The sequence below is a fragment of the Tetranychus urticae genome, chromosome 2, assembly GCF_039701765.1.
Source record: "Tetranychus urticae isolate SD_2017Ah chromosome 2, NJAU_TeUrti_SD_1.0, whole genome shotgun sequence".
Classification (NCBI taxonomy): Eukaryota; Metazoa; Arthropoda; class Arachnida; order Trombidiformes; family Tetranychidae; genus Tetranychus; species Tetranychus urticae.
In genome coordinates, this window is record NC_142959.1 from 21793585 (window position 1) to 21921168 (window position 127584).

Consider the following 127584-nt stretch of genomic DNA (forward strand, 5'->3'; position numbering starts at 1 on the left):
TTTTGACCGCAACTTGTAGCCTCAGTAAATGCAATGAACTGATAATTCCATTAAAATGTGGAAATTCATGTTCTTCCATTTTCGTAGACAAAGTTGCTGACAAAACAAAACTGTTGATTAACTTGAATTAGAATCACTTTCCTTCCCTCAGAATTTATTGGACTTTAGTTTTGCGAAATGTAACGAGCTACAAGTTGAATGATTTCAATAGATTTCATGGAAACTCTGATAACTTTATTTGCTAATTGGACTCATTGTCAGCCTCTTGTTTGACACCAATCATGAATCGTTTATATTGCAAGTCAGAATCGTTTAATCATTTGGAAGGAAAAGAAAATGAAATTTTTCCATATTTCAACTGGAAAACATTTTCTTGCCATTCTCATTCATCTCTTTGAACTCGTCATTTCCTGAACTGTTGCATGAATTTCAATTTCAAATCATATTCCATGTTTTCTTCTGTAACCATTAATTCTCACCATTTTCTTTCACTTTACTTGGTTATTTGAAAAGTTGAAATTTTTCTTCTTCTTTTCGAACAAAATATTTTCCAAAATTCTAAACTGAATCAAACATGAATTTTTCTTCCCTTTACTTTCTCCTCTCTTCTTGAAAACCAGAAAAGTTCTGACAGAAAGAAAAGAAGTAAACATTTTCTTATTTACCTGATTTCCGTTCTCTCTTCCTTCATCTTCATCATCATCTTCGACATCATAAAACATGTCAGCATTTTTCTCTCCCTTTCCTTACATGAAATAAAATAACTTGAAGAAAAAAGAGAAGAAGAAAAAAATGTTCCAAGGAATGAATAATTTCTTTTCATTACCATCTAATAATTTCAATTCTCTATTGAACCATCAATGTTAAAAGATTAAATCCTTTGAACACTCGAAAGAGGCCAAAATTCATGATATTCCAGGTAAAAATTGAACTGGAAAAGACAAAAGCAAAAAGAGAAAAAAGTTTACAATTTTTATCCTTTCATGTTCATCATCAATAGTCAAGAGGATTGCAGGGATTTTGTCAGGTTTACATGAAAAAATAAAAGTCGATTCAAGCTTTTCAAAAGAAATTGCTTATTCTGCCAAAAAATGATGAAAACTGAAAGAAAATTTGAAATTTGAAATTCTGTTTAATCTTAAAGTAGACTTTGAAACGCAAAAAGAAAATCGAAAATTACCATTTTCTCGACTTTGGCACTAATGAGCTCATGCAATTCAAAGCTTTCCCAAACTCGTCTCAACCACTCAACAGGTCAACAAATGATTCGTGTTGGCAAATGTAATGTTTGGTCATAATTGGCAAATAAACACTAAAGTATATTATCCTTTCATCTGAACAGAAAATTGTCTTGCTTTATACTGGAAACAAAAGAAGAGAAATGATTTTCTTTTCTATTTTCTGTTGAAAGAAATCAGAGTCCGAATCCAGAACTAAATTGGTCAAGTTATGTCATCAAGTAGCTATAATAGACAGTCAACAGTGGGAAGTAATACAAGAAAATGTGAAAAAAAGGATTCAGAGGCAATGTTATTTTATGGTCAATTCAATGGAATCAAATCCATTTACTTTTATTACGATTTTTATCTTTCCTTTTAATCATTATCATTACAATGATCATCATAAAGTAATATTGAAATGTCAGAGTTTTTACGTTTTCCTCGTTCCATTGAAATCAAAGATGATAATGATTATGGTTTTCAATGAGAAAATGAAAAGATATAAAAAAAGTGAAACGATGAATGAACGAAAGTTAAAGTTGAATGATGAATTGGAAAAGATGTAATGCTGGTAAGTAACTGCAAATTAAAGAAGAAGAAGTTCGTTGATATCATCAGTGTTATTGAAACGTTGTGGAAAATCCTAAATTCCTTAACTCGAAACTTGCCTTTTCGTTTTTTCTCTGTTCATCATTTTTCTTTTCATGTTATGGTTACACATGGTTTGAGCGAATCAGCATGATGGCAATCCTGTTGAACTGTATAACTCTTGGAATGTATCAACCCTGTGTCGATGAAGTTTGCCATCGGTCACAATGTAAAGCTCTTCAAGTTTTCGATGACATGATATTTCTCTTCTTTGCTGCTGAAATGTTCATCAAAATGACTGCCATGGGAATCAGAGGATCAAAAGGAGCTTATCTATCGGAAACTTGGAATAGACTTGATTTTTTTATTGTCATTGCAGGGTAAGAGAACCTTAACCTTTCAACTGAAATCTGATAATTGCAACTCTCTTTTCAAATTATCATCATCATTGGTTTAAAAACTCGCCAAATCTTTGAGTCAATTCTTGGAGGAGAAAATATTTGGCGAAGAAAAAAATTTAAAAACTTTTTTCTCTCCATTGAAAAGCCACAAAAGAGAGACGAAATTTCGAACTAAAAAAAGAAGAAAAATTGCACTTTTTTCTCGCTTCTCTTTCCTTAACATTAATTCAATTCTGAAAACAACATTAATCTCTTTTCTCTCAACAGTTTGCTTTTTTCATGAGGTTAAAATGAGCTTCTACAGAACTTTTTTTCTCCTTCCTTTTTCTTCCTTTTCATTTTTTACTCGACATTTCAACGCTAAATCTCTATTCTTCATTACATTCTCGACTTGATTTTCACCTTGATTATCGTTTAATCATAACCAAAAGTCAAGACTTTAGAAGGCGAAAAATGTTTATTAAAAAAAATCGAGATTACCTTTTTTTTCGTTCTCCTTGTCGTGATAAATATTAAGTTTTTTCTTGCTTGTCGTAAACTCGAGTTTCGAGGTTGTCTTTTGAATTTCAAATCTTGACTTTCAATCAATTTTGCTGGTTGAAAGAAGCAGGTTCATGAAGAGGACAGAAAAGGAAAAATTGGTTCAATGATGAGAAGGTAAAGACGATAAGGTTTGCCAGGGAAGAAAGGAAAAGAAGAGAAAAAAAATAATCTTACAATCGATTAAAGATTTTCTTTATTCAACTTTGAACTCTACTGGCTACAATGCACTTGATATGTTATTATTTTCTTGTCTCTACATGAACAAGTCTTAACCCATTTTGAAATTTTTGTCATTCATTGTTGATTCTCAAATAATAATCCATTTCATGTTACGCTTTTTGTTTGCGACAAAAAAGCGTTTCAAGTTGATCATGATAAACTTGACTCGACTCCAACAATAGAGTCAACTGTTGATGCAAAATGTGAACAAATTTCAAGTTGATTCCAAAATCTATCATTCAATCTTCTTTGCCCAACCAATCATTAATTTGGCGCTTGAAAGAGAAAAAAGAAATTTCCTCATTTTCCGATTATTCCGTTTTCATATTTTTTTGAATAACCTGAAGCACTGAGCAATAACAAATTGACATTATTCTTCATTTCTTGTAAACTCCATTCTCTGCTTTTCTTTTCCATTAAAAGTTGATGTTGAAAAGCGAAAATCCGACTTTTCTTTTTCACTCTTCATTTCCCTCTCCATGGAATTGACCTTTAGGCAAGAATATTATTCATGATGCTTTTCAATGTAATTGATTATCGGTCATCAAGTCCAGCTTGAATGGAAATTTCATCTTTTCTTTTTTTCGATCAAAAATTTTCTCTTATCAATATTGTTCAATAAAAGCCAATCTATATCATGACAAAAAGATTTTCCCCGAAAAAAATTGTTGGAATTTTTCAATCTACTTCCGAAACTTGGAGAGAGAGAGAGAGAGCAAAATATGAAAAAACAATTTCCAAGTCAAGGATAACAATGAGAATAAAAATAATCTTTATAATGATAATAACAATCTTGGAATATCATTTTGAGTTGAAAAATATTGATTAAATGAGAGTTTGAAGGAGCAACGAAAAGACTAAAAATGGACGATCAGGTAAATGGTCAAGATAAATTATTGCTACAAAATAATGGTAAAATATATCAAGGAAACTTTTCTTTCAATTTTTCTGTTCCATCAATAATAGATAATGCAAGTTACCTGGGAGTTGATATTATCAATAAGATTCACTCCCAGGTTTCGAAAAGTTATTCAATTTTCTCATGAAACGAGAGAAGCAAGGAAAAGATTAAATGATGAAAAAAATGGTTAAAGGGAATAAAAAAGTCCAAAATATGGGATAGAATGGGTTAACATAATAAATCGATAAAAAATGATGAACATGATGAGCTGTTGATGGCAAGTTTATTCAAATAAAGACATTTAATATTAAACTAATTGAATGTTGATTGATACTCTTTACCCTTTCAGCCTTTGAAGTTGCTCATGAATGTTCATGAATCACAAGTGACCAAAATAGATGCAATGGTGTAATGAGAAGAAGAAAAGTGAACATTGAAGAGGATGAAAGGTGAAAGGGAAAGAGTGATGAGTAAAGATGAGGAAGAGATGAATGAAAAGACGAAACAAAAATAACAAAAAGTGTTAATGGTTGTTACAAACCTGTCACAATCGACTCTCACTTTAATGCATTTTCATCACGTAAGACGAGCTTTGTTTCTCCTTCCTCTTCTTACTTCAACCTGTCTTCACGATTTGTCTTTGGTTTTCCATTTTATCTCTTCTTTGGCATCTTCTTCTCATTTCACTCATCATCCATTCCATATTTAAAGCTCACCTTTTCTTCCTATTTTACCATCAATATTACTTGGATATGCTTTTTACTTGGCAAAAATTGATTCACCTGGGAAATTCAGACTTGTTTCAACTTTACCTTTTTTCCTTCTTTTATCGTCTTTTCTTCCCTGCTGGCTATTCACTAAAACTCATGACTTTGTTTACCTCTAAATACCTTTTACCTGAAAAAAGTTTTCCTCGTTTCTTTTTCTAACTAGCATTTTGCCTTTTCTTTTTCTTTCAATCATTTTTGCAACATTGATATTATTGCAGCTACAATTTGTCGAGAGTTGGCTTTACAACTGATTGATTGATCAACTGTTATAGTCAATGCAAAGTTCAACCAGAATGGTAGCTCAATGGAAAGCTCATCATTCACTGTTAACAATGATAATGATAGACTGGACTTGATGTTTGTTCAACTGTTGATAGTTTCTCATTGAGCCGTGATGAACCTAATTTCATGGTTTACTCCAGATTGGCTTACATTCAGATTGAACACATCAGTCAAGTGAACAAAGAACGACTAAAGATGCCAGACAAATGAACAAAGATTCAACAACTTAGAGCATATTTCACTTGAAAATGGACAGTTTCAAGTTAAACTATCAATGCAACAAGAAAAGAAGCAATTATATCCATAAAAGCTTATTAGCGAAATCAAAATTGAAGGAAAGTATCGAAACAAGAACTGTAAAGATCGACAATCAGCTTTCCATAAATCAGCTTGCCTAACTCGATCAACATCGTCAATGAAGCTACTAAATTAACAGTTAACATATTTTGTGCATTCAAAAGTCTAATTGAATATCGCATTATTGAAGGTTTCAAATGCTTCTAAAGGTTTCTAAACATTCAAGTAACATGTTGATTCCATTCAGTTTGCTTCTTATTACCGAACCTTAAAGGCATTAGTTAACCATAAAAGTTAGACTAAACAAGGTTCAGACAAAATAGTAACCAAAATTAGTGAAAAGATCGCAAAGAATGGAGAAGAGGAGAAAAATCGAAGCAGTAAAATCGTAGTTTTATACCTTTAAGGTAAATTATGGAAACTTGTTCATTCCCAAATTTATCAATAACTCGTCTGTGTAAATATTCTTTGTGATATCATTAATAATGTCATTAATTTTTAACTTTTCTTCGCACTTTCATGTTTACATTCTTTTTTCTCTTGACAAAATTCTCATTATTTCACCTGATATTCATTTACTTTTCATTGTCAACTTCAACTCTAAATAATTGGTAAAAGTTCATCATTGCTTTAGAATCGAATTGTAAAGAACAATTTGGCTTTACGTTTCACAGCTCAAGTGCATTTGCAGCAAATTGTTTGCTGTGTAAAACTTCCGGAAGATCTAAATTCATTTCATGATTGGAACAAAAAGAGACGAAAGTTGCTTTTCAATTTCATCTTATTACAAAATTTACTTTTCGAGTTTCAAAACTCTTGACATTTACGGTTCAACTTTTGTTTTATCCTTTTCTTGTTTCTCTATTTTCATCTGGGATTGAGAAATGCTTTGCTGTCCACTTTTTGCCGGATCAAATTGAGATTATCGTGAAATTCAAAAGGAAATAAACCAATTCAATTGTGATTATGGTAACAAACAGCTTCAAAATTCAACTTATCTAAAATTTTAAATTTGCTCAACTTTCTCATTTCAAACGAAAGAAAAGATTTTGCTTATTCAGTTCACAAATCCACATTATTTTAATAAAAAGGCAGAGAATGAGAGAAATAAGTTAAATGCTTGGTTAGAAAGTTAACAACTTGAATTGAAATTTAATCATTTGCAATTTACAGTGAAAACACACAAATTGCAGAGAATTGTATTCAACTTGAAAAAAGCGAATCGCAATTTTGATCAACAACTTTGCTCATCTCAACTAATTTTCTTCAAATGAAAATCAAATGAATCATGATAGGTCTAGACTGGAACATCATACATTAACCTTACATATCACTTCGAATTAACAAATCCAGTTTGATAAGTTTAGACAAACTATTTCATTCAAAAAAGTCTACAACAGCAATCTTTGATTTAGTTTCGTTCCTTTCATTTATTAATTCGTTCAATTCAATAGTCTAAAAGAAGCTGGATAAGTTTCAACGAAATTATCATCACTTCTAAAGCAATTAACCAAAGAGCGAATTTTTGATCTAATAAGCAATCAGTTGGTTGAGACAACCGTAAAAGTCGCGAGAAATCAAACGAAATTGAGACATGAGAGAAAACTAAATTGAATTATCGACAATCAAAGTGAACATAAGACATTCAAGTGTTGAACATGAATGATGACAATTCAATTAAACATTGCAATCATCAAGTTTTAGTACAATGTTGAGGGAAAAAAGTGCAACGAAAGCGCTTATATTAGCTATTCTCTGCGTTTAATTGAAACAATAATTGTATTCCAAGTAATAAGAGACATTCTTGATAATATGGATTTGATTATTTTGTCACTTTCACGGTAAATCATGGTTAAGCTTGAAAAAGGTTAACTTTGACAAAACAAGAAAAATACTGATCGCAAAGTTATTAATGATAAATGACAGTGAAACTGGGAAAAGGAGCAAAATAATTCCTCTTTCGAGTTGCATTTCATGGAAAATAATGATTAATTTGAGAGTTCAATACATTTGGATAATTTGAATTTTCATTAATCAACGGTCATTTACGCGAAATCCTTTACCATTAAAGGTTATTAATAACGAGAAAAGCTTTTTCTTCTTTTTCATTCAATTAATCATGAAAATAAAAACACTTTTACAATCTGAATAATGAATGTTAATGAAACTTTTAGTCAACAGTGTTTGAGTTTTCCAAATTTTCTGGCCAATTCAAAGTTTCTAATGATGATGATAATGATTAAACAAGAGTAAACACGTTAAAGAACAAAATTCATTTCTAATTAATCTTTCACACTTTGCATCATTAGTGGTCTAGAATATATCAATTTGGTTGGGAATATCAATCTTTCTGCAATTCGTACTGTTCGAGTTTTACGTCCATTGCGAGCCATCAACAGGATTCCAAGTGAGTTTAACCTAACATTCAACCTTTGCTCAAATCTCGTGCAAAGCGAAAGTTGATGAATTGCTTTCGATTTTTTTTCTGCTGTCAATTAATTTCGTTTTTTAATTGACTATTGTGATTGTCTGGTCAACATTTGTTCCAATTTCCTTTACTCTTTTTATTCCATTGTACTTTGTACAACTATTCGACTCTTTTTTGCATTCTTTCGACAATCACAATTTCTTGTTAACAATTCAATTTTGCTACCTTTTCCGTGTTTTCATCTTATTTTTCGTTTCCTTTTTCGCTCTTCTTCCCATTCCAATTCAATTTCCAACAATTTCTTTCTTCTCTTTACAGGCATGAGAATTTTGGTGATGCTTCTTTTGGATACTCTTCCTATGCTAGGAAATGTCCTACTTTTATGCTTTTTTGTATTCTTTATTTTCGGAATTATTGGTGTTCAATTATGGGCCGGACTGTTGAGACAACGATGTTTCCTTGAACTACCTGAAAACATTACACTGCCCGAGTAAGTACAACACTTTATTCAAAACCTTATTCCTTCAACAGTCAGATAAACTTGCATCAGTCAACTCTAGTTATTTTGATCTCAATAGCCAAATATTGGTCAAAATGTAAGTTTAAGTCAAGTTAATAGTCTTTTGGGAGATTTCAAAACACTTAAGGCATAATCAATAAATCTTTGAACAAAGTTCGAAGCAGAAACTTCAATTTGATCGAGTTTGATTTGCATAATTATGATCATAAACGACCGAAAAAGTCCCTTAACACTACCTTTCACATTCAATCTATTTCTTTATATAACTAACACAGAAAGATATACTGATATTTGCACCAAGAAAAGATTTGCGCAACTAAAATCGCTTATTCAAACGCAATTCTTAAAAGCCACTAAAGCGAAAAAATATTCGACTTTCATATCTTCAAATAAGCAGTTAAGGTTAAGTGAGGTTCGCAAATCAAGTTGTCTCGATGCATTCAAATAAATATTCAAAACTTTACTGTTTATGCCTTAAGAGACCTTTAAACATCGCCAAAACGCCAAATTATCATTGAAAGTGCGTTTTTCGTTTCATTACCTAGAAGAAGGCGAATCAAGAGACTGAAATCTAAATGCAAGTTAAATGCAATCGGAGATCGAAATAACTAGTGACTGAATCTTTTGCAAAAACATTAAGAGTGAAAAGCTTTGACTTAGCTATGAAAAGAAACTTGCAGCTTTTCCCAATTCCAGATATTCAAACTTAGCTGCATGAAAAATAGAAGATTAATTGAACAATTTAGATTTAGATATTAAAATTGTTACATTTAATGTTAATGTATCTCATCGTGCGAACAAGAAAGGTAAGGAATACAAAAGTTAACCCAAAAAGAAGAGAAAATTTCTTGTTCATATTCATTAATTTTGATAGCTTTACATCCCTTTTACCTTTGCACACAAAATTTTAACCTAAAAAGGTAAATTAGTTTTAAAACAAAACCAATAAGGTTGTAATTTATTGCAGAAAAGCTGAAAACAAAAAACTAAACACAAAAAAATAAACTAACCCAAACTAATTACTAATTTCAACTCCATTTACATCAAATCCTTTTCTGTTCAAACCATTGCGTTCATCAGCAACTACAACATGTCAACATATTTTGTTGAAAAGATTAAATCGGGCGAGTAAGCATTCGATAATTACTTCGATATATCAGTAAACGTTCACTGTTGTTCATTTGTTTCCCAACTGTGTGTTTTCGTGTTTGCTACTATTGCTTGCCATCCGTCAAAGACTTGGCCATTCGTCATAATTTTGTTTCTTTCATTTCAAATGCAATTCAAGTTCTAACGAAGTTTCATTATTTTCGTTTTTTATTTTCTCTCGAATCTCTAATTGTGCTTGCTAAAGATGCAACTAAAGTGTTACTGCGAATATCAAATTCTCTGACTTATCATTTCCAGAGTTTTGCAAATTCAAAATCTTCAAACATTTTCAAAGTTTCTAAAAATTTATTCTGAAAAAGTTCTTTGGCCACAAATTTTGCAGTTAAACGAGTGAAAACTTGATTCACAATCATCAATATTTGTTTCAATAAGCTTTTCTATCGATTCTGAATGTTGAATAAATGAATTTTTCGAGTTAGACTTTTATTTATGATTCTTTAGACTTTAGAGAAACAATTTTGTTTGAAAATTTGCTCAAATTATTTCACTTCATCATGATATTGGAAATTTTCATTTCTATCAAAATGTGTTCGCTCTTCTGGAAGTCCTTTGAATCCTTCAGAATAATTGACATTTCTCATGATTAAAGGGTTTTCCTTTACTTTTCAACTTTTCATTCCAAATTGATTTGAGGTTTTGTCTTTCACTATTGATAATAATACTTTGTATATTGAGGTTGATGATGATGATTTTTGACAACAAAATTGAATAAAAAAAATGATTCTAACCAAATATCAACAGTCAAAAGGCTTTCTTCAAACTTGTTATAAATCTCTTGAATGAAAACTTTTGTTATGCTTCTGATAGCTTACAGTTTCCCATCTTGTTATATTTGGATTTGTATTATTTCTCGGAATTTTCATTCCAAGGAATTGTTTGTGAATCAAAAATTGAATTGTTCTAATAAATTCCCTCTTCATGTTGATGTTTTCATGTTTTCTTTTTTTTCTATCATGTTATTTTCTTTTGACAATCACATTTCACCAAACATTTCAAATCAAACTTGCTTTTATTCACTTTCATCATTATTATCAACAGGATAACAATCATGTCCAATTGAGAAACATTTTTGAAAAGGTTGAGAAGAAAAGTTGAAAGAAAAAGAAAAGTTTCAATTTGGAGTTTTATCATTCCCTGAATGAATTAACATCGACTTTACAATTAACCTTTATTGGACCAACAACGCTTGAAATTGATTTGGAAAAGTAAATTTCCAATTGAAACTTTTCTCTGCTCAGTTTATCCTCATTATTCAGAGAAGCTTCGAGTTTCCATTTCAATGTGCTAAAGAGTAAACTTGAATTGGAATAAAAAAGGCTTATCAAAAGATGGAATTCTGTTAAATATATTTATCTCTTTCTATTCTGTCCACCATTTCAATTGAAAATCCCAATCAGAATAAGAAAATAATTTGATTCCAACCTTTTATCTTTTTCTTCACTATTTTCCAACGATATTTGGAATTTTGTTTTCCTTTTTTATTTCTTTTTAGTTTTCTTCCTCATTCAATTTTAACTCATGAAAATAGAATTGAACTTCTTTTTACCTTTATTCTTCTTTTCTTGGGATGAATAAGAATTTTGAAAGGAAAACATTTTTTCTCTTATAAAAAATGAAACTGAAACGTTAATTTGCGCCAAGTTTAGTCTAAATAACGAAATAATCTGAGAATTCAGCTGAATAATGATGATGAAAATTTTGCCTTTTTATTTGCTCTTTTATTCTAAATGATAAATGGAAATATCAAATTGCTTTAGATAACTTTTCACGTTGCAAATCCATTCCAGAACTTACAACACTTTTTTGCTTCTTTAATCAAATCGGTGTTATTTACAAATGGAAGAGCAAAAAACAGATAATTGCCTTCTGTGATTAATATTCATCAACATCCGAATTTCACGGTAATTAGTAAAGTAATGAGAAAATAATCATTTTTCCATTTCGAATATCGAAAAATATCAGAAATCAGATTTCGTCTGCAATTGAAAATTTCGGTTACACCGTTTGAACGTCAAAAAATCCAGTCTAAATCAATTCAACATTTATTTTTAGTTCATATGTAATAGTTGAAAGTAAATTAACAAAAATAATTTTCAGAGTAATTTCTAATTTCTTTCGAAAATCAGTTTCGCTACAAAAATGGACTATTAAAAGATCGAAATTGAATGTCGAACACCTTTTCTGCTCGAAATTCTGACAGAATCAAGTATAAGTTGGTTCTAAACTTGAGCTATCTCATGATTCTTGACATTTATTTGAGCAGCATCAGAAAAATCCGAGAATTCGATATTTATTATGCAAGCTAACAATCTCTCGATCAATTGTAATGGATTAGCAATTGTTGCCTAAATACAGATTGCAATTAAGCATCAAACCCTGATAAGATTATCTGTTATCTAATATTATTTTACATCTTTTCCTTTTCCTTTTCTCATTTTTGTGTAAATCAAAGAGTGATCAAGTCTATTCCTATTTTGTGTTAATTGTCTCAACAATTGTACTGAAAAGTGTCTTCGACGTCAATGAGGTCAATTTTTATTCGTGTTAATATCCTGTGTTAATTAAATTTATGTTTTACTCTAAAATTTTCCCTTAAATTAAATAAGTTTTTGTCTAAAAATTCAAAAATTGTGCTAAAAATGCTGCTTGTTCTTACTGTTCAATTGGTGACATTGCTGTTCATTTGTGCAGTTCAACTGGCTTACAAATGCTAAATTGAATGTTTAAAGGGTCGTAAAGTCAACTCTAAACCTCAGAAGAAAATGAATTTCCACTAAATTTTGATAATCTTTAAGCCTAATAATGTTTTGAAAATTAATCTTCAACTATCATTGATTAGTCTGACTCAAAGTGATTTACAAATACTAATTTGACTTTGGCTGTAACCTTTCTTTGAACCTTTGGAGAAATTTCGAAACTCGAAAGGAAAAGTTGATTCTGTTGATGTAATTATCATTTGAGTTTCAATTTAAATAAGAGCTGTACAATGAAGAAGATGATGTTGATGAACAAAAGAGAGATGCAATAAAAGACAGGTAAAAGCAGTTTGAAATCGATTTAGTTGAGTATAAAAGTTTACTTCGGAAATAACAATATTCTGAAATATATTCAGTTTTAGACAATGAAAACAAATTGTCAAATGATGAACAATTGAAGATGAACTTTTCCTCTCGATTCTCTCTTTTTTATTACAGAAAACTTTTCCTTTTCCTTTTTTTTCCTCTCAACTTTCCTCCTTCTTTACCTTTAATGCATATTATCCAGTTAACTGTAAACTAAACTTTTACCTTTTACCTTTTGAACAGTTTGAAAAAGCAAAAACAACTAGTTTCTATTAATCAAATGATATTTACTTTTCTCATTTTAACTCAACATTTTGCTTCTTTCAAACAAAACCTTTCTCTTTACCTTTCCTTTACCTAACCAGAATCAGGTTAATGTTGAACCTGAAAAAAGAATGAAAGAGAAAAGAAAAAAAAGTTAAAGATGAATTCTCAATGATTCTCAAGTTAGTCAGTCCATCCTTGAGATACTTTACCTTTTTCCTCACAGAATTTTCATCTCATCATTTTCATTGTTCTCTCAATTCGCTATTCAACCTTTAATCGTTGGATAAATTGATGTTTTCCAAGCCAATATTATCATGAAAATGATCATCAAAGTTTCATCTTTTATCCATTTCATTATCCATTGTTTTCGTCTGTTTACATTTTTCTCTCTTCAATCTTCTAAATTTGTTTAATCAAATGAATCAAATTTTCAATGGAACAAAAAAGTTCCAAACTTTTAACCAAATTAGAATGAAATTTAAATATTAATCAACTTTGTGGTCATTCAGTCAGGGATTGAATCATTTGCACAAACTCACTTCACATTGCATGAAACTTGGAATCAAATGAAATACCAAATCGTAAAAAGTTAATATCGATAAAAATCGAAGTGAAATCATTTGTAATCTTTTACAAATGAATCTTTACCTTTGAGAATTGGTTCGAGTTTCGAGCAAAAACAAAAAAACTTTGCTATTTCATTTGAATATTTGCATTTTCACCTCAATACCTTGCACTTACTCATTTTTCATATCATGATTTATCAACAGAATAATTTGGTTTTACTTTTTTCACCATTTCCTTGTTTATTTTGTTGCAACCAAATTTCGACTTTCAATTTGCAAATGCACTTTTGCTCAACATTTTTTGTCAAAATTTTTCATTCCCAATGTCAACCCGTTTTGATGAATGTTCAATGTCTATGCATTTTCGAGTTTTTTCATGTGTTCTTTTGGTGTTCATTTGGTCTGCATAATCTTAATCTTTTTTTCCCTGAATCAAGATTAAGAAGAAGAATAATGCATTTTCTTGTTTTCTCTGTTTTTCTCTGTCCACTTCAAGTCCAATAACATCTCATTATCAGGTGATGGCTGACACAGAAAAAGATTACATTTGCAGTCTTGATAAGGATCATGGTATGCACAGGTGTGATAATCTTCCTTTGGCTAAAATTGGTAAACAAGAATGTTTGGGTGAAGCAGTTCCCTTCTCTGATAATAAACCCAATGAAACTTGGTGTGTTAATTGGAATCGCTATTATACCAAATGTAAACATGGAGATAAAAACCCTTTCCAAGGTGCAATGTCATTTGATAATGTTGGAATGGCTTGGACAGCAATATTTCTTGTTATCTCATTAGAAGGTTGGACAGAGATAATGTATTATGTTCAAGATGCTCACTCCTTTTGGGATTGGCTTTACTTTGTTTTATTAATTGTGGTAAGTATCAAATGTTAATGGTTAACTTCACCTTAACCCATTTACCTTTGGATACAGGAAGAACAGCAACAGAATAGAGAAACTATTTTTTCAGTTAACTTCAACATTTTACTCAATCAAGGATAGATTTAGGTTGATAAACAAGGGATTTATTCAAAAGAAACGATTTTATCGATTAATTTTCTCGAAACGATTTACACAATTTCATTTTACTGACTTGGTAAAAGGATCAGTTTTCAAGTTTAAATGGCAGTTTAGATGAAGATTTATTGAAATCGAGTTTCAAAAATAATCTGACAAATTATGCCTTGAAATTTGGTTGAAATTGAACCGAAACATTTGCCTCTTTGTTATCCAATGAAATGTAAATGGTCACATTTTTGGTAACTTTGAAATCTTTGCGATTCGCTATTCAATATTTAAAACTGAAATTAACCGTTGGCTGAATTCGACGTGGAATTGATGAAGTTTTGAAAACTCAAATGAGCAAAATTTAAAATCAGTTTGACAGGATCAGATTGATTAGAGATTGACATTTTAACAAAAAAGCTGTTGAATTTTTGGGTTTCTTTTTAAAATTAAAATTTTCCGTTTTGTATGTTTCAAGATTGGTTCATTTTTCATGATAAACCTATGCCTGGTTGTGATTGCAACTCAATTTTCTGAAACCAAAAAAAGAGAGTTGGAACGAATGAAACAAGAAAGAGCCAGGTAAGAACAGTTTCAATTTCTGTTTTGCTTTGTCACACCTCAACATTTAAATCCTAATTTATAACTATTCATCAAACAGATTCATTTCATGATTTTGATTCTTGTTAAGCAATATTTCAATACAGATATCAACAATACTTTTTCCAACTAAATTTTGAAATGCGAAATTGGTGTTCAAGTCGAAATGACTTTTTTCATTGAATCAAGAAAAATAAATTTATTTTAGCAAAACAGGCAAATCTCAATCAACGAAACACTCAACTGATCTAAAAATTTTAAATCAAATAGCTTTTCGATTCCGTCACTATTACTCTGGTCATTGTCCGCTAAAGAACAAAAAATCTATACTCTAAAGGTATGAAATATTCCTATCGGAAAATGACGCCGAGAGAATTTGAGAGCAAAAAACATCGAAACGCATTTGCTATTAATTTACCATTGGCAATAAAATGTCTCAACTTGTCTGGTTCACCTCATAAAAGTCTACAGTCAAAGTATAAAATCTTTCAGCTCATCTTCTGTAATTTAATGAAAAATGCTAGAATCAAGAACAGTTGGAAAAAATGACGAATAAATTGTAAGAATTGAAATGATGAAATGAAATGCTCTTTTCCAGCTTGTGTCCATCTTGTCAAATCCCATCCATTCTCTTGATCATTGATGTTACTTTTGTTGCTTGCTGTTCTTTTTTTGCCTTCTTTTCTCTTCTGTTTTATGTGTTGTCTTGTGTGTCTTTGGTGTCGTCCATTTTCTTGTCGGTTACTTTTGAAACTACAACTTCAGACTTGCTTCAAACTCCAACAGTTCCCTTGCCAGTGGATCAGAGTCGGAGCCAACCAATTGTTACGATGCAATAATTAAATATTTAGCTCACCTTGGTCGTCGTGCTAAGCGAAAAATGTGGCGCTATTATAGAGAATATCGAAGGCGTAAACGGCGCTTAGGTAAACACGGAACAACTCAAAGATTAGAACCTTTGTGCTCTCGATTAACACCGTCTGGGGCAACTCGAGCCTCCGACAATGGTAATCGATCAGCTTTTGTTGTGATAGCATCACATTCAGACACAGAGTGTTTCGGCTCAAAAGACTCTAGAAGTTGCAACAATAACAACAATTGTAGCAACAGCGCCAACAATAATTCCAATAACAATAATAATTCCAATTTAATTCATCATTCACACCGTAATCATTCCCATGGTAATCATCATGGCAAACACTGTCATCATCATTACCACCATCATCACCATCATCACCATTATCATCACAATGCAAAGTAAGTTCATTGGAATTAAGTAAATGAAAAAAATCAGATAATTCAATTTTTTTTCTTCTTTTCTCCAGACATCATCGAAATCATCGCCAATCTTGTAAACACAGACACAGTCACTCTGGCTGTTCAGACCATCCGTCATGTTCAAATCTTGATGAGGGAACTTTGGAAACTGATAAACTGATAAGTGACAAGGAAAGAAATTTAACTTTTAAATCTGTGGAAGGAAAAAATTCATTGGCCGTTGATGATCAACACCAGCAATCTTGTTCAATAACCTCTTCTTGTGATAGCAATTGTGATAATTCTCGAACAATTATTCACAGCACCAATTCCGACACAAAGTGTTCATCCTCATCATCAGCTGTAAATGGAAATACCGGTAAAGATGATAATCAAGAATCAAAAAGTTTATCAGATAATCGATGTTTAACCTCACCGGAATCAAAGCGACGCCTAAATAGTCATTATTCGTCCATTACCATGATTACACCAAATGTTAATGAATGCAATGAGATGGTTGATGAATCCATTTCAAGTAGACCGGTTCAAGTCAATTTGATGCAACAATTGCCAAACAAATTCAGCAAATCGGATCATTTAAGATTCCAAATTCCAGATCATCAACAAATAGTAAACTACAACGGAAAATCGGACAATTTGGTCAATAATCGTCATTCTCATCGTTCACAATCAAAGTCTCCCACATTAGCATCTACTCCTGCCTATCCATCAACTCAACATCTTCCCTTGTCAAGTAAACTGATTGCTTACCAGCGGTCAACATCTCGCCATTGTTCAGCACCAACGTTGACTTTATTTCGTTCCCAGGGAAACAACCTTGGAGTGCCATTATCAAGCTCAAAGTGCTTTGAGTCAACATCAGAAAGTGTTGATCGACGGCCAAGCAAAGGACAAGCCAATATCGACTCATCTTTGTTACCCTCACAAGCTCAACACTATCAGCCTCACAACTCACACCAAGGCCAAGAAGTCAATGTTAGCGATGCAAGTCTTTTCGTTTGCATGAGTGGACTTGACGGTTCTCCAAGCTGTGGTACCAATGCCGCTATTGGACCATCTGGAAGTCCAAGTAATTGTAAAGAACGAGATGGATCTCGATGTTCCTGGTCCGGTGGAACAGATGATGAGGCTGATGATGATGTAGCCACAGATGATGAAGAAAACTCTTTGGATTCACTCGACGATGATCAAGTCTGCGAATGTTGCATCGAGTCTCGTCTTTTAATCTGTTTACGTTTCGTTCGTCGTTACCTTCGTCTACTGGTTAACCATCGTTACTTTCAACGTTTCATTTTCCTAGCAATTCTTTTCAACACTCTTTCCATGGGAATCGAGTATCACAATCAGCCCGACGAGTTGACACAAGCTCTTGAAATGTCCAACCTCATCTTTACCTTTCTCTTTGGCATCGAAATGGCACTTAAAATCCTAGCCGAAGGATGCTTCCACTACATTTCCGACGGATTCAACGTTTTCGACGGAATCGTCGTCCTTGTAAGGCAAGTAAACCTTTCAAAGCAAAAACCAAAAATAAACTTAACTTTTCCATAAAAAATGCAAATCAAAATTTGATAAAAAGTTGAATATCGATTTTCATTCAACAGTCTAATCAGATAACCAGGTAAAAAGGTGCCGATTCAAAGTCAATGAAATTTTTCACCAAAAACATTACAATAGCGTGATAAGAGTGAATAAGTGGAGAGAGAAGAAAATTTTTCATGGAAAAAGAAAATGATTTTCTCTCCATTTGATTAACATTGAATTTTGCTTGGAAAACATTTTCTCTGCGCTCTTATTCAGCTAACCTTTTTTTCACTCCATTAACATGATTCTCAATATTTTCTCTCAACACTATCATTACAGCATTATGGAGCTCATTGAAGACTCTGGCAGTGGCTTATCAGTTTTGAGAACCTTTCGTTTGTTGCGAATATTAAAATTGGTTCGTTTCATGCCAGCATTGAAGAGACAATTGGTTATAATGCTTCGAACCTTGGATAATGTTGCTGTTTTTTTCGCTCTTCTAGTTCTTTTCATATTCATTTTTAGGTAACTTTTACTCTCTCATTATCCTCATTTCAATTTCAACATTCCCTTTACCGTTTCCTTCCTTTCATTCATTCCCTTCATTCATTCCCTTCATTCATTTACTTCATTCATCTTATTCACCTTCTCTAATCTCATCTCTTCATCCCTTATCATGTTTCACTACTCAACATTACTTTACAGAAACTATTAACCTTATTTTTCTCTCTCATCTCTCATTCCCTGCTAACAACATTCATAAAGATATATCTTATTACATATCAATTTTATCTCTTTAAACCCCTAAAATGATCTAAAACTAAATGCTAACCTATGGGCAGAAAGTTTGAGACAAATATACAAATCACTTGTAAAGCTTTTTCTTGATAATCCGATTAGCTAGAGCGCCGAAACTTTCAGGAGACTGAGGAGGAGGTTCAGTTCATCTACAGTCAGAAATTCAAGATCATACAACATTCTGATCGTTTTAAATTTATCATTAACTCTTGCGACAATTGAATGATCTCTTGCCTCTCAGCATAAGAAAAAAATATTGGAAAAAATCAATTGATTTTAAAATCCATTTATTCAGAGGTTGTATAACATTTAAAGCTTTTTTAACTTGATAAAGCTTAAAACACTCTATGACCTATCAAAATCTTATATTTTAATTATGATATTATGCCTAAGACGATAATAATTTAATCTAACAAATCCGAAAAAATTTAAAAATTCAACTTCAATCACCGCAGAAGGGTGCCAAAAATATAAAATTTAAAGCAAATGGTGCTATGTATAGTAGGTCATTATATATCAAATTAAACAGCAAGAGTTGTTTAATCTTTGATCGTTTGAACTGAAGAGTTAAGAAGATTTTTGAAAAAGATACGAGCAACTAAACATTTGTCTCAAACTTTCTGCCCATAGGTTACTAAAGACGAGTTAGTCTAATGATCAATTTGATCATTTAATTTCTTATTATTGACAGATTTTTCCATTCTTTCCTCAATTAACCCTTTAATTGGCCAAATTTGCTGAAAGAATACAGAAAATTCTTTATCGATAAAAGAAAACGAAAATGATTGAAAATGTAAAATGGAAAGGAATTTTTGGTAAAATTCTGATTATGGAATTTGCTTTTCATTTTTCACCGAACAGCGAACTGACAGGAAACTTCAGATTATTCAGGAATGCAGACACTTTTGATTCCATCACATCTCAAGTTATATTTAGCTCAATCATTTTCAACGAAACTTTCAATGAACTTTGAATGTTTCAACATGAAAGGTCAACTTTCGAGAATCGATTTAAAGCGAAATGTTCCTTTTTCAGGTGAAATTCATTTCTAAATACAGTTTTGTAATTGCGGTTCAACATGAATCTAGAAGAGAATCTGATTTTCGCAACTTTACTCAATCAATGAAAAATTAATTTAAAATTGACTCAAAACTTGAATCCAATTTAGTTGTAAAAAATGTTTAAAATCTAATTAAGAGGAAACTTGAAACAAAAGAAAATCGATAAATTTGATAAATAATTCTAGTGATTAAATTTTTGCTAATAATAACATTAATAAAATAGTAAAAGAGTTTTAATTAATAACTTTTGCCTTCAATTAAATATAATAAAAGTTTATTTCTACCTATAATGATAAGTTTAAATATGTTACTTGCGTGTTTAAATTGTCATAAAGCAATCCAGTAAAAAGTGAAAAGTTATTCTGTGCAAAAATTAATTATTAATTGCAAATTGTTACCAATCATAAAATGAAGACAAAAGTTTCAAATTAAATTTCCTAAAATGATATTCAAATTTGTTTAATTAGCTGATTAGACTAGATTTGCACTTTTAATGCACATTCAATACCAATCTAAAGTAATAAAAGTTATATTGTTCAGTTTTCATTGAACCAAAAACCTTCATCGACTAAAATTACATTTAAATCTAACATCATCTCAAATCTCAATCCAAATCAATCGATGGTTCACAAGTAAAGACGCTTTTGCTTCATTTGTTCATATTATTATATTTGATCAACTTTTCAATTTACAGAAATATCTTTCCAATCAAAGAGTGTTAAATATTTAATTACTTTTCTCATTCAATTCGAAAGAAAAAATCAATTTTCTGAATTTCCTTTTTTCCAGTTCTAACTTCGATAATGAAAGCTGGCTAAGTCTTGATAAAAATGTTAAGTATCAGAAGAAGTTCGAAGAGGATAAGATTAGCGAATCTAATGAACAGTTTTCGTATTTCAGTTACTCAAGTTCGAGCATTTTATTAAAGTAACTTTTGAGGAAATTAAATGAGTTGATTTTGTTGAACATTTTCATGAGCTGACAAGATTAGCGGTTTAATCTAGAGTTTGTTTCATAGTCGAGGGAAATACTTGAAAGATTTTCATTTATTTGAAGGCGTTTATCAGAAGTTTGAATTGCGTGATTGGTTTAGCTCAAGAAAAAGTGTCTTTACTTGTGGATCATCCTTACCTTTCTCATCTTCATTGGTATTGATAACACACTTCAATTGTCTTTCCTCACTTTCACTCGACACTCACACTAACAACACACACACACTAACACTTATGCACATTAAACCACACAACACTCAATGTTTCATTGGAATAACGCAATTCTTTTGACATTCTTTTTTCTTCTTTTTCTCTTCACCAACCTATCGAAACAAAACAAATACTTTCTCTATTCCTAATTGCTTAATACAAAAAATGACCAAACTTGGGTCTTCAAGTATTCTAGGTATGAATCTATTTGGATGTAAATTTTGCGACAAAATGCCGGATAACACGACTCAATGTGATAGAAAGAATTTTGATTCACTTCTTTGGGCTTTAGTCACAGTTTTTCAGGTATTAATTTTAAACACTTTTCCTAACACTTCTAACCATTAACTAACAGCCATATAAACGGTTCATTCATCTTTAGGATAAAAAGTTTACCTTCAGATGAAAGCTTAAATCTTTTGAGAGCAACAAAAAAATGATTAATAAACAAAAAACAAAAGCGGTAAACTTTTAATCCATTTGATAACTTTTCATTAAGAATTTGAAAAGTGAAAAATAACCAAAAATAACATAATTAGATCACATTCATCATCGAGTATCAGTTCATGAGGCTCCTTAACTGCTCTGATCTTCAACTGTGCATGGCTTTTCCAATATTCATCGTTCGCATTTTGACGATTTTTATTTTCGATGTTGTTCAACTGTTGAACATTTTGTACGATTTTCAATTTAACAAGATCATCAATTTCATCTCATCAATCTGCTGAATTTCGCCTTTTAACACAAAATTTCAGCTGAAAATCTAGTCACTTTGATAGGTTTAAAACTCTGAACTAGTTTCAGTAGACAGTTGAAGTAATGAGCTTATCTGGTGGAAGAATCAACTTGTTGATTTTGTTGATTCTGGAGAAGAGAAGAAAGACAATTAACAGTAAAATCCAGTAAAGACCAGAACTGAAATGGAAAAGTTTAAGACTCAAGTTTAGGAAATTCAGTTAACTTATTTATGTAAAAAGATAACTTATTTACCTTGAATTCAATTTCTCATCATTTCTCAGTTATTTGATTATTCATTCACATTGAACAATATCTTTCCATTAGAACTGTTCAAACTGTTCAAGTTCTCAACTGAAACGTGACTTTTTCGTCTAAATACTAAAGTCAAGGAACAGAAAAACTGTAAAAGTTCAACAACTGAGGAAATGTTTTTTGAAAGGTTCAACAACTAAAAGTTATCAACATTTTGCTTACTTTAAAAATTATCATTAACATTATCATTATCATCTAACCATTATCAACTCTTTGAATGACGTTTTTTGCATTGAATTTGCACTTCAATTTTTGAAAATCCTTTGCATGTTGCATGATAATTTTGAATGTTGAATGAAATATCAAAACAAAAACAAAGTATCTTTTCAAGTTTGAATTTTATTCGAAAAACATGTTTCATGATACAAATTGATTTACTATTTCTAATTATTCTATTGAACTCAAGAACTATTTTCAAACCAAAAAGAAAAACATTTCAAAAATGAAACGAATTCTTGTGAAGAGATTATCATAATTTCCAGAATTCACTATCGAAATAAATTTTTATGTTATTTATTATCGACTCTTCAGAATAGAAATGGAAATTTCCCTGCTAATCTGCCAATCGATTGATCAGATTAATTGATGAAATTTGTTTCCTTTTCAATTTTCCATCAGAACTTTTGATTTATTTTAACATTTCTTGTTGTTTCTTGTTCTGCTTCTCATGGCTTTTGTGTCTCCTTTTGATGAACAAATCTTAATAAGAAACACAAGCGTTAACTTTTCATGATGAATTTTGATTCTCAATGTTGTTGCTACTTTTGACTTTCATTTCATGACATTTCCAATCAACCAATCCCTTCATCACTCCCAGTCTCCAGTCTCTTTGAAACGACTTTTTCTTATTCCATTTTTTATCTTTTTTCCCACTTTTTGCTTCTTCTTCATTTCTCTTTGAATCATCAACGACATCTTCTTTTTTAACCTTTGTTTTCTGTTTCCGGTCATCTTTCCTGAACAAAAACCTACTAACCAAAAATGATTCAAAAATGTGTTCTGTTCTTGTTTACTTTTTGAATTGATGAAAATTTGCATAAAAATGTGTTCTTATTTAAAAACTTTACTCATCAACAACAACATTGACCATGCATTGAAACAAAATGCCTTAATATGCATAGTTGCCTTGGCATGCATCTTTTTGGTGGTAAATTTTGTTCCAAGCTTGATGGTAGCCCATGCTCTTGTCGGGACATTTTGAATAAAAACCTTACTTGTATTTGTGATCGTAAACGTTTTGATAATTTTCTCTGGGCCTTGGTAACCGTTTTCCAGGTAAGACAGACATAAGGAGCCTCTTAAGTAAACCAATGAAACTTGCACTTGCAGTAAAAGTCTTTCCAAGTAAACTTAAAATCTTTGAAATGAAATCGTTTTAAGCGGACTTTTTGTTAACTCACCTTTCGAAGTTGCTTCAAGCTTTTTCTTCACTGTTGACTTTGGTGTCAACATTGAGACAAAAATGCTCACAACTTCAACACTTTGTTCAACTTTGCTCTTGTAATAAACTAACCCAAAGTAATTTCAACTTTTTTCTTCTCTTCGCTTCTTCATTAAATCTATTAACTTGTTGGGCTTTCAACTTGCATTAGATATTAACTCAAGAAGATTGGAATGTAGTTTTATTCAATGGCATGGAACGAACTACTCACTGGGCTGCTCTTTACTTTGTTGTCCTAATGACTTTTGGTAATTATGTCCTTTTTAACCTTCTTGTTGCTATTCTGGTTGAAGGATTCTCTCAAGAGGTAAGTTTTACTCTTTAATTATGCTTCTTGTAACCCATTAAAAATGATAATAATCTTTACTTTTGGATTCATCAAAGTAATCAAAATGTTGTAACGATATCAATATTGGCAACAATTGAAGTGTGTAAAAGTTTCTTGGCTTTTACTTCAAAAGTCACTTCAAACAACTTGTTTAACTGAAACATTTTTATTTATTGACTTTTAGCAAAAAAAAGACTTGACTTTACAAACAAAATAGTAATGATTCAACATTAAAGGTATGGAATGAAAAGGAACATCTTTTTTCTGGTTCACTTTTTTTCCTTTTTTCATGCAAATTGTTCATTCATTGAATCATTATGTTATTAAATAAGTTTTATTTTAATCAGACATTTTTTCCTAATTTTTTACCATTTCTTTTATAACTACGCTTTTGATAACATTTTTCATCATTATTACATATTTCAATATTCATTTTCTTGTTCATCAATTGTCATTATTTTAATAATCTTTTCTAATAGACTTTCAGTTTGATTGTGTTTTACTGAACTTTTTCAAATGAAGTCAGTTCATTGATACTGAGAACTGCAAATTCAAATTTTCACAGAGTTTTTTTTCAAAACTTCTTTCATCTATACATACAATATATAAAGTCAAACTATGAAATTTTTGCGGGAAGATTGTGGGCAAACTAAACGGATTCTAAAGGAAATTTTCACATAGAATGATAGCCCTGATTGAACTTCAATTACGAAAAATAGTCAGAGCTTTCTCGGAATTCAGGTTACTGAGAAATCAGCGTTTAAACAGGGTGGGGGAAAAAATGCAGAATCCGTATCTTTTATTATTGACTTTGGGGGAAAAACTTTTTTTGTATTCAGATTGATGGTTTATTGTTGGGTTAGGAGTACAGTACAATACCCGGTTAAAGCAATTTTTTTGTGTTCCGTTTAAAGCAATTTTCACAGTCGCCATCTATGATTTTTTACAAATTGACAAATTTTATATAATCCTTTCATTACCGAAATCTTAAGCACTGTCAGTTTCTGAAAGTCATTATCACTAGATGGAGACTTAGAAAAAAAAATTGCTTTAACCGGGTATTGTACTGTATATGTTAAACTGTCTTTCGAGCAAAGAGTAAGTTAAATATCTGGTGCTCCAACTGTACAACTCTCAAAATCAACGAAAATTCTTTAGTTTTTCTCATTGACAATGATTTTTAATCAACAGTTCGAGTCTTTAAATTTGGATTGAATCTATTGTATTCAGTGAAAAGAAATTTACGATCAGCCATGATCGAGGGCTCAGCTTGTTAGCGTAAAACAAGTTCGTAGGAGTTGTAACTGATTTGAGAAATTTTGGGTAAAAATCTTCTAATCAATAAGTGGATCTTCAATGACTCTATCTGTAATCTTTATTCCAAGTCACTCATTTCCATACTCACTATTATCACAGGAATAAGAATTCTATCCTCGTTTCATAAAAAAATTTCAATTTCCTTTTGAAATATTTTCTTAAGGGAAACTGCAAAGCAAACATGGAAAACTTTCGAGGTTCAACTACAGGAGAAAGGAAAATGCATGTTACAAGATTATTCCGTAAATTCTGATAAGCTTTCGAACCAAATGCAAAAAGCAAAAATTGTTGCTCTGAATCACTGTCACAATTCGACTGGTTGAAATTCAAAGTAACACCAAATGTTTACTTGACGGTCAATAGAGGCATATGTAAATAGATCAGCTTTTGGAATGAATAAGTTGAGAAAACATTTTTCATTCTCATGCATAATACCTGATAATGTGACCAAAACAAAATGCTTATTCAATTTATGATAATCAGGGAGTGAAAAGTGGACTAAAATTGTAGACAAACTGTTAGTTGATCAAAAATATAACAATAATAAAATTATCATAAAAATGTTATTAAAATAATCAAACTTCAAATTCATCTAGACAACAATCATGAAATACATGAAAATGATATTAAAATCAAGAGTGAAAAGAATGTAAAACGTTAATTTTACAAAGAAAATGTTGATCATTCCCATTGTTATCATGAAATATACAGTAATCATTTACACTTGAAAATTTTCTATTCATTTTCATTCTTTTTCAAAAGAAAAATTTCAAAAAGAACAAAAATTTCAAGATTCGATCAGAAAAATATCGATTAAATGGTAATGCAACAATAATTATTCCTTTCATTCTCTGGACAGAACAATCTACATTCAAATGAATCTTTTCAATGGAAATAGTGTTGAATGTTATCAGTTCACTGATGAAGAAAAACGAAACAAAATGATGGAAAATCTCATAAATTGAGTCTCGAGAGAAAAGAGAAAAGAATGTTTTCTTTGGTGAAAAGTATGGTTTTGTTTCAAATGATCATTTCATGTTAGCCTCGGGTTTTTATCCCTTGGACAAGGAACAGGTAAGGAATGCAATAATGGATAATCATTTAGCAAGGAATTTGGACAATTATGTTTCAAATGATGAAATGAGAGATTTCATTCATTCCCTGATCATCTTAGTCTTTATCAATTGAATTATCTTTAAACTGCAAGTTCATAAATTTTCATGCTCAGTTCAACATTGATAAACATTTGTAGTTGCTCTAAAATGGTCGTCGTAATGGTGAAAGGAATAATTTATAGCAACATTTTTTGTTCTCATCATTTCAAGATGGAAAAAGAAAAATTGTTGAAAAAAGAAAATATTGAAAAGAAAAGAAGAAAAAAATTGAGTCTCAAAAAAATTTAGTTGATAGCATAAAGTCATTTAGTTGATGGATAATAATAAAGTTACCTGAGTTTCCACTCCCAGTTTCATTCCCTGTTATCTATTACTTTACCATTTTATTATTACATTTTTTGTTATTGTTTTTCTTGGACTTTTTTTACTCTTCATTTGGTTTCATTTTTTAAATATAATGGTTTACATGAAAGCTGCTGAATTTGCTTGAGAAAAGTCAGAAGAGAAAGTGAAAAACGGAAAAAAGGATCAGAAAAAAACTTGTATCAATGTTCATATTTCATATGAAGATATATTACATGATACAAGAAATGTTGTTGTCATCATCATCATGGTCAATTCCATTGCCTTTGTTGGGTCTTTACATCGTTTTTTCTTCTCTTTCATCTTCATGTTCAACTTCGTTATTCCTTATCGATTAAGTCAATTGTGATCAATCTTTTTTTCCTTTTCTTCTCTTTATCCTGTTTCTGTGTTTCGCTTTCATCCTCATCATCTTTTGATAATTTTCATTATGCTTTTGAATCTTGGTCGACAATTTTTTTATCAATTTACCTTTGAGAAAATCATTCTTCATTTTCTCTTCTTTTCATCTGTCATCGCCAAATGCTCTCGATTTTATCGTCATTTCTGTACTTTCTTCGTTTAGTTAAAGAGTTTACTTCCGTTACTGTTGAGAAACTACCAGCACTTCCGATTGAGTAAGAAAGTGCAAACAAAATCAGATAAAAGTGACAGGTTGCTGTTCAAAATCAAAGATGAGAAAATATTGAAACGAAAAAATTCAATTTCGTTTTGCAATCGACAACTTTTTCTCAACCTTCGAGATTTTTTAATGATTAACCAAATTCTAAGCAAAAACAGCAAATGAACATAACATCGTATTCCATTCTAGTCACAATCAATTTCAGTCAAAATTCCAATGAGCAAATTGTATTCTCGCAACCAAGGAAGCGATCTCATTGAAACAAGTTAGGATTGAAATCGCAAATATTCACAAGAATTTTTAATTTACCACAAACTTCGAGTTTTGCCTTTCAGACAAACATGGAAAGATACAGATCATTGTATCAGTTACAGATAAGAGTCTCAGGTCATCATTCAGCACACTTCAGATCGAAAGCTTAGCACATCTTATATCATCGAAATAACATCAACGTCATGAGAGAAATCAGAGTCATGTCAAGATGTTTCCAGAAGAAATGATTAAATTAGCTGATTCTTTGTGTTTAAATTCAGAGTCGAGAAGAAAATCCTAAAAATGAAATTTTTCAACTCGTCAACCAATTCCTCAAAAAATAGCGTCTAAAAGTGCGCCTTACAAAGCATTGCAATTTCCTTGTCAACCTTCGAATCCTTTGCAAATGCTTTTATCCATAGTTTAACGAGTTTAATTACAACATGACTGGAAGATGTCAAATTATTTATTGCTACATAACGAGAAAAGTTTGTCAAACTTGAATGATTTCAATTTAATGATAGGACATAATTCATGAGAACAAAGATGATCTCAAATAATTTATTAAAGGCTGTAAAATGTTGCCATCAATTAAAAGGCTTTCCAATCACTAATCAACACATGAAAAGACAAAATGCTAACCAAGATGATAATTATGTTTAATATTGGTTAATGTAAATTACTCAAACGAAGGTAATGCTTTAAACGTAAAAATAACCATTAACAATCTCATACTCCAAGAGTGATGATACCTTTTTGGCCTCTTTACTTTCACCCTTTTCTTTACTCAACAAATGAACTTTTTCACAGTTGACAACAAAGGTGATTTACTTTGCCTTTTTCTTGCATCATCTTCTTCTTCTTCTTCTTACCTCTTATCATCATTGCATCTTTTCGTTCCATTAACCATTCTCTCATCTTCATTGTCTTCCTTTTAATTGCATCTTTAATCAAGTTAATTGTTTCCATTGATTAAAATATCAACTCGACAAGCTTTCAAGACAAAAAAAACTTGTTCCTCTTCATTTTATTTGTATACAATTATCCAACAAGTTATCATCAATTCACCGAGAAATCTTTTTTTCTCTCTTCCTTCTCCTTCCATTATACTTCAACTTTTCAAAGGTTATCTTTCTAATCATTTTATTAAAGAAAGTAAGGCCAAAAAAAGGATCTGATGATGAACAAGATGTATTACTCAGAATGATTATGAGGGAAAAAAACTGTTATTCAGTATCTTTAAGTCACTTGAAGAGATCATTTTTCATTCGTTGAGCAAAATAAGTTGCTAACTTGCTCAGCATTTTTACCTTCTTAACCGATATTGTATCATGGTTTACCTTTTGCTCATTGATTCATTTTCTCATTTCTCTTCATTCCTCTTCCTCTACTTATCATCATCATTATCATCATAATCATTCTAATCTTTTTTCCCCTTCTTCTTATGCTTCTTATCAACGAACTTTTACTCTTTTGAAATTACCTTTTAAGCATTTTCTTTATTCGACTCTTGTTCTCATGTTTAGCTTGTCAAAAGTTGAACAGTTTTGTTATGAATATTGTGATAATCATGAAATCTGTTGAAATGTTGAGCTGTTGAAATTTACGTTAATCTTGATAATTTCATTCTTTATTCATTCCAGATTCAAGGTCAATATTGATTTCGTTACAACGTTTGTCCATTTTAGTTGACATTCAAATTAATTTTTTTTCTTATTCTCTTGGAATAATTGTAGAAAGATGAAGATAAAAAGGACAGTTTGGATGGGGAAGATGAAGATGATGAGCAAGTCAAAGATGAAAAGTTAATTTATTTTTACAATTCTGGTGACAATCTTGAAAAAGGTTTGTATCAAAGAATCAAGACAATTAATTTCAACTCAATAAACATTGAAATCAACTTCAAAACATTTCAGTCAAAGTCAAGAAACATGTTGAGAAAGCAAACGTTAAAAAGTTTCTCAACTTCGAAGCAAAATTCAAGTCACTTCCAATAGTTTTACTGTTTTTTGATGCAAATATGTATTCAGTTCAGAACATATCTAATGGCGATCATTCCTTGCTTTGTTCTGATCATGATATTCAGGTTGTCTGATTGATAAACCTTGACATGTTTTAATCGACAAAAGATGCTTTTTGATTGAAAGTTAATTCGATGAAAGTCTGCCAATCTTTTGTTTAACCCAAAATAATAATCTCTCATTGGAAAGGTTAGAGCTTAATGAAAGGTTAAAAGGTGAAAAAGATCAAGAAATGGACAGAAAGTAGGTTCATCAGATAACAATAATACGATTATATTATAATCAAGACTGTTTTCATGTTTAGTTGATCAACTTTAATCCTTGAGATTATTCAATGAAAAGCTCAATAAAAAGGGTAAAAACAAATGTACTTAAGTTTTCTGGTTAACCAACGATAACAAATTGAATAATTGTAATCTTTTTGTTGAAAGCAACTAACTCAGGTGAAAATAAGATTCCAAGGGAAACAAACAAGATAACGATTTATGAAATTAGAGTCAGAAATTGAATAGTTTTAGACGAGTTAATCAGATAATCAGATAATATTGTTTGGCTGCTAGAAACGACAGAAAACTAAATTTTCAACTTTCAACATTTTGCTTCTAAAAACTCATAACTTTAATAGCGACCAAAAGGCTTTTAAAGTGACCACAATTTTTCAGTCCATCTTGACCAAGTCATTTATTTCACTTTAACTAGACTTTAGTTTTTAGAAAATGAAAAGCAAAGGAAAGACAAAATGTTTATGATTTATTAAGATTTTTCAGGCTTTTCATGGAAACAGATAAAAGTGTTCAATCATAATAGAATCATCATCTTCTTGTTTAAGTGCATTAAAAGTTATTACTTTTCTTGCCCTGATTTTGTTGATAAATTTTTGTTGGTTGAGTTAATAAAATGTAACAAAAGGTTTCAAGTAAACAGCAACAAAATAGGTAAATGGCTTGAAGGTTCAATGGAAGTGACGATAAAAAATGATTAATTTAAACAACATCATTTTTCTTCTTCTTATCAAAGCAAAAATTTCATGAAGTTAAATGGTTAATCAGTTTTGATTGATTTACTTTTCATTAGCTTTTGAGGTTTTTCAACGTTTCATTCGCGCACTTTTCCTTTTTGTTTACAATTTACACTAATTTTTATACCTTTTTTTGTCAGAACTTCATTTATTAACAAATCCTCCTGGAATTACATCGCGATTTAGAAATAAAGTGGACGCTTCAACTGAACAACCATTTCAAGAGACAAATGCTCAATCCGATTTCAGCTCATATTATCCACCCAGAATTATACACACTGCAGCCACACCTCAAGGTTCACCTGGACCACAGGAACTATCTTATGGTCATAAGCACCTTAATTTGTCAAGTTTGGCCCTCAATAGTCAGCCTCAATTGAATGTTGAAAAGTCTCAGGTAATGAAAAATTAAAACTCAAAAATCAATCTTAAAATCATCTCAAACTTTTCGATTTTATAAGATTTAAGGCTTCAATTGCTGACTACTTTTTAATGTCAATAGAAGTCAAGCAAACCAAATGATAAATTTTATGAGTTTAAAGATTTGTAAGGTAAAAATTAAAAACGAATGATTTCTGTTTTTTGTCTTTTAGTCCAAATTTGAAGACCATACATCTTCTAGTAGTATTGGACGGAAGCTAAGTACACTGACTTCCCTGATGCCCAACCTGATTCCTGGAACACCATTTCGTTTGTCTCCTTATTCAACAATCCGTCGACCCAGCATAAGTAAAGTTGATTATCCTGATCGATGTTATGGTTCTTTGGTTAGTCCTCCTATTGTAGTTGAAAGAAGCTCACAGCCATCGACTGGTAATGAACAAGAATCACCTGGAATAGTGACATCATCAAATTCATCGAACATTCCGGGAACATCATTTATCTTTCCCCCTGAATCTCATGATTCCAATTCACTGTTGACAGGCCAACAGTCAACTCTATTCAGTGAAAGATTGAGTGAACCTTCAACACTATTAACATCAACAACAGTTTGTCCGCGAAAATCATCACCACAAGTGAATCTAATTGTTCAAACTCAGGGAATCATTGAGGAAACAAGTGAAAGTCTAACTTCACCAAGTTCATCTCAAAATGATTTTCCACCGGTAAACTCATTGAATGCAACACCAGAAAAGATTGATGAAACTCTAATGATGGATCAAAATGAAAATAGTTGTCTGGAAAAATCATTAAATGATTCATCATTTTCACCTTTACTACAACAAAGGCAACTTGAACAACAACAACAGTTGGTTGAAACAAGTGAAAATCAATATCAACGTGAATCAATTGATAACCAATTGACTAGTCAAACAATTAAATCCCTGCGTAAACACTATAAGGCAGGTCTATTAAGTTCATCATTAGCCAACTCAAATGTTTCCTTTAACCAAACCGTTCCAATAAATGATAATGTAAATCAACGTAAAACGTCTTTCAATTCAACATCAACAGCCACAACAACCTCACCGCCACCCTTTTCAACCTCAACGGAACCCTTTCCAACCCACAATGACACCAAACGCAACTCTTCGGGACCCATTCTGGTAACACCAAGAAGTTCACTTAGCCTTAAAAGTCCCAATGATTCCGTTTCAACTCCCTCACCGGGCCACTATTCGGGTGACAAAAGGTACTCCTTGATCCACGAGATTAAAGCCCTCAGTCTGGGTAACTCGTTGAGCGGAGTTTTCTATTGTTCTTCGCTGATTACCAGAAAATATTCATCTGAAACTGAACCAGCCACCGGCTCTGTGCCCGTAGAAGCTCCCATTTGTAACCATTCCAGTGAACCGGCAGCACTTGCCAATCGAAACTCATCATCGGGTTTACCCGAGTTTAATCAAGATTCAAGTGATTCACGTAAATCGGTTCGCATTGAGGGCAAGTGTGAGGTCAACTTGACATCGCCTTCGAGACCCTTGTTGAGTGGAGTAACAACGACAACTGAAGTCACGAAAAGCAAAGACTCAAATGGTGGGTTGTCAGCCACTTCGGGAACTGGTTATTTGGTTTCACCTTCGGGTCCAACGATTGGCTCTGGTTTGGGTTCCAGAGGTTTTCAGGAGCGTAAATTTTGTGCCTACTTTAAATGGTATGACTGGATGTCCAAGCGAGACAATTGTTCACTGTTTCTGTTTCCACCCAATAACAAGATTCGTATCAATTGTGCCATCATAACTGAACATCGGTGTTTCGATTATGTTATACTTATATTTATATCTCTCAATTGTATTACACTTGCCATGGAGCGACCCAAGATACCACCTTGGAGTATCGAAAGGGAACTTTTAACGGCGGCCAATTATCTATTTACTGTTGTCTTTGCTCTTGAAATGGCACTCAAAGTAATTGCCAATGGTCTTTGGTATGGTGATAAAGCCTACTTCAAGAGTGGTTGGAATGTTATGGACGGTATTCTGGTTGGTGTTTCCCTCTTTGATCTTTTCCTTTCCTTTATTGCTCAGAAAAGTCCAAGAATATTTGGTATTCTCAGAGTTTTTCGTCTTCTCCGTTCACTTCGACCTCTAAGGTAAAGTTAAACAGGAAAACAAATTGACATTTTCCAGTTAAATTAATCTTTTAACCTTTGCATTCCCAGAGTCATCAATAGAGCACCAGGACTCAAGCTGGTTGTCCAAACACTATTGTCATCCTTGAGGCCAATCGGAAACATCGTCTTAATTTGTTGTACATTCTTCTTAATATTCGGTATTTTAGGCGTTCAAGTAAGTTTGATGAACTAAAATCATTAAATTTCGCACTAACCGATTCCATTGAAATGTTTATTTACAGCTATTCAAAGGTGCTTTGTTTTACTGCGAAGGTCCAGATGTGAGGTTTGTTAAAAACAAGACTGACTGTCTAAGTGATCCTCGGAATCGTTGGGTCAATCGAAAGTACAACTTTGATAATCTCGGTCAAGTAAGCATCACAACCAAATGTATCGAACAAGGTCATGATTGGAAAAGAAAATTATTTTGTGCTTTTTCTTTTTTCTTTCTTTTCCAGGCACTGATGGCACTGTTTGTGCTCTCTTCCAAGGATGGTTGGGTCAACATAATGTATACTGGGTTGGATGCTGTTGGTGTCGATCAACAGCCACGTGAAAATTACAACGAATGGCGTCTATTGTATTTCATCTCCTTCTTACTGTTGGTTGCCTTTTTTGTCCTTAACATGTTTGTCGGTGTTGTGGTTGAAAATTTTCACCGCTGCCGAGAGGAACAAGAGAAAGAAGAGCGTGCCCGTCGAGTCGAGAAAAGAGCCCGAAAATTGGAGAAACGACGGCGAAGTATGCCTTTTAACATTTCCAATTGTTTCCCAATTTCCCTTATTGCACATATTTCCTCCCTTTTAACCGATCACTTTTTGTTTACATGATTTACAAATAAACTTCAACTTATCATTTACTTTAAACGCGCAGTCAACTTCAAGTGTCATGAAACCAATATTGCCAATGACAGTAATAAAAATATAATAATAATATAATAAGGCTGACAGTTGTAATGCGAATGAAGATGAAAATGATTCTATTAATAAAAACGAGATTGAGTTTGATTAGTACGATATAACTGATAGATTCAAGTTGCTTGGTTCACCTCGATTCACCTCATTTTTGATCGCATGTTATCTGGTCAGTTCAATAACCTGGTTGAACACTCGATCCGCAATGAATTTGAACATTAATTGATTGAAAATTATTCTTATTATCAAAGAATTTCTTTTATTCCTTTCACAATTTTCATGTTCAAATTTGCCTGACAAAACTTGACCAGCTGAAGACTTCAAACAGTTTCAATGTTTCTTGACTTTAAATGCACGCAACCATCACGTTGATGTTTCCAAGTCTTTCATCTTTCATGTGAACTTGTAATTTGCTTTTTCACTTTTCCCATGATAATGTTTCAAAAAATCACATGATCGAGGTCGAACAACAGATTGAAACTTAAAGCTTGAATAGAAATACAAATTGGTATTAGGTGAAACAATTAAAGAATATTAAAAAGGATTTTTTTTCAAAATTTAACTTTGTTCAGGCAAACAAAATCTGTTGAATCGATTTGCATGAAACTTCAAAATTTTGCACGAAAAGTGTTTTGAATCCAGGAATTCAAGTCAGGAAGTAGCTTTAAAAGTTATGAATATGAGATTTATTCAGAAAAGGTTTTGATCAAATTACTGGGTTAATCGTTGCAATGATAATAAGCATAAATTGAGTTCATAAATTCACATTTATTCGGCTTCACATTCTGTGGTAATATTTATTATCTAAACAACGAATTTGTTCAATAATGATGAAACCATCATGATGATGCTTTATAACCTGAACTGAATTGCAAAGAGAAAAATCATTGAAAAATTGCTCTTTTTCATGTTTTTTTTTCGAAACTTTTTTTTCTCTCAAAAAAATATTCTTATTCTGATGGTTGCATGGTTGTCAACTTGTTTGTCGTTTAACAGGGAATGAAGTAAAGAGAAGGGAGAAAAGTTCTGAAAAGTTCGTACAACAGAAGAGATTCATTTTTCTTCTCTTTCCTTTTCAGTTGTGCAACTCATGAAAATGATGATCATGAGAAAGGATGAGAAAGTAAAGACGAAAAAGAATGAAAATGATGGAATAAAATGCATTTTTATGTTTACCTGAGTCGAGTTTTCAGTTTAAATTGTTGTTTCCTTTGGTTTCCAAAAGCGAATTTGGGAAAAGTAAAAGATTACTTTAGTCGAGTTTGTAAAGCGCAAAACAAACGACTATTATTATGACAACTGAGCATCTTGATTTATAATTCTGGCTTTTACTGTTGGAATTATTACATGGAAGACTATTATTATTACCTTGGAATGCAATTTTTCATTCCCTGTAAATGATATTAATCTACTTTACTCTTTTTTATTTTGCTTTTGACGACTTTAAAGTTCGACTTTTAACACAACTTTTCTTCTTTCAGGTTAACAAATCATTTTACAATTCCAGTTGATTGAATGTCACACCAAGATTAATCAAATGATAATGAGACTAATTGTCAACCTTTCATGCAATTCAATCGAAAATGCTTAGTCGAACAAAAAATCTAGAAAATTGAAAAATGAAATTCGAAAAGAAAAGTAAAAAAGCAATTTGTTCAAATGAACATTCAGAAAACCCAATCTAGAAAAATACTCTCAAATCATTTCTCAAGTTTCTTCCATGAAATCGGATTTTTTTTCCTCGAATTGTCGCAAATTTCAACAATTTTCAAAGTCTACAAGATGTATGAAAACATTAATTTCGTTTCAATTTTATGGAGAAAAGGGTTCAAATGCTTTTTGCTGGAATTTTTAAAAACTTTAGCAAATTTCTTCTTCTTTTACGTTTAATTCACATCATGAAATACCTACAATTAAATTTTTAGCAACATTTAGCAAAAGTCCAACAGTTATTCATTGATCGATTTGCAGAAAATCGTCTTTATTCATGATTATCCTTTTATAAACGATTTGTCTGAACTGAAGTTTACTTAGTTTTCTTTCAGAATGAAATTCTAGACTGATACTTGCTTGAACTTTTAAAACTTGGTCTAATGTCTATTGACAGTCTTTTTGCTAAAGTTCATCTATTTCATTGCATTGTTGATGTTTGAATGCATTTGAGAATCAAATTCTTGCATATTGTCATCCATAATGTCACCACATTAGAGGTTGATGGTTGAAAACACATTTTCTAATTCAATATGTTTACTTGATAGTCTCAAGTTTTTATACCAACATTGAAAATGAATATCTATTAATGAAAATGGTCATCAACTGACTGTAATCATCATTTACCATTAACATTAGTACTATTTACCTTCATTTGTTCCCATTCATCTGATGAGCAATATTGATTAAAGATAAAACGATCTGATTTAGAGATTGAGTTTCATTGGGAAGGATTAATTTCCTTTCCTATTCGTTGACAAAGTTTCACCTTCCATTGAATCCAATTTCATTACAATAATACACATTCAATGATAACGTTGCCAAATAAAAGAGAGAAGCAAAAAAATTAGTCGAAAGTTGACAGCTTTCGAATAATCAAATGTCATTCAAGTTGATCAATTTCAATTTTTCCATTTTTCGCTCAAATTGTCTTTTCCAATCAACCAAATTTTCCATTGCAAGTGAAACACATTTCATCAAATTGTTCATCATCACCACTGATTAGAAAAGTGGTTTGAAACTCACCAAAGTTACTGAATGATTGATCGAACGCTTCATTCAACTCTTTTTAATCATTTTGCTTCAGCTTGTTTAATCTGAGCAAAAAAAATGCTTCTGAAAAACTCGATGAACTTGGTTAAATTACTCGTCTCTGAAAGAAGCTTCTTTAACAGGTAAAAAGCTACTAATTAATCAGTTGTTGAGGCTTTTTGGTTAACAAAATATGCTAAGAATTTTCATCGTTTAATCAGTTTACCCAGAAATTGAATTAAACGAGTTAACCAATAATTTTGATTGCACAGTTAACCAGGTAATGGTGATGATGAATGCGCCAACTAATGTTATAATTGAAGTGAAAAGATAATAAGAGTTTAATGTTTAACTTGGAAGCAACTGGAGCAATGATAATTTTGATAGGAAATGGGAAGCAAAGGTAATCAAATGCAAGGTCAATTGGACATTGTAATAATCATAATGATTATCTACATCATTTTCATGATAATAATTATTTTTTGTTTCATGTTCAATTGAATAAACGCAAAGGTTAAGGATAAATTGAATTGCATTAATGTAATGTTGTGACTAAGAAAACATTGAAAGCCATTTGAAAGGTTTCTGGACAAATTGAGTTACTTTGGTCTTCTCTGTCAACTGGAGTCCACTTCAATTGGCTTTACACAATTAAATTGATTCTGTGGTCAAGTTGGTCAAAATAATTGTTTCCCTCAACCATTGGAATTACAAATTTAAACAGTTTCATTTAAAAATTACAAAATTGATATCAAGATTGATGTCAAACTCATTGTGTTAAAGCGCAAATTGAGATTCCAATTTTAATTCAATTTGTTCAATTTTGTGTTGATCAGTGATTCGAGAGATTTATTTCACAAAAATATGATTAATGATTGGTTTTGTCTAAATCAGCCTTTTCCAGACAAACCATTTACTTTCATCGTAAAGTGGAAATTTTCAAAAATTAATGTTTCTCTGGTTTTTTTGATGCTTTCAATCATGTTTAAGGTTAACTTAATAATCAATTGAATTTAATTTGCGATTCTTTTTGGGTTTTTTTTCATTCTTGGTTGACATGAAAACTGTGATCTGTAGAGATGCAAGTTGAATTGTTTGTATCACATTTTCATCTAACCTCCAGGTTTCACTTTTAATGTTATGTTATCATGAAATTCAATTTAATAGTCAACTTGATGCAAGTAAATATCATTTTTCTGGTTATCTATCGAGACTCCCCATGATCATGTTTATTGTTTTACTTTTTTCCATCTTTCAATTGAAGCAATTGTTGCATCAAAATTTGCATGTTTAACATTAATTTAAACCTCTCTTTTTACACATTCATTTCAATCTGATCTCGTTTGCCAATCCCATGTCTTATCGAGCCATTTTTTCCTTCATTTGTGGAATCACCTTTTCAACTTGAACCTTTTGCCTTCTTTACAGTTATTTGTCTCTAATATTGTAATACAATTTTGACAAAGGTTTACAGATTTTTTTGATGGCCAACAATCAAATAGAAAACAGAAAAATAAGAGAAATTGTATTTTACAAAAAAATGAACTTTACTTTTGTAATACTAATATTTTCCTGGTCTACATTTACAGTAATAATACATTTAATATTCATTTTTTTCTCTCCCCTGAATCGGTTAAGATTTTCACTTTATTATTTTGATTTCCTGGATGATAATGATAATGATAATCTATTATTTCTTTGATGCTTTATTTCCAGAAATGAGAGAACCGCCGTATTATATTGGTTATGGTCCATTTCGATTGAAAACTCATAATATGGTGACAGGAAAATATTTTGATGCCATTATAGCTGGTGTTATCTGTTTAAATGTAATAACCATGTCATTGGAGCATTATCAAATGCCCTGGGTAAGATGTTCATGTATTTTCATTATTGATAACTGGAAACCAAAGTTCATAAACTTTTATTCTCGATATTTACGATTTAATCTTTCTGTCTTTTCTTTCGCTTTGCTGCCTCTTTTAATGCCTTTTCCGATTGGTTCTGAAATCTTTTTTCTTTTGCTTATTTCCATCTCTATTGTTAACTCTTTAGGAATTGGAATATTCCCTGAAGATGTTCAATTTTGTTTTTACCTCGGTTTTTGTTTGTGAGGCCTTAATGAAACTTTATGCACTTGGAATCCGTCGTTACCTCAAAGATAAATGGAACCAATTGGATGTTCTAATTGTTATACTGTCCATTGTTGGTATAATTTTGGAAGAAATGGAATCAGAATTGATTCCAATCAATCCGACCATAATTCGGGTTATGAGAGTGGCGCGAATCGCGCGTGTCCTTAAACTTCTTAAAATGGCCAAAGGAATGCGTGCCTTGTTAAACACTGTTATGCAAGCGCTTCCCCAAGTAGGTAACCTTGGCCTACTTTTTTTTCTATTATTTTTTATCTTCGCTGCTCTTGGAGTTGAATTATTTGGTCGTTTAGGTAATTATAAATTGACTTTATGAATCTTTTTGTTCTTGATGATGATTATGAATGAAAATGCCAGGATTGCGTTCACCAAATTGATATTGTTTTATCACCTTTTTTCCAGAATGTGATGATGATCATCCATGCCAAGGGCTTTCAGAACATGCCCACTTCCAGAACTTTGGAATGGCTTTTTTAACATTATTCAGAGTTGCCACGGGAGACAATTGGAATGGTGTTATGAAGGTAATGATAGAGACATTTGCGGGTAAAATTTCAAAATAATTAATACTTGTTCCATCTTTCTTTTTCGCACTTAGGACACTCTACGAGACCAATGTGACTCTTCACGAGATTGTTTACGAAATTGTTGTGTATCTCCTGTTATAGCACCTCTTTATTTTGTTATATTTGTTTTATTGGCTCAGTTTGTTTTGGTCAATGTTGTTGTTGCCGTTCTAATGAAACACCTGGAAGAGTCTCACAAAAACATGGAAGAAGATGAAGATTATGAGATTGACATGGAGATTGCAAGAGAACTGGCTGCTGAAAAGAAAGCACTGGAAGATGCCATTGAAAGAAAGAAACGTGACGATGAGCTTAGAAAGTGTAAATCAGCATTTCATCGAGTAGCTTCACTTCCAGCCAACTTTAAATTTCACTTTGGTATCGATCAAATGATAGGGTCAGATGAAGAGGAAGAAGGTCAAGATAATGAAGAGCGACATAACTTGATACCAAATAGTTTCAATCGGGAAGCAAGTTGCGATAATCAAAATGTGTATGAAGCTGATCAACTCCGTGGTTACAATTTAAGATTTTTGGATAAGAATTGCGACTATACAAGTCAGGAAAGACAGAATTGGCGGCATCCCGTCAGTGAAGGTCCATTCATACAAATAGATACAATTGAAGACGATAATGATAAAGATGACAGAAGAAGGTTGTTAACTCGAGGAGAAGGTAACAATACTCTTTACAGCGAGTTAGCTGGCCCTGGCTTGACAACACCACGTAAATTATCTGATGTTACCATAGTTGATGAAGAGTCATCTCTGCTCACTCAATGCCTTTTACCTTCATATCCCGAATTAGCTTTAGAATCGGACGCTGTTTCAGTTGAATCAATAACATGGACTGGGGAAGCAAGTGAAAGTGAAAAATCGTTAAACTCCCCACCATCTGGCTCAGAAAACCATCAAGAACAAGACTTGCAGCAACACCGGCAACAGTTTCCACTCCAATCTCATATTTCGCCAGCGCCTACATCATCTAAACCAAGTATTCAACATGAGTCATCATTGTAACAAAATTCGAGAAAAAACATGTCAATATTAGAAAAAGAAAATTTACTCACAATTTGCATCTAAGGACCATGATTTCATTTCAAATTCACCGTTTATCTTTTACCAACATCTCGAGTTAGCGGTATTTTACAGTAAATTGTATTCCTCATTCCAATTCAATTTCCAGCAAAGAAAAAATTTCCATTCAAAATGAGACAATTATTGGAACATGATAAATTTGTAAATCAAAAGTATCTTTTAAATGAAGACTTGATCTTTTTCTGTGATAGCTTTGAACTTTTCTCATTTCTTTGTCAAACAACAGAAACAAAAAACTGCAAAAACACGATGAGTAGCAAGCTGATAAGCAACTAAAATTGATTCAAAGTTCAACATATTAGAGTAATATAATAAACATAATAGAGTTGAACGATGATAAATTGTTATTAACAGTAACAATATCGATAGTTATCGATATTTTTGGGTAGACAATATATCGATAGCAAATTGATTTAAGTTAATTTGCATTTTTGTTTTAATTTTTAGGATCATTTCTTTTTTCATTAAAAGTGCCATTTTGTCCAAATGTTTTCGACAATAATACCAATAAATTTACGATCAACTATCGAAAAATTGTTTCGTGTTATCGTTCAACACTAAAGTTCATTGTTGACCAGTTATTACCAGAAACCAGATTTACCAACATTAATAGTTCAACAGTTGTAGAAGCTTTAAATATAAATCCTTTTGTTTCTTTTTTAATCATTATCCATGGATAACCAAAAATTGTCAACTAGCAGTTCAATAGAAACCAAAAATTACCAATTCAGTTGATCTTTAGAAGAGAATAGCTGAGCACAAATAATGTTAAAGAATAAAACCATTAGCATAATTACCCAAACAATAAATTATTGATCTCTTTTACTTGATTCGGTCTTCCATCCACCTTTAAATTTAACGTTAATTCAATTTTCAACGCACAATCAAAATCAATTAAAACACATGTACTTTTAAAAACAGATGTAAAATCAAAAACTATGGTTATCAAAATGTTGAGTTGAACCAGAATAAAACATGTATAATCCAATGAGAAAAGATATGTATGAAGATCAATAATTTATTAATTATGAGCAAATTGAGAATCGTTCTTCAATGCTTAATAAAGATTATTATCCCTCTGTTTTGATTACAAAAGCTGTGTATAAATGTATAATATTTTATTGATATTAGTAGACAATAAAAGAACCAAATTTAAAGATACAATTTTCTACATGAACGCTACACTCTTTCATCTTCATTTATAAAGAGGCTGAGGATAAATCTTCAGAAAAATTGATTTATTGCTATGAAAAGGATCGCTTAAATTATTGATAAACATATAAATAGCATCAATGCATTGATAGTTTGTTCAGGCCTGAGAAAAATTTAATTTGGACAAATAGGTTGAATGATTAAAAAGACAGTCCAAAATTCAAGTAATGTTGATCGGTATCGTAATTTAAACGATAGCACTGAGATAACTCATTGTCAGCAAGACCAAAAGAAACAGTTTAAAATTTAACCAACAAAGCAATTAAGCGTCTTTAATTAATCAGTTATAGTTTTAAGTATCTTATAAGGTAATTAAAAACCACAAACATGTTTTTATTTGTAGGTAGACTTCACTCAACATTTGTACTTAGCGCCAAACTGTTTCACATTTTAACACTATGCAACGCCACTTACCCAATATAAGATTGTGATAAAAAGTATTGTTTAAAAAACCGTGTTTTAATTTTCCTTGTTTTGGTATTTACTGTATTGATCAACTAATCTGGTTAGTAGATTTTAATTTTCTTTTGAATCATTTCTTTTGATTTTAATTAATTTTAATTTGTTTAAGCTAACCTTGTTTTCCTTTGCTTCACCCGTAATCTTCCTTTCTCTCTAACCAGAATCTTATTCAGATTGGATTTACATAGATTTAAATCTAATGTCAATCAATATGTCAGGAACTGTTGTTGTTCCAAGAAACTTCAGAATGCTTGAGGATATTGAACAAGGTCAGAAAAGTGGAAATGATGGTGCAATGAGCCACCAAGACGATTCGGATATTAATCTTACACAATGGACTGGAATGATTCAAGAATTTGAGAAATCATTGTTCTCAGAAGAAAGGTTGGATGCTTCAAGTCCGGATTTATGGCCAGAACAGAGTAAGCCTGACAATATTGGCTATTTTTTCATTGTTTTTCAATGTTATTTACAATATTCCCGCTTTTTGTATAACAGTTCCTGGAATAACAGATTTCCTAGCTCGTAGTTCTCCTATTAATACCGAAATTTTTAATAATGAAACTTTGGTTGGCGAGAAACCAGAAACACCTGAATGGTTAGCAGATTTGGATCAAGATGACATAAATATGCTTCATGGTTTTGGTAGCTTGACCACATTTGCCTTACTCGATAGAGTTAAAGAACTTCAAGATCTCTCTTTCCAATTAGGGTAAGAATAATTTCTTTGGCTATTATTTTCTTTTACAATCAAGGTCTGATTTAACACATTCTTTGTTTCACTCATATCATTTCAGGCTGGAAGAATCAAGAGAGATGACTCGAGGAAGACTACTCGGAGTATTATCTTCGGAGAATAATCCACCTTCAACAAGCTCTGGTCAAGTTTACAGCAGAGATTAACATGAATCATACGAAAGTAAATATTAAATCGCTGGTTGATGTTAGGAGATGGAAATATTCTTGACTCTTTCAGTGGGGAATGAATGGATTAAATTCCTGGTCAGTGCAACTTAACTAACAATATTTGTGCATAATTAACTCTGATCGATGAAAATCAAGACAACAAGCTGTTCAAAAAAAGATTTTTGCACATTAAGCAAATAACGAAACAGTCATTTTAGCCTGTTGTATACCTGTAAATTGTCTATATCCTATCTTTGAAGATATTATTGGATCCAAGGGGTCTCTTAATTACAAACTTTGGAAACGAAGATCAACTGCATCTTTTTTTCACCATCACATTTGGGCTGTTACTTGACTGCATTTTGACGGGGATCGGATTCAATATCGCAAATAGAAAGCGTAGAGTAATGGACTTCAACGAGAAAAAAACAAAGTTTTACTTCAATAACGTTTGTTTGGAAGAAAGATGCAATAGATGTTTATATGTAACTTATCATATTATATTTATACAATGATGAGCAAGGATCATGATGCTGATTATTACCACTACTATCTCTACCAATCAAATTCATGACGATGTAATTGACTTTACCTTGCCTTTTCATTTAACCTCATTTTTTGGTACAACCTTTGATTCCTTTTGTAAAGGTTTTATAACAATCCACGAGGTATCTATTAATTGTCTTACATCCTCTCCAAGTTGAGCTTCATGGACTGGTTCCAGGGACATGATGTCAGCCTCTCTTAACAAAATATTATTAACACAATTATTGTCACACTTATGTATCAATTTTAAAATACCGTTCCAGGCAATCATTACTCCATTGTCTGTACAGAGATGCCTCGGTGAAGGGGCCACAACTTCTATTTTTGTCTCATCATAAAATGTATCCATTTTATCACAATAGTCTTTCAATTTTGCAACAATATATTTGTTACAGCCAACTCCACCACTAATTACTAATTTCAGTTTAACTGGCTTTGGATCTAAGTAGTTAATTTTACAAGGAAGATCATCTAATCTTAATTTTCTAAGATTTTGTCTATTTACAATGTTGATCATATTTGTTGCTTCCAAATATTTAACTATTCGCTGAATACGGGAACCAATGTGATAAACAATTGATCTCTGGATACCAGCAGCAATATCAGCAACATCTGGTAAAGGACTATCAACAGGTAGATTAGGATTATTAATTTTTGCATTCCTAATTATATTGTGCCAAAATCCTTTCAAATTGTTAATGTTAAAATTGAAACAATTTGACTTTCCACCAACCCATGAATTAGAGTAATGTATGGGTTTCCCTTTTTCTGCCAAAATCTCAAGCGCTCTTCCACCAGAGACTGAGTCATACGGAGGGCCTAGATGAGATAAAATCTAGAATCAGTTTGAAACATTAAACTAAATTAATAACGATTTACCTAAATTTCTTATTTTCAGTTGTCGCGCAATTTTATCCAGAAACTCACCTGGAAATGGAAAAAATAGATTGGTTTAAGTTTAAGCTAATAAGCGGTATTAAGTAACAAAATAAATAAACTCAGCTTACCAACGGGGCAAATATTTGATTCCGACAAAAGGTAGAACTCATCAATACCCTTGACTAACACAAGCATTGTGTGTCCTCCACTGATCAATAATGTCAGAAAGGGGAAATCAATGTCCGAATGACTTAAATGAGCTGTTAAAGCATGAGCTTCCATGTGATGGATAGCTATTAATGGCTTATTATATTTTAGACATAGTCGACGAGCATAATCAACGCCAATTCCAAGTGACAATATTAAGCCAGGCTTATACGATACAGCAACAAAATCAATTTCACTAATTGTACATTCAGCTTTACCAAGAGCCTCTCTAACAACACCATTTATAGCTGTAGCATGATTAGCACGAGCAGTTGTCGGAAGTATGCCACCTCGAGCTACATGTAATTTCAACCCAGAGAAACGAACGTCACTAAGAATACGTTTATCACTAGTTACCACTGCTGCACAAGTATCATCACATGTGGATTCTACAATCAAAACAGACCGATAAAGAAGGTCAGTTTATAGAAAGACCATGATTGTTGTAGCATGCTTACCGATACCAAGTACTCTGATGGCTGAAAAATGTCTTGACAACTGTGAATAAGATTTAAAATTAGTTCTGATTAAAAGCCCGAAACATGGACAAAGGCCAAAATTCATTGAAGATTAGAAATAGAGTGTCAATAAATTTAAACGAACTATTCAGCGAAAGAATGACTTGTTTTCATTTCCATCAAGTCACATGTTTTAGGCATGTTTACTGTAAACAAAAGTGGCGCAATTTTTCATTTTGCTTGTCATCAATTTTGGCAAAATTTTGATTTTGGAACAGGAAATTTCAAAATCAGGAATTAATTTTATAATTATAAATGTATTAAATGGATGAGAATACATAATTTTTCTGCCACTTCAGCTTTTTAATGAAAAGGAGTGAGTAAAAAAAATTTTTCCTTTCGAGTCAAGAGTTGGGACTTACAAGTTAAGACTTACTGTTGGCAGTTTTTAAACCCAAAAATGGCTACTCAACCGGTTATGCCAATGGCTTTATTAACAGGGAAGTATCCGCACTTTTTCGGGCTTTAAATATTCTAATAGGTTAGATATGAACATTTATCAACCCTTTTAGATATAAATTTTCCGCTTAACAGTTAACAGCGAACTCAATCATATGATAAATAATCTCATGACAGTTAATCGAATAATGAAAATGGTATGTGATAGCATTATGTTAAACTGATTGATCTTATTGGTTTGATACATAAATAGATTGTGTAAATTTTATCTCAAATCATTAACAATATTGTCTTTGTCTTTGCTCTGAAAATGAAGTGGATTTTGTCTCTTGTTTTAGTTTCCATTGCCGTTTCACGGTCCTCTCGAGTTCAAGCTGAAATCACATCATCTTATGATTCTGGGAACAACCAAAATGTGAGTAGATTGATTGTTCCTTTGGTTAGTTTAACCAATTACGGTTAAATGTATCACCAACCATTTAAAGGTCAACTTGAAGAAGATAAAGTATTTTTCTCTTCTATTAATAATAATACGTTGAGTCAATTACCTTTAACATTATTGCTACTCTAAGAGAGTTAAAGCAACGCAAAGTCATTCAGTAATAATGGATTAATTCACAGATGATTGAAATGAAACGATATAAACCATATCAGCTAGAAGATCCAATCCAATAACCATGAAATCAAAAATAAAGATATCAATCTATTAGAAAAAATGACAAAATATCGCTGCATGGGGTAAACTGAATAAGTGCCAATGGATAGCCAAGTCTCCTCACATAAAATTTTGTTAGGTCAGTCTGGTAGTTTACATTGAGTTGCATATTTTTGACCTGATTCAGGGCAAAAATTGCAATTTTGGAAAAAATGTACAATCAAAATTCGATGAGCTTCGGAAGTTTAAGTGAAAAATTTTGCTCCTGAATAACATATTTCGCAAAAGTTCCAAATCTCATTTAAAATTGCTCTGCTGACGCTCCTTGACTGGTACATATATTATGACTAGAAGAGATCGTGAAGTGAACAAAATTCAAAGGTTTAATCAATCATAAAGACTTCTTTTTGCTTTTTAAACATTAATTTTGATAATCTTTTTTCTTCCCTTACCATAACTCAGACAGTATGGTCCAAAGTTATTCTTATTGGAGATTCAATCACTCAGGTAAATAATCGTTCCACTTTCTTTAAATTTTCCCAGTTTAACTTTGATTTCTAATAAGGATGAAGGATAAAAGAATAAGGTAAACTGCCTAACGAGGAATAATTTTGTTATAAACATTTTGGATGGAAAATTTATACTGATTGCCTTGGCCCCTTTTTGTTTTCGATTCATCAGAAAAAACTATTGAAATGCATGGGGACGTTTATAGAAATTTGATTAACTGAATCCATCTAAATAAAATGCATAAAGGATGCAATTCAAGCTAGAAAATCTGATAAAATGGTTTATTTTGATCTGCCACTCGTCAATTTTTCGATAAATCATGCTGTTTGCTGAAATCCCAGCAAATCGTCATACGAGCTCACACTTTAAACGGTTTCAAACTTCCAGTTCACTCTCACAAGTAATACATTGGTAGCTGCACTAAAAGCAATTTTTAGATGTTCTAACATGCTTATGTTTGAACTGATGTGCAGATTTTGTTTGGTAGAGATCTCTTGATTGAATAATATCAAAGTTATTAGGGTTATCAACCCTGTTCTTTTCCATTCACACAACTCCCAAGATTTTTTGTTCATTTTTTTCTTTAAAGGGTGCTTTCTTTGCTGATGGCGGATGTTGGGGAACTATGTTGGCTCATAACTTACAAAGGTATTCATAACTATTAAAAGCAGTCTTACTTAGAAACTTTGTTGAAATTTTTTATTTTTTTCCAGAGTGAGTGATGTGGTTGGTCGAGGTTTCAGTGGTTATACCACAAGGGCTATTCGTGCAATACTACCTGATATTTTAACCAAAGATGATTATGAAAAGGCTGCTTGTTTTGTGATACTTTTAGGATCAAATGATTGCTACGATAACTATATTCCTAAAGAACAGTACAAAGATAATTTAAATTGGATAATAAATTATATTAGAAGCCAGGGTGTTTCATCGGATAAAATCATATTGATGACTCCTCCAGTTTATCATCATGAAGATGCTGCCAAAGCACAAGGTTATCCACCAAACATGGCTGAACGACACCCAGAAGGATTCGCTAACATTTCCAAGAAAGTAGCTGAGGAACTTCAAGTGGAAAGTCTTGATTTGTATTCCATCACGAAAAATCATCCTGACTCGAGATCTCTCCTGTACGATGGTCTTCATCCTAATAAGGCTGGAGCAAAAGTTATTTTTGATTCTTTATGGCCATTAGTGTATAATCGTATTGTTGCTTTCCATGGTTCATTTACACAGAAGTTTCCGCCTTACTATGAAATAGAAAAATCTCTGAATAAAGACTGGAAAAATTGAGCTTAATCGGGCTGGTACTGATCTTCAATTTATTCTTGACAATATATGAATAATAAAATTTATCAAAATTTTGGTTTGAACGGAGTATTAACATGATTTTTCTAGTTAAAAGGAAATATAACTATTAAATATAAACTATTGTAAACAAAATTTTACTAATTGATTAGATATAATCGAGAAAAATTACGAAATCGAACAAAGACATAAAAAGTTATCGCTGATGCATTATTCTTACTTTTAAGCCCTGTATATTATCAACAATTAGATGAAATCGTGTCTTTAGTTTAATCAAGAAAGCCTCCAAACTTTAAGCAAAATCTGGTTTTTTACACGCCCTCATTCCACTGAAGAAACTCGTAATAAAGGACTTAGGATAGGGAATCGTCATACATCCACCATATGCGCCAGACCTAACCCTGAGCAATTATGATAGTATTTGTTGAAAAAACTTAATAGATTGAGTTATGTTATTCATTAACAGTTAACAGCAAACTCGGTCATATGATAAATCATCTCGTCACAGTTAATTGAATAATAAAAAATGGCATGTGATAGCATTATGTTAAACTGATTGATCTTATTGGTTTGATACATAAATAGATTGTGTAAATGTTATCTCAAATCATTAACAATATTGTCTTTAAATCGCAATTTGCTCTGAAAATGAAGTGGATTTTGTCTCTTGTTTTAGTTTCCATTGCCGTTTCACGGTTCTCTCGAGTTGAAGCTGAAATTTCGTCCAACCCATCATCTCATGATTCTGGGAACCCAAATGTGAGTAGATTGATTGCTCAGACGTGTTTATCCATCGATTGATTGTTCCTTTGGTTAGTTTAACCGATTACGGTTAAACGCTTGTTAATTCTCAACACATTGTGTTAGTTTACGTTCTTGCATTAATAGTTGATGTAAAAGTTTAGTTTGCAATAATATTCATTAAGATTGGATTGAAGGGCTTTCTTATCAAAGGTTTGCAATAGTGAAAATACATTTACAAAGGTATTTACTTGCGAATTACTATCAATTAAAAATACGTAATTTTGCGGCTAATTTCAGAGAGTAACAAACTCGGTGAATTGAATATGACTGACTATTCTTGGTGAAGTTAGTCTTTAGTTCATTGTTGGCCAAGCTTCCTCACAAGAAAATTTGTTACGCCAGTTTGGCCGTTTACATGCCTTTTGATATGCTTCTCGAAAAGGACAAAATTGCTATTTTGGAAAAAATCAAAATTCGATAAGCTTTAGTGAAAAATTTTGCTCCTGAATAACATATTTCACAAAAGTTCCAAATCGCATTTACGATTGCTCTGCTCGGACTAAGTCAGCTCCCGACTGCTGTAGTTATACAGTAGTATATTAATCCATGTAATATGAGAAGAGATGAGAAGTGAACAAAATTCAAAGGTTTAATCAATCATAAAGACTTCTTTTTGCCTTTTAAACATTAATTTTGATAATCTTTTTTCTTCCCTTTAACATGGCTCAGACAACATGGTCCAAAGTTATTCTTATTGGTGATTCAATAACTCAGGTAAATAATCGTTCCACTTCGCATTCAATTAATAAATGAAATCTCTTGATTGAATGATATCAAATATTTGTTTCTTTTCTGCTGAAACTTTGATCTACTTTGATTGGTAATTATAAGACTAGTATAATTCAATTACACTCTGTCTTGTCAACCGTTTTTTCATTCACTAAACTAAAATTTTTTGTCCATTTTTCTCTAAAGGGTGCTTTCTTTGTTGAAAATGGATGTTGGGGAACTATGTTGGCTCATAACTTACAAAGGTATTCATAATTATTAAAAGCAGTCGTACTTAGAAACGTTGTTAAAATTTTTCATTTTTTTCCAGAGTGAGTGATGTGGTTGGTCGAGGTTTCGGCGGTTATACCACAAGATCTATTCGTGCAATACTACCTGAAATACTATCCAAAGATGATTATGAAAAGGCTGCTTGTTTCGTGATACTTTTAGGATCAAATGATTGCCTCGATAACACAACCTTTATACATGTTCCTAAAGAACAATACAAAGATAACTTGAATTGGATAATAAATTATATTAGAAGCCAGGGTGTTTCTACCGATAAAATTATATTGATGACTCCTCCAGTTTATCATAATGACGATTTTGCTAAAGCAGAAGGTTATCCACCAAACATGGCTGAACGACACCCAGAAGGATACGCTAACGTTTCCAAGGAAGTTGCTGAGGAGAATCAAGTAGAAAGTCTTGATTTGTATTCCATCACGAAAAATCATCCTGATTCGAGATCTCTCCTGTTCGATGGTCTACATCCTAATAATGCTGGAGCAAAAGTGATATTTGACTCTTTATGGCCGTTGGTGTATAAGCGTATTGTGGATTTCCATGGTTCATTTACAAAGAAGTTTCCACCCAACGATGTAATAGAGAAATCTCTGAACAAAGACTAGAAAAATTGAGCTTAATCGGACTGATACTGATCTTCAAGTTATCTGTGACAATATCAATAATAACATTTATCAAAATTTTAATTTAAACGGACAATTAACAATTTTGGCAGTAATAACATGATTTTTCTAATTAAAATGAACTAACCTGTGTGGATAAATTATGGGACTTTAACCCATACAGATACATTATAAAAAGTCCAATAATTTATCCACACAGGTTATAACTAAATTTTGTATTCGTATTTGATTGACCATTCATTTGTGCTGCTGTTTCATTAAATGTAAAGCAAAAGAAAATTTTGGCCAATTTTGGTCATTTTCGATCAATTCCAATTCAGAGTTTTCCGCCTCTTTTACAATCTGAGCATTAACCCAAGTTTACAAAAAATTGAGTAGTTATTGGTGTAAATGTAATGAAAATGTTATAGTTGAACCTTTATTTAAAACCATAGTGGATTGAAAAATGAATGTTTAATGATTTAAAATTGGATTAATTCAGCAAAGTGCTTAAAACATGTAAATTGGATTGCTGTTGGATTCAGTGTAAGTTTCCTATTATAAATTTACATTTGGGTGGGTACCCTCAAGTTTTGAATGGCCATCGAAAGTTACACGGATAAGAGCAAGCGAAACGTTCGCCAGGCTGAATTCTCAAAGACGCGACGCAAAGATTTAATCGTAAACTTCATAGCATCGCACAACACTTTTTTATTCAATGCCACTGCTCTAATCAATGGTCCATCAGCTTTAACAGAATATTCATTACATCCATGAACAAATGAGATTATACTTTCAACAATTTCACCATACTTGTCTTTTTAGCATCTCTTCCTTTTGACCACAGTCTTCATCGTTCTGAACACTTAATATCGACTCTTGAGGCAAAAAATGAGACACCGCTTGTCTTGGAATACTGTGATTTCTGGCAACATTACTTTGAGTATCACTAATCATACTTAATTTTTCCGTCGGAGGAAGTCGAGGTAACTTTTTTCTTATCATGACAGTAGTATAGAAACATAGCAAAGGACAAGGCAAATAGATCGTCTCACAACGGCTGGTTCGAATGCTGACACACAAAAAAAAGGAATTTGATGCCTTACAAAGAAAATTTAATGAACTTTCAAATGAAAAAGTTAAACTTGATGGAAAATTGAGAGACGCTGAAAAAAATGTTAATGATAAAAATCAAGAAATTTCTCATTTAAAAGAAATACAAACAAAATACGATTCATTAAAAACTGAAAAAGAAGGACTTGAACGAAGAATTAAAGAAACGCAAAAAAATCTGAATGATTGTAACATTAAAGTTGCTGATTTGGATGAAATGAAATCGAAAATTGATGCGTTAGAAAATGATATCAGAGGAAAGGATCAGAAATTGAGAGATAAACAAATTGAAGTAAACAGTTTAATGGATGAATTGAAAAAAGTTAAAAAAGCACTAAGTGATTCTGAAACCAACTTAAATGTAACAAAAGAAGAATTCACAAGAGAGATTAACAAATTGAAATTAGAACTCGGTCTTCAAGCTGAAAATACAACAAATGAATCAACTACTGATAAACCACCAAGATTAGAATATTCAAAAGGAATAATATCAATTATAAGAGGGTGGATTGGAAACATGAAGCTGATTCCTAAATTTAAAGATGCTGATTTTATTAGAGCTCTTGGTTTCATTGATGATCCTTCTGAAAACTTAATAACTAATCCTAACTAATAATAACTAACTGCGTCCAGGCCGGCCGATTTAAATGCAAGATCAAGTTTAATGTTTGTTTATTCAGATATTGTTGCTCCACATTTTGTTGGTGATAAATTAACAAGAGTATTAAGAATTTTACCTCTAAGAAGAGGTCAAAGACATGAAATTGTTCATGAAAGATTTGTAAAGCCTTTTTATTATCCCGTGAGGACAAACCAAATTAAGGATGTTAATTTCATTTTGACAGATGAAACAGGAAATCCAATCAAATTCGCTTCAGGAAGGGTTGCAATTGGTTTACATTTGAAACGCTTTGTATAAGATGTATTTAATCGGAAAGAAAAAAAGAAGAAACAAAAATGCAACGTAAAATATATTGTCCAAGACATTCAGATTTCAAATCATATTAGGTATCTCAAGCTGGACAAGGATTCTCTGATATTGAAATATTCAGAGGTTCTCCTTACCAGAGAGGATATGGATTTGGAAGTCTATTTAAAAGATTTGCTATACCTGTTTTGAAGTTTCTTGGAAAACAAGCAGTAAGAACAGGAGTCAATGTTGGTCAAGATTTACTGGAAAATAAAAACTTGAAACAAACATTGAAAGAAAGAGGAAAAGAAAGTCTACGTAATCTAGCAAAACAATCAATTGATAAAGCAAATGTTATGCTAAATCAAAGTGGAACTGGAGTTAAACGAAACGGTTGTATAAGAAGAACAAAAAAATCAGTTAAAAGAAAAAAGAAAGAGATTTTCGATTAAAAATGGAATATTTACATCCAGCATCTTTACCTTCAAGTAAAAGTGAATTATCATTATTCACTGTGCCACCTACCCAAGTGGCTATTGATTCTACTTATGAAGTAGAGTATAGACCTTCAGCGTCTTTAGAAAGGGCAAAAGTTCACACCATTGATGTACTTGCATCTGAAGACTTTACTGATTTATCCCAATCAATGGTCCATATAAATCTCGAGATTCTCGATAAGGACGGAGCAAAAGTTACAACTAGTGTTATTAAAGGCGTGCAAAACTTTGCTAATGCTTTATTTGATCAAGTTGATTTTTTTATTGGGACTGTTAGTACATCACAAGCTACAAATATGTACCATTATCAATCTTTCATTGAAGATTAATTGTTCCGTCATCCAACAAAAGCTGATGCTGGACGTTATGATTCTTCAGTTCATCTTAAAAATAAAATTGATTTATATTTCAGATTACATCTTCCAATGTGTCAACAAGACAAATTACTGTTGAATGGTACTCCTTTATTATTCAGATTTACAAGAAGCAGAGAGAAATTTTCATTGATACACATAACTCAAGATGAATATAAAATAAAACTAACTCGCTTAGCATTACATATTAAGCGTGTGAAACTATTTGCAGATACACAAACGGGGATAATAACAGCACTTAAAGAGTCTCCTGCAAAATATTTTATTGTCAGAAATGTTGTTAAAAGCTTTTCTCTGAATAAAGGCATGTCAACTGTCAATATTGAAAACATTTTTTCAGGGATTTTACCAAGAAGAGTAATCATTGGACTTGTTGATGAAGCAACTTTTGCGGGTAATAATTATAAAGATCCCTTTTGGTTTGAACATGGAAATATAACACAGATTTCTTTAAATGTTGACGGAAACTGATATCCTTCAATACCATACCAACCGAAATTTCCTGATTATTGTATGCGTGAATATGTAAATTTATTCAGATGTTTGGGACAAGATGAAGGAATCCCACAACTTGATTTAGATTTTGAAACCTACAAAGCATCAAAAACTCTTTTCGTATTTGATTTAGGAGGCGGATTAGGAGGTGAAACAGGATCTTTATCATTAATTAAAAGAGGAGCTGTTAGATTAGAGCTACGATTCGCATCAGAAACAACAAGTTCATATAAGATCATTGTTTTCGGTCAATTCGATAATCTGATTACAATTGATAAAGATCGAATCGTTACACTCGATTACTAATGTTGACCACACTTGATATAAAAAAAATTCTTCGTAATGTTAAACACTTTGGAGGTGTTTACGCGATAGATCAATTACCTTTGTTTTGAAGAAGCCTCAATCATACATAATAAATCTAGATCCAAGTTATAAAGAAGGATCACATTGGGTTGCTATAAATTTTGATATTTTTGGGACTGCAAATTATTTCGATTCTTATGGAAGAGCGCCCGACGGAAATATATTAACTTTCATTGAAAGATTTGCACCGAGAGGATATACTTACTCAAAGAATAAATATCAAGATGACTATTCATCATCATGTGGTTATTTTTGTATAATATTTGTACTATTAGCTAAAAGTCCAAACAAATTTTATAATCTTTTTGAAAAATGTAAAACTTTAAAAAATGAACGCAAATTATTACAATTAATAAAAAATTTTATTGATTAATTTTATAATGTCCATAAGCATAAGAATTGATTTTATCATCCAAGAGATAACGTTTATCTTCAAATGGAGAAATGGGAATTTTTTCATTCGAATACATAGATATTTTATGTTTATCAGAGCCAAATATTTTGGTTACCTCTTTATGTATACATTCATTGTATAAACAGTTTTTATAATCATTAAAATTGATTTTGTTTTTAACAACATGTCTCTGAACTCCTTTAGCACGTTTTTTTCTCCATTATCCGATTTAATGCAATATAATTTCGGCTTGATAGCAAATACTTCCTTGATCACTTTTCCCGCCATTTCATCTTTTAAACATCCAATCTTTTTTTTATTTAATGATGAATAAAGAGGATGATTTTGAGGTAAGTCACCAAAGTCCATAATGTCAGAAAATTGCTTCATATCCTCAATAATGTTGTTTGTTTTTATTTCCAATAAAAATGAGTCAGTATCAGAATAGACGAGTTGAACATTGTCATTGTAAAATTTTTTAAATCGGCCATAATAAAGCTTGTAAACATGAAGTTTTGAAAGTTCCAGTACAGTAAAACCATTAATAATTGGTTTATCCATTATAACACGTTCTGGTTTTGATTGAATTAGCATTTTTTCTTCATCAATGTTAAATAATTTGTTTAGACTGTATTGGTTTCAATCTTGAACACTTGAATGGATTAATCGAACTAACTTTAATAATGTATCAATGAAATTAAGTAAATTAAGGATATTGATTGAGGATGAACATAACGAATGTTTCAACTAATTGTGAATACACAACAATACTGTTCATTGTTACCAGTTAACTTCAACAGCCACCCTTGTTGTGGATTCACAATTGATTTCAATCAACTGACGTCAGAATTTCATTCGATAGTTTTATGAATCTTGGTCCATGCAGTGGTTTAGTTAAAAGGTCAGCTAAATTATCATTTGAAGGAATATAAGCAAGATCTATTAGTTTGTTTTCCACTGCTTCTCTGATGAAATGATACTGAATATCAATATGTTTAGTTCTTGAGTGATGAATAGGATTTTTAGCCAATTTCAATGCACCCTGGTTATCACCAAATAGTTCAACGATACTGATATTGACACCCAATTCATTGAGCATCCTCATCAACCAAATAGCTTCTTTTGTCGCTGCGGTAAGTGACATGTACTCGGCTTCTGTCGTTGACAAAGCTACAGTTGCTTGTTTTTTACTGCTCCAAGAAATAGGGTTATCATTTAGTTTGAACAAATAACCTGTAAATGATTTTCTATCAAATTTATTCCCACCCCAATCAGCATCAGCAAAATTCACAAGATTAAATAGACCTTTATTGTCACCTAATTTGATACCCAATTTTGATGTTGACTTTAGGTAACGAAATACCCTTTTTACTGCTGACCAATGATGATCATCGGGTTTTGAGTTAAATTGAGACAAAATACTGACAATAATAGCAAGATCAGGCCTCGTACATGTTACCAAATAATTCAAAGAACCAATAGCACTTTGATAACGAGTAATAAACATTTCAGATTGTTGTGATTCAGTCTTACCAACTATTATGCTGCCATCATATGGAGTTTTGCTAGGCTTACAATTGCTCATTTGAAATTTATCAAGAAGTTCATTGATGTATCGTTCTTGATATAAATACATAATGCTTTTTTCTTTATCCCATTTCATGTTGATTCCAAGGAATTGTTCAATATCATTGATAATTGTCATATCGGATCTTCGAATAAGTTGATTCTTCAATTCAATCAAACACTTCTCATCTGAACCAATTGCAAGTAAATCATCAACATAAAGAATAATGAATGTTTCATCAGACTTTCGTTTCCTTGTAAATATACAAGTGTCATTATTCAAGTTTTTGAACCCAATTTGTTTCAAAGTTTTATCAATTTCTTTGAACCAAACCAATGCTGCTTGTTTCAATCCGTAAATGCTTTTCTTCAATTTACAGACTTTACCTTCATCGACAATGAAACCCTCTGGTTGTTTCATATACACAGTTTCATTCAACTCTCCATTGAGAAAAGCAGTTTTTACGTCCATTTGTATTATAATCATTTGTTTGACCATTGCAATACAAAGAACAGCGCGAATAGATGTTAGCTTACTAAATGGCGAAAAGTCTCATCATAATCAACAAAAGGAATTTGCTTGAAACCTTTAGCAACCAATCTTGCCTTAGCTCGATTGATTGAACCATCACTATTTAACTTGTATATAAATACCCAACGACAATCAATTACATTCATTCCATCATGACGGTCAACTAATTCCCATGTTTCGTTTGCAAGCAATGAATCCATTTCTTGCTGAGCCGCTTTCAACCAAATATTTTTGTCTTTCCTGTTATCAAGCTCAAGCAATGATGATGGTGGTTTAATATGGGTATATTGATGGGCGGACAAATTAACTGAATCAGAGTAATTATCAACTATATCATCATTGAAAACTACATCTCTAGTTATAATCAACTTTCCATCAGCTTCATCCCAAACCTTAAAAGCCTTTTGATTTTCAGGATAACCAAGAAAAATACATTTTCGTGTTTTTGACTCTAACTTATTTCTAAGTTCTTTCGGAACATGAACGTAACAATAACAACCAAAGATCTTTATTTTACTAAAATCAATAGGTTTACCGGACCAAATTTCCTCAGGTATTTTGAAGTTAATGCTTACATTCGGTCTACGATTGATTAAATAAACTGCTGTATCAACAGCTTCACCCCAAAATTCATCGGTCATATTAGCATCATGTAACATACAACGAACAGTTTCCATTATCGTTCTATTCATTCTCTCAGCCACTCCATTTTGCTGAGGTGAATAGCGAACAGAAAGTTGTGGTGTTGAATACCATTTACTGACAAATAATCTTCAACTTGTTTAGAAATAAATTCCTTTGCTCCATCAGTACACAATATTTTGACCTTTTTAATCTTAATATTTTCAACCTTTTTCATGAACCTGATTATTATATTGGGTGATTGATCTCGTGTTTTCATCAAATAAACAAAAGTCTTCTTACTGTAATCGTCAATAAACGTTTGGAAATACTTATTTCCACCAATTGACTCAACTGGCATAGGACCACAAATGTCACTATGAATCAAATCAAGACAGTCAGATGATTTTGAGGTTGACTCTTTGAATGGTTGTCTTGTTTGTTTACCATAAAGACATGACTCACACGCTTTGACAATATCATGGTTAACATCGTTTGAAAGCTTAAGTTTGCTTTCTTTTACCAACCTCTCAACCGTACGAATATTACAATGACCCAACCTTCGATGCCGTAAAACTGTTTCATCAACTTTCGGTGCATTAGCAACATTACATTCAACAATAAAGTTGACTATATTGTTAACCTGATACAACCCATTGGTCAATTTTGCTTCGATTAATAATTGATTTTTACCATTTTTGATTGAACAATATTCACCTTCGATGACAAATTTACCTCCATTTTGACTTGCAACTGACATTGACAATAAGTTTTTACCCAATTTAGGAATATAATAAGTATTAGCCAGTTTAATAATGTTAATGCCATCCTTAGTTTCTGTCTGCAATGTAACTGTACCTTTACCAATAGCATCAATTTTACTATTATCTGCCAATGAAATTGGTACATTCTCAATATACATAAAATCTGTAAACCATTTGAGATCATTAACCATATGACATGAAGCTCCAGAATCGATGTACCAATGACCAACATTATTAAGACCAATATTTACCATGAGTGCTGAAACATTAGAGGAATCAGATTGTTCCTTTTCTTTTCCTTCATCTAACTGTTTCTTTCTACACTCTCTAGCCCAATGACCTTTCTGTTTACAATAATTACACTTTCCAAAGCGCTTTTGTTTTGATTTATTAACGTAGCCAGGTTTAGTTTGCTTCTTAATATTGTTGATACTCAATTTATTAGTCATCAAAGCAATCTGACTTTCACTGTTAGCTACATCGAGATTAAGCTTTCGGTTAAACTCCTCGAGAACTCGTCCTTTAACGAAATTGAAGTCAATTTTTGAAGAACCAAATTTTGATTCAAGAGATACAATCAGAGTTTCATATGTGCTTGGCAAACTCTGAAGTAAAGCAATAACCATATCGCTATCACTAACTGTTTGGTTAATAGCCTCCAATTTTTGCTTCAAATCAATCAAATTATTAATATGTTTAACCATGTCGCCCGATGTATATTTAATGTTCAATAATTGTTTCCTTAAATTGAATTGATTAGCAAGACAAATCTTTTCAAAATTGTCACACAAACAAAGCCAGGCATCTCTTGGATCCTTAGCATCTCTGATGAGAGTCAAAAATTGATCCTCAACATTGAGTGCGATCAATCTCATCAATTTCTTTTGTTTCTTTTCAAAAGCTGCTAATTGACGACCATTCAATTTATCGCCCTTTTCTTCACCAGTAAGAATATTCCATAAATCTAAATCTTCACAGATCAACTTGATCTTGAATTTCCAGTTAACCCAATTATCCTGGTTCAACTTATCAATTGATATCGATTTTGAATCTTCCATGGTTTGAATAGTTCAATAAGACCAAAATAATAATACCTTTAAACACAGTTAACAAAGCATGATGAGCCCATAACCTGTTAAATAATTTGTTTAGACTGTATTGGTTTCAATCTTGAACACTTGAATGGATTAATCGAACTAACTTTAATAATGTGTAAAAGGCTAGCTTTGTTTATGACTATTTATCAAATATAATCCTTTAAAGTTTAATGAGAGTTAACATTAATTGTTGGCCATCTAAAGATGTTTCAATTGTTAGAAGAAAAGAATAATTAAGGAACATAAAGAGATAGTCAATTAATGAATGAATATGAAGGTAACAAGATCAATAAAAAAGTGTTCTTCAATATTAAAGTCTAAAGTGTCTATTTCTTAAGCATACGTTATTAAATTAACGCATTATATTAACGTATACCTTATCACGGACGATATTAACTCAGTTACATACGTTATTATATTAACGTATATCTTAGCGTATATATTAACGTATACATAAACCACCCAAAAGACTTACAAGTCGACAGGATCTAAAATGTCCTCAAACAGCTCTGATGATGAATATGTTTCATCTAGTGAGCAAAGTGAGCTCAGTTCGTGTATTTATGTTCCTCGAACCAAACCGAAGATACAAATATTCAAAGGAAATGGAAAGGATGAAATAACCATTGAAAATTGGTTCAAGCTTATCGACATATTCGGACGTAAACATGGTTGGAACGATGAGAAAAAATATGAAATGGTTTCCGAATACTTAGAAGGGGAAGCTATAAACTTCTACCTTGACTTGATTGAACAGAGTAATTGGACTGATTTTAAAACAAGAATGATTCAAAGATTTGGTGTGAAAACTGATGATCCAGTAACAAAATTTTTGCACACTAAATATGAAAAATCGAAAGGTTTTGATCAGTTTTTCAATGAAAAACGAAGGTTGGCTTTATTAGCTGGTTTTACTGAAAAACAAGCCGTTATTATGATGATTGATAGTCTGGATGATCAGATGAAAATGTGCTTTGTTTCTCACCAACCAGTAACCTTTGATTCATTTTATTCAATGGCCATAAAAGCAGAAATAAATCTGAACAGAATGGCATCGAAACATATTGATAAAGATTCAAAGCAAAAACCGATTATCAAGTCTGAATCGAAGGTAACTAAAAACAAGAAAATGGGAGCTTGTTTCAACTGTGAAAAGCAAGGAAAAGGTAATCAGTTACATTGGAGTTGGGATTGCCCATTGAAGAAACATGTACCTGCGGTCAATTATGTAACTGATAAAATTGATGAAGAAAAAGATGAAATTAATTTAAACTAAGAAGCAGACCTGATAGATCTTCTCATATAATTTTGCCAGGGAAATTAAATGGATTGCCAGTGAATATTATCTATGATCCGGGATCCATGATTTCCATTGTCAACAACAAACTTATAATTCAAGCTTCGAATGACAGTAAAAATAAAATTCTATTCACTACCTTGTCTGGCAAAGGTTATTTATCAGGTCTAACAAATGCTTCGTTGAAGATAGGAAAAATTGAGAAGAAAGTGAACATTTATGTTACAAATGAAAAGACGATTGAGCTTTTACTTGGACTTGATCTTATTTGGCAATTTAACTTAAGGTGCTCTAGTGACTATAAGATAAGTCAATGGTTTGGAGAATCAGTAGAACCTGAAAAGTCAAAACCAAAACCTGAGTCAAAAGCACTTACGAACAGTTATTATATTGACTTAAAAGTGAAAGTTGATCAGGGTAATGAACAACTCTCCAATCTATTAAGTGAATATCAACATATATTTTCGGATGATAAATTCAATGTTGGATTGATTGCTCAATACAACTGTAGTATTGACTTGAATTCAAATGTACCAATTAATCTTAGGCCATACCGATGTGCGAAAGTTGAACAGCTAAAAATTGATGAAGAAATTAACGAATTATTGAAACATGGTTTTATACGTATATCTACATCGCCATATGCATCACCAGTTACTCTTGTCAACAGAAAAGGTGAAACAATTAGATCGCGATTTTGCATCGACTATCGGAAACTAAATGAGGTCACAATAACAGATAGATATCCGGTGCCCAGAATCGATGATATAATTGATGAGTTAACGGGAATGAATTTCTTCAGCATTTGTGATATGAGATCCGGTTTTTGGCATATCAAAGTAAAAGAATGTGATATTTACAAAACAGCTTTTGTAACACAGAATGGCCATTTTGAATGGCTGCGAATGCCATTTGGTCATAAAAATTGCCCAGCTATTTTTCAAAGAACAATTCGCCTGTTATTAGAAAAATACAACTTAACAACTTTCTGTCATAATTATATCGATGACGTTATTATCTATTCAAAAACTGAACTTCAACATTTTGAACATTTGAAATCTCTATTCAATATGCTAGATAAGGAGAATATTAAGTTGAATATTTCAAAATGTGAATTTGCCAAGAGTAAAATAACTTATTTGGGACACTTGATTGGCGAATCAAAAATATCTCCATTATATTCAAATATTGAATCAATCACGAGTTTAACTCCACCACAAAATTTGACGCAACTTAGGCAATTTCTAGGTAAAGTAAATTATTACCACAAATTCATCAAAAATATTGCCATGATTTTAGCACCACTTCATGAGTTATTGAAAAAGAACATTAAATTCCTTTGGAATGGAAATTGTCAGAAAGCTTTTGAGCAAATTAAAATGTTGTTAACTGGCAAACCAATATTGAACATCTATGATTGCAATAAGAAGTGTATTTTACAGACTGATGGGTCGAAGAAAGGAATTGGAGCTGTTTTAAAACAAATTGGTGATGATAATAAGCTACATCCGGTTGGGTATTTCAGTAAGAAATTGACTGATTATCAAAGTCGATATCCTGCAACACATTTAGAATGTTTAGCAGTAATAGAGTCCATAAAATTTTGGCATCATTATTTATATGGAAATCGATTCACCATTATTACCGATCATGTAGCTCTAAAATCCATCACGAAATTCAAACAGACTGGATCTCGATTGTTTTCGTGGGCTTTCTTCTTATCACAATATGAATTTGACATCATTTATCGACCTGGTATTGATAATGAAGAAGCTGACTTTTTATCGAGACAGCCAGTTCTGGAATTTGAAAGAGACTCGGACATACCATTAATCAATTTTATTTCAACAGAAATATTAAGTAAATCCCAAAAAAATATCGATTTAAGCATTGATAAATCATTATCGAAAGAAAATGATATGGTAATTAAGAGAAGCGCTAATGGGAAAATACGTTTAGTGATTCCGGAAGACCTACGTTTTTATTTGATGAATAAGGTTCACCATGATTTCGGTCATTTGGGTTCGAGAAAAATGATAACATTGATAAGTTACTTGTATACATGGAGAAACATGACTAACAATATCATAGATTATGTCAGAAATTGTGTTATTTGTAATCTTGGTAAAACTAGAAGAGAGAGATCGAACTGTCAACTGGGTCATTTCGGTCCAGCTAAACATCCATTGCACATCATATCAATTGATGCAATTGGAGGTTTCGACGGTTATAAGTCAAAGAAGAAGTTGATCAATGTTGCAATCGACCATTTCACTCGCTACTGTTGGACGAATGCATCCAAAAATCAGAAGGCAATAGATATTATCAATTTAATTAGGACAGTAATGAGACAAGGGAAAATTGAAATAATACTGTGCGATCAATACAAAGCGATGACGTCAAAACTATTTTACCGTTTCCTCATCGATAACAGCATTGAAGTATTTCATATTCCAAAATCATCACCGCATTCAAATGGTATGATAGAGAGACTCAATTCAAGCATTACAGACAAAATACGATGTAGTATGATTGAAAATGACTACAAATATTCATGGGTTAGATACCTTCTCAGAGCTACAAACGACTACAACAATTCAATACATGAATCAGTTGGATTTACACCCAATTATTTGATGAATGGTGAGCTGCCAGATCCTGCATTCGATTCAGTAGGTTGGCCACCATTAGATGAAGCTAGAAAAGTAGCTTATGAACTGAGTGAAAAAGCACATCAGTATAATAAGAAGCTTTTTGATGAAAAACATAAAGCAATGACATTCAATGAAAGTGACCGGGTTTACGTGAAAAATCTTGCAAATATTGCACTAGGAAAATTAGATCCACGTTATCTTGGCCCATTCCAAATTCATAGCAAACTTGCTAACAATATTTATCTTGTTAAAATCGGAGAAGATTTGAAAATGGTTCATTCTCAACACATTTACCCAGTTTCAAGTTTGCATTCATACGATGAATGAAAAACCAAAGGTGTAAGGGTGTAAAAGGCTAGCTTTGTTTATGACTATTTATCAAATATAATCCTTTAAAGTTTAATGAGAGTTAACATTAATTGTTGGCCATCTAAAGATGTTTCAATTGTTAGAAGAAAAGGATAATTAAGGAACATAAAGAGATAGTCAATTAATGAATGAATATGAAGGTAACAAGATCAATAAAAAAGTGTTCTTCAATATTAAAGTCTAAAGTGTCTATTTCTTAAGCATACGTTATTAAATTAACGCATTATATTAACGTATACCTTATCACGGACGATATTAACTCAGTTACATACGTTATTATATTAACGTATATCTTAGCGATTATATTAACGTATACATAAACCACCCAAAAGACTTACAAATGTATCAATGAAATTAAGTAAATTAAGGATATTGATTGAGGATGAACATAACGAATGTTTCAACTAATTGTGAATACACAACAATACTGTTCATTGTTACCAGTTAACTTCAACAATCAAGAATCTTGAACCTGCTAGCAAGAGGATTGGCAATCCTGTTAACGGCCACTCTTTCATTTCTTGCAAGTTTGACTTCAATATGCTTCCTTTTATCCTCCATCAATTTTCCATAAATGCTGTTTACAAATAATTTATATAATGAAGAAACAAATGGTGTTTTAGCTTGTTGTCTTTTTCTTGTACAAAACTCGATGTAAGGTTTCAGCCAGGATTTTTGTCTGAAGGAAATAACACGATGAATTCTTTTAACATTTAGTCCATGTTCAATATAAAATTTCAAATTTCGATAATGAACAGTATATCTTTCTCTGGTTAAGAACGTTGAAACAAGTTTACTTGTTGCCACTGGTTTTAATCCTTGTTTTTCAAGTTCATTGCATAATTTTTCAGCATATGGACTAGGCATGTCACGTGTTATTTTCATTCTATGAGGCGCAAGGGGTAAATCATTATGAGAATCGTGAAGCTCCTTTGGATATTCAAGATCAATTTCAAGAATATATCCAGTATCTGAATCATCTGGAATGTTCATAATATGCTCAAATAATCTTTTTTCATTTGAAAAGTTGACCTATTTAAAATTTCCAACTGGTAACATATCCATCATAGCATTTCCATATAAGTTTTCACGTCAAAGTACATGAGCCATGTTTGGTCATTGCCTTCATAACCAGTTGATGAATTCTTTGCAATTGCATTTCGTTTTGCAACAGTTGTGAATCCACCTCGTATGTTACCCTCAATCATTAAAAACATGTCAATCTCAAGGAATAATTCAACTGATTCCTTAGTCATTTTCAAAGCAGCAGCATTGGCGAGACCAGGGCATGACATATAATTTGGAGGATCAATGTCGAAATCTTCAATGCTTGTTTGTCTAAAGTTCTCATAAACAGCAGCAAGCATTATAACATCCAGTTTTAAATAAATTTCAATCAATTCACCGAGATTTTTACACTTGAATTGATTCCAAATTCGTTGAAGACGGTCATACATGTCTCTTGTAATATTTGTCTCATTCAATAATGAATAAAAGTCAGTCATTGGAGGTAAAGTTTGGTCTTTGAATTTATCCAAACTTGTTAAATACTCATATGGTATCATTGCTTTTCCCATTAAGTCGATCAAGTTTTCTGTCGGCCATTCTTGACGAAGAAATTCTTCTTTTTCCTGGTCAGTCAGATTAGAACTTAATGTGTCCAGACTGCCTGGTAAGAATGCGAAAGAATCAAGAAAAGCAAGATTTTCAACGCACCATCCAATGTATCGTTCCATTGATGAGGGAATTATTTTCATTTCACTTGGGAATGTCTCATTTTTAATTGCATCAATTAAAAGATGACCGTCGTAATTTTTAAGATTATGAAAAAATATTGGAATTCTTTGTGGTATTGAATAATTCACATTACAATTATTATGTGCTGCTCCACGGAATTTACCACTTAGGTGGTCATGATCTCTCACTTTATCATCGCCCAGAGGTTTTTCACAAATCCAACATATTGTTGACATTTGAAAGTTGAGTTCATCTTGAGCAGTCATTCTCAGAAGCTTTATTGAAGCCTTCAAATAATCCAATGATTCAATTATGGATTGTTTCAGGTTTTGATAGAATTTTTCAACTATATTTTCACCATGCTCGAATTTTTTGTCAATGATCTTTCGATTCCAATCAATGACAACATATCCATAACTGCATGGTACATGATTGAAGGGTTTGAGGGGATCATTCGTTGGAACACTTAAACATTCAAAATCACAATAAATGATGATTGGATGTTTGACTTCCTTTTTCAAGTTTGATCTTTCACAAAAGTTTCTTCTTGGTTTGCTTGTTGTTGGCCAGGGCATCGTGATTTTTTGTGGTTCTTTCAATGAACAGTCTAATAAATGTTTCTCTAATTGATGTTTATGATGCCAACCATGCAAGCAGTTCTCACCATTATATCGCCGATAATTACTACGACTATTGAGTAGTCTTGCAAAGTTAGTGATGAGGTAGTAATGTTCATTTAATAAAAAAAGTCGCACATGAAATTGTTTTTCATTTTTGGTGACGTAAAGGGGAATAACAAATTTCCCTGTTGAATTGTAAGTGAAAACACTTACAGAAATGGTGTTGTTTTTTTCAAATTTCTTTATTTTATCAAGCGGTACTTCACCACGGCAGTATGTAAAGTCATGATTATTCAAATATTGATCATATCGATGATGTCTTCCTCTATGATCCTTTTTCACATATATTGCCGCAAGAACACAGTACATAAAACAATCCGTGTCACAATCCAATGTCAATAAAAATTTCTTTTCCTGGAGTTCTTGGGGTAATTTATATCGGTGACATCCACCTCTATGAGTTTGATAACGAGCAATAAGTACATCAATTTTACTGATGTCAACTATAGTGAAACCACTTCCTCTTTCTGTATATTGATCGATGATTTCTTTTATTTCAGTGAAGCACTCATCAAGTTCATGATTAATATTATCTCCTGGTAATAATGGTTTCATTGTTGAAGGAATGTCAGCTGATATTAGTTCAAGCATGTTCATCTTATGGAAATAAACTTTAACAATGGTATAGAATTTTATTGGTCCGATGTCATCAAGATTAATTTTGAGTAAGTCTTTGATGCGGGATTTTTGATGTCGCTTCACAATATCAATATCCACCATATCAGTCATGTCGTTAGTATATACGCGGAATTTTCGATGGAATGCAGCCTCAATAAGTTTATAGTCACTTTGAAATGATGGTGAAGGTAAATCAAGGATGGATAGGCTAGAACATGTCCTTTGATGTGCTCGATAACGAGCTTCGTTTACATAGCTTTTTTACATTTCGCACATTTCATTTTCATTTTAGGTGCTGATGCTTTAGCCTTGACACATGGAGCATCCTGAATCACAGGTTCTTTGTCAAAAAAGATTTCAAGCCTTTTGCAGTTATTTGTGCAGGTGCATTGATGGATCAAATATTCCGATAATGGCTCAGCTTCCTTGCCACAACATGGACATCTCAAGCAATCTTTTTTTGATGGTGGCTCGTCAAAAGTATCAAACATTTTACAAGTCGGGTAATTACAGTTACAATTGTGAATGGCTAAATCGCCCAACGTCTTATAAGCTTGTCCACAACAAGCACAAGCCATCTAAAATAGAGAAGAACGCGTATTAATTTCAAGTGGAAAATGAGACAAAAATTTATAAAATGAAATGAATCTTTATTGATCAAAATTTGCAAATCAAATATGGACAATTGAGTAATATCTATCGATAGTTCTCTTGACAATTCCCAAGTGAATATCGATAAGTTCAACAATCATTTTAGCGTCTTTAGATTTGAGTCTTTTAAGTTTCTTCTTTTCTGCTTTCAATTTGACTACTGAATCCATGTACATGAATGCTTTGCTTCGTAGTCGCAAGCGAAGATGATTTCGCAGAACATTGGGAGCTTTACGTCGCTCAGCTTTGAGTGAAATTTTATTCATTTCTTCGACCATTTGATTTATTTCTCGTTGCTCATGGAAAGACAGATGCGAAAATTTTTCATTTACCTCCTAGAATAGATAGAAAAAGTTAGTAATTGAGATGAAAACAATGAATTGAAATACTCACATTCATTTCCGCGTCAGTATTATGTTCCATTTCAACATTGTTAACTTCCATGTCTTGGATCGTAAGATTATTAAAGATATTGTCAATATTTTCCATTTTAGAACAGATTATAAATGAGAAAACTTTCACAAATGATCAAATTTTAGACGCTGGAACAAATCAGAAACAGAGAGAATCCAAGAATTTGAAACAAATTTCAAGTGTTAAACTTTAACAAATAATCAAATGATTTGTATGCAGTCAAATTTACAACTGAGATCGTTCTTACATTTCTCCGTGGTATTTATTTGCTCAGAAATTAACAACGGAAATTGCTCATGCATAACGTTTGGTCATCGCAAATCATTGCAGGAAGCCTTTAGGCTATTTATGAAATTGAAACATTGAATCACTCAAGCGAGAAATGACAACAGAAAAGCAACATGATTTTACTAGATTGATGTTTGAAAAATTAGATAATTTTGCCTATTTATGTTGAAAAAGCAACATAATTTTACCTATTTATGAAAAGCTTATCACTTTAAATTGACCGCGCAAAAAAATTTACTGCGCATGTACACATAGTTGCACAGCAACGATAAATCAGCTGTTTGTATAGACATAGACATCGTTCTGACAAGTTTAATAAGTCAAATTTGTGATTAGTTTTGTCATCTTAAATCGAGCAAAATGAACTTCTTAGTTACTCTATTTTTTGTGCTTATGTTAACAGGTAATTTTTGTGTATATTTTATCAATGGATTATTGTTTTTAACCATCGGATTATTGTGTTTACCCAGGAGGTGAAAATGAAGTGGCAGCATCACCAGCCTCATCAACAACTTCTAATCAACTCCAAATTGATGAACGAATGACTAATGAGGAAAATGACCAGGAAATGAATGACCAGGAGGTGGACAGGAGGATGAACAGGATGGTGGACGCAGTAATAAGCAATCTGCAATAGACAATGAATCAACACCTTCGACTTCAACTGGAAGAATCCGACATCTCGGACTTCTTCAATTTCAAAGTAAGTTTCTTTTAAACTTGCAAAACTGGTTTTTGATAGATGTATTTCCCTTTAGAGTCTACACCAAAAGGTCCAGTATTTTGTAGAGTAGGTTGCACTAAATCTTTATGGAAAGTGAAAAAATACTTGGTGTTTGGGTTAGTAATACTGGTAACGCATTGATCAAATTCGAATGGGGAAAAATGTTTTGCACAACGGAATCAATGCATGATATGGGTGATCTAGACCAATACCCACAACTCACAAAAGAAGAGGTGGTCGAAGATGCAGAGTGTTATGAGGAGGCGGAAGCAGCTGCTATTGAAGAAGTTAAAAAACATCCAATTGTATTCCAATGCGATTATTGCAATGGTACCTTCAATGTTTTGAAAGGATTAAAGGAACATCTCTTTGGTGCCGTAAGAGAAGGAAACGGTAAAAATAGGTATAGAGTGGTGTCCTGTCCTCAAAGATTTGCGCGAGACAAAGTGACTGGGTATGAGAGATTAAAATGTCCGGTAAAACTTAATCAAAATCATCCCGTTAAAAAGAAAGTTTGGGACTGGGTTTCTTGTCAGGACGATTCTTTGGTAAAACCGAATGGTGATTTTGATGTTCCACCTAATATACAAGCGGAATGGGACAAAGAATTCAACAAACCAAAACTTGTACGAAAAAGTCAAAGGAATAAGAAATAATTCTGTCTTTTTCCAAGATTTAAATTCTTATTTTTCATAACATTTTATACTGTCTTTTTATAATCCAATTTTTACTTTTCATTTTAAGACGGTGTGAATCGTAAACAAGAATTCAAGGTCAAATACAGACGTTAAAAGATGATGTTCAACCGGAAATGTCGTTGAAAGACGGTGTTCAAGCGGAAGTGCCTCAGGGGATAAAATAGCCGTTGAAAGACGGTGTCAGGGGGTCAGTGACTGAGGGGGTGCACGAGTTTTTCCCCTATTTCCGTTTCCGTTCTGTGGCTCAGAAGCGTATGTTTCTATACTACTCATGACTATGAAAATATTAATTCAGATGATCTGTTTTGTGATTTTCGGATCGAAAGTTACTGATCATATCTGATAGATGGCTCTTTTTTGTCAAAATAAATCGGGATTCCCTGTAAAAAATGTGATAGCATTATGTTAACTGATTGATTTTATTGGATCGATGCATAAATAGATTGTGTAAATTGTATCTCAAATCATTAACAATATTGTCTTTGGATCGCAATTTGCTCTGAAAATGAAGTGGATTTTGTCTCTTGTTTTAGTTTCCATTGCCGTTTCACGGTCCTCTCGAGCTCAAGCTGAAATTTCGTCCAACCCATCATCTCATGATTCTGGGAACCCAAATGTGAGTAGATTGATTGTTCCTTTGGTTAGTTTAACCAATTACGGTTAAATGTATCACCGACCATTTAGAGGTAAACTTGAAGAAGATAAAGTTGTTTTCTCTTCTAATAAATGCTGAAAAAGAGCAATTTGTGTATTCTCTCATCAATGAAGTTTACATTGTATATTTTACTTTCTTTTAGTTGTTGAAAAAGTTTGCTTAGTTTGAAATTATATTCCATTGAAATTGAATTGAAGGGCTTTCCCGTCAAAGATTTTCAATAGTGAAAATTAGTAGATTTGTGTACTCGCAAGTTACTATCAAATGGAAAATGCCATAAGAGTCAAGTCTTTACGATTAGTTAAAACGAATAAAGATAACAGTTTCCTAGAAAACAGTAAACAGACAATAGACCTGACCTTAAAAAACAATTACAAAATATCGTTGCATGGGGTGAACCGAATATCAGTGGAAAGATATTTTATAACATTGATAAGTTAAAACTGGAAAACAAGATTCAATTTGAATAGATTGAAGAGCGATAGCTTGGTGCATGTCGTAGCAAAAACGATTGTTTGAAACAGACAAAAGATAACAGTTTCCTAGAAAACAGTTAACTCGATGACGGGTTAGCAGATTATGGATGAACTTGGAGTGAATAAAGCTATAAATTACAATTTAATAGATGAATAAACACGATAAAAGAAGATCAGAGAAGAAGAGTGATCAAACTTTGATAATATGATCTAATTTATCGCCAACAAATCTTATTAAAATTGGATTTTCATTATAATTGGGAAAATCTTGCATGAAAAAGTGTTCAATTTACTACAATCAACTCTCCGAAGTTTTCGCTCTCTCAAGTTGTCGTTTTCATGGCTGTCATTCATGAGAATACGAATTTTGACAAGAAAATCATTCATAAAATACTCGAAACAATATAGAAAGTCTTCATCGAAGAAAGGAGTCATTCTCACTAAAAGTGCTCTGTATAACCGCAAAGCAAATATTTCAGGGAGCGACGAATTCGGTGAGCTGACTGTGACTGACTATTTCTGGTGAAATCCCCATTTCATCAAATTTAGTTTTTTAACCAATTTTCTGGCCGATTTTCCACACATAAAATCCTGTTAAGTCAGCTTTGCAGTTTACACACCCTTTGAAATGCATATGAAAAATTTTGACCTGATTCTTAAAAAGAGCAAAAGTTACTATTTGCTACTAAATAACATATTTCACAAAAACTCCAATAGTCGCTATTACAATTGAATGTTAGACACTCGCTTAGACTACGCCAACTTCCGGCTGGCTAGTATAGTATTAATATGATGAGAAGAGATCGTAAAGTGAACAAAAGTCAAAGATTTAACCAATTATAAAGACTTCTTTTTGCCTTTGTAACATTAATTTTGATAATCTTTTTTCTTTGATAACACAGACAACATGGTCCAAAGTTATTCTTATTGGCGATTCAATAACTCAGGTAAATAACCTTTCCACTTTTTTCAGTTTAACTTTTATTTTTAATAAGGGAGCAATAATAAAAGAATAAGGTAAACTGCATTTTGTTATAAATATATTAAATGTAAAATTTTATACTGAATTCATTGCTTATTTTTCCGACTTTCAAACGCGTTTTTAATGCCTTGAGTCCACACAAGGAAATTTATGCCTATGGATACTTTTGCTTATTTTATATGTCCTCTAACAAATGGTACATCGAATTGCTGACTTACAACGGGCAGTTTTACATAGGCTCGCTATCCCCCTCCTTTGTAAAAACTATGAAAAGCTGTTATTTTGATGGATTCAGTTACGCTTCTTATGCATTTTCAGGGAACTCAAAAACAAAAAATATTTGTAAAATGAGCCAAAGCAATGAAATCAGGATGAAATTTTACAACTAACTTGTTTTTGTTTGAACTGATGTGTAGATTTTGTTAGGTGGAAATCTCTTGATTGAATAATATCAAAATTTTATTTGTTTCTTTTCTGTTAAACAAATTACAAGTCCGGTTTTAATTACACTCTGTCTTGTCAACCCTGTTCTTATTCATGAACCAACTTGATAAGATTTTTTCGTCCATTTTTTTCTCTAAAGTTTGCTTTCTTTGCTGAACAAGGATGTTGGGGAACTATGCTGGCTAATAAATTACAAAGGTAATCATACTGTAATTATTCATAGCAATTATATCGACATGTTATGATTGGATTTTTATTTTTATTTTTGTTTATTCCAGAATAAGTGATGTGATTGATCGAGGTTTCAGTGGTTATACCACTAGGGCTATTCGTGCAATACTACCTGATATTTTAACCAAAGATGATTATGAAAAGGCTGCTTGTTTTGTGATACTTTTAGGATCAAATGACTGCGTTGATAACACAACCTTTATACATGTTCCGCAAGAACAATACAAAGATAACTTGAATTGGATAATAAATTATATTAGAAGCCAGGGTGTTTCTACCGATAAAATTATATTGATGACTCCTCCAGTTTATCATAATGACGATTTTGCTAAAGCAGAAGGTTATCCACCAAACATGCCTGTACGACATCCAGAAGGATATGTTGAAATTTCTAAGAAAGTTGCTGAGGAGAATCAAGTAGAAAGTCTTGATTTGTATTCCATCACGAAAAATCATCCTGATTCGAGATCTCTCCTGTACGATGGTATACATCCCAACAAAGCTGGAGCAAAAGTTATTTTTGATTCTTTATGGCCATTAGTGTATAATCGTATTGTTGCTCTCCATGGTTCATTTACACAGAAGTTTCCACCCTTCTATGAAATGGAGAAATCTCTGAACAAAGACTGGAAAAATTGAGCTTAATCGGACTGGTACTGATCTTCAAGTTATCTGTGACAATATCAATAATAACATTTATCAAAATTTTAATTTAAACGGACAATTAACAATTTTGGGAGTATTAACATGATTTTTCTAATTAAAATGAAATATAACTAAATTTTGTCTTCGTATTTTATTGACCATTATTTTCCGCTGTTGTTTCATGAAAATTTAATGCAAAAGAAAATTTTGGCCAATTTTGGTCATTTTCGATCAATTTCAATTAAGAGTTTTCCGCCTCTTAAAATCTGAGTATTAACCCACGTCAACCAAAAATTGAGTGAAGGAAAAGGATAGGGAATCATCATACATCGTATGCACTAGACCTAACCCTGAGCAACTATGATGTTATTCGTTTGAGAAACTGAATAGATTGAGTTATGTTATGCATTAGCAGTTAACAGCTAACTCGGTCATATGATAAATCATCACGCCACTGTTAATCGAATACGGAAATGCTATGTGATAGCATTGTGTTAAACTGATTGATCTTATTGTTTTGATACATGAATGGATTATGTGAATTGTATCTCAAATCATTAACAATATTGTCTTTGGATCGCAATTTGCTCTAAAAATGAAGTGGATTTTGTCTCTTGTTTTAGTTTCCATTGCCGTTTCACGGTCCTCTCGAGTTCAAGCTGAAACCCCATCATCTTATGATTCTGGGAACAACCAAAATGTGAGTAGATTAATTACTAACTTTGAAACGGAGAATTTCCGAAACGAAAGGCTTTACGAAGGGTCATATCCGACCCATTAGAATATTTTAAGCCCAAAAAAATTTCAAGATTGTCGTAGCACCAACCATGCATCCCTTGTCAATCAGAGAACACCTTTGCTAGTATTTGTTTTATTTCACCATTTTTTTTATTCTCCTTTTGTTGAAAAATGGATATTTAACCTGAGTTTGTTGCCAGCCTTACTCCTCCACCACCACCCCTTATTGCATTCAATAGACCTCCGACCCCATTTGCATAATCAACATTAGGGCTTGGATTTCCCGATTTTTCCCGGACTTCGGAAATTGTTCATAACATAAAGAAAAGTAGTTTAAATGTATTTGCAAGCTATTTAATCCGATTTTAAGCAATTTTAATCCCCGAATTTTCCCGATGAAAGAACCGTGGACGGAGAGTTAATGCTGAAGCGTTTTATTTAACTATGGGTTAGGTTAACAATGAGGGTTGACTAAAGACTTATCACATAAAATACAATGTTAAACAGTTACAATGTTAACGGTACAATAATAGTTAAAGTTATGGTGATGGTAACAATATGGTAAGGTGAAAGGAGACCACCGGAGCCCGGCTTGGACTCTATCGGTGGTTATAAGTGTATAAGAAAGGTAACTGGGAACTTAATAATCTAAACTAAGAAAGTTTAATCCTTTTATACTAATTTTGCACTAATATTCACTCGGACTGAACTAACTCACTTTGTAATTAAAGTGACCAAAATCATTAGTTAACAATAAGTTTCATTATTGGTGACAACTTAATTGATGAATCGTTCTTATAACCAAAAGGTGTCAAAAAAAGATTAATGAGTGTATGGTTTAGCTACCAATATGATTAATTAATATATGTTTGGTTACAATCAATAAATTTATTTTTATTTGTTACACCCGATTTTGAGATTTTTTCCCGAATTCCCTTAGGCTATTTTTCGACCGATTATCGAGTTAGGCTCTACAGAAATTTGCAAAAAGCAAAATTTGAAAAAAATATGGAAGAGGTTAATGGCTATGGAGTGTAAACATGATTTGAATGCACTAACTACACAGTTGTTAAGAGCATGAATATATCACTATCAATATCAATATAATAATATATCAATATATGATATATGATAATATATCAATGGCACTCACTATCAATATATGATTTACAAGTATTGATGAAGTACATGCTGAGATAGTGAGGTATTTTCGAGGTTGATTATGCATTGAAGTTAGGGAGGTAAAATCAAGATAATGTTAAACGAGTCAAAGATAGGTTGTAATACATGCAGGCTTTTTTATGTTAGTTTAGGCTAGTGAATTCAAGTCGTTTAAACTTGGTTTGGTGAGAATCCAGTCATCCGTCATGGTCATACATTTGACTTTCGAGAATCCCTGATTCTATTGTCAACATGATTTCATTCTATTGTCATTAAAAATACGGTTTTCACCTCACATTACTCACAAATGTCATTGTATTTGGAGTGAGAAAATAATCCCCGAGGCTTTTTTGCCTAAAATCCAGGTGCTGAAAATCCTAAAAAGATGCTGTTGATTACGCATTGTTAAATAGATTTAAGTTTTAACATCGGGAAATTTACTTTCATTTGAATCATATCGCTCCTTCAATGAGCTACAAATTAGATGTATTTATTTCAGTGATTTAACAACATTGCTCATTATAAATAAACAATTTCCTATTCGTTGCTCAAGGTTCAGCGTTATTAAAAAATTTGTGTTTGAGCTTTGTCACAAAAAGATGAATACAGTTATCCCCAAAAAAAATGCGAACAACAACAACACCAATGGTAAAATCTAAGAGATAAAAGCATCCCAATGCCAATTTTTGCTTCCTCGTCCAATGCAAACATACAAAACAATCCAAAAAACCAACAACAACAACGACTTGGCAAGGATATAAATCACATGAAAAGAGAAGTGAAAGGAGGCAAACATCGAAGTGGTTTATCAGTGCGTATGGATCACAAATTTTTAGAATTGACCGAGTTAGTGAGAAATGTTTTGAAAATTACATTACGTTTAGCGTGTGATCAAAATCTGAAAGATTGTAACATCATGACGGTTTAAATCATAAAGTATTGTTGAGCAAAAACAGATACTGAAAAACATCCAGCTTTCGTATGTCCATGCCTCTGAATCGGAATCAGAGATTTATGCTGATGATAAATTTTTTGTTTTGAAAATGAAAAAGATAAGTAATCCTTATGAAAAATACAGTTGATTGAAACAAATGAAAAATGAATGATGAAATGAGCAAAAAAGAAGATGAATTTAGACTTGTAAAGGCACATCAACGACTGCATTAAATCATCAATATTTCCATTTTCAGGTTTATAATTTTCAAAATTTATCCAGTTACTGTCCAATTTCTTTATGTGCTTCAATTTTGGTTGTTTTTGTCCTTCCTCACCAATTGTCTTCAAGAAATAAAAAACTATGTGTCATGAATGACTATATACTTATACAGTCACGGACATTTATTTTCGTAAACTTTCAAAGGTGGATACGCATAGAGCTGATTATCGTATCAATTACGACTCAATTTCAAAGCATTATTATTGAGATAATTAAATATATGCGAATCTTGGTAAGTGTACGAAATTTAATGTCCGTGGCTGTACTGTAATTTGTTTTGTATTTACCTAATAAGTTTTTCGTCACATAAATTCAACAATAAACCAAAATTTGCAAGGAACAATGGTGCAAATGATCATCGTCAATGGAATCAACAGCAAAACCAACATTATTTTCAAAGCTTTATCAGCATTAAAGTCAAACCGTTCAGTGTTCAACCTATAAAGTCCTTTGAAAATAGAGGCATCACTCATATTTTTACTTGCGACTTCCGATTGCTCATTGAGTGATTATGATGATGTAATAGATAGTTACCGTGAAAATTCAATATCGATTTGAGCTTTTAAACATTAAAAAAATGTTAATATTAAAATAAAATATTTGAGAGTTGCTTTTTTCTTTGATAATCCCAACATTCAACAACGAAAACAGTGCCGTTGCACATGGAGGTCAATCTACACTCTTTTCTTGAGTTAACTTGGATATTTTTCCAACAATCTTGTACTTGCATGTATCAAGACTAACTTGCGTTAAATGGACAACCTTTCATGATGTAACAATTCATTTTATCGATGAAATGTTTAAACTGAATTCATTTGTTCTTGACTTTTGTGCTATTTCATTCCCTCATTCGGGTGAAGAAATTGCCAGTAAATTGGATGATTGTTTATCCTTTTTTGGTATAAAGGAAAGATTCACTGGTTTTACCTCTGATAATGCAACAAATAACTTGAAAGCTGTCAAAGAAATGAAGGATATCTTAGGAGTCACTATGTTTGATGATATTCATCAACGCTGTTACTGTCATATTTTGAATTTGATCTTTCAATCTGGATTGGCGCTATGCAAAGATTACTTCAAATCTATCCGTAAAATTATGTCCACGCTTCACGATTCACCTAAAAAATTATAAAAGCTTAAAGAAACTTGTAAAAGTTTATCAGTTGAATTCAAAACTCCTAAACTCGATATCGTTACTCGTTGGAACTCCACTTTACATATGATTTAAAGTGCTTTATATTTGAAGCTAGTGTTGAGTTGGTTAACAAAAAACGATACTGATTTTACTTATCTCAGCGTAAATGATGATGCTTGGGCAGTAGCTGAAAGTTTAATTAAAATTTTATAGCCTTTTGAAGAAATAAAAACGGAGATGAGCTCGTCAAGTTACCCTACACTTAACTTAGTTTGGCCAAATCATTTAACTTTAAAGAAATTCTTGAATGAGATTGAAATTACAGCTAACTTAAGTGATTGTATTTCAAAAATGAAATCAAAGCTTAATGCTTATGAAGAGAAGATGAAAACTGATATTTCCATTTTGGCTACAATATTGGACCCAAGGTTTAAACTTAACTGTTTTAAAAACAACTCAATGGAAAGTTTAGCCAAAACTATAATTGCGAAATATTAGGACAATTTGAGTCTATGTTCGGAATCACAACAACCTCAAAACACGAGTGAATCTTGTTTCTCAGCAGCTAAATTTGCTAATTTTGCCGATTCATCAAACCGTAATGAGCTTGATGATTATTTGAACTCAACAGTGGAAAGTCATTGTGTTGAACCTCTTCAATGGTGGAAACTTAATGAAAATAGCTTCCCAATATTGAACAAGATTTTCAAAAATCTATTTTGCCTACCAGCATCAAGCGTCAAATCTGAAGAGACCTTTTCTGTTGCTGTTAATGTATTAACGAAGAAACGGATGAGCTTGAAAAGTGAAACAGTTAAACCATTAATTTTGATATCAATCTTATTCAACTTTTTTAAATTTGTAATCCAATTTAGACTTCAAAGCTAGACTTTAGCTGCCGTTTAACTTTTCTCAATTTTAACGCTAAGCTAAAAGCTAAATAAAATTTTAGACTTCTAGTCTAATGTCTAATCATTTAGCTCTGAAATCTAGACTTGTAGAAGCTCTGATTGTGATGTTATAGACGAGCATCATGTTGGTGATACCATGGCTAATTCACTAAAAACTATACCTTTAAACAGTGCTGCAGATTCTACAATATCATCTCATTTATTTGCTAATACTTATTATTTTAAAGTGAAAGACAACAGAATCGTAACAATTTCTATCATGCTCACTGATGAAACGGGTAATCCTGTGATTTTCAAAAACGGGAAAACATAACTTAAACTAGGCCAGACGATCGTTCGCCAATATCGGAGCGTTAGTAACATATTCAATTCAAAGGGATCGACACTTCATTTAGCTTCTCTTCATTCACAGTTTATAATTCGATGTCGATCCCTCTTACTTGTTAGTTTAATCTTAAATTTGTTTGCTTCTCTTTCTTTCCCTTTTGCTCAATCTAAATTCTGGACAATTTAATCAATATGATTGTTCTCTCTCTCTTTTGTATTGATTGTGAACATCTAAAAATCTAATTACTTATTAACTGTGTTCAGGTGTTATTCGATTACGTATTTATCATATCAACTTAAATAAAATGGTTGACCCAAAATTGATACACAGGCTTGATTATAATTGACGTTATTGATAAACTGATCTCAGATTCAAGTTATCAGCCTATATTCCTCATCCCTGAAGAGATGCTCATTCAGTCCCTCAAGCGCCATAGCTTATTCAACGTTGTGTAAAGTGCAAAGAGTGTGAAGTTTTATTGCTTAATTTTGGAGCCATATTATGCTGGCTATTAGTAATTCAATCTATATGAGAGTTATCAAATTACATCAAGGCCTTTAAATGAACTCTGAAGGCCAAAAGTAAAAATCCCGAAAAATGGCCTTTGACGCCCATGATTAAGTTTCAACTCTTCGAAATGCTCTTAATCATGCTTCAAATATCAAGTTGCTAAGCGTATTTGTTAATGAGATATAGTTGCAAAAAATTGCATTTGCACGAAATTTTGATTTTTTCGTGATTTGGGCATAATTTCGATTACTATTAGTGTTGTAATGACGAATATTTATGAGAGTTGTCAATATAGATAGAAGAAATTCAAACGACCTTTAAATGACCTCTAAAGGTCAAAGATCAAAATCCCGAAAAATGACCTCCGATGGCCAAGATGGTCCAATCAATTCATCTTCACAAGTTTTTAACATTCTATACAAAATTTGAAGATATTCGGACGAGTCATTTAGGCGCTAGCCGTGACGAAAGAAATCAAAAAGTGGTTTTTCAAAATGACTAAGCTGAGTTAAAATCTTCACTTCGTTTCACTACGCTCCGATAATTACATTTACGAAGAGTAAGATAATAATAATAATATAATAGTAATATAATAATAATAACTTATACCGTACGGTATAAAGTACTAGTAAAATAGTATTTTCAAATACTAAATTATTACTAGGTCAGACGAGGGATCGACATAATCGGAGCGTGTTTTGCAAAAAACGGTATCTACACCTTCGAATATCAGTATATATCATTTGAAAGCAAAAAATATGCTAAGTGAAATACAGACGAAAAAATGGCCAGAGATGCATAGCATGTTCAATTCTCCACTTCCAATCCTTTTAAAATCAATCATGAAAAATGTTATCTCGCTTCAAGGATCATGAATTCTCAAATGGAATTTTTAGCTCAATACAGGGTGTTAAGAAAGTTCGTGTGAGGGGCGGAATATCAGCTTCCTAACCATAACATCAAAAAATGTATAAAGCGCAAGGGAAATGATTTTTTCCCCTCACACGAACTTTCTTAACACCCCGTAAACTTTGACACAAAATCGATGAAAAACGAAAAAGTTTTTCTTTCACCGAAGAAACGTCTTCTAAAATCGAGAAGAATTCAAGTTTTTAAGAATCAAAACAGGTATTCAAGCTAGTATATAAACGAATATCTTGAGCACATTGAAGGCGGGACTTCAATGTGCTCCTCAATATAACTGCAATTCAAGATTGAAAGCGAAATTTCCTAAATAGTCATAAAACTCAACTATGCTACAATAACTACTCACTTTTGGGACTGCCAGATAATGGGACTAAATTTATCAATGATCCCTATTTAAGGAGGAGTCAATTCAATTTAAATTTTACCAAATTTTGTTTCAATTGTTTTAATTAACAATTAACTAAGTTAAATTTTCTTTCGTAAAATTTTGATCAAAAAACTCACAGAATCATCTTAAAATAACATTTGCGGTTAAATTTGATAAATTAAGGAAGATTGAAAATCATGGAATGGTCTGCTCGACAAATAGTGAAAATAAGCTATTTTCAGTTTGTCCCATTATCTGGCAGGTTACTGTAAATAATGAAGGATTGATGAAAATTTTAAATATCCTTTTCAATTTAAATTTGTTTTTAATTGTTGTGAATGCGTTTTCGAATGAGTATATTAAGCATACGAACCAGCGACATGGCAACTATTCAATGTGGAAAAATTTTAAAATTCTTTCAATCAACCAACAAAACTTTTCAATGAACGTTTTGGATAAACCAATGAAACCAACCAATGTCATATCAACCATTAATGTAAGCTAAAGAGCCTATGCTTGGAATTTATAATTTTCACTGGAACGAACGTTTTTCGCCTTAAGTCACCCGCCAGATACTACAAAACTGGTGAATAGCTTATTTTCTGCTCGGTATAGTTCTGGCTCCAAGCTTTTTTTGAGTTTTAACAACTTTTATTAAGTTTTAAGCTATATCCCGATAACTGCATGTTGAATTACGATGATATTTTTCGAAGTAGATGCAAAGGACTTAAAATTCTTTTGGATGCCATCCCTCGAGCTCTATGAGAGAGGAATTTGTTTCTGCTCCTAAAGTGTGTGAAAATTCAGAAGATTTGCTACGGACTATGACCGCACTTAAACTTTTAGAACCTTCGCTTCCACACTTGACAGCAATTTGGTCCAACTCCGCAGAATTCAGGTTGATAAGTTTCTTCCTCTGTGAGGGGAGGACCAAGACAGCATCCTTTGTTTCTTGTTGGATTGTCTGGTCGAAATTTCTTACAGCATCCCTTGTAATCGGACTTATGGATTGGTATAGAGTCGTATTTAGTGTTCCACTCTTCGCAACACCATTTACAAACGATTACAAAATGACTACGAAGACGATTAAATGAACTATCGTCTAGTTCGCAAGAGGTGGGATATTCTTCAAAATCTAATGGGGGAATTGATAGGGCAGTGCGAGCAAGTTCGGAGTAGTATTCATAGAACTCACTTATCTTTGCATCACTAGCCAGGATAAACTGTTTCTGATTATGATTTGTTGGAGTACCTCTATGACAAGGAATTTGGTCCATGGAAGACTGTTATATTAATTGTGAATTTGTTATATTACTTAATCCAAGTGAATGTATGATAGGATATACAGGAAAATATGGATTGATGATGATGATTTTTTTTATGGTAAAGATTATGTTGGTGATGAAGATTGACTGGATGAATGACTAACGTACAGAGATTTGATAATTTTTTACATACATAACAGATAGATTGAAGAAGGGAGAATGATGGTTGCTTTATTGAAGATTTCGTTTTGTTTTCACCAAAACAAATCTTGGTCTCATGTCATTGGATACTGTTCAATAATTCTACTTTGCTTAATTACATTTATTCATTTACAATTTACCCTTATCGATCGTAGATGCACTTGGATAGATAAGGATGTAAACATTCAAGATACATTTTTCTAATTAAGGTAAAACATAAGGGTGTGTCACATTAGTTTCACGGTTATCTTTTTTTATCTACTATACGTAAGATTCTTGCTAATGCTATTGGTAATACAGTAGACGGCACATATCAAAAATTAACATAAGCGTGAAACTATTGTAATCTTTTCTATGAATTAAACCAGTATAGTAGACAATAAAAGAGGCCAATAGTCGAATCTTCAGTATAGTGTAATCAAGTTGTGTAAGTTAAACATAGAGTTCATCAAATTTAAGAGAGGTGGTAAATTGTGGGTTTAACAATTGTATTCATAGAGTCATAGAGTTCATTCATTGATAGAGTCTTTCGAATGATATTTTAAATTAACCAATAAAAACGTAATATTTTGATTTTAATACTTTTAACCCTGTTCGACCGAAGATTATCTTTACTTTGTAAGTTTAAATGCTAATCCACATTGTGAAAACGAGAGACAATCAAGGATAGTAAACCAGTTGCAGATACTGATGTTATAAATGTTGTTAGTGGTTTTAGTTAAAACTAGTTAATGAAGGTTTTTTCCCTCTGTGGTTCCCGGTATGTTATATCCTGCGACATTATCCCAACTTTGGGTACAGAGTACAGAATAGAAATCAGTTAAATCATAAAAGATTTACCTATTGATGCCTCCGTAATGAGTAAACTTTCCAAAGTTTAAGATTTATTGCTCCTTATGCTTGAAAGAAAGGCCATGCTTGCGTATGCTTATCAACGGTAAGCAAACTTTCCAACGATCAGGTTTCCAGCTAATTGATGTCAACCAACGATAACCAACTTTCCAACGCTCCAGGTATTTGAATTCGGTTTGTAAATTAAGTGAATAAAATAACAGCAAAGATATTAAATTTAAGGAAGAAAGTGAAAGTTTTACGATGAAACAATATTCAATTATAAACTTGATGATAAGATGATGATTTGACGATAGAATGAATTGAATGGTCAATTGTATTCATTTATATACAGGGCTATTCAGCTACTTAGTAAGATGTTGCACGCCAATAACTTTGCAACCAGACATATCTCATAGTCATCATAAGTTCATTATATTGTGCTCCATTAGTCTACAAAATGCTGCAAGTTTCTTCAACCATCGAAGATCTTTTTGGTGATGATACAATTACTTTTTCACCAAAAATTCCTTATTTTCCCAATTTTGTGTTTCGTTTCCCAAAAAAATTGTTGCTCTCCATGGTTCATTTACACAGAAGTTTCCGCCTTACTATGAAATAGAAAAATCTCTGAATAAAGACTGGAAAAATTGAGCTTAATCGGGCTGGTACTGATCTTCAAGTTATTCGTGACAATGTGAATACCATTACACATCAAAAATTTGATTTAAACGGATGGAGAGTATAAATCTTTGATAATTACTGTATTCATTTCTGACAGTAATTGACAATTTTACAAAGGGTAAAGACCAAAACTGCCTAAGTAATAGATTTTTTTCAAATCCTCGTCAGATGTAAAATTTTATGCTGATTCCAAAAATTACAGGATGCATTATTCTTAGGATTGAAAAATAGTATACAGCCCCGATGATACAAATATCCTGATACGTTTTTTGAATAGAACATTGTCGAATATATGATAAATATTCAAAATACTTTGTCACTCAAATCATTTAAGTGGCCAAAAGGCTAAAACCCGCAAAAATTATCGAGCGTTATCAAAAAAGTCATAGACGCCCCGATAAAAAAATATCCTGATATATTTTTTAAATAGAATATAGTCGAGAGTATTCAAAAAAGTCAAAATACTTTGTCACTCAAAACTGGTTCAGGTCATTTTCAACATTTCGCGATTTTTTACCTGATAACTCAAAAACTATACATCATATCGAAAAATGGAATTAATTTTTGGAATTAGCATAAAATTTTACATCTTACAATTGTTAGACGAGGATTTGAAAAAAATCTATTTCTTAGGCAGTTTTCCCTATTCTTTTGGTCCTCGTCCTTTAAAATCAAAGAAAAAGGAAGCTTCTCTACTCTTTGTTCGCAATTCTTCAACTAGAAAGGTTTTCATTTGGTTTAGGTTTAAAATTGAATGAGCACAAAAAAGTCACAAGATTAGCAACGGAGGGTTAAATCATTGGCGAATTGGAATAAGAAAGTCTGTGAATAGTCAATCCAATGAAAACAAACGCCTGCAACAATAATTTCAGCAGGGTAAGCAATCAATAGTTTCGATAAATTTTGTATGTTTAATTACGACAATTTTATTATTTTCATTCAACAATTGAGCTTTCAGTTTTTGTGATGATTTAACCCAATAAAAGGTTCAAAAGTGGATAACAATTGATGAGATAATTTTCTCTTTAATTCAGTTTCACATTTAAAATATTAGCAGAAGCAAATCTAATAGTTTAATTTGTTATGCTGGTTTTTAGAGACAATTAAGTTGCCCATTTCATCAGATCAACAATTTGTCATTTCATGTGATTATTCAATGATTTCATTTAGGGACTAGCGATGTAACAATCAGTGGCATTATCATTTACCCAGCTGTGAGCATCCATTTGCCACAACTATTAATCTTAAAATCTCAATATTAATTACATGATATTGAAAAAGTGGGAGATTGTAATTTGCAAAGGTTTGCTTAACGGATAGAATGGAAGGCAACAAAAGGGACAAAAATGTTTGAAATAAATCTCACAATTGCTGAACAGTCGGATTTCATGGAGAAAGATGATTCTTGTTCCATCATCTTTCTTTTTTAAAGCAAGATTCCACTAAAAGCGCAAGTTTTTAGTTTTAAAGTACACATAACATTATGTAGAAGCAGAGAAAAATGAATAAAATTTTGTTAAAAAACACTAGATCTGCAAACTAGCATTGGGACTGATTAACAGCTCATTATTATTTCGATGTATTGGGAAGTAGCTAAGGCTAATTTTGGCATTTGAAGACAAAAACAACGAAATATGGAGTGTCTTATTGGTTCGAGACGTATGACTATCAGTTTGGTAAGATGATTTTGCAGATTGTTGGTAGGCACTTTTGTTTTTTTGCAAAATGAAAATTAAAACATGATTGTTGGAAGGGAAAGAGAATAGGAAGAGAAAGCGAACAATGATGTTTAAGGAAGATATAACAGAGATGATGTCTTCAGAGATGACGAAAAGAGGAAGATGAGCATTAGAGTTATCCTTGTATCTATTTAAATTGAGGTGGTTGGCTGTTCAGTCGACGGTGTTGTTTCATCTGAAGGTACATCTGCATCAAATGACTCTTCAGTGGGTATGAAATAAGAGGTTTCACCAATAGCCTCATCAAGCTTCCGTTGAATATTTTCAAAACAATCAACTCCCATGTAATCAATTGCACCAGATTCCCAAGCTCGTTTACGACTATAATCATCAAGGTGCACCGAAGATCCAATAACACCAGGATAATGACTATCATGTGGCGAATCGAGACGTAATTTAGCTAACTGTGAAGCTAAGCCATCCTGTAAAGAGAGAGAATATTTATTAATTTGAGTCAATTTAGTTTGAATGCGAAGCGATTGTAAATGAGTAAAGGGCAAGAAAAGGGCAAGAAAAGAGAAAGAGTGAAAGAGAATAGAAAGAGAGAATCAAAATATTAACAAAATGTTAATTAAAACGGATTTTTTGCGATTTGAATATTTTAAGTGGTTTACCTACCGAAGACGCTAAACTATTACATGGTTCGGAAATTTTGTTAAACATCGATTGGTTGGAACGGTTGGTTGCATGACTCTCTCTAGTATTTAATTCAGTTGGATTTGATAATCCGATTGCCTGATCAAGTTTTTTCTTAATATTATCAAAGCTATCTAAGCCAAGGTAATCCATTGAACCCTTTTCCCAAGCTTCCAGTCTCTTGATCTCTAACAATTTTGATTCATTCACATTTTCATGCACATTATTTTTGGGGTTAAATGTTGATTCATTGTTATCTATGGAAGAAGATCCATTATCATTTCTATTTTGCAGGTCAAATGAACCTTGGTCAAAGTTGATCCGAGTTTGGTTATCTGCAATCTGATTGGGATTGGTTTCAGTTACCTCCAAATCTTTCTTTTGATAATCATCTTCATCATCATTATTTAAATCAACATTTTCAGATTTCCCTTTGGTCTTGTTATTTTCATCAAAATGCTTATCAACATCAATATTTTCATGCAAAAGACAAGTTCCCGTATCATGCTTGATTAGCTGTTTCTCTTTATGCTCTGCATAATCGAACGGAGGAGATTTACCAAAACAATCTTGGTCAATAATAGTGAAATTACCAATCTATGTAATAATGAAATTTAAAATTGGAAAGCAAACGAATTGCAGATAAGAAATGAAAACACAAAAGTCTAGTAATAAAAATGTAATAATACCAGAGGTTACTCTGAAATTAAAAAAATTCAAGTTGTAACTTAAATACATGCACTAACTAGAATGAGTTGAAACTAAAAAATAACAGCAAATGGAGGTTAATTGGCAAAACTAAGTTGTAAAATCTCAATGGAAATATAAACTACGAAATTGAATTTCTTTGAATAGCTTGAAATCTTCTTTTTCACTTCATTCCTTCTCTTTTGATGCTCCTTTAATTTTCAAGTCTCATCATTTTCAGTTAAATCTATCCTTTTTCCTTGCGTAGTCCCAGATTATACTGTACAATCAATTTTTGTGGATCGAAACCCTGAATCTCGATTAATACTCACACAGTCGGAAGTTAAATTAGGTTGAACTTGGTTAATGAAAACACTCCACCATTTTTGAACATGTTCCAATTGTTGCGTCTGTGATCCAACTGGAGGTGGAATTACTTTTCTGGTCATGGCGTTGAAACCATACATCCATGGTTTTAATGCACCAAGGAAATGGACAACTTTAACTGTATCACCAAATCTATGCCAGTCATGAGGCCATAAGAAGCCAGGATTAATGATAGTTAAATAAAGAACAGCAAGAGTCGAATCATATGATATAAATTGGTAAATAGTTCACGAGGCAGCAATTGATCCGGAAGTTTAGATGGGAAACAAAAACATGAAAAGGATGAAATTAGAAACACCTCTTGACAAAAATAGATTGTTGAGTGAGATGAAGGTTTAAATGAATTTCTCTCTTTCAACATCAATCTTGACTTTAAACTATTTTTGCTCAACAAGATAGATTTTAAAATTCGATATGCTGAGGAAGGCTAGGTTTATAAAAATCTGTCAATACTATCATGTTTGACAGAAGACAAAAACGTCAGATTTTTTAGCTTCAATATCGAAAGAAAGAGATTCAACTGGATATGAACACAAAGTATCTACGTGGATCCATCAAGTAGAAATAGTTTGTGGTTGTTCGCTATCTTTTCTCACCTCTGGTATGCAGCAGGATAAGAATAGGTTGAAACTGAACTCATATTGTATACAAAAGAGAGATGTTTAGAGATATCACTGGTAGCCCAATCAGAAAAATAGGTGTTCAACAATCCTTGATCACCTCCATCGAATGAACCACTTTCAGAGGCAAGTTTACATAAACTGGCAAATGTTGTTTCGCTTGGTCGAAATACGAATATTCCAGTATTAAAACAGTCAGGCCAGCCAATATCACAGACAGCAGATAATTCGTCTCTCTCGAAGAGTTCATCAATATTCTTTAATGGTAAAGTATCAGCATCCATGAAAACACATTTCTTGAATTGCGTTAAACGCCAACAGTGAAGTTTGGTTAGAGTCACACCTAATTCAGGTCTCTTCATTACTTCGAGTATTTTGTGTTCATTGCTATGCATAACATCCACTTCTCGGACAAGGTCATATACTTTAGATAAACATTTTCTGAATTAAAAAAGATATTATTGAGTTAGTACTTAATGAATGTAATATTCATGAAATTTATACATAAAACGAGAGTCAACAGAATTTTTCATAAAATGCTATGCGATTGCCATTTAAGTGTTTGTATGCTAATCAACAGAAATATAATAAGTATTCTTCTCAAGTTCATGGGCTAGGAACACTAGAAGTAGTCTAGGATCTACCAGACATAATAGGAGTGAAAAATTGGTAGCTTGAATCAGAGCTTCCAAGAACAATTGAAATGAGATTCAAGATAAAACCAGGATTTTTAAAAATATGATTAACTTGCTACCGTGGGTGTAAAGAATAGAGGATTGGTTTACAAAGAATACATTACTTCACGATACGAACAAAATTTCCTCAATAAAATGAGAAAATAATTCATAGATACTCGTCATCAGGTATTACTAAGAATGGAGTATAAAGAAAAAGGAGAGGCTAAAATGATTAATGGAGAGGGATAGAGAGAAAACTCGTTGAGAACGACCTCGACAATAAAGCTTACGAATGCCCTTGAGATAATGAGACAGCTCAATGAAAGGGACTAATCAGTCAATAACAAACCACAATGAAATGTGACTTTTTATGTAACGAATTATTAAGATTGTAACCTCATATCAGCGCTGACTGATGGCGTTACGAGTATAACCAGTTTCCTAGAAGTACCAACGTCTCTTAATGAATGACCCAAGACAAGTGCACCAAGGCAGTAATTGTCATTTGTGGAAAGGGTAACGAAAGCTTCATCGCCTGAGAAAATAAAGAGAAAATATAGAAGAAATTATAAGAATTTTGTTGAGAATAAAAATCCATGGCTCAGATTAATAAAATCAATGACCAAGGCGGGATACAAGTGTAAGGGTAAAGTTGAAGTCAACGAAAATTTATAACGTATTCGGTGTTCGGAACAGTGCTTTTTTGACGACGGTCAAAGTTAAACTTACTCATTTTGATGACTGAAGATTGGTAATCAGAATTAACTGAAAAAATGAAAAACAATGAAGGGGCAATACACGGATATACACTTGATAGAAGGGGTGATGATCAAATAATTTAAAAGCAATCACATAGAACAGAATACTTTAGAAGATCGTCCCGGTAAAAGGCGGAAGCAAATAAAACAATGAGAAGAAGCAATGAAACAAACAAAGAAATAATTACAAAGACAGCAAGACAGTTGAAGTAAGAATTGCAACGAAAAAGATTAAATGAATTAAGTAAGAAGGTATTAATAACAAGTATAATTGAATAGATAATGATGATGAGCAGTCTATTTATTTGTATCTCTTTACTAGTCACCTGAGTTTCTCTAGTGAGAAATCGTAAATGAAGTACTGATTGTTTCCACTAGAGAGCGTCAACTATTTTAATCGAATGCAGAGGGTTTTTTGAAATTCACGATTAATTCAATGATATTAAATTAATTCTCAAGGTTAGTCTAGGTCATGCTAACCCTTGATCAGACAAGTGCGTTGAAGAGGTAAAATAGCCCTGAAACATATGAGGAGCATCGAGTCGATAATTGAACAAATATTTATTAATGAACTGTCATTGTATTTGCTATTTGAGTTGAATGAAATAAAAACACTAATTCTGTCGGTTAATCTGATCTAACATTAAAATTGCTTCATTTTCATTTTTTATCTTTCAATAGATATGAACAATTAGACTTCATTAAACATAAAATAAGCATTTAAGCTCGGCATGGAGTAATGTTTAACTGATTAGGTATATGATAAGTCTAGTAGAAATTGAAAATTGACGTCTTCTCCAGAATATCTGAAAGATTTTTATCTGATCAATTAGTTTAATGACAAACCTTGAATTTCAAGATTTGAAGCAAAACATAAAATTTTAAAAAAGCCTCGTTGTTTAGGGATTAAAATAGTTGTCGCTCTCTAGTGGAGACAGCAAGTACTGCAATAAAATACGATAAACAATCAGGTGACTTTAAGTAAATTAACATTGTTAACTTCACGCTAATTTTTTGTGGTCATTAGTCTAAATTATCTCTTTTTTACTTGTTTTGTTTAACGATTGGATTACACACAATCTTTCGCCATGTCCACGGAGCAAATCGAGGGTAAATCCAATGGGTTCACTGAACATGATGGAGACTCTGACCAAAAGCCTGCGAAAAAAGCTGCTAAACACGACTCTGGTGCAGCTGATTTAGAGAAAGTAACTGATTATGCAGAAGAAACAGAATTTTCATCCCAAGATATTGTTGGGGTAAGTAAATTAATTGACCTGGGTCAATCAAAGCAGACCAATCGGTACTATTCTGATTTATTCACTCTAATGTTTTCATTCTTTCGAACAGGCTATGAATCTCTTTGAAAGCAGACGCTCTATGGAGGCTGCTAAAAAGATTGCTCGACAAAGGGAACTCGCTAAAGTAGTTATTAAAAAGGAAGATGTTGATTTAATAGTAAGCATAATTGACGCTCTTAAATCCTTTTCTGATACAAATTACTGATAAATTTAACTTTATTTACTTTTTAGGCTAAGGAATTGGAAATCCCTAGAAGTGTGGCCGAACTCAAATTGAGAGAACACGGAGGTAACATTGTCGAAGCACTGATTGCGTTAACTAGTTAAATATTTTTGAGACTATTTGGATGTTTTTTTGCACCTGACTTAACCTGTAATCTGATCTGGCTGATAAAGCTGGATAAATTTGTATAAATTTCCATATGTATTGGTTAACCGGTTTTTGTCCAGTCGCCTACCTTTGCTTTATAATCAAAGTTTTTCAACTTGATACCGAACTAAACGAGTCATTTATTTTGTAGTGACACTAATTTTTGTTTCAAATTCAACGGGGAAAATTTTATTTACTATTTAAATATAACGAGGAAAAGAATGTAAGTTCTCAAGTCGATTACTACACTTTTCGAGTGTCAAGAATTGGGTGGCAATTTTTTCATATCTATAGCTTTGTCTCAATACATTTCACACCAAATTTACTCACATGAGATACACAGAGTCATGTGTTTTACAGAATTATGTTGATATCAAGGATAGGATTTGGTACACTTCCAAGTATAGTTTTGAAGATCAGAACAATTATAAAATGTGTAATGAGACACTTATTAATCTAACGAATATGCAAAAAAATATTTCGATGACTCAATATATTAACATGTTTTTAGCGTTATGTCACGCGGAAGTGCATGTTTTAATAACATTGTAATCCAGTTAGGCAAAAAACTTAATTGATTTCTTGTGACATTAAAACGTTTACAGGAGATACTTTATCATTAAAAATTATCAAGATCAAATGATAACAAATTTTTAAGTTTAGAAACGAGTGAAATATTTTCATTTGATTCAACTTGATCATCGATAGAATCTTCTCTTCTCTCAGACTCCGAGTTGACAGAAGATCCCTCTATTAATGTATTGAGTAATAATTCTTGAACGAATAAACTTCGTTCAGCTCGTTCGATATCTAAAGCTTCTTGCTCATTCACAGAGAGAATTGGTTGGGTACATGTATTGACTAAATTTTGACTTGTTAGAGTTGCAGTTGATGTAGAAGGTGTTGCTTCGGATGAAGCGATTAAAAGGTTATTTCCAAACGACGATGAGGAACCATAATGATGAGGTTGATTAAGGGTTACATTCCCAATTGTCGATACACCGGAGGAGCTCGGTGGCTCCCATGCAACTAAATAAGAAGAAAGAGGCTGTTGACTTGAGCCATTAGCTAAAGATTTGTATGCATAATTGTTTGACGATGGTTGAGTCGAACCAGAGACTGGTGTTGACGAAGAAGCTTGTTGATGCCTTCGGGACATGATTGATCTGCTAGCGGATTGTCTTTGACTAGCGGATAGACCACTACTATTGATATTTATGCCACTACTGGACCCACTACCAGAGCCACTTCCACTTGCACCAACAATGCCACTGGATATATTTCCTCCATTACCAACGCCAGAATTTCTCTCGAGTTGTAATTGCATCTGAAGTTGTTGAAGTTGATTAGAATGAGATTGGCCTAAATTAGCGGCTCTTCTAACTCCAGATAATTGAGATAATAATTCAGCGATTGGATCCATAGACTCCCTGCTACTGCCAGAAAACGTAGATAATCCTGGAGCTGAGCTAAATTGCATTTGTGATCGTCTAGGTCTATTACTCGACACACCGCGAGTTGGATGAGGGGCACGTCTCCCACGCATTGCTGTTTGTGGATCATCCCATTCACGTAGATGACGGTGTTCCAGAGCTAAGTGAGTAGCAAAGTCATCAGTAACGTGATTTGGTTCACAGTCAGGTAATGAAGCACATATTGGACAAATCACTTCCTGAGGTCCTTCTGAATGCTCAGCTACTACATGCTCATGTAGAGTTACTTCGGTGAAACCCATGCGACCACAGAAGGGACAGGTCAAAGAATAAGGTTGATCTGTATTAAACGTTTCACCGCCATAAAATATATCATAATCAGATCGAGTTAGGATACACTGCATTGGATGATCAGGTGTATGTCTAGTAGATCTAACACCAGATTCATAACAATTGGAGCAAAGATCATAATTTGGACAGGTTAAACACTTGTAACGTCTACCACGGAAATCACTTTTAAGGCACGCATCACAGCTAACACCCTCATGTTGAGACATTGGTCTAATGAAATAATTGGTCTATTGAATAATAATCAGGTGGCTTGAAATGTTGTCAAAAAACACTAAGAATATTTTATTATTGCAAATAAAAAATTTCTAGAGCCATACTAACACCTCCTATTGGAACCATGAACAATTACAGTTAAATCCTTAAATCCTTCCTTTATAAAGGGTGTTGAAGGATTTTCCTTTAATGGTATTGTGTTGTCTGAGAGATAATCTCAGTTCACTTGTTCGCACCTGATAACTATTGATAAGATGGTTTAGAAGAGCAAACTGACCAGTTTAACAAGCAGTGATTAAGAAGCTAATCTAATCAATTAGTCGCAGTAGACAGTTAGTTTAAGTGGAAGAACATTATATAAGCGGCTCCTTATTAATAGACTTGATTGAAATACCTTTCTTCTTACAGAGTCATAAAGGGAGAATTCAAATTGATTGGTAGCCTATTATAACTTTGATATTTACAATTAAATGAAGACGCGATAATCATTAAAAATTAAAGATATAAATTATGATTCATTTTATGCGCTATTGAAATATAATAATAAAAATGCCTCTAGATGGCAGTATAGTTTTCCACGTTAACAACGGAAGTTGATTTCTTGTGTTGAAAATTACTCGGCATTTTGGATCTATTTTATTGGATTTTGTGATTAAATTTGATTAATAATTTAAAATTAGGTAAGTAAATTTTATACATTCAATGACAATTTAACTGCAAAAATGAAGATTTGTTAGTAATCTTTGAAATAATTTATAGTTATTAAGTTGTAAATATACATATCTGACCACTTGCCTTCTTTTCCTGTTTATCAATAGATTTTTATAATCACCAAAATGTCTAAAGTAAAGACCAAGGATCTCCGTGGTAAAAAGCGAGAGGAATTAACAAAAAAGTTAAATGAATTCAAACAAGAATTGGCCAACCTTAGGGTTGCAAAAGTTACTGGTGGAACTGCTTCCAAATTGTCAAAGATATCTGTTTTCCGTAAGAACATAGCTCGTGTTTTGACAATTATGTCACAAAATCAGAAGGAAAATTTGAAGAAATTTTACAGAAGGAAGAAGCGAATTCCAACTGATTTAAGACCTAAATTAACCCGAGCTAAACGACGTGAATTAACAGCAACAGAGAAATCAAAGAAAACAAAGAAAGAGATGACAAAATTACGCCGATTTCCTAAGGTTAAATACTATCTTAAAGCCTAAGGATCTTCTATTAAAATATTAAATTGATTGATTTGATTTGTAAGTTATCAACTCAAGTTGTATAATGTGTTTGTCTAATTTTATTATAAATTATCATTAAATGAACATGTTATTCAACAAATCATGCTTTCATGTTACCTCTCTCTTATATTTTACTTTTCATCACCAAAATTTTTAGGTAAATCACAGCGCTAACCATATTTTACAAACAACAACCAAAATCCATTTTATCAAAAATATCATTAACAATAGTTGACTAAAAGAAACTAAGCTGCAAATGAAACTTAATTTAATTCTGAAAACATTTAATTTCGACTTTTCAACTTATTAAAACATGTTAAACTTTGCTGAGTACGCTCAAGTTTCACCCATTCAATAAGTTAGTATCATTACAGTAATTGAACCTTGAGCCAACAAAATGCTGAACTTTTTGGCTTGAAATGTTTTTTAATGTTATATTTAATTCAAACCTATTCAATCATAAAAGTAACCAATTATTCTGTAACCGAGAAAAGTAACTGGTTACTTTATTGCCTTTATTCCTCTGGGATTGGCGTTGACGATAAATATCGAAAACAAAAATATCGATATCTCAGCATCGATATTGATATTATCGCTCATCGCTGGTGTAAATTGTTTCACTATCGGAGTAAGTTAAAGAGATATGTTTGGAGTTGAGTTTTGTAAAAGACTTAATTTTTTTCTCATCTTGTTTTTGTATACACTCATTTTTTAACTCAGTGGCCAATTAATAAATAAGTGTTCTGTCTTTTCTAACTATTTTAATCACCTCTTTTTTTAATTCTTATACCTATTACTATTAACATATATTAATACTTATATTATTATCAAAATAAAACAATGCAAGCTATTAAATGTGTTGTAGTTGGTGATGGTGCCGTGGGTAAAACTTGCCTATTGATCAGTTATACAACCAACGCCTTTCCTGGTGAATATATACCAACAGTGTTTGACAACTATTCAGCCAATGTTATGGTTGATGGTAAACCTATTAACCTTGGACTTTGGGATACAGCAGGACAAGAAGATTATGACAGATTGAGGCCTTTATCTTATCCACAGACTGATGTTTTTCTTATATGTTTTTCCTTGGTCAATCCAGCGTCATTTGAAAATGTCCGAGCTAAATGGTTTCCCGAAGTAAGTCATCATTCACCGAACACTCCTATTATACTTGTTGGAACCAAACTTGATTTACGTGATGATGCAAAAACAATTGAGAAACTGAAAGAAAGAAAATTGGCTCCCATAACTTATCCTCAAGCTTTAACCATGGCCAAGGAGATAGGAGCTGTTAAATATTTGGAGTGCTCTGCTTTAACCCAAAAAGGACTGAAAACTGTTTTCGATGAAGCCATAAGAGCTGTATTATGTCCAGTGCCCAAAATTAAAAGAAAACGTCGTTGTGTTCTGTTGTAAAGAAAGAAGATGGAAAGTAAAGAAAAGCAAAAATCAAAAAAAAAGACCCGATGAAACGATAAAATTGGAAAGATGACTATTGCTATGTCTCTCCCTCTATTTCTCTCTGATTTTTCTTTCCTTTTTTGTTCTGTATATCTCACTCTCCTCCGCACTATTCCTATCTTCGACTTCCTTTGCTTCTTCCTATTTTTCTTCCGCTATTTCTCTTGTCTCCCTCCTTTTACTTTCTAATTATTATTTTCTCGCCTTTTTCTTTCCTTTTTGCTCACCCATTTTCTTTAAATTTCTGTAAAACTAACCCTTCTCTTCCACTCTCTCACTTTCCCTGTCTCTTAGTTTTTTCTTCTCGTTTTTGTTCTTCTCACTGTTAATTTTCATCAAATCAATCAATTGAAAATAATTGCGCTGAATGATGTAGATGCTGATGTATCTGAAGCAAGATTAACCGGATTGAGACAGGAAAACAAATAAACAAAAAAAATTCTAAGCTAAAAAGAAGTGATTATCATTTTTTGTTGCAATGCGAGTCTTTTTCCATGATTATATAATTTGTGTATATTTATATATATTTATGGTAAGTTTTTTAATCCGTACGTGCACAGAAAGAAATATTAGTTGTTATTATAAAGAAAAATCAGTTGTTTTTGTTGATTTCATTAGAAGTTGAAATTTTTTTGGATTAGGGTGACTAACATTGTAGATGTTTATGTTACCAATTTGTGATTTTTTTTGTTTTTTGACATTATTTTTAAAAAGTAGAACTTTCTGGAGGTTGACTTAATTTCATATTTTCCTTCAGCGTCATACCCCGGCGAAGCTCTTGCAAAACAGTTTTAATGGAGTAATTTCTTTGCCACCTTGCTAACACAGGTATACTTCTGCGATCAACCTGGAATAAAGTGAAAAACAAGACATTTAGTACAAGTTCTTGGTAAGGTCAACAACCAGATTTCATCATAAGAAATGTCAACAAACAGGCAGTAATGTTTTCTTTTGTATCCTTTGTAAACAGATACTGGATTTCAAGTAAATAAATCAACTAACAAACTGTTTTAAAGTTTGTCATGAGGCCCGGTTTCATTTTTGCATATGCTTAATGGCAAGAAAACAAAACAGCGTTTTTTGATCGTGATGATGAAAAAATGATTCACATAAAGAATAAAATAAAATCCATCTTACAACTCCATTATTCTCGTTGACACCGTTCATTTTTATTTTTGAAATAAATCTAACAGTTGGAGGTTCGTCCGGATAATTTAAACCACATTCTACTTTAAGGCTGTAAATCCTATTTTCATATGGAGTCTGTAGAAAGAAGAGAAAATGAAAGTCAGTCATAAATCAAAACATTTTCGAGGGTGTTTTATCAAAGAAATGCATAAAAGCATACAGCCGAGTTTGCAAGGGAAAAGAAAAGTTGAAAGCAGCGATGTTCAGTCAGAATAATGACGACTGCATGAAAGACAATGATCATCCTCATTATGAGCATGAAAAAATGGATGATAATCAAATCATTTCCTATTCATACAAGGAATAAAGTAATCAATCTATATTTGGTGCGCTTATCTTGATAGATAGAATGTAGAAGGTAAACTCATTGGCATATCTGAGTGGTAAATCAGTGAAACAGCATATTTACCCTAGGAGGACCGATGATCATTCCAGTCCATTGAGTTAGAGTCATATCGGAATCATCTTGAAGGCCCCAGCTGATGGTTCCATCACTAACACCCTTCTGGCCTTGTTCAAGCTCCTCTAATAATCTGAAGTTCCTTGGAACAACAACGGCTCCTGACGTGTTGACTGACATGAGAATTAACTCTATGTGTATATATGGACCTGCTGAAAACAGAATAGATAAACAAATAATGAAACAAATAAAATTACATTGATCTGATTAACATCGACAAGCAAGTTGATAAATGGATGTCAAACATCATTATTAAAATATACTTACCAAATAAATAATTTGATTGACGGAGCAGTATAAAATAACGCAAATAAGTAACTTTACTTAGGACAATGAATTTTGAATTGATACTTGGTTAGAGATGGCGTGAGAACTGGTAGTCACTTCTTTCAATTATTATTGGCTTTTTTGGCGCCAAGTATAATTTTTATATTGCACTGATCAAAATAATATGAATAAAAATCTAATTACTCTGTAAATAATTTTAACCAAAAATTTAGATTGTATAAAGGAGAAGTTGGGCATTCAAAAACATTAACCAATCATTGAATTTCAATTTATTTTATCGATATCCGCTTGAAACTTTCATAAAATTTCCATTTACAAATCATGTATAAATCGTTTAAAATTAGTAAATTGTAAAAGATTGGTAAATTAGTAAGTTATTAATGCGGCAAGATAACTATTCAAATGATTCTATTACAATAACTAAATAGTTATTGTACCCGAGTGAGCAATAATGCACGAGAATTTCACAAATCTCGAATAGCTTGTAAAATTGCTTCAATCTAATATTGAAGGTTAGTTATTGAAACAACTGAATTATTTTTTGGATTCGAAGTTAAAGAATTTTCAAGTCGATAAATCACAGAAATAGGCTTCCCATTCAGAAGTTTTATACTCTAACACTTAGCATCCCACATTAAATAATTGATGAATTTAGTAGTGAGGCTAACACAAAAAAAACAATCTTTTGCACTCGTCTTTGTTTAGTGTAATTTTATGAACGAAATACTATACAATACGTTATTGCCATTGTAGTGAAAATAATAATTTCAACTAGTAATTCAGTAATCAATGACATTAGTCAGCTGTGATAATTATCAACTGATCTGTTTGTTTGTGAATGGATCACAATGATTTGGTATCAAATATTAACAAATAAGAGTAACGTGAATGTATGTTTTGTTGAATAACATGTTCATTTAATGATAATTTATAATAAAATTAGACAAACACATTATACAACTTGAGTTGATAACTTACAAATCAAATCAATCAATTTAATATTTTAATAGAAGATCCTTAGGCTTTAAGATAGTATTTAACCTTAGGAAATCGGCGTAATTTTGTCATCTCTTTCTTTGTTTTCTTTGATTTCTCTGTTGCTGTTAATTCACGTCGTTTAGCTCGGGTTAATTTAGGTCTTAAATCAGTTGGAATTCGCTTCTTCCTTCTGTAAAATTTCTTCAAATTTTCCTTCTGATTTTGTGACATAATTGTCAAAACACGAGCTATGTTCTTACGGAAAACAGATATCTTTGACAATTTGGAAGCAGTTCCACCAGTAACTTTTGCAACCCTAAGGTTGGCCAATTCTTGTTTGAATTCATTTAACTTTTTTGTTAATTCCTCTCGCTTTTTACCACGGAGATCCTTGGTCTTTACTTTAGACATTTTGATGAGTAAAAAATCTATTGATAAACAGGAAAAGAAGGCAAGTGGTCAGATATGTATATTTACGACTGTATAACTATAAATTATTTCAAAGATTACTAATAAATCTTCATTTTTACAGTTAAATTTTTATTGAATGTATAAAATTTACTTACCTAATTTTAAATTATTAATCAAATTTAATCACAAAATCCAATAAAATAGATCCAAAATGCCGAGTAATTTTCAACACAAGAAATCAACTTCCGTTGTTAACGTGGAAAACTATACTGCCATCTAGAGGCATTTTTATTATTATATTTCAATAGCGCATAAAATGAATCATAATTTATATCTTTAATTTTTAATAATTATCGCGTCTTCATTTAATTGTAAATATCAAAGTCATAATAGTCTACCAATCAATTTGAATTCGCACTTAATGATTCTTTAAGAAGAAAGGTATTTCAAACAACTGTCTTTTTATTTCAAACCATGATATTTTTTATCAACTTATTCATGCAATTATATTCTTATAGCAATGATCAATCAATTGATCAACAGTCCAAAATTAAATTCATGATAATTGGTTACATTATAACTTTTTTAACTCCTTTAGTCCATAAATTAAGCAAAAATAAAATTTACAATTTTTACAAACAAAAGTGAAATTAGCTGTTTCTGTTGAATAGAATCGCTCTTTGCTCATTAAAAGTAGCAAATTATTATTGTTTGTGAATTAAAATGGCAAATTACTTTCGCCTTCTCAAAGTTTGAACTGTTACCAGCTAATCCAACTACTTTGGTACATAATGCTAAAGATAAAATGAATGTACTCAAAGCTTCCATTACTAATCCAAATGATGATCGATTGGGTTAAATTGATGAGCTTCACATTAAACTGACCACTTCTAACCCAGTTATAATAATAGTATCATCTAAAAAGTATATGCAAAATAAAATAGAAGTAACAATCATTAAATAGTCCAGTCTACAATCTATTAACAGCTCAGTAGTTCAACTTTCAATACTCACTGTGTTGATCATGATTGACCAATCAAAGTTCATTGACCCACTACTCTTTACTTTATTATTAATCAAGAACCAAATCATCAGATTCACCTCTAAATGCCTACAATTGTTAGAGCAAAATTCAAAATTAACTGATCGTAAACACAGAAAAAGTTGCAAACTTGTAACGAAAGGAATAACAAATCTTTCATTTTTTCAGAAAAATCAAGTCTAAAAATTAAAGGCAAAAGACAATTAAATATCAAGTCGATTTGCAGTTTATGGCATTTTAGCATTAAACTCTTGAATTGAATGATAATAAAGTGAAAATTGAAATAGTGTTTCTTTTGGGAAGATTATTAATGTTGAGATTTTGAAATTAAATTTAGAGTTCAATGGCCAGTTGGTGCATCAATTGTTGTTGAAATAAAAGGGATAAAAACAGTCTCCCGGAATAAAGTGAAAACTATGTCACTTTCGAAGGATGGAAAAGGATGATTACAATTGTTGTGGTTTTCATGTAGGTAAGATGATGATGATGATGATGATCGAAAGAGTGAATAATAAATGAAAGGCAAGAAAAGAAGAGAAAATATCAAGACAAAGCCGGCCATCAACCTTGATATGCTAAATTTCGATTGAGCCCTTAAACTTGTTCCGAGTGCCGTTATTATGATGATGATGTGAAGTAGGAGTTGGCCGGTGATTGGTAGACTATATTAGGATCGCCATTTGAATAGGTTAGTGGGACAGTGATTGTAAGCAGAACAGTGAAGTTGATTGTGAGTTGATGAAAACCAAAGCCAAAATAATAAAAAGAGAGAGTTAGATGATAATGATGGAGGTAAAGTTGAAGATGAAGATGATGATAGGGAGGGAGATTTAAGGAGGGAAGAAAGGAGGAAGATTGAAAGAGAGAGTGAGAGGAGAGAGGTAAAAAAGGACTAGAAGAAGAAAGACGATGAAAATAATTGTTGACAGAAAAAGTTTAGAAAGTGAGGGCGGAGGGTTAATATTTTTTTTCTTGCTTTTCTCTTTCGCCATCATCGAATGTCCACTTTTGGCCAAAATAATTCAGATAATTAATGATGGTAATAGTGTTGAGAATGATGATGAAGGTGATGATGAAGGTGATGATATAATTCAAGGTATTTTAATGGTTAGATGGTGAACGACGAGAAATAAAAAAAGATACTTCTTTATTTACAGTTTGTTACTTGTTCTCACTATCCTTTTGGCTCTCTCTTTTTCCTGTTGACTGTTGTTTCGCTGAGTTGGTCTTTGGTTCAACCGAAATGAACAATCCGAATTTTTCCAATTGGTTCACAATTTATTCTCCCTTTCATTAGCATGTGCCTCAAGTTTATCTTCATTTTGATCTTTTATTATTATTGCTCATCAATCTGGTTCAACCGTGATTCTTGTTGTGTTTACGGTATACCTCGAAAAAACGCTGGTTGCGGTAAACAGCATATTCCTCGCAACTCACGAGTGGTCGCTGGAAATGATACGTTTGACGGTGAATTTCCGTGGACAGTTTCAGTTCGACGGAATGGTGAACACTTTTGTGGTGGCGTCATCATTGCCAAAAGATGGATCTTAACGGCAGCTCATTGTGTCTACAATAAATCTCCTGCTTCTTTCATGGCTCGCATCGGTGAGTTTCATTTGAATCGACAAGATCACAACTCGAGAGATTATGCCATTGAAAAGATTGTCATTCACAACGATTATGCTGGTATCGTCGATTCCGAGACGGGATCAAAAGCTGATATTGCTCTTCTTCGAACTCGCCAAGAGATTCGTTTCTCTGAATATGCTTGGCCAGTATGTGTTCCTTCCTCTGAGATCTCTTATGCTGGACAAGAGGCCATTGTGGTTGGTTGGGGAAAACGAAGTGAAAAAAGTGAAGCTTACAGTGATATTTTACAGAAGGCTAAACTTTCAGTTGTGGACAACAAAAAGTGTCAAAGTTGGTATCGTTCATCGGGTTATCTTTTTCCCATTCACGATCATCTAATTTGTGCGGGTTATCAAAAAGGAGGACGAGATGCTTGTCACGGTGATTCTGGTGGACCTTTGTTGTATAAATTGGCTGATCATTGGGCTGTTATTGGTGTCGTTTCCACTGGTGTTGGTTGTGCTCGTCCATTGCTTCCAGGTCTTTACTCGAGAGTCTCTTCTTATGTTGACTGGATTGGAAGATATCTTGCAGAACGATGATCATCTTTCTGGTTCACCAAATGATCAAAGTTGATTTTTTGTTTTCTTTGTTTGGTTAAACTTTTTTCACTTCTTTTCAATCCACTCTTTTCATTAACATTTAACATTGTCTTCTAACATAAACTTTTGATGTAATCCATTGGGTTTTGATTTGAACCTTAATTCGATTCTAGTCAACCAATTGTTAATTGTTAACTCTTTTGTTTTTATTTCCCTCTCTCTTTGCCTTTTTACAGAAAAAAGTAGAGTGATATTAAGGAAAAAATATATTGTTAAACGCTATTTTTTAAAAGATGAAACTGAATTAAAGCTTTTACGTTAATAATTTGAATTTTATCTATTTTAGTTCTTGTTTAAATACAAAAGTAAACAATTTAAAGAAACAAATAACAAATATTTAAAGTGATGAAAAACAATATAATGAAGATGGGTTTTATACGAATGCGAGGAAAAGATTCAAGTTATTCTAACAGTTGGTTTGATACTTTAAGATCATTTTGCCCATAAGTTGTTTCAAAGGCAATCGAACATCAACTTTTCCCTTTTCACAAAGTGATCGATTAACTTCCATGGAGGATTCATTCCATAAGGCATAAACACTTTTATCCAGGTCTAAGGGAAGGTTCTTTATATGGCTTCGGTATATGGTACAGAGGTCCATAAAGTTCCCGTAAAATGTGTTTTGATCGCATATCGAGGGGAACATCCTTCTCGAAGAACCATTTGAAAGCATCGACATTAAGTTCCTTCATCTGCTGAGCAAACTTTGTCAATGTTTTCCCGATTCTTTCTGCATCAGCGCTGGTCGCTGTCAAGAAGTCATACATGTGATTTATATGCCGAAATGCTATTGGAATAAGCTTTTCTTTGGGAAGCCCTGGTTTAATTACTTTTTTACAATGATATTTATGAGGCTCTTTGTAATAATTCTCACAATGGAACTCAAAACAATCGAGCAAACAATTAGTTATATATTCAGTGTTAATTGGTCCATATTCTACTTGTGACTCATAACCCCGAACCAGTGCACAAATAGTTTCGTCGATTGTAAGGAAATGACATAAGAAGTAAAATAAATTATCATAATCATCTCGACTGATAATCCTCAGCATGAATGCAAGTTGTCCTTTGAGGTAATAGTCACTACAAATGAAAAAAAAGAAAATAATTGACGAGTGAGTAAAAAAGTGTAGCTAAAATTTAGATAAATTTACTTACTTAAAAATTCGAGGACGATTGGCATAACGAACCCAGACATTGTCTTTACAAAAGGCAGCAAGCAATAAAACTTCAACAGCTTTCATCTTAGATACGTCAATAAATTTACTCAGCCTACTTTGAAGCCACGGTTGAAGAAGAGCTAACAAACAGGGTTCTTCATCGTGAAAATTTGAACGAGCTCGTATCCACTCAAATTCTGAATCCGTTAACTTGCGACAAACTTTTTTGGTCATTACGTATTCAATAATACTGAGTATACCGTCCTTCCTACTTCCATCATAACAAAAGTAATCAATAAATTGCAGCAAATTATAAACAATATTGAAAGGTTCCTTCTTGACCAAATCCCACGGAGTGTCATAAGCATCAGACAAGCTTTGAATTAATTTAAATATTGAAAGTTTTGCTTCAACAGAATATAATGGGTCACAGCATCCATCCCAAGCAAAACATAACATAAGCCTTTCCAATGTGAATACTCTGGGTAGTACCGGGTTTTTAGCATGAGAATAATATGTATGAATTTCTTTGATGACGATCATTAAACCTTGAACAGTGACATTTGATGGAGGCGTCGAGAGTCGACTATTCAGTAAAGTTTCTAGACAAGTATTGTCAAATCTTGTGTCAACAACAGAAGCACAAACAGGAGACAATTCCATACAGAATAACTTGCATAAAAAAGGTAACATGGTGTGTCGATGTTCCAAAGCATCAGCAATTATTCGTTCGAGAAAATTATAGGGAGAAATGTATGCACTTAATAAAATGTCATCCCGAACTTGATCATACATGATGGACCCAGACGAGTAATGATTTATCAGCAAATCGAGTTTACTTTTGTGTGGCTTGCCATAAGTAAAAAGTCCAAATAAATCTACTCGAGCTTTGAAGAATGCTGTAATACGTTTTCTAGATTTTAGAGATCTAAGAACTCTTTTGAGAATCAGAATAAGGTCATCCATATATTCAACTCTTTCAGATCTCGCTATAGCATTACCCAAGGCATGCATTACGTACGGATCTAGGTAAGTTTCAGATGAAACTACTTCCAAAATATCGATACATTTTGGTACTCCAGTGTTGAGAACTGCAATTGTGAGAAAACGACACTCCTCACGATCTGGAGCAAAGAAACGCTTGAGTGAAAAAAACCCCCAGAAAGAAAGTTCAATTGCATCAGCTTTATCTTTCATTAAGTCCCAGGTAGATTTTATGGCATCAAATACGTCAAATTTCAGCTGGTCTAACGGCCAAGCTTCAATTTCTGCAGCTATGACATTTAGTAACTCATAAATTCCAGAGATTGAGGCAATCATTTCAAGAATAGCAGCACTTTTTGGGTCTTTGAAACAGTCAATAAGAAGGTCCGCGTTAGAATATTGCTGATCAGGAAACAAATTCTTTTCTAGATCCGAAATAAGAGAACTTATTGATGAAACTGGTTGAAATCCTATTGTAATTTTAGGTAGTTTTTTATCAGATTGACAGTTATTTGGATCAACTGGCTTATCCAAGCCCCATTCACGTGCAGCCACTTTAGCAGTGTTTACTAAAAAGGCTTCAAGGTAAACATTGAGTATCGAAAGATATATATTTAAATTTTCTCTCAAGTCAAATGTTTTTGTTGAAGATTGTTCTCTTAATAGATTTGCTTCCTCAAGAAACCTCAGCAACGCATCATCATCTTCATATTTAGTTAGAGATGCTTCGATAAACCATATAACTTTCAAGACGGTAAGATGAATATCACAAGAAAGCTCCTCCAGCTTGGTCAAGATGGTTTTGACTTGATCTAAGTCCGAAAAAAGAGCAAGAAATTTGGATCCATATTTATACCATCCTTGATCACTCATGAGATCAATGAAAAAGGGTAATCCGAATGTGGTTTGAGAGAAAATGTCTAGAACTGATTCATAATAATATTTTGTTGGTTCCGTAAGAAGTGCATTTTCTCGCAGTACATTCAAGAAAATATTTTCCAAGAATCGTGATTGAAATGATAATTTATCACATGGATCAGGAATTTCTGAGCATACTTTTCTCACGAGATGTCCGACATTTGACAACAGGATTTCGTAAAGATCTGGTTTCAACTTTCGCAAGTTTGGCAGATCTAATTGGCCTTTATAATGAGAAAACTTTTCTTCCAATGTTAGTCCATTGGGGTGATTTGTATCCTAAAATAGATAGAATCAAAATAAGAAAAATTTATCAATATAATGTTTACAATATGACTATACTCGGAATAAGAGCCAAGTGATTTGTATTTAGCTTACCTCATCTTGACTGTTTAATTTATAGATGAGTGCGTCAATGATACCCCTACACCAGACTTCATAAAGGCCACATTCAAATTGTGGATCAAGGCATTCCACTTGACTCATTACTAGACTGCAAATTCGATCAAAATTAGTTACTCATCTGTAAAAAATAGTAATCAAATAATAAAATGGTGATTCAGTAGAGGAAATTTGGACCTGCTGAAAACAGAATAGATAAACAAATAAAATTACATTGATATGATTAACAACTAAAAGCAAGTTGATAAATGAATGTCAAATCATTATTAAAATATACTTACCAAGTAATAATTTGATTGACGGAGCAGTATAAAATAACGCAAATAAGTAACTTTACTTAGGAGAATGAATTTCGAATTGATACTTGGTTAGAGATGGCGTTGGAACTGGCGGTCACTTCTTTTTCAATTATTATTGGCTTTTTTGGCGCCAAGTATAATTTTTATGTTGCACTGATCAAAATTACACGAATAAAAATCTACTTTGAGTTTAATTTAACCAAAAATTTAGATTGAATAAAGGAGAAGTTGAGCATTCAAAGACATTAACCAGTCATTGAATTCCAATTTATTTCATTAATATCCGCTTGAAACTTCCAGAGACTTTCCATTTACAAATCATTTATAACTCGGTCAAAATTAGTAAATTGTAAAAGATTGGTAAATTAATAAGTCATTAATACGGCAAAATAACTATTCAAATGATTCTATGCTAATACACTTGAGTAGCCGGTTAAAGCAATTTTTGTGTTCCATTTAAAGGAAAGAGGAGAGTCAAAGAGTTACTGTTTGATTTAAAGCAATTTTCACAGTCGCCATCTATGATTTTTACAAATTGACATTTGTTTTTATAATTTTATAAAATCCTTTCATTACCTAAAATTTAGGTCCGAAACAAAGAGGAGCATTGGTTACTCTTTGGTCCTAATCTTAAGAGCTGCTAGTTTCTGAAATTCATTATCATTAGATGGAGGCTTACTAAAAAATTGCTTTAACCGGGTATTCTAGTGTACTTGAATTGTGAGAGATTGCATTTTCGTCTTGATACATCATAATCAACTTGATCATTAACGACTTGATTATGGTTCTCTATTGTAAAAAAATATACAAACAAAAAAGTAAAATGGAAATTCGGGTGAAGTGACAAACAAATCATGAAAAAATTATTTACTTTTAAGTTAGTGTAAGATTTCTTCTGTGCTCCTTTTGAGTTCAAGTTACATGAATGATAAATAGAACTTATGATAAACTTAATATTGAACAAAAATTGAATTTTTTTCTATTAGCATGTTGATTGATTGTTTATAAATGAGGCAATGTCAGGTCTTGTTTGATTGGAATATTTTTTAGAAGATGATACCCATCCATTTGAATCCGATGAATTTGGCAACATCTAAACAACAGTTTACATGAGATCACGTAAAAACCATTGAAGGTTCAAACAATCGGCTTGTAATAAAGTAAGATGAAAAATTAACGAATACGGATAGAGAGATACAAATTGATCAGCAGCAGGAAAAGAGGTAAAACATAGGCTTTGGTTGGATATTGAATCGAAAACTTGATTGAGTAAGATTAGAGCTTCGATAGTAATTCGTTATTTATTGGAGATAAATGATAATTTAGTGATAAAGTCATCAATCTGTTTTCCGTATAGATCAGGATATTTTCGATAGTGTGTTACATGGCGAGAGTGATTGAAATCTTTGACCGTAACATTGATGCCTAGATTTTTCCATTCTTCAGCTAAATCCATATTAACCTTGGTATCTGAGATAGCATCTTGCTTTGAAAATAAAAGCAATGCGGGACATCTTAAAAAATTGTTGTGAAACATTTTCGAAGAGGCAACGTAATGTTTGGTGGCAACTGGACTCGCTAACCACATGTAGAATCTCATTACAATCTGAATTGCATCGGCTAGAAAGGTTTCACCACCAACAGAACGAGATACTCCAATGGGAGCACCACTTACATCTACAGCACTATCGAAAACCATTCCTCTAATTGTATCAATTAATTTGTGATAGGCACTGTTGGCTTCACTCTTCTCTAAGGCTTTATTTAAAATTATAAGGATTTCACCAAATTCGTAGGCACCAACCGAGAATCCATGGATTACGATATCAGAATATTTATTTCCTTCAGTTACCAGATAATCAACCAGATTTTGGGCAGTTTTTTGAGTGCCTACAGTAGGCAATAGAAAATCTATCGGGTTTGTATACACTGTGAGAACATCAAAACCATAATTCTTAATGTAAATTTCACGATATTTCTCTAAATTTTTCTCAGCAGCTCGGATCCAGGCAATAAGCACCAGTAATCGACTTGCCGGTTTAACCTCTACATCTGATCCTCCATTGGTGTTGTGATTGATTTTATTATCTTGATTTACACTATTGGCATATTTAATCGAAAGGTTTTTGTTAACAAAATGAACACCATGTTTATTGGCTTTGCCATGCTAAGATAAAGAGAGAAGGTTAACATGAAAAATCAATTAGATGTTGGGTAATTCTGGTAATATGATAAGACTAATTTAAAAAATACATACCTTCAATCTAATACTAATATATGATGAAGTAGACAGGTAGTTATGTAAGCATGGTTTGATTCCAATTTGGAACATAGATCGTCCAGCCCCAGAGAAACATCTCAAATGACTGATGGAAAAGCTAGCGAAACTCATGATGTTATTGTTAATATTTCCTAAATTTAACTTTGGTTGAGAAGAATAGATTATTCACTAGTTGAGTTGATGATTTAATTAGATGATTAGAGATGATGGTATTGCGAATGGATTAAAAATCGAATGTATGAAACAAAGGCATCCAGTAAAAAAACAGGAAAGATAGAGTAAGAGATCAATACTGCACAGACAAAATAAAATCAATTCCAGTAATCCTGCTCTTTGCCAAATAAAATGAAGTATTCAATTGAATGATTTATTTGTCTACCTGTCAATGAATGAAACAAAAAAGAATTTAAGGAAAAGAAATATTTGATAAAATTAAAATATTAATTAACAGGTTACTAAGGGCGGGATGGAGATAAAGTGAATAAAGAGGTAGAAAGAGAAAAGAGGAGAGAAATATTACATGCACACAAAGACTGGAAAAGGCTGAAAATAGTTTCAATGTCCTGATGATAGGAACTGAAGGGAAAAGAGTAGATTCATTTGATACATTTCATATGAACCGGTTTGCTAAGAGTTTTAAGAAAACCATTAAATCCTGGTTAACACACATTACAAAGAGATTTAGAGTTGATACATTGAAAGGGTTTATCTGACATTACAAAACATGACAATAATCACCATTGATACATTGTAATAGAGCGATAAAAATTGACAACATTGTTAATTCCAGTGGTTCAATAGAAAGCTGATGTAAAGAGATTTAAAATAAAAATAAAACCAACGCACCATTCAACTGTTGATACCAAGAGCCATATCTAATAACTCTTCAGCCATACGCCAAGATTTGGTCCTAACGTCACCAGGCACATTGATTATCTTTAAATAAAGCTCAGGTAAGCATGGAATAAGGACTAATTAGATGAACATCTCTCATGAATATCTGTAATGTAAGAAAAAAGCTCAAGTAAATACAAAGAAATGAAGTGTCTTTGTTTATAAAGAGATGTTGGGAAAGAGAGAGTCACAGTTTATTAAGTGTGAGTGTACTTACAGCTGTTTAGGTATAGTAACATTGAATCATATTTGAGTAAAGTGTGAACATTTAAGTTGACTAAAAATTATGATGATCAAACATAGGAATGAGATAAAGTCAAAAATGATCACCAACGATGTTGAAACCAATGGAATAATGCCAGTCACATGATCGGATAGTGGAGCCTTGCAGGCTCTTTTCACGTGTTGCCAACATGATCGTTATTCAAGAATTACATTAGCTGCATGTTAACCATAACCGTTGATCTTCACCAGCCAGTCACTCTTTGTGATACCCTAAAATTAACCAATTATATTTTCCAATCAAAGGTAAACCTCTAAGTTAATTGTAAAAATGAGATTCATTCTTACGTTTACCTTAAAAATGTTTTAGAGAGGTTACTGTGTTTTTTTCCTTCTTCTCATCTCTTGTATTGACTGTGTGAACTTTTTGATTGATAATAAGGTGCAAGATTAAGAAGATTTTCTGTTTACCTTTGCCCAAAGAGTAAAGGAAGTTCCTTTACTCTTTGCCTTTGCCTAAATCATTGTTGTCAGTTTTAATTAGTGGCGTTACATTCATTATTAAAAGGATTCACTGATGGAATCAAATGAATGAACATAATGTAAATTGAATAGACAACATTACTATTTACGTTAAACACAATCATTTTCGTTTTACTTGTTTTTTCTTCTTCTTTTCATTCTGCGTTTTCAGTTAATTAGTTGATCGCTAATTGAACCATTAAGAGTCAACAAAATTACAATTTGATTATAATTAGATTTTTCAACATCTTTAGGTTATCTTTGGCAAATGAATACCAGAAAAAGATGGAGAAAAGAGGACAATTTATTGAGAAATGGAACAAGAAAAAAAGAGTCTCTGAGACAATTGAAGTTGACTTTTTTTAGAACTAGAAACTAATTATATTGGAAAAAAAGGGTAACATCATTAATGGAAGAAATCAAGTGAATATTACAAGTCATGTTCACAATTGACTAAATCAGTTACCCTTTAAAGTCGAGAAATAGATTATGTTATTGAAGAATTGATCAGAATGCTGAGATTACCATTGTAACAATACAAATCAATCTAATTCCACTTGGAAAGGTAGCTTTTGTTGCTATATCTTCAAGCTGAGATTATGGCTGAAGAGTGGAGACAGCACATGGATATGGAAATATTACGCTAATATGAGATGTTTCACAATTTCCATAAACGTCCCCAGAGTCAGAATCATTACCAGATTATGAGTGAATCGTTGATAAAACATTTAAGCCTGATTATCTCAAATAATTTGAGATCCAAGTCGTTAAAGGAGATATACATTAGCAGCTGAGTGCGTGTTCACCATTAAAAGCATGCATAAATGGATGTGATTCATGTAGATATCACACAACTCCACCGATTTTAAATTATCACATTAAGAAGGCCAAAATTTGATCCATCAACAATTGTAATAATGTCTTTTAAACCAATTCAAAAGTAATATCCAAATTTGACGAGCACAATTAGAAGAGAAAGAATCATCAGCAACAAAAAACAAACATTTAACTCTTTAGGTTTACCAGGAAAAAAGAAGCACCAGTAAAAAGCCTGAAAATAAACATTAATCGTTAAGAATACAGTTAACTATAGAAGTTTTAAGAAGGAAAAGATGAGAAAAAGGTTTTTGACAATCAACAAAAATCACAATATCATCACCATTATGATTTTTACATTTTTACCCTTTCCTTTTGAGCCATTCAATATTTCACTCTCAATTAATTTAGGCAAAGAATTTAACTTTCTTTTTCTAACTTTTCCTTCACTTAGCACCACTTCAACAATTCAGGTTTTACTTACTTTTACATGAATAAAAGATGAATTATAAATGAAATGAGCAGAAAATCTAAAGATGTAAAATTTATTAAACAAAAAATAAATTTCGTCTTGAACATTTTTCCCTTTGAATAAATCCCGTTTGTTTATTCTTACATCGGTAAACATAGATGGCACTAGTGTATACATGTTGTGTAACCGATCAATCATATGTTTTTATACTTAATTTCAAACCTTGCTTTTATTGAATTGCTTCAAGTTTTCTATTTAATTACGTGATTTCAATTAATTTGGTTCTTATTTATTTGATCTTAACGCTATCATGGTTCGTTTAGGGCTTGGAAGTGACCTTTATAACGGTGAAATGTGGGAAAACCTTTTACTTACGGATCCTCGACTCGAGAAGCTTTCTGGTAATTTGAAAAGCTTCTTTGATGGTAAAAGAGGTGCTGCCAATTTAATCACTTTTGATGACAATTTACTTTGCATCTGGGACAATCAAGAACAACAAATCTACTGCCTTGTTATGAAAGATTTTAAGCTAGTTAATGTCCAAGTAAGTTGTCTTTTGAAAGCTTAATTTACATAAATTCAACATCTAAACGTCTAAACATATTTTCGGCGAATCAATTGTCTTCCTTTAAAGACTCTTATATTAACCGCCAATCTAATCATTTTCAGTCTTTGGGTCTTAATTATTTGAGATCATATTTCTATCATTACTTTCTGGTTTTCAATATCAGTAAATTACATCTTCAAAAGCATAATTGGCGCCTTTTCACATCCATTTGAAATATTCAATCATATTTTCAAGGTTTAATTTTCTGTTATTTAACCGATGAAATGAGGCGACCTTTGACATTTTCTGATTCAATTTTATTCTTTATCTGTTCGTTTATTTAACATATCTTTTTATCTCTTAATGCACAGAACTTGATGCCAACAAACGCACCTTTATTTGATGTGGACGCTTTGGTTATGTCGCCTGATGGCAGACATCTTGCTCTTCAAGGACCAAGAGGTATCAATATAATGGAATTACCTAGAAAATTTGGTTCTCAAAATTCATATGAAAGTGGAAAAAGCTCAATCCTTTGCAGGTAAATATCAGAATCAACTTGAAAATTACTGAATGATCATCCTAAAGCTGAAGTCTTTTTCCGATCTTCATTCAATATTAAACCTACAGTTAACTAGCCAAACTTATGTCGCTATTTTATCGTTAAAATGAATTGAATGTCTTTTAAAGGACTGATCACAATCAAATTAGATGGTATCAAAGCCAAAAGAAGGTCAAGATTAAAAGGAAAATGAAGATGAAATCCAAATAGATACAATAGAATGATCACTTAAATAGTCTTTATGGTCTTTCTGGTCATCTCACTTAAATAAAAAGGAGAAAACGATAAACTTTTTATTTAGCTTTTGTATCTGCATTCATCTTATTTACTCGAAAGATCTGTCGATCCGAATCGAAATTAGCTTAAATGAACTAATTTAGTTGAAATGATTTTGTGTTGATTGCCGTTGTTAAACCATTCAATCAGCCCTTTGAACTCCTCTTTTTTTATCTTGACCAGATTAAGAATAATGGTTTCCATTGGTACACAATTGGCCATTCATGCTCTTATCTTAAACAAAACTTATTCCCTCTGAACTTGCCAAACCTTATGAACTTTTCTCAATCTTCACAATCAATTGCATTTGTTATACCGTTAAATTGTAATTGCCATTTAAATGGTATCTAAATAGTCTAAACACTTACATCCAATCAACTTAATCAAACAATTGTTCCAAGCTTATAAATTTTACAGAATTAACTGATAGAAACAATAATATAACAATAACAGTAATAATGATAAAATTAGTTGTAACAAGAAAAATTAGAGTAAAAGCTTTTTCCTTGATTAAAAATTTAGCCATAGATTTACAAATAACTTCAATGGTCAAACTCCTGTTCATCATTATTTAAATAGTCTTCCCCTCTCCAATTAAATCAGCTTTATCATGCCAATGATTTTACTTGAAATATCTTCTCATTTATCAATTGTTTCATCAAAAAAAGAACAGGATAAATTAAAGTTATCATGCGATTACCAAAGCTAAATGTCCATACAAAAGCAATGAAATTTTGTCACTTTCAACACTTGTAAAGCAAAGACAAGTTAATACAATAATGTTACAGTTAACCCTTTAAATTTCATCTTTTACCATTTCTCATTATTACAGTTTGAATGATGAATGGTTTGAATCGTTTATTAACTTGATTATATCTAAATATTAATCACCACCGGCGTCGTTTCTTACCATTGATCAATGATCAACTCTCCAAAGTTTCTAACTCTTCAATTTTAAAATTGTAAACTAAAAATGATCAAAATCAGATTCTCTCTTTGCTATTATCGCTTTGATTTCTTCCCCTTTTGTACATTTTACCCTTTCGATTTCCATCATCTTTCTTCCTTTACTCCTTTACACTATTATTTATGCAGATTCATGTTGATAGAGACCATATATTTTCATTAGCATCACCCATTTTCGCTATCAAACTTTTCCTAAACCCAATTCAATTAGAGTTCAACTTTTTTCTTCCTATTTTCTGCCTTTTCCTTTTTTACCCTTTCTCTTCTTCTCACAAGTCAAATAATTTCACCAATACTTCAATATTATTAAACAACACTAACACCATACAAACACAACAATAATATCTAACATCACTTACACTTTCAATCTCGTTTACCATGATTTAATTCAAAAGAAACGATAAGAACCATTTCTCTATTTCATCTCATTAGTATTTCCTACTTTTTTTTCGTGTAAACATTTTGTTTGATGAAAAAAAAGTGGCTCCAGAATTGAACAAATCTCATCTTAGATCATCATTATACTCTCTTAAGTTATCACTAGCATCTTTATTATTATTATCACCATTATTATTATACATTTCATCTGACAATCTTGTTGAAATTGTTTTATCATTTCAATTTATTTGCCCTCAGAATAATCCCTTTTTCCCTTAATTGAGATAAAGTCAACCAAAATCTTGTTAGTATCAAGATAATGATGATAATGATTATCATCAAACAAAACCACATCCAAACAACAATACACACCAAAACAGGAATCACCTCAATCAACAGTCTGATTATGATGATCATCTCTCCTAGATTTGATAAGCTTTAACCTAATGGCTACGTGACTTACCTTGTAATTACTGGTCATCTGATCCAGTTTATATTTTATTAATTATCAGTCAAGACTAGATGATTATGAGATTTGTTTTGAAGCTTGTTTAAGCAACCAACAGCCATATGATTTCCGTGATCAAATCAATTTACTGTTCAAAGGCTTTTATCATCATATGCATACTCTCAGTCTATTTAATGGTAAACCTTTGGATAATTGGAAATTTGTTTTTTGTTCAGAAACAGTGAAACTGATAGAAAGTTGAACCATCGCTATTACTGAATTGCAATATGTTTTATGTGTAGATATATTTATTTGCTTGATGTATCATTACTGATGTAAACAGTGAAAATGATTATGATGCACGTAAAAACAATCATTCAGATGATTATTACAACCAATATATCGAATTATATGCTGTTTAATGTTCAGCTTATGTAGTTTTTTTTCAGCTTTTCTCATCCAATGGTTTATGATGATAAAGCCACTTCTTGATCTCTCTCACACACACACATGCACTAATGGCCAATGACTAGCCATTTGCGGCTCTCGTCTCTATTAACTTGTTTCAACTTCGAACCCATTAAATGCTCTTGATTCTTGTTCATCTCTGAGTACCAACCCTTTTTATCTAATCATTTACTCTAATTTCATATTGCTCTTGATTACTTATGATCACTTTTTGGATGTGATCTGTAGTCTTATCCTGCACCTTCATTTTCATGTTAGTCACAAATACCAAAATATTTTTGATTGTTACTTAAATGATGATGATGATGATGATGATGAAAATTTCCAGTTTTTCTTATTTATATTTATTTCTTTTTTCCTTCCAATTTCTTGATATCGCATTGCTTCATGTGAGTTCATCTGTTTCTAGCAATCTAAAAGATTATTGTTACACTGTATGAATTTATGGTCAGAAAGCTTTGATGGTGATTATGATGATGATGATTATGATTGTAATCATGATATGGAAAAAATATATATATATAAAGATAAGGTGTCGAGAGAAGAAAAAAAAGTTCAATTAGATGATGTTGTATGATTGGGTCTGTATTGACTGTGGATTTGAACGATTTTCATGATGCTGATGATGATGATAATGAAAATGTTGAGAGTAATGGAAGAGAAAAGATGAATATTCTTGAGGTATCTTTTCATCTTCAGTTTTGTTACACTTTCAAGGGAAACTTTATTTGTAAGATTTGATAAAAAGAAGATTGAATGAATTTTCGGATGAAATGGAAAAGATAAAGATGTTTATGATGATAATGATTATCATTTGAAGATGAGTTAAATGAAGCACGTTCTGTCATCATTATCTTTCTATGAAACAACATTGAAGCAAACTAATGTTCCGTGAATAATTAAACAATCCAAACAACAATATGGACTGAACCAGAGTCTGAAAAGTTGCAGGACTTTACAGATGGCTCATCAATTGTGTTTACAATGGCTTTTCAATTTGAATATTGATGTTGACTGTTGATAAAAGAGGCAAAAATGAATTTAAATTAAGTCGACTCTGAAAGTTCATTGTTGATATTAATAGCTTATATGCATCTTATTAACTGATCATTATTAAAGTAACTAATGAATTAATTTTAGGCCAACAGTAAAAACAGTGTAACCCAAAAAAAAATCCTAAAACGAGTAAGAAAACAAATGATGATTAGAAATTTGCAATGAAGTAAGAGTGATGATTATTATGATTAGATATGATGATGATGAACTGAGAGTAAAAAAAGATGCGAATGAGAAGGAAAAAGAGAAAAGGGAAAGTTATCGTAATTATTCTGATGAATGGTTATGATGAGAACTGATGATGGCTCAGTTACTCCTTATAATCCTGTGTTTTTTTTTCATCTTTGCATCTTGGGTTACATTTGATTTGGATGGTTAGATGAAACTAATTTACTCAATTTGCTTTACTTAATGTAACTATTTTTATTAAGGAGCAAGACAAATAGACAGAAGACAAAAGAGAGGAAAGTATCGAAAGGATAACAGAATATGGAAGAAGATGAAGAAGAAAAAAAGTCAAAATTTTAATAAACTCTTATCTTTTCTTGCCAATACACTCTTTCCTTCATCAATCTCACCATGTATCCTCAACAATTATCCCAATCATCCTTCATTCCTCCTCTCACTTTCCCTCTTCATCATCCTCATCAAGGATAAAACAAACTAAGAAAAAGCAAAAAGCTTGTTTCACTAATTTCTTCCCTCATCTTCTCTCCTCTTTATCCTCATCCTTTTTCTTTCTTCCCTCCCTTTCTTTTCAACAAAAACCTCTTCACAGCCTTTATCAACAATGAATGATTCTAATTATCCAAATCAAATATTATGTATTTAAACTAATCACCAATCAAGTCCAACATTTTTCTTGTTCAAGTTTTCAAAAATTTTACCAATTCTCATGAGAAAGGGAAACTTGCAAGGAAAAAGCAAAAAGAATTTCTCTTTTCGAATCTTCTTCGTTCGTATTTCCTTTAGCATTTTTCATTATCGTTATGCTTTTCATTCTCTATTCAATGTCTAAATTGATGTGCCTCTTCTGTACTTCCGTTTTTCCATCTTTTCTCTATTCTTTCTTCTTCTCATTTACAATTTACTTGTCTTGATATAATTTTGATTAACATTTTTTTCGCCAACTATTTTTCACAGTAAAAACAAAGAGCCTCATTGATACAGACAATACTCAATCAATGTCAATGCAATTAGTTAATTTTGTAACCTCACACAAAATTCAATTGAAGCAATACCCATAATAGATTTCAATTAATTTCATTGTTACCCTCAATTGTCTAATAGTTTTCCTCTTTTCTCAATCGTAATTGTTTTACAATAACAATTTATGAACGACTTTCTTCTTCTTACAAACATGTTCACTAGTTTTTACGCTAATTTGTCTCTCATTTGTCTCTTACAGGACCATTGGCCTTGCTGAAAGATTTTTTGTCTGTAATCAGCAAATTGCAATTTTGGAGACTCGTTGGCATCCAGGATCACCCTCAGGATCATCTCATATTGCAATCCTTACCAATGATGATTGTATTCGGTAAGATCTTGTTTCAATTGCAGTTTAAAATAAATTTTTCACACAAAACTGATGATCATTTTTGCCTAATTTAGCTTCAGCCATTCATTTTGATCAAAACAATTGCTATTCTCATTATTATTAGTAACAATTATGGTCATCATTACTTAATCAAGTCAACAAAATACTCATTATAGCCAGCAAACCATGAGCAAAATCAGTAAAATAGAGTTAAGAATCATTTAGGCTTAACTAATTCGTTTCATCTGGATGATGATCAATGAAAATCATATGTTATGAGCTAAAAAAATCGTCTTCTCGACTTGATTGGATGAATATAATCATGTAATCAGTCAAGATGAAAACTCTCAGAAAGATGCAGATTTTTTGACAATATTGAGCAAGATTAGTAATATCAAGAAATTACGATTATATTTAAGAAAATTGAAAATATAAAAAGCACGAATAGCTCAAGGATGGTTACAACTTTGACTTGATATCATTCCAATTATTGGCTGTTTGCAAATGTTTTATGTTGGTTAAATGGTATTATTTAGGATTATGATTATAGCTTAGCAGCGCTATCAATTTCACCTCTTACTTTGCCATTACTTGGTGTGAAAACATAAACAGGCAACAGACCACAACATGGCCAATAAATTGTTACACATTTTACTTACCGTTATCTTCAACTTTTCATCCTCTTTTTTTGTCTATCTTTCTTCAGCATTTATGATATTTCAAGCCCACATATATGTTTCCAAGAAATTAAATTAAGCGATCCATCTAATTCAGAGGTGAAATATTCTTCATACAAGTTTGCCTCATCTCTTGGTCAAATTGCTGTTAGCTTTGATTTTGGTCTACCAATTGATAAAAGGCTCACCAAACAAGACAACAGTAATGAAACTTTTGCCTCTTCAGCAAGTGCAGCTACATCTCAAGCAAATACAGCAACAAACACAACTCTGATTGAAGAAGATTCCTGTATATGGCCAATTTACGTTCTTAAAGGAAATGGTGATGTTTTGCTTGTCTATAATGATCTTCACAATACTTACTTATCCAAACGGATTTTGGGTCCATTGACAATGAGACCACCGGCAGAAGATAATTACGGTGTCGATGCTTCCAGTATCATTTGTCTTGATTGTGCACCAACACTATTGGCTATTGCCACCTCATCAGGAATGATTTACCATTGCTTAGCATTGGATAATCCAGAGGTGATTGATGATAATGGAGAAACTGGTCAAGGTCTTGAAATTCGTTCAAGTACATTTATTGGACAAAATGATGATTTGCTTCTCAATCTTGCAGATGAAACTGTTTCATCTCTTGTTTCAAAATCCCGTTACCCCAATGCCTCCAATATCAACCCAGGCTTATCCCGTTTATTCACCAATCCTCCAACACTGTTTGTCGTTGAAAGTTTAGAGCTAGTTTTAACACTTACTTCAGTCAATGATCAAGATGACTCTTCGCCTTTACGCCTAATCCGTCCTGCAGCCAATCCTCAAATATACTTTTGCTCTCATGAAGCCGGTGTTCACATCATCAACATACCTTTTCTTAATCGACTCAAATCATGTGAATTCTCTTCTCTCGATGATATTGAACAAAGCATCATTGAACATCTCATTTGCACCAAACCCATTGCAGCACCAAGCTCATTCGTTCCAATGTGCATTCCCTTAGGTGTTGCTCTAGTAGCACGTCGTGGCTTCTACTCTGTTGCTGTGCTACTCTCAACCGGTGAAATACTCACTCAAAGGTTGTCATCAGTTCACTATAAATATGTTGGATTCACCGATGAACCTGAATCTAAATCAAATCTGGACGACTCAATTAGCTTTAATGTGCACATCAATCAAATCTTGAAAAGATCAATGAATGCTCCTCACATCAAGTCCGAGTCCAACAAGGAACCAAGTAAATCAGATTGTCTCCAAATGTTGCTCAATACAACCGATATTTTAAGAAAAGAATATATCGCTCGAATGGAAAAGGCGACCGAAGTTTTGGTCAAACGAGCGTCAACTTTAATTGCCAATAAAAAGCTACAATTGGAAGAGATTGAAAAACTTTCAAGTGAAAAAGATTCCATAATTTCAGATATTAATGCAACCAGCATCAAGTTTGACGAAACATTGGAAAGGCAAGAGAAACTTTCTCAGCGAGTTGAAAGAATTTTGGAATCCATGCAATCCCATCAAAACCATTTATCGGAAGCCGAACGAACCTGTCAAAAGGAATTGGATGAAATAAGTCAATCAATCGATCGCTATTATAACCGTTTGGATCAAGTTAGGTTAAAGTTTAAATATCAAAATGAATTAAAAGAAAGCGAAGCCACCAAAGGTAAAGGAGAAGATGAACGAAAAATGAAGTCTTCAATTATTTTTCATCAAGTAGTTGCAGTTAAAAAAATTTTAACCTCACAGTGAGTATTTTAAATTAACTTTTCAACAGTCGAACCTTTCATTAATCAACATTTTTTGTTCCAAAATTCATTATTTCGTTTTTTTGTCTTTTCACCCCAACAGAAGCGAAGCTATTCAACAACTTGTAAGCCAAGTAAATGGATTGAAACAACACTTTTCCCAGATCAAATTGTTAACATGATTATGTGTTCATCTGAATAGATGATATTTCCTAATAAAAAGATGATTTTTCATTTTTTTTACAAATTGTAGGTTCGCTCAAAGCCAAGCAAGTAAACTGTGAAACAGCAAAAAAAGTATTTTTTACTCAACAAACAAAAGTTGAAATTTTTGAAAAATTGTTGTTTCCCGTGAAAATGAGAAAAGGCGAAAAAAATTTTACCCAATCTTGATCTCACTCCTTTATTCCCTTCTTCAACCCTTTAACTTCATTATTATTAATACAAATTTACACATGTAATATGCTGTAACATTTCTTATAAAACAATCGATTTGAAAGATCTTCTTTTCTCTCTCCCAGGAATTGGCAAGATAATAACAATGATAGTAACAATCATACAATGATAATCATAATTACAGGAATGTTGAGACTGGAAAGGCAAAGTTTACTTCGAAATTGGCTATTAAATGAAAGACTCGAGTCTAAGTGCAGCGAAAAAAAGTTGTAGCGCAAAAGTAGAGAGGAAAAGGTGGAAAAGATGTGAACAAAGAAAAGAAATGAGTCAATAATTTGACAAGTATTCCAATGAAAATGAGAAGCATGAATTGATTGAGAATGAATTTCTTTTCTTTATTTCATGAAAAGGAAAATGGTAGCGAAATATTTTAAAAGAATAATGAAATGGAAATGAAAAGATGAAATGAAACTGAAGCAAATGAAATGAATGTTGATTGAAGAAGTAAAAGACAGACTAAAGATGATGTAAAGAAGATGAAGAAGAGGGAGGCAAAGAGGAAGAAAAAAGTATAGACAAATTAACTCCAGAAAAATCTGTTTTTTCTTCTCTTTAATTAGATACAGAAATTGAGTGTTTTTCAATTTTGTTTTCAGAGAGAGTTGACAAAGAATGGCGTAAAGATGGATTCACAGGGAGAAAGACAATGTTAGATGAAAGTTTATCATCATCGCCATGATTGTGTTCATTTGTTCCGTAAAGACAGTGAATCTTATAATCATTTGGAAGAAAGAGTTTGAAACAAGGAAGAAAAGTAAAAAAGAGAATGATAAATGTTGAAACAAAAAACGAAAACTCACTCGACATGTTCCATGATGAAGATACCAGAAACAAGATGGTAAAAAGGGTTGAGAAGAAGATGAAAAGAAAAGTAAAAATGATTGCAAGATAATAATTGAAGATGAACATGAAGAAGGAAGCAAACATGAAGAAATTGTGATTGAATGTAAACCAATAATTAAGATATAGTGTTGAATGTTTTTTATCTTTAATGAAAATTCTGTATAATTGGGACAATTGCATTAACAATTGTTAGGCCTGAGGAAAAGGTGAACATGAAAATGAAGAGAAGACGAGAGAAGACAGAATCAAGATTAAGATTGCAAGGTAAAGGAATAGATAAACTTTTGTTACTTTTTCCACCTTCATTTTCATTCCTCTTCATCTTTAAACTTCCCCTTTGCGTATTTGATTATAAGAATCTAATTGTCAGATTTAATTGCCTTGAGCAATTTGATCATCAATTTGTTCCTTGTTGTTGTTTGGCTTCAATGTTGATTTAAATTGTATTTTTTTTCGCTGACTTTTTATTCGAAACTTTTCTTCTTCTTCTTCATTCTCTAAATGATAAACAATTGCAAGAAAATTCAGTGAAATCTCAGTTAATTCAAAAAGTCCTTTCTTCTCGTTACCATCCAATTATTTGCTGCTCACTGCTAATTACAATTTGTTGTAATATTTATAATAATAATTAATTGGCTGTGAGTACAAAATTAATGAAGAAAAATGGTTTCACTTGCAATTGAGATTTGGTGAACTTTTTTCCTTCTTTTGGGTCTCAGATAAAAAAAAAGTCTCAAATTTTGGTGCTTGGTTTGAGAAAGTAAAATGAAAATCAAATGATTGAATCAATTTAACTGTTAACCAATTAAAAGAATTAACTTGATAGATTAATTGTATAATCGTCTTAACTAGCAAATTTTGTGATACAATCATCGGAATTAAGCTGAAAATGAAAATTAATCTGAAGAGAATGAAAATGTTTATCCAAAACTTTCATTTTCTCAGATTTGCCAAAATTTAGATTCATTCTTCTTCTTCTATCATAATTCATCAAATGGTTAATAATAATTGACGGTTTTAATGATGATAATGGGTGGTGATACAAAATGAAAGTTGACTAATAATTGTTGCAACCTTCAAGTATTCAATTCCCTCATTGAACAACAGTGAATATCATTGTTATTAGATGAGAGTGAAAAAAATCCCTTCTGATTAAAGCATGTTTGATGAGGGAAAAGTTGAAATGCAAAATGAAGGAAGAAAGTTTTAACCCTTCAATGTCAATCTTTTTTTTCTTCTTCATTTTCTCTTCTCATCTTTCGCTTTATCATCCCTGTCAATATCATCATTATTCTTGTCCTCATCATGTTTCCTCCTTCTTGTCCCACTGTCAACCTTTTTTTGTTTAAAAACCCTTTTCTCTCTATTATCATCATTATTATTCCTTGTTTCTCATGAAACCTTTTTTATCCTTTTTTATTGTTTAACATTTGAACAACAACAAATGATTGTGTTCACTTGAATCGCCCTTTTAATAGAAACTCATTTCTTTCTAATCATTTTTTTCTTCTTCTTCATCTTCTTCTTTTCCATATTCAACCACATTATTCAATTGATTCGCCTTCATCACTTTTCATCATCAACATTGTTCTCGTCATATCATGATGATGATGATGTATAAGTGATCAAAAAGAAAGCATTCCTTTGAGATGGAGAAAGGCAATTGAAAGTTTCTTGTTGCATGGTTAATTTGATTTGGACATGAAATGGTTTGAATTGAAAAAGACGCTTCAATGAGAACGAGTTAACAAGCTGAAAAGAGTTGAACAACAAACTTGTTAACTTGTTGGCACAACTGAATCACAGTAATCGCCTACAAAAACAACATTTCAATCAACTTACAATCTCAACTCTTCTCACTCAACAGATAAATACTTTTCAGATTCCATTTTTTCGTTTTTTGACTGTGAACATTTTTTAAAGCTTCATTTAATGGGATCAGATTAAGATGAAGATGAAGAAGGTTAGAAGCCAACAATTAGCACAGCGATTGTGCTACCCAAGAAGGGCAACTATTTATCTTCCATAATCCAGTCTTTTATCCGCATACGATGCTCGTTACCGAATTTGGTCGCGAACTGGTGAAAAATACGCGTTAAAAATATGACAGTTCAAAGTCAGGTCGAAACTGAATGGTCAACAATGATCTATCGTGAAGCACCAAATGAACATTTAAAAACCTTTATTTAATGGTTCGCCGTTAGCTATGAATTATTATCGAAACTGTTTGAAATTGAGTCTTTTTTGAAAGTCAATCCTAGTAGAGTTCAAGATAATAAACAGTCGATATCAACTTACAGTTGATTATCAGTCCATTTTTGAATGAACAAGAAAATGGGTTCAAAATATTCTTCAATAAACTAACAATTTCATTGTAAATTGTAGAAGAAGAAGCTTTTCACTCCAAGAAAGCACGAATTTCTCCTCTCATCATCACCCTGTTGATAACCATTAATATTGAACTTGACCTCTTCCTGATTTATTTCACTTTCATCTTACAACTGAACAAAAGTGCTCAAGAGACTTTTAGCCTGACATTTCATTATTGAAATTGAAGCCAAACAAGAAGAAAAGGGCCACAAAAATGGTCAGCAATAAAATAGATTACAAATTATCGAATTTTCTGTTCAACTTTTATTCAACTCGACTGAATTATATTGAAATCAAGTGAACAGCAAATCACCAAAAAAGCAAAGTGAACAAAGTTTCCAGTTTTTTTCTCGCAATTGTATCCACACAAAGTTAGCCAAAATGTTTTTTGATTTATAAAGATGATAAAATCTTGAAAAGGATAACAAGTTCAGTTGATTATCATCATGTTCAATGAAATTTATGGCCATTTCTCAGTTTTTTGCTCTTCTCTTTCCCCATCTTATTCCATAACCATTCAGTTCTTTTCATTTAATTCAATGAATAAATTTATCAATGATCCTTTTCCTTCCTCCATCCTATTCACATACATTTACTTATTTAATACAAATATGAAATTCATTTTCAGTCATCTTTACGTTCATTTTTTTTCTCATAATCAAAATAATAATGAATAAAGATTTTCTTTGAACAACAGCGAAAAAATTGAACAAAAAAGGACTGAAATTCAATGAATAGAAATGGACAGAAGATTTTCACAGATCTTCTCCATGAATCATTGATTGTAATCAATCTTTATCAAGTCTGCACTTGCCATTGCAACTTCATCAATGTCCAGTTATTTTGGCTGAATACTAATAACAGTTGAACCATTTTTGAGTAAATATTTGAAGAGTAAAAGTTTTGAGAAACATTTTTTTTCCTTTACTTTTTTCAATTTTTACATTTTCTGTTTATTTTCATCTGGACTCTGGTTAACCGCTGGACTTTCAATGTGTAAATACAAGATTAATGAGAGTTTAAAGGATAATTTTCATGGAAATATTAATTTGGAAAAAAGAAGAAACTTGAAAACTTTTCTTTTCCTTTTCTTCTCTTTTTCCCTTCTCTCACCTTTCCTTATAAAATGCTTCATGATAATTGATTCCTATTCATTTCAAGTGATGATGAGCCAACATGATGACAATTTTTACCTCATTTTCCAAAAGCAAATAATATCAACAGCTTTTATCAATAGATATTTAAAAGGTAGGTAAACATTATCACAAATAACGGTAAATAATAAAAGCCTTTTCTTTTCCTCTTGACCATTTTTACCATTCAAAATGGGTTCACCAAAGTTTCATGAGATTTAATTGGAAATTTAATTTGCTTTGGATCAACATTTGAAATTTACTTTTCTCTTTGTGGGTAAAAGTGATGATTCATTTTTTTGCTCATTAAGTTCGAAATATGATAATTACGATTATTGTAACGTAACAATTTTCACAATTCAATCACACATTTCATTTGGATCCAGTTTCTCTTTAGACAAGAGATGGCAGCAGTCAAGTGGTCCGAACAGTTGATGCATCTTAAAGGTCAACCTTACAAACAGTTAAGAAAAAGGTTTGATTCATTGAGTTGACCTCAGTTGTCGGTTTAGGAAGCACATAAGAGGGCTTGGATCAACTGCGAGAGCGGCTTTCAAGGAGTTTTCTGTCGATTCTGTCAACCTTATGAACTTTCAAATGGCTTCATAGCAGATTTATCACTAAAACGTGAAATACTCGGCTATTTGACATGATTCCAAAATCTCTGCGAAATTGATTTTTCAGAACTCAGGTCGAAAAGATTGAGGAGTTCGAATTCAAAAAATTGTCATTTTCCTTGGACAGACTAATAGAATTAGAACTGCTCTCAATGGACTAGACAAGGTTAAACTTATTAATAGACCAAACTGGAATTGAATTAACTCTTCATTACATAAAGTTTCCCTGAAACAGTTCAAAATGATTTTGCAGACAAAACACAAGCAATACATTTAATTACACTTAACTATCGAGAATTGGGTAATTAATTGCAGATTGAAATAATAAAACATGAACAAATTGTGTGTGCCGACTTTGGATTCTTAACCAAGAAAAATCATTTCTCTTAAATAAACCAAAAATTTTGTTGAATACTCAATTTTCGTTATCTATCGCTTCAACTGAATTTCTGCTGGAATTCTAAATCGATCAAAAATTGCGAAAAATTCCAGCCTTAACAAGTGCAATCTAAATGATTAAGTCATCTGCATCCACAATCATTTCTACTCTGTTGAACAGTCATGTAAACAAACGAGAAAAGTTAAAACAAAAATGACGATTTCGCTATTCAAATTGATTCTTTGATTCTGTAATTTACTGACCATTTTCACCTTCTTTGGGATCATAAAAGGAACAATAATTTACTGAAAACTGGTAACATTTTATCGGTGACAATTGTTAACTGAAAGTTGATTTTATTCAAAGTTTCATTTTGATTAAAAGCCAAACTTGAAGAGGTGATTCATTAATGGTCAAAGTTGCATGTAATCCTGCAATATCTTGAAGCAATCTTGATGAGAAGGAAAACAAAATTGAATATAAATATAGATTGTAATGTGATAAAATAGAGAGCCTTTTGGTGCACCTTGAAACTGCCAAATCAAATGGTCCTAATTGATTAGCAGATTGTTCATACAAAAGAAGAATCTGCAATCCGAATAATGATCATTATTTTTGCTGGTCAATTTTATACTCTCTCTGTAGTTGCCCATTTAAAGCGAACCACTGTTTTACTCTAAAGATTTAATCATCAATATTGGACTGAGAAAAAAAATATATATTTCGCTTCACTTGGATGAATTTATTACCAAACTCATCAGAGTATATCTCGACTGAATAACAGAATAGCTGGAAATACTCACAAGGATCAGATTTACTTGTAATAACCATGCTAATTAGAAACATAAAACAAAAATAAAACAATAAAAAATAATAACAATTTGAGGGGAGAAAAGAAGAAAAAAACACTTTTCTCTTTTTACCCTGTTTTACAACTAACGGTCTATTTATTCATCTATTGGTTCAACTGAACCCGTCAACAATTTCTCACTTATTCATGTTAATGAGAATCACCATTATCATGGAGAACTTCAATGATCCAATTGATTGCACTGATTTCATCTCATTGGACTCGAGTCAATGGCAACAAATGCTTTTTGTTGTTACTTTTGTTTCTCGTTCTTTCCTTCTGTTGAAATGTTGCCAAGTTTATCTCCATTCAGATCATGAATATTTGTTTGCAAATGATTATATTCTGGTTCAATGTTCAATTGGTTGAAATATCGTAATCAATAAAAGATCAAACAAAGTGTCCAGAAAAAAAACTATCAGTCCATTATGATTGAGGAATAATAATAATGATAATGATTATCATTTAAACGTGACCATTAGGAAATTATTCCCGATTCTCATCAATATTGAATAATAGAAAATGTTTGAATAATTTTCTTTCGACTCATGAAAAATTTCATGTTCAAGTTAATCAAAGTGTGAAATGATTCAAAATGTTTTCCAAAATTGATTAACTTTTCAATGATTAACATTTGCTTCATCAGATGAAAATTTTCATAAAAATAGATTTCAAGTATTCAGCTAAATTTAGATGAACATTGAAAATCTTAATTTCGAGATTCAATTTTTGTTCCAAATGAATCTGTCAAAGAAAGTGAAACAAAATGAAGATTCATTTTCTCATTTTTTCTGTTTTAATATTGAACCAAGGAAACTGGAAACGATCAAAATTTGTGACAATCTTTAATTTCACAGTTTGAGAAACTCATTTGCACTCGAAATCAGAAGGAAATCGATGTTACCATGAGAAGAAAAATTTGAAACCAACTTTCGAAGATGAACATTCAAGTGTTCAAATAGAGAAAAGGTGAATAATTAGAAATTGAGATTTCTCTAGAAACCCTTATCATGATAATGATTCAGATAATTATCAATCATGATGAGCCCTGATAATGAGGCTCCAATTAATCACAGAAAAGTGTATTTACAGAAAGACAAGAATATCGAATCGTGAAAAGTTATTGGAATAAATTTTGCAAATTATTCTTGTCTATCAATCTAATAAGCAAAAGTTGAAGTTTAAACAATCAAAAACTATTAATGATTTGCTTGATACACCTTGAATCATTGAATGCTAATAGGTTTTTCCTTTTTTCTCTTTTTTCTCTTTCTTTTTCCAAATGAAAATATTTCTCATTTCATTTCATATTTTCTTCCTTTTCTATTCCAACCTCACCCAATCTTTAAATGAAGATCAATAGCTATTCAAATAATAGATTAACATCATTAACTTTTCACTCTACAATCAGTAATGTTATCTATTGACCCTGATGATGATGGTAATCAAAAGGTGATCCTGATTTGAAGGCAAAACTCTTGCCTATTCTGTCCAAACATTTTCACTCCCAGTCACTACTGGGAATGATAACGATAAACTAATCCTCAAAGTCTTTTCCTCTTAAAATGAATAAACATAAAAATTTTGAATCAAAATTTCGATATTCATAAAAATTCTTTTTCCATGGAAAAATAAAAATTGAATAAAATGCCGCGAAAAAAAGTGCCAATTAATCGATTTCCTCGAAACCAAAATTCCAAGTCGACTATTTTTCGTTGCAATTTTGACACAATTTCGCAAAATGAAATTGGCAAACATTTCATTAAACTCAGTTATTAGTTATATCGATCGATGATCCTTAATTAAAGTTGATTTCATAAATTGTCATGTCAAGTTGAACAGTCCAAGAAGAGTTTCAAAAATGGTTCAAGAGGAAAGAGGAATGATGAAAAGATGAGAATCGCAATCAACTTTGAATATCTTAATTAATAAAGAAATGGTTGAGACGAAAATACAAATTGTTGAAATTATAGTTATTATGAAAGGAGAGTGTTGATC

At 32.0% G+C, this 127584-nt stretch overlaps 18 protein-coding genes across 32 annotated transcripts; 11 read left to right on the top strand and 7 right to left on the bottom strand.

The window, feature by feature from the left end:
• Positions 1–1939: 1939 nt before the first annotated feature.
• On the top strand, positions 1940–41563 carry LOC107368950 (voltage-dependent T-type calcium channel subunit alpha-1G-like). 2 transcript variants are annotated; one of them, XM_089266855.1, is made up of 20 exons: positions 1940–2188; positions 7531–7628; positions 7968–8139; positions 13731–14109; positions 14717–14820; positions 15625–16095; positions 16164–17615; positions 17980–18165; positions 22873–23026; positions 23344–23499; positions 28926–29034; positions 30369–30625; positions 30822–32761; positions 32831–32957; positions 33025–33153; positions 33241–33523; positions 38155–38306; positions 38494–38884; positions 38994–39115; positions 39190–41563. In XM_089266855.1, the coding sequence occupies exons 1-20, from the start codon at positions 1959–1961 to the stop codon at positions 40174–40176; spliced, it is 7899 nt and encodes a 2632-aa protein (XP_089122981.1). In that variant the 5' UTR covers positions 1940–1958; the 3' UTR covers positions 40177–41563. The 2 variants fall into 2 exon arrangements, with proteins under 2 accessions (XP_089122981.1, XP_089122980.1); XM_089266854.1 differs by lacking the exons at positions 22873–23026; positions 38155–38306; positions 38494–38884; positions 38994–39115; positions 39190–41563 and adding exons at positions 9250–9297; positions 20890–21007 and having other exon boundaries at positions 1944–2188; positions 15604–16095; positions 33241–33648.
• A 367-nt stretch (positions 41564–41930) lies between these two features.
• LOC107369000 (protein lin-52 homolog) lies at positions 41931–43733 on the top strand. Its single transcript, XM_015936920.3, has 4 exons — positions 41931–41971; positions 42090–42350; positions 42427–42640; positions 42726–43733. The coding sequence occupies exons 2-4, from the start codon at positions 42128–42130 to the stop codon at positions 42829–42831; spliced, it is 543 nt and encodes a 180-aa protein (XP_015792406.2). The 5' UTR covers positions 41931–41971; positions 42090–42127; the 3' UTR covers positions 42832–43733.
• Tcs4 (Threonyl-carbamoyl synthesis 4) lies at positions 43250–45113 on the bottom strand. The gene is made up of 4 exons (XM_015936919.3): positions 44925–45113; positions 44388–44855; positions 44260–44307; positions 43250–44199 (listed from the first exon to the last, which is right to left on the bottom strand). Exons 1-4 carry the CDS (start codon positions 45028–45030, stop codon positions 43436–43438), a joined length of 1386 nt encoding a protein of 461 aa, XP_015792405.2. The 5' UTR covers positions 45031–45113; the 3' UTR covers positions 43250–43435.
• A 555-nt stretch (positions 45114–45668) lies between these two features.
• On the top strand, positions 45669–47932 carry LOC149094132 (isoamyl acetate-hydrolyzing esterase 1 homolog). Of its 2 annotated transcripts, XM_015936772.3 has the most exons (4): positions 45669–45798; positions 46501–46545; positions 47138–47196; positions 47262–47932. In XM_015936772.3, the coding sequence occupies exons 1-4, from the start codon at positions 45694–45696 to the stop codon at positions 47839–47841; spliced, it is 789 nt and encodes a 262-aa protein (XP_015792258.2). In that variant the 5' UTR covers positions 45669–45693; the 3' UTR covers positions 47842–47932. The 2 variants fall into 2 exon arrangements, with proteins under 2 accessions (XP_015792258.2, XP_089124620.1); XM_089268494.1 differs by lacking the exon at positions 46501–46545.
• A 526-nt stretch (positions 47933–48458) lies between these two features.
• On the top strand, positions 48459–50579 carry LOC149094133 (isoamyl acetate-hydrolyzing esterase 1 homolog). The gene is made up of 4 exons (XM_089268493.1): positions 48459–48615; positions 49330–49374; positions 49576–49634; positions 49700–50579. Exons 1-4 carry the CDS (start codon positions 48505–48507, stop codon positions 50280–50282), a joined length of 798 nt encoding a protein of 265 aa, XP_089124619.1. The 5' UTR covers positions 48459–48504; the 3' UTR covers positions 50283–50579.
• Positions 50580–68164: 17585 nt separating this feature from the next.
• On the top strand, positions 68165–69176 carry LOC107370551 (uncharacterized). Its single transcript, XM_015938530.3, has 2 exons — positions 68165–68419; positions 68475–69176. The coding sequence occupies exon 2, from the start codon at positions 68527–68529 to the stop codon at positions 69094–69096; it is 570 nt and encodes a 189-aa protein (XP_015794016.2). The 5' UTR covers positions 68165–68419; positions 68475–68526; the 3' UTR covers positions 69097–69176.
• Positions 69177–69604: 428 nt separating this feature from the next.
• Positions 69605–72707, top strand: LOC107368888 (isoamyl acetate-hydrolyzing esterase 1 homolog). The gene is made up of 4 exons (XM_015936775.3): positions 69605–69754; positions 71172–71216; positions 71835–71893; positions 71974–72707. Exons 1-4 carry the CDS (start codon positions 69644–69646, stop codon positions 72563–72565), a joined length of 807 nt encoding a protein of 268 aa, XP_015792261.2. The 5' UTR covers positions 69605–69643; the 3' UTR covers positions 72566–72707.
• An 11143-nt stretch (positions 72708–83850) lies between these two features.
• On the bottom strand, positions 83851–88612 carry Gyg (glycogenin 1). 3 transcript variants are annotated; one of them, XM_015936784.3, is made up of 6 exons: positions 88321–88612; positions 87988–88126; positions 86891–87355; positions 86240–86426; positions 85587–85817; positions 83851–85006 (listed from the first exon to the last, which is right to left on the bottom strand). In XM_015936784.3, exons 1-6 carry the CDS (start codon positions 88322–88324, stop codon positions 84716–84718), a joined length of 1317 nt encoding a protein of 438 aa, XP_015792270.1. In that variant the 5' UTR covers positions 88325–88612; the 3' UTR covers positions 83851–84715. The 3 variants fall into 3 exon arrangements, with proteins under 3 accessions (XP_015792270.1, XP_089122982.1, XP_015792271.1); XM_089266856.1 differs by having other exon boundaries at positions 85203–85817; XM_015936785.3 differs by lacking the exon at positions 85587–85817.
• A 695-nt stretch (positions 88613–89307) lies between these two features.
• Positions 89308–90193, top strand: LOC107368901 (huntingtin-interacting protein K). Its single transcript, XM_015936794.3, has 3 exons — positions 89308–89608; positions 89700–89807; positions 89882–90193. Exons 1-3 carry the CDS (start codon positions 89438–89440, stop codon positions 89975–89977), a joined length of 375 nt encoding a protein of 124 aa, XP_015792280.1. The 5' UTR covers positions 89308–89437; the 3' UTR covers positions 89978–90193.
• A 323-nt stretch (positions 90194–90516) lies between these two features.
• Positions 90517–92420, bottom strand: Kcmf1 (Potassium channel modulatory factor 1). Its single transcript, XM_015936783.3, has one exon. It carries the CDS (start codon positions 92008–92010, stop codon positions 90640–90642), a length of 1371 nt encoding a protein of 456 aa, XP_015792269.1. The 5' UTR covers positions 92011–92420; the 3' UTR covers positions 90517–90639.
• Positions 92421–92641: 221 nt separating this feature from the next.
• Positions 92642–93346, top strand: LOC107368902 (large ribosomal subunit protein uL29-like). The gene is made up of 2 exons (XM_015936795.3): positions 92642–92697; positions 92836–93346. The coding sequence occupies exon 2, from the start codon at positions 92854–92856 to the stop codon at positions 93223–93225; it is 372 nt and encodes a 123-aa protein (XP_015792281.1). The 5' UTR covers positions 92642–92697; positions 92836–92853; the 3' UTR covers positions 93226–93346.
• Positions 93347–93894: 548 nt separating this feature from the next.
• Positions 93895–95163, top strand: LOC107368899 (ras-related C3 botulinum toxin substrate 1). The gene has a single exon (XM_015936790.3). The coding sequence runs from the start codon at positions 94087–94089 to the stop codon at positions 94663–94665; it is 579 nt and encodes a 192-aa protein (XP_015792276.1). The 5' UTR covers positions 93895–94086; the 3' UTR covers positions 94666–95163.
• A 34-nt stretch (positions 95164–95197) lies between these two features.
• Positions 95198–96694, bottom strand: Uev1A (Ubiquitin-conjugating enzyme variant 1A). 2 transcript variants are annotated; one of them, XM_015936793.3, is made up of 4 exons: positions 96626–96694; positions 96308–96507; positions 95848–95973; positions 95198–95557 (listed from the first exon to the last, which is right to left on the bottom strand). In XM_015936793.3, exons 2-4 carry the CDS (start codon positions 96476–96478, stop codon positions 95417–95419), a joined length of 438 nt encoding a protein of 145 aa, XP_015792279.1. In that variant the 5' UTR covers positions 96479–96507; positions 96626–96694; the 3' UTR covers positions 95198–95416. The 2 variants fall into 2 exon arrangements, with proteins under 2 accessions (XP_015792279.1, XP_015792277.1); XM_015936791.3 differs by having other exon boundaries at positions 96308–96510.
• An 847-nt stretch (positions 96695–97541) lies between these two features.
• LOC107368903 (large ribosomal subunit protein uL29) lies at positions 97542–98264 on the bottom strand. The gene is made up of 2 exons (XM_015936796.3): positions 98191–98264; positions 97542–98052 (listed from the first exon to the last, which is right to left on the bottom strand). Exon 2 carries the CDS (start codon positions 98033–98035, stop codon positions 97664–97666), a length of 372 nt encoding a protein of 123 aa, XP_015792282.1. The 5' UTR covers positions 98036–98052; positions 98191–98264; the 3' UTR covers positions 97542–97663.
• A 1752-nt stretch (positions 98265–100016) lies between these two features.
• LOC107368898 (serine protease 27-like) lies at positions 100017–101573 on the top strand. The gene has a single exon (XM_015936789.3). The coding sequence runs from the start codon at positions 100376–100378 to the stop codon at positions 101246–101248; it is 873 nt and encodes a 290-aa protein (XP_015792275.1). The 5' UTR covers positions 100017–100375; the 3' UTR covers positions 101249–101573.
• Positions 101560–105860, bottom strand: LOC107368893 (uncharacterized). Of its 4 annotated transcripts, none has more exons than XM_015936781.3 (4): positions 105054–105860; positions 104749–104893; positions 102467–104649; positions 101560–102391 (listed from the first exon to the last, which is right to left on the bottom strand). In XM_015936781.3, exons 2-4 carry the CDS (start codon positions 104854–104856, stop codon positions 101851–101853), a joined length of 2832 nt encoding a protein of 943 aa, XP_015792267.2. In that variant the 5' UTR covers positions 104857–104893; positions 105054–105860; the 3' UTR covers positions 101560–101850. The 4 variants fall into 4 exon arrangements, with proteins under 4 accessions (XP_015792267.2, XP_015792266.2, XP_015792264.2 ...); XM_015936780.3 differs by having other exon boundaries at positions 104749–104949; positions 105054–105596; XM_015936778.3 differs by having other exon boundaries at positions 104749–104952; positions 105054–105524.
• A 63-nt stretch (positions 105861–105923) lies between these two features.
• Positions 105924–110407, bottom strand: l(2)k09913 (transmembrane protein 53-like lethal (2) k09913). Of its 7 annotated transcripts, none has more exons than XM_089266859.1 (6): positions 110291–110407; positions 108979–110041; positions 108464–108939; positions 108199–108352; positions 107329–107727; positions 105924–107238 (listed from the first exon to the last, which is right to left on the bottom strand). In XM_089266859.1, the coding sequence occupies exons 5-6, from the start codon at positions 107461–107463 to the stop codon at positions 106369–106371; spliced, it is 1005 nt and encodes a 334-aa protein (XP_089122985.1). In that variant the 5' UTR covers positions 107464–107727; positions 108199–108352; positions 108464–108939; positions 108979–110041; positions 110291–110407; the 3' UTR covers positions 105924–106368. The 7 variants fall into 7 exon arrangements, with proteins under 7 accessions (XP_089122985.1, XP_089122983.1, XP_089122986.1 ...); XM_089266857.1 differs by having other exon boundaries at positions 107329–107731; XM_089266860.1 differs by lacking the exons at positions 108979–110041; positions 110291–110407 and having other exon boundaries at positions 107329–107731; positions 108091–108352; positions 108464–108780.
• Positions 110408–110506: 99 nt separating this feature from the next.
• Positions 110507–119437, top strand: mbo (Nuclear pore complex protein Nup88). Its single transcript, XM_015936901.3, has 5 exons — positions 110507–110822; positions 111197–111366; positions 116388–116516; positions 117223–118938; positions 119042–119437. Exons 1-5 carry the CDS (start codon positions 110589–110591, stop codon positions 119118–119120), a joined length of 2328 nt encoding a protein of 775 aa, XP_015792387.2. The 5' UTR covers positions 110507–110588; the 3' UTR covers positions 119121–119437.
• The last annotated feature ends 8147 nt before the right edge of the window (positions 119438–127584 follow it).

Coding starts and splice junctions, on each gene's coding strand:
- LOC107368950 (XM_089266855.1), top strand. CDS start 1,959: ATGATGGCAATCCTGTTGAACTGTATAACTCTTGGAATGTATCAACCC. Junction 2,189..7,530: donor TTTTTTATTGTCATTGCAGG/GTAAGAGAACCT, acceptor TTGCATCATTAG/TGGTCTAGAATATATCAATT. Junction 29,035..30,368: donor TGGTGACAATCTTGAAAAAG/GTTTGTATCAAA, acceptor TTTTTTTGTCAG/AACTTCATTTATTAACAAAT.
- LOC107369000 (XM_015936920.3), top strand. CDS start 42,128: ATGTCAATCAATATGTCAGGAACTGTTGTTGTTCCAAGAAACTTCAGA. Junction 42,351..42,426: donor GGATTTATGGCCAGAACAGA/GTAAGCCTGACA, acceptor TTTGTATAACAG/TTCCTGGAATAACAGATTTC. Junction 42,641..42,725: donor GATCTCTCTTTCCAATTAGG/GTAAGAATAATT, acceptor ATATCATTTCAG/GCTGGAAGAATCAAGAGAGA.
- Tcs4 (XM_015936919.3), bottom strand. CDS start 45,030: ATGAATTTTGGCCTTTGTCCATGTTTCGGGCTTTTAATCAGAACTAAT. Junction 44,856..44,924: donor CATCAGAGTACTTGGTATCG/GTAAGCATGCTA, acceptor TTTTGATTGTAG/AATCCACATGTGATGATACT. Junction 44,200..44,259: donor ACTGAAAATAAGAAATTTAG/GTAAATCGTTAT, acceptor TATCTCATCTAG/GCCCTCCGTATGACTCAGTC.
- LOC149094132 (XM_015936772.3), top strand. CDS start 45,694: ATGAAGTGGATTTTGTCTCTTGTTTTAGTTTCCATTGCCGTTTCACGG. Junction 46,546..47,137: donor TTGGAGATTCAATCACTCAG/GTAAATAATCGT, acceptor TTTTCTTTAAAG/GGTGCTTTCTTTGCTGATGG. Junction 47,197..47,261: donor TTGGCTCATAACTTACAAAG/GTATTCATAACT, acceptor ATTTTTTTCCAG/AGTGAGTGATGTGGTTGGTC.
- LOC149094133 (XM_089268493.1), top strand. CDS start 48,505: ATGAAGTGGATTTTGTCTCTTGTTTTAGTTTCCATTGCCGTTTCACGG. Junction 48,616..49,329: donor ATGATTCTGGGAACCCAAAT/GTGAGTAGATTG, acceptor AACATGGCTCAG/ACAACATGGTCCAAAGTTAT. Junction 49,635..49,699: donor TTGGCTCATAACTTACAAAG/GTATTCATAATT, acceptor ATTTTTTTCCAG/AGTGAGTGATGTGGTTGGTC.
- LOC107370551 (XM_015938530.3), top strand. CDS start 68,527: ATGGAAAGTGAAAAAATACTTGGTGTTTGGGTTAGTAATACTGGTAAC.
- LOC107368888 (XM_015936775.3), top strand. CDS start 69,644: ATGAAGTGGATTTTGTCTCTTGTTTTAGTTTCCATTGCCGTTTCACGG. Junction 71,217..71,834: donor TTGGCGATTCAATAACTCAG/GTAAATAACCTT, acceptor TTTTCTCTAAAG/TTTGCTTTCTTTGCTGAACA. Junction 71,894..71,973: donor CTGGCTAATAAATTACAAAG/GTAATCATACTG, acceptor TGTTTATTCCAG/AATAAGTGATGTGATTGATC.
- Gyg (XM_089266856.1), bottom strand. Junction 86,427..86,890: donor TATCCTGCTGCATACCAGAG/GTGAGAAAAGAT, acceptor TGACTGGCATAG/ATTTGGTGATACAGTTAAAG. Junction 85,818..86,239: donor CTAATTTAACTTCCGACTGT/GTGAGTATTAAT, acceptor ATTATTACATAG/ATTGGTAATTTCACTATTAT.
- LOC107368901 (XM_015936794.3), top strand. CDS start 89,438: ATGTCCACGGAGCAAATCGAGGGTAAATCCAATGGGTTCACTGAACAT. Junction 89,609..89,699: donor CATCCCAAGATATTGTTGGG/GTAAGTAAATTA, acceptor TCTTTCGAACAG/GCTATGAATCTCTTTGAAAG. Junction 89,808..89,881: donor AGGAAGATGTTGATTTAATA/GTAAGCATAATT, acceptor TTTACTTTTTAG/GCTAAGGAATTGGAAATCCC.
- Kcmf1 (XM_015936783.3), bottom strand. CDS start 92,010: ATGTCTCAACATGAGGGTGTTAGCTGTGATGCGTGCCTTAAAAGTGAT.
- LOC107368902 (XM_015936795.3), top strand. CDS start 92,854: ATGTCTAAAGTAAAGACCAAGGATCTCCGTGGTAAAAAGCGAGAGGAA.
- LOC107368899 (XM_015936790.3), top strand. CDS start 94,087: ATGCAAGCTATTAAATGTGTTGTAGTTGGTGATGGTGCCGTGGGTAAA.
- Uev1A (XM_015936793.3), bottom strand. CDS start 96,478: ATGTCAGTCAACACGTCAGGAGCCGTTGTTGTTCCAAGGAACTTCAGA. Junction 95,974..96,307: donor TGATCATCGGTCCTCCTAGG/GTAAATATGCTG, acceptor TTCTTTCTACAG/ACTCCATATGAAAATAGGAT. Junction 95,558..95,847: donor TCAACGAGAATAATGGAGTT/GTAAGATGGATT, acceptor ACTTTATTCCAG/GTTGATCGCAGAAGTATACC.
- LOC107368903 (XM_015936796.3), bottom strand. CDS start 98,035: ATGTCTAAAGTAAAGACCAAGGATCTCCGTGGTAAAAAGCGAGAGGAA.
- LOC107368898 (XM_015936789.3), top strand. CDS start 100,376: ATGTGCCTCAAGTTTATCTTCATTTTGATCTTTTATTATTATTGCTCA.
- LOC107368893 (XM_015936781.3), bottom strand. CDS start 104,856: ATGAGTCAAGTGGAATGCCTTGATCCACAATTTGAATGTGGCCTTTAT. Junction 104,650..104,748: donor AATTAAACAGTCAAGATGAG/GTAAGCTAAATA, acceptor TATCTATTTTAG/GATACAAATCACCCCAATGG. Junction 102,392..102,466: donor AATCGTCCTCGAATTTTTAA/GTAAGTAAATTT, acceptor TTTCATTTGTAG/TGACTATTACCTCAAAGGAC.
- mbo (XM_015936901.3), top strand. CDS start 110,589: ATGGTTCGTTTAGGGCTTGGAAGTGACCTTTATAACGGTGAAATGTGG. Junction 111,367..116,387: donor AAAAGCTCAATCCTTTGCAG/GTAAATATCAGA, acceptor TGTCTCTTACAG/GACCATTGGCCTTGCTGAAA. Junction 116,517..117,222: donor ACCAATGATGATTGTATTCG/GTAAGATCTTGT, acceptor ATCTTTCTTCAG/CATTTATGATATTTCAAGCC.